The sequence below is a fragment of the Manis pentadactyla genome, chromosome 13 (genome assembly GCF_030020395.1).
Source record: "Manis pentadactyla isolate mManPen7 chromosome 13, mManPen7.hap1, whole genome shotgun sequence".
Classification (NCBI taxonomy): Eukaryota; Metazoa; Chordata; class Mammalia; order Pholidota; family Manidae; genus Manis; species Manis pentadactyla.
Window position 1 is genome coordinate 94,630,585 of NC_080031.1, and position 144,179 is coordinate 94,774,763.

At 43.1% G+C, this 144,179-nt stretch overlaps 1 protein-coding gene across 3 annotated transcripts; it reads left to right on the forward strand.

The window, feature by feature from the left end:
- Positions 1-734: 734 nt before the first annotated feature.
- HSPA4 (heat shock protein family A (Hsp70) member 4) lies at positions 735-60,838 on the forward strand. Of its 3 annotated transcripts, none has more exons than XM_036907038.2 (19): positions 735-1,098; positions 18,839-18,896; positions 20,839-20,979; positions 22,829-22,951; positions 26,834-26,933; positions 27,569-27,702; positions 29,683-29,927; positions 42,183-42,259; positions 43,670-43,821; positions 44,322-44,428; positions 44,843-44,976; positions 46,006-46,187; positions 51,552-51,635; positions 53,516-53,668; positions 54,562-54,687; positions 55,449-55,556; positions 57,176-57,295; positions 58,306-58,467; positions 58,656-58,789. In XM_036907038.2, the coding sequence occupies exons 1-19, from the start codon at positions 992-994 to the stop codon at positions 58,665-58,667; spliced, it is 2,325 nt and encodes a 774-aa protein (XP_036762933.2). In that variant the 5' UTR covers positions 735-991; the 3' UTR covers positions 58,668-58,789. The 3 variants fall into 3 exon arrangements, with proteins under 3 accessions (XP_036762933.2, XP_036762932.2, XP_057346847.1); XM_036907037.2 differs by having other exon boundaries at positions 743-1,098; positions 58,677-60,838; XM_057490864.1 differs by lacking the exon at positions 18,839-18,896 and having other exon boundaries at positions 745-1,098; positions 58,677-60,838.
- Positions 60,839-144,179: the final 83,341 nt, after the last annotated feature.

The following is a 144,179-nucleotide window of genomic DNA, read 5'->3' on the forward strand; positions in this document are numbered from 1 at the left end:
CAGGCTGGTCCGAAAGGACTGAAGTAGCCTGTCATTTATCTGTGTCCCTTGCATGCAGCTCAGGATAGGTGCCTGGAATGTGTTGAGGACGGAAAGGCTAAGCCCCTCAGTCTGATCCAAGGACGCGAGTGACTTAGAGAACGGTGTAACAAGGCTGAACAAGATAACCCAGACGGTGGGACTGGGAGTGGATCCCAACCCTCCGCTGGAGAGGGCGCTATCTCTGATTTTGTCAGACCCTTTCCTTAGGCCCTGCTTGGGGGCGCGTCCCAACGGCGGCCTTCTCCCACACGGCAAACCCACCCCCAGGGCAGCAGATAGGCGGCCTTGTGGACTGTGAAGAATAACTCGCGCCCCTATTTTGGGGGCCCAACAGAAGGCGCCCCGCCACCGGAAGTTTCTTTGAAATAGAAACAGCGGAAGTAGACCAATAGGGCTTCCCTAGTGTTTTGCCTCCAGGCGGCTCTCTTACTTTCTTCTTGAAGGGGAGGTGCGGCACTGCTCTTGGCAGCCGTAGGGAGCGGCTACTCTGGGTTCTGGGTGCAGGCTCACTCGACCTCCCAACCAGCTTTCAGCGGCCCTCTCTTTTCAGAGGTTCTCGTCCCGGGACGTGATGTTATCTTGTACGTACTTGGGGGCGGGACTCCAGAAGGAAAGGCTTTTGAGCCGCGATCTCGCGAGAACTTTCCTTTCCTTTACAGTAATCGCGCTGCAGCTTTAGTCTCGTCACAACGAGATCTTTCGAGATCCTCTCGGCCCCCGTTACCGGTACCCCCTCTGCGGTCGCCGAACCGGAGCCGGTCTGAGCGGCGTCCTCGCTGCAACTCCCGCCCTTGCAGGGACCTAGGCACTCGCGTGGACACCCACACTTGCCCCTCAAACCTCGGCACCCAGGCCCACGCGGCCCGTTCTCCGCGCTCCAGCGCCTCCGGGGTCCGTGTCCTGTCCCGCCGGCTGGACCTGGGCTCGAGCCCGAGCTGTAGCCGGCGCCATGTCGGTGGTGGGCATAGACCTGGGCTTCCAGAGCTGCTATGTTGCTGTGGCCCGCGCCGGCGGCATCGAAACTATCGCCAATGAATACAGCGACCGCTGCACGCCGTGAGTATAGGCCAGGTGGGCCGCGTGCAAAGGAGGGTGGGGAGGTAGTGCTTGCTTGGGTCCGCGACCCTCGCGGCTTGGGGAACGCGCGGTGGGCGGTCGACTCCTTTCCGGGCTGAGGGCTGGGCAGCGGTACCTCCTACTGTGTGTCAGGTCACTAGTGGCCGCGACCCACTCTGTGTGTCTGCGCCAGGGCGAGGCCTTTTCCCGGTGTCTAGCGGGTACTCGAGCCAGCGGAAGGCATGCATAGGAGCTGGAGGAAAGGCAGGCCTGCGATGTAGGGTGGATCGAGATTCTCTTAACAGAGACCAGGCCGGAGACGTAATAACGTTTCATGAACTCAGCACAAAGTTCGGAGGTTTGCAAACTGCTGGCGCCTAATGAGAGTTGAGTTGAACGGGTCCTGGCGTCTGTTGGTAAGACGGTAGAGTGATCTGAGTCCCACGTGAGTGGGGGCGGGGCGGGTCCGGAAGACTGGGAGCTGGAGCACCAGAGGCTTCGGGCTCCGGATGGACTTGGGGTCTCGAGATTGGATTAGCACGGACATATACCAGAAAAGGGTTTAATAAAATGATAACGCCTTGATATATTTGTATTCACTTTGGTTTTTCACTTCGTTTGAATATGTAGAACTACGTTAGGTCATTTGGTGCGCATGCACCCGTAAGCACCGTTCTACTTTCACAGTGATACGTTCCAGCCAGGGTGTTGGCCGCAATTGTTAATGAATGACTCAGGGGCTCACTTTGACTTCTGGAACCTATAGTAAGTTATGGGACCAGTATAGACACAGTTCTGAAAAACCATGACTCACCTAGGTCTGTCTTTGGTTAGAGTTAAAAATCCACATATTAAATTCGTAGAGATACCTTTCAACCCATTGTCTTCCTCGTGAATAAAATCTTTTAAGAAGTTTCGTATTATTTCCTAGGTCCTCAGTGTGGCTGAAAAGGGGCTTTTGTTCTTAAGGCCCGTTTTTTACCCTAATTTATGTCACAGTTCTTCCGGAGATTGATAGCCAAAGTAGATTGACTGCTCCGTCTACTAAACCGAGCTTTGCTGCCCAGAGGACTAACATTTCCTTTCCACTTGTCAAAAGTCTGCCCCTGATTTTTAGACCTAACCCAGGTGCTTCCCCCAAAACCCATCCCAGATCCCCAAAGTATGATTTGAATGTCCTTTTCTCTATTTTGTTCCTCGTTTTTAACAACTTTATTGAGATGTAATTCATAATATAATACAGTTAAAGTGTACGTTTTGGTTGTGCTTGATGTAGTCACAAAGTCGTGCAACCATCATCCCAACTTCAAAACATTTCATCACCCCCCAGAATTCTGTTTTCATTAGCAGTCACACCCAGTCCCCCTCCCCGTTTTCATAGTTTTTAACAATGGGTATTCTCATTTGTATTTCAAGGGAAGTGTATTGTACACCGAAGTTCTTTTTTTAAAATACTAGTTTTTAAAGTATTTAAAACATTAATTTGCTCTTTGATACTGTCTTCATCTCTGGATCCTAGTTTCCTTCATTTGTAAAGGTGGTCTTCCCAAAGGAATGAAAAAGGCTCTAACACTCAGGCATGTAACGTCTTGGTCTTTTCTTTGCTAGAATTGAACATACTTTGGCTCCAAAGGGAAAAGAATCCCAAATACTGGAATGATCAATGTTTCTGTCCATTCTTTTAGACTATTGTGCTCCTGTTTTTCTTTCAGACAAACAAGCTACAACAGTTTTACCCTGAATTCCATTATTTGGAACTGAAAGAGTTGTTTCAAAAGAAAAAAAATTTAGTCTTCCCAGTTCACAGTTGAATTAGCCTCAAAGACTACAGTAATGGGTGACCAGATACACCATGTAATTGTGATAAGAAAGTACCATTTAAATACTTGAAATGATTTTGTGCTTTCTCTGTGTTTTCCAGGAACTTATAGGGATGCCATACATTCAAGTAATTTTGAACTATGATTTTGATTAGCTTAGATTTCTTTGTTGGAGTCTGGCTAAGTAGTATATGGGAGCAGAGAGGTTGATTTTTGTAGTGGTTATGGAACAATGGATTTATGTCTCAGAGGTGCACAAATACTGTGCTGTAGATTTGTTATAGCGTGAGAGTGGAAAAGAGGTGCAAGTTCTAGAGGGCTGGCTGTACCTCATTTCAAATTGTGGAAATACCTCATTTCAAACTGGTTGTACCAAGATTTGGATTCAGATTTTGAGGACCCAGTTGAGTCTTAGCTCGGAGAGACCCTTGCTTTTCCTCTAAGTAAATGCTTCATTCATTTTAGCAAATACTAAGTACCTCCACTATGCCAGCCTTGTGCTTAGCGCTGGAAGTACTCTAATGAACAAATAAAGAAGGCATTGCCATCGTAGACAGGGCTAGCGGAAGAAGCCAGATGCATAACAAATACATAATTACCAACTGTGGTAAAGGTTCATCCAGATGGGAAATTACAGAGTATGATGGCAGGGGGACTTAATTTAAATTGGATGTGGGGTGGAGATGAAGGTGCTCTTAAAGAAGTTCCGTTTAAGTTGAGACCAGGTGGATGGGTAGGAGTTTTCCTGGGAGGTTATGGTGGGTCTGAGGAAGAGCTGTTCCAGGCAGAACAGCAAATGAGGGTGACCTGAGGGAAGAAGAGCTTGGCACACTTGTCAGATTGAGAGGATCGTAGCCACTCCTGAGCCACTTGAGATAATGGTGTGAGATGAATCTGGAGAGGAGTGAGGCAAGGATTTGTAGTTGTTGAGGGTTTTTATCTAGCTGCGGTGACAGGTGATCTAGCTTGTATTTAAAAAACTGGATAGTTTTTTTTTTTGGTGGAGAATGGATTTATTTGAGAAGGACAAGAAAAGCAGGGTGATGCATAGGCTATTGCAATATTCAGTCCATGTAGGAGTTGAAGTTGCTGTTCACTACTGTGGTAGCATGGGAGAAAAGTGTGGGCAGCTTTGAGATAAACTTTGGAATTTTAAATTATGAGTGTTTTTAGATTATATTTAGTTGAGTTGTTGCAGTAGAAAAGGTACAATCTTAAAGCTTCTTGGGTCTAAAAATGTTGCCAAATATTATGGAAGAATTGGGCCGTTCTTTCCAGAATGAACAGTTCATGGGGTAGAAATGAGTAATTTATGAAAACAATTCTGTGTCTGAATTGTTTATTTTGTGTTTTTCATGGTTGTAGTTCCTAATGAAACAATGTATTAGTAATTTGAAGAGATGAAATTACTTATTAACTCCTCTTGAGAAAGCAAAAGCTGATAGTATGTATCATTTCTGGGTAACTGGCACATTAACATCGGATACTTTTGGCAAGACAAGTAGTCCCTCTGAGGTGAATACCCCTGTTGTGTAGGTCTAAGTAGAGCAGTGGGATGACTTGGGTCTTTGGGATTCACAGAAAATGAAGTACGATTTGTTAATGAAATCTTAAGATTGCTTATACTGCTCCCCCTCATGTCATTTTGCAGAGGTTATGAAAGTAGTTTCTTACAGTTTAAGAACTAAAATACGCTTCAGAACCAAAATACAACTTGTATGCAGAACTGGTGGACTATACTTTAGGAACTTTATGTCATTAGGTTATAAATTTGGTTTCCTCAATGAAAACGTTTTTCCCCTAAATGACAACAAAATACTTGTTTGCTGCAACAGTAACACTTAAAGAGTGGCGAAGTAAAATTATGTTTCTGCTCCCTGTAATTATTGCTGTTCGGTGCATTCTTTTTTTTTTTTTTTTAAATTAAATTTTATTTATTTATATATATATTTTTATTAAGGTATTATTGATAAACATTCTTATAAATGTTTCACATGAAAAATAATGTGGTTATGACATTCACCCATATTATCAAGTACTCCCATACCCCATTGCAGTCACTGTCCAACAGTGTAGTAAGATGCCACAGATTCTCTATTTGCCTTCTTTGTGCCACACTGTCTTCCCTGTGACCACCCACACCATATGTGCTAAACATAATACCCCTCAATCCCCATCTCCTGCCCTCCCACAGCCCTCCCCTTCGGTAACTGCTAGTCCCTTCTGTGAATCTGCTGCTGTTTTGTTCCTTCAGTTTTGCTTTGTTGTTATACTCCACAAATGAGTGAAATCATTTGGTGCTTGTCTTTCTCTACCTGGCTTATTTCACTGAGCATGATATCCTCCAGTTCTCTCCATGTTGCTGCAAATGGTAGGATTTGTTTGTTTCTTATGGCTGAATAGTATTCCATTGTATATATGTACCACATCTTCTTTATTGATTCATCTACTGATGGACACTTAGGTTGCTTCCATATATTAGCTATTAAATAGTGCTGCGATAAACATAGGGATGCCTATGTCTTTTTGAATCTGAGAACTTGTATTCTTTGGGTAAATTCCTAGGTGTGGGATTAATGGGTCAAATAGTATTTCTGTTTTTAGTTTTTTTGAGGAACCTCCATATTGCTTTCCACAATGGTTGAACTAGTTTATATTCCCACCAGCAGTGTAGGAGGGTGCCCTTTTCTCCACATCCTTGCCAGCATTTGTTCTTAGTCTTTTCAATGCTGGCCATTCTAACTGGTTTGAGGTGATATCTCATTGTGGTTATAATTTCCATTTCCCTGATAATCAGTGATGTGGAACATCTTTTCATGTGCCTGTTGACCATCTGAATTTCTTCACTGGAGAATTGTCTCTTCATATCCTCTGACCATTTTGTAATCAGGTTATTTGCTTTTTGGGTGTTGAGATGTAGAGCTTGAAGCTGGGGAGCATAATCCCCCCAGCTTTATTCTTCCTTCTCAGGATTGCTTTAGCTATTTGGGGTTTTTTGTGGTTCCATATGAATTTTAAAATGATTTACTCTAGTTCATTGACAAATGCTGTTGATATTTTGATAGGAATTGCATTTAATCTGTAGATTTCTTTAGGCAGGATGGCCATTCTAACTATTAATTCTTCCTATCCATGAGCATGGGATATGTTTCCATTTATTGGTATCATCTTTAATTTCTCTCATGAGTGTCTTGTAGTTTTCAGAGTACAGGTCTTCCACTTCCTTGGTTAGGTTTATTCCTAGGTATTTTATTCTTTTTGATGCAATTGTGAATAGAATTGTTTTCCTGATTACTGTTTCTGCTAGTTCATCGTTAGTGTATAGGAAAGCAACAGATTTCTGTGTGTTAATTTTGTATCCTGCAACTTTGCTGTATTCAGATATTAGTTCCAGTAGTTTGGGAGTGGGTTCTTTGGGCTTTTTTATGTACAATATCATGTCATCTGCGAACTGAGACAGTTAACTTCTTACTTACCAATCTGGATGCGCTTTTTTTCTTTGTGTTGTCTAATTCCTGTGGCTAGGACCTCCAGAACTATGTTGAATAAAAGTGGGGAGATTGGGCATCCTTGTCTTCTTCCCAATCTTAAAGGAAAGGCTTTCAGCTTCTCCCTGTTAAGTATGATGTTGGCTGTGGGTTTGTCATATATGGCCTTTATTATGTTGAGGTACTTGCCCTCTACACCCATTTTGTTGAGAGTTTTTATCATGAATGGATGTTGTATTTTGTCGGCTTTTATGGCATCTATGGGGAAGATCATGTGGTTTTGTCCTTTTTGTTGATGTAGTGGATGATGTTGATGGATTTTTGAATATTGTACCATCCTTGCATCCCTGGAATAAATCCTACTTGATCATGATGGGTGATCTTTTTGCTATATTTTTGAATTCTGTTTGCTAATATTTGTTGAGTAGTTTTGCATCTATGTTCATCAGGGATATTGGTCTGTAATTTTCTTTTTTTGTGGTATCTTTGTCTGGTTTTGGTATTAGAGTGATGCTGGCCTCATAGATTGGGTTTGCAAGTACCCCCTCTTCTACTTTTTGGAAAACTCTAAGGAGGATGGGTATTAGATCTTCAGTAAATGTTTGATAAAATTCAGCAGTGAAGCTGTCTGGTCCAGGAGTTTTGTTCTTAGGTAGTTTTTTGATTACCGCTTCAGTTTAGTTGCTGGTAATTGGTCTTCAGATTTTGTTTCTTTCTGGGTCAGCCTTGGAAGGTTGTGTTTTTGTAGAAAGTTGTCTGTTTCTTCTAGGTTATCTAGTTTGTTAGCATATAATTTTTCATAATATTCTCTAATAATTCTTTGTATTTGTGTGGTGTCCGTTGTGATTTTTCCTTTCTCATTTCTGATTCTGTTTATGTGTAGACTCTCTTTTTTCTTGATAAGTCTGGCTAGGGGTTTATCTGAAAAGTTTATCTTCTCAAAAAACCAGCTCTTGCTTTCATTGACTCTTCCTATTGTTTTATTCTTCTTGATTTAGTTATTTCTGCTCTAATCTTTATTATGTCTCTCTTCCTCCTGACTTTGGGCCTCTTTGTTCTTCTTTTTGTAGTTTTGTCAATTGTGAGTTTAGACTGTTCATATAAGATTGTTCTTTCCTGAAGTAGGCCTGTATTGCAGTATATTTCCCTCTTAGCACAGCCTTCTCTGCATCCCACAGATTTTGCGGTGTTGAATAATTGTTGTCATTTGTCTCATATATTGCTTGATCTCTGTTTTTATTTGGTCATTGATTCATTGGTTATTTAGGAGCATGTTGTGAAGGCTCCATGTTTGTTGTGGATTTTTTCATTTTCTTTGCATAATTTATTTCTAGTTTCATACCTTTGTGGTCTGAGAAGCTGGTTGGTACAATGTAATCTTTTTGAATTTACTGAGGCTCTTTTTGTGGCCTAGTTTTTTTTTTTTTTTTTTTTTTAGATAATTATTTTTTATTGAAGGGTAGTTGACACACAGTATTACATTACATTAGTTTCAGGTGTACAACACAGTGATTCAACATTTATATACATGATAATTCTAGGTACCAGCTATCACCATACCAAGTTGTTACAATATTTTGACTATATTCCTTATGCTATACATTACATCCCGGTTACTTATTTATTTTACAATTGGAAGTGTGTACTTTTTTTTGGTTGTTGTTGTTAGGGCATCTCTCATATTTATTGATCAAATGGTTGTTAACAACAATAAAATTCTGTATAGGGGAGTCAATGCTCAATGCACAATCATTAATCCACCCCAAGCCTAATTTTCGTCAGTCTCCAATCTTCTGAAGCATAACGAACAAGTTCTTACATGGAGAACAAATTCTTACATAGTGAATAAGTTACATGGTGAACAGTACAAGGGCAGTCATCACAGAAACTTTTGGTTTTGCTCATGCATTATGAACTATAAACAGTCAGTTCAAATATGAATACACATTTGATTTTTATACTTGATTTATATGTGGATACCACATTTCTCTCTTTATTATTTTTAATAAAATGCTGAAGTGGTAGGTAGATACAACATAAAGGTAGAAAACATAGTTTAGTGTTGTAAGAGAGCAAATGTAGATGATCAGGTGTGTGCCTGTAGACTATGTGTTAATCCAAGCTAGACAAGGGCAATAAAACATCCACATATGCAGAAGATTTCTCTCAGAACAGGGAGGGTGAGGTTCTAAGCCTCACCTCTGTTGATCCCCAATTTCTCACCTGATGACCCCCCTGCGACTGTGCCTGTCTTAGGTTGTTCCTCCCTTGCCTAGTTTATGATCTATTCTTGAAAATGTTCCATGTGTACTTGAGAAGAATGTGTATTCTGCTGCTTTTCGGTGTAGAGTTCTATAGATGTCTGTTAGGTTCATCTGTTCTAATGTGTTGTTCAGTGCCTCTGACTCCTTACTTTCGATTGATCTGTCCTTTGGAATGGGTGCAGTGTTGAAGTCTCCTAGAATGAATGCATTGCATTCTGTTTCCTCTTTTAATTCTGTTAGTTTTTGTTTCACGTATGTAGGTGCTCATGTGTTGGGTGCATAGATATTTATAATGGTTGTATCCTCTTGTTGGACTAACCCCTTTATCATTGTGTAATGTCCTTCTTTGTCTGTTGTGACTTTCTTTGTTTTGAAGTCTATTTTGTCTGATACAGGTAGTGCAATTCCTGCTTTTTTCTCCCTATTAGTTGCATGAAATATCTTTTTCCATCCCTTTACTTTCAGTCTGTGTATGTCTTTGAGTTTAAAGTGAGGCTCTTGTAGGCAGCATATAGATGGGTCTTGTTTTTTTTATCCATTCTGTAACTCTGTCTTTTGATTGGTACATTCAGACCATTTACATTTAGGGTGATTATCGATAGGTATGTACTTATTGCCATTGCAGACTTTAGATTCGCAGTTACCAAAGTTTCAAGGTTAACTTCCCTACTATCTAAGAGTTTAACTTAACTCACTTAGTAGGCTGTTACAAACACAATCAAAAGGTATTTTTTTCTACTCCTTTTTCTTCCTCCTCTATTCTTTATATATTAGGTATCATATTCTGTACTCTGTCTATCCTTTGACTTTGGGGGTAGTTGATTTATTTGCATTTGCTTAGTAATTATCTGTTGTACTTTATTTATTGTGGTTTTATTACCTCTGGTGACAGCTATTAAACCTTAGGAACACTTCCATCTACAGAAGTCCCTCCAAAATACACTAGAGATGGTTTGTGGGAGGTAAATTCTCTCAGCTTTTGCTTATCTGAAAATTACTTAATCCCTCCTTCAAGTTTAAAAGATAATCTTGCCAGATAAAGTATTCTTGGTTTGAGGCCCTTCTGCTTCATTGCATTAATTATATCATGCTACACCCTTCTAGCCTGTAAAATTTCTGCTGAGAAGTCTTATGATAGCCTGATGGGCTTTCCTTTGTATGTGATCTTATTTCTCTGGCTGCTTTTAATAGTCTGTCTTTATCCTTGATTTTTGACATTTTAACTATTATATGTCTTGGTGTTGTCTTCCTTGGGCCCCTTGTGTTGGGAGATCTGTGCAGCTCCACGGCCTGAGAGACTGTCTCCTTCCCCAGATTGGAGAAGTTTTCGGCAATTACCTCCTCAAAGTCACTTTCTATCCTTTTTTCTCTCTTTCTTCTTCTGGTACCCTTATAATACGAATATTGTTCCGTTTTGATTGGTGACACAGTTCTCTCAATATTCTTTCATTCTTAGAGATCCTTTCTTCTCTCTGTGCCTCATCTTCTTTGTATTCCTCCTCTCTAATTTCTAATTTAGTTATCATCTCCCCCACTGTATCTAATCTGCTTTTAAAACCATCCATTGTATGTTTCAGTTCTGATACTGTGTTCAGTAATGATTGGATCTCCGACCAGAGTTCATTCCTGAGTTCTTGAATATTTTTTTGTACCTCCATGAGCATGTTTATGATTTTTATTTTGGGATCTCTTTCAGGAAGATCATGAGATGGATTTCATTTGATTCTGTCTGATGTATTTGTAATTTTGCTTTGGATCAGGTTCCTTTGACGTTTCATATTTGTATGTGGCGCCCTCTGGTGCCCAGAAGCTCTACTCTCTGGAGCTTCTCAGCCCCTGGAGTGATGTTGGTGGTCCCAGGGGAGCAGTGTTGGTACTTGGTGGGGAGGAAAGAGCTATTTCTTGCTTCTCGGCTGCTGTCCCTGCCTCCACTGCCAGAACCAATGGGCCGAGCACACAGAAGCCTCTCTGCTTTGCGTTTGTAGCTGCTGTAAGCAGGGCTTCCCTCTGGCTGGCCTGACACCAGGGCAGGGTTTGCAGGTTTGCCGGTTTGCAAGCCAGGTGTGGGTTGGCTGGGAGGAAGGCACAGCAGGCTGTGTATCACGGTGAGGGGCCTTGGAGCTGCATAACCAGCCAGGGGACTGGAGCTCTTGAAGATCATGGAAGTTCCCAACCTGCTGGGCAGAGTGCACTCGGACAATTTTGTCTACCTGTCTTTTCTTCTGAGCACATAGCTCTGTGCAATCCTTTCCCCTTTAGCAATCCTTTCTCTGTTAGGAAGTCTCTCAGACTGCCCGCCTTTGTTTCATCCCACAGCAGCTGGATATGGATCCCTGTTTTCCACAAGTGGCTGGAATCTCAGTCTCTCCACGTATTCTGCCTGTCTTAGCTTTCCAACCACCCTAATCACCAGAGCACCATGCAACGTAGGTTTGTGCTCCCAGAGCAGATCTCCAGAGCCAGGTGTTCAGCAGTCCCAGGCCTCCACTCCCTCCAGCTCTGTTTCTCTTCCTCCTGCCAGTAAGTTGGGGTGGGGGAAGGGCTTGGGTCCTGCCGGGCCACAGCTTTGGTACATTACCCGGTTCAGTGAGGTCTGTTCTTTTCTCCAGGTCTGTGCAGTCTGGTGCAGCCTTCTTTCCAGTTGCTCTTCAGGATTAGTTGCATTTATTATATTTTCATATTATATGCGGTTTAGGAGGAGGTCTCTGTCTCACCTCTCATGCTGCCATCTTTAATCCCTTCCCCTGCATATTCTTGCATACCTTTTTGTCTAGACGTCTGCGGATGTGTGTGTGTGTGTTTGAATAGGTTTATACTATATTTTGTAACTATTCTTTCACTTATTTTTAGACATTTTTTCAGAGCCAAATATGAATCTACATCCTTAAATGTATAATATTCCATATTATGGCTGTAACTTTTTCTTCAAGTACACATTGTTTCTAATTTTTTGCTGTTACAAGTAGTTCTTCACCAAGTAGTCTTTTATTGTTATATTGTTCACATTTTGTTGGATTGATTTCCAGATGCAAAGTTGCTAGGGCAAAGGATATATATACTTAGGAGTTTCAGTACATATTGTCAGTATATTTTACAAAAATTGAAGGAGTCCATTTTAATTGACACCATGAACAGAAGTGATTTCTCTACCTCCCTGGGGAGTGTGAAGATTGAGTTAAAATTATATAAAGTGTTCAGAATAATGTCTGACATAGTAAATACTTTCTAAATATTTGCTAGTATTGCTATTATTACCTTTTAATACTTTTTATTAATGGATTATATATTGAGACAGTAAAATGAAATCTATAGAAGCTTGCTTTAGGTTTCACCAAATATGTATCTTTTAATGTGCAAATCTTACTGATCCAGAAAATTTGCTTTAGTAACTTTGTATCTTGTAAGTTAGTTGTTGGGTCTGTTTGATAAATTTTTTTGGATACTTTGTAGTTCGAGACTAAGGTAATAACCAGGGGAAACTGATTAACCAGTGACCCTTTCCATGCCACTTTTGCCCACATTTTATTTGATAGTCTAAATACTATTGTGGGTTCTCTGGAAAAACTCATTTTCGTATATTAAATGAATTAGAGCAACAGCTGTCCTAATATCCTGAGAGCAGTGTTCTACACACACTTGCAAACATGAAACTGTGCCTTTTAAGGATTTGTGCTGATTGCAGCTGTACATAATATCCCATCAGAATGTGAATAAATATTTGGTCTAGTATTTCTGACCCAGGAAAGGGAGAATGATGCTATTCTCTGGCTTAAAAAGATTGTCTAGAATTTAGAGATTAGAATATAGGAGTCTTGAACTTGATTTGAATTAACTTCTTGTAATGTTGACCTGTAATTTGTAATGGAGGAAAAGTGTTGTCAGTTCAGGCAGTCTGTTTTTAGCAGCATTGACTTGGTGTTTTGTGAAGTATAGGTGAAGTGTAAGATAAAGATTCCTGTCTAGAGATGTAACCATCCAGTTGGAAATATGAGTGATATAAAACAGTAGTAAATAGTATGAAAGGGTGAAGTTATCCACAGAGTTATTCTGGGCCAACTTAAAGAGTTCAGAGGAGAGGTTACATCATTGGGGGATGGAGTGATGAGAAAAGGCAAAAGTGGGACTCGATCAAATAGGAATATGGGGAGGAGAGGATTGGGACAGTCTGAGTGAAGGGAGGTGTAGAAGTAGGAATGAATCTGGTGATTTTGGTAGGCAGTATAAAATTATGTGTGGGATTTGGAGTGTGATAGTCCTGACTCTGAATCCTGGACTCTAGTATTTCTGGGCACTTTGACTTGAGTCGTTTCTTTACTTACAAAATTGGGTCAGTAATAGTTCTTAGAGTATTTGGGAGAATCAAGTGTAGAATGCTTAGCATGCTGCTTGGCATATGAAGGCTCAGTAATGAAAGCTGTGTGACAAGGCAACTTGATAAGGGACAAGGGATGAAAGAGTTTCTCTTCCATAGAGAAGGATTGGATACAGGCTCTGTGAAAACTTTGGAAGTTACTGAAGTGGGGAGTTGTAGGTAATATTTCCTTTAAATATCTTGTTCCATGTCAAAATCCTGGTGGAATGAATTCAGTCACTGAAGATTTTTCAGAGCATATGTTGGGAGAAACAAACTCATTGGGGGTGGTTAGCATCCTTGTTTTTAGGACTTACTGTATTTATTAGGATTGCACAAAAGCATTTACGTGAATGCTAATGATAGCCATCTGTGGTTGGCGGGATGGTTCTGGGATGACAAATAATCTTTATTCTTCATGCTTTTATATTTTCTAATTTTCTACAATGAGCTTGGACTGGAAAGCACTGAACTAGGTTCTAGCACTTTCCCAATATTTGACTTAATCATTTTTGGAGGCTTTCTTCACATTTAAATATTAGGTCTCTTGTTGCAAGCTTTTGATTTAAAACACCTTAATTTGTGCTCTTTGACATACTGACCTTCCTTCAGTTGTCCTTTTTATTTTATTGATGTATAGTTGATATACAGTATATTGGTTTCAAGTGTAAAAAACGATTCAACAGTTACCTGTATTAAATGCTCACCCCAATAAGTATAGCTACTATTGTCCTTTTCAAATGGAAGTAGTAGGATTTTATTCCCCATGGTAGATGATTTTAAAGATGGCTGACTGGATTTTAGTGGATAGTTTGAGAAGATGAAGCAGAACTTCTATCAGAAACTGGTTGGTTTTTTTTAAAGTGTACAACTTTGTGTTTTAATATATGTAAAACTGAAATTATCGCTACAATCAAGCTAATCAACATATCCATCACCCACAATGGCCTTTTATTCTATTTATTTGGTTGGTATCCTTTTATATGAAACTCAGACCACGGCTTCATTGGAGCTATAATAGCAGCTAATATGTGATGGGCCAGTCTCTAATAGAAACCTTTTGAAAATGGAGTAACACATTTCATCTTTATAGCAACCATATGAGTAGGTGCTGTAATTTCCCTCATTTTAGAGATGAGGAAATTTCAGAGAGGTTAAGCAACAGGTCACAGCTAGAAAGGCAGAGAGGAGATTTACATAGACCCATTCAGAATCTAGTCTGATTTTAGAGCATGAACTCTTTTTACTGCACATGTGTTCAAATCAATCAAATTAATGGGAAAGTGAAAAGCCAAGGATTTCTTCAGTGCAATAGCTGACTTAGTGTTACAAAGCTTTTTTAGAACATAAGAATTACTTTGTAGTGATAACTATATTGAGGACTTACGATACAGTAAGAAAAGTGTGGACTTTCCCCATACCTTGCAAGAATTATGCCTTGTTTCAGAAGTAATTGCTGTATTATGTGGTGAAAATTGATGTTCCGCTAGTGGCATTTGATTGTTTTGTAAAAATATGGGAACTGTTTGTAGTGTGTGTATGTACGTGTCTGTGTGCATATAGACCAAAAAGAGGATGAGTAATTTGAACTGAGGCAAGCTTTTACTTAGCTTTTCTAGGTGTATGAAACATTTCCTATTACATTATTAAAATGTAGATTTAAAGGAAAAATATTAACTTAGTTCAAGGAGAATATTGCCTAGAGCAGCTCTGTGCCATGGAACATTCTGCAGTGATAGACATGTTCTGTGTCTGCATTGCCCAAAGTCCAGTAAGTTTTAAGCTTTGTCTAAAGAGTTTTAAGAGGTAGAAGTGATTTTTACTTGAGGGGTTTGGGAGGGCTTCACTGACAAAGTCTATGATGTTTCTAGAGAACAAGTGAGACTTAGAAGGACCAGGGCATTTCAGGTGCTACAAGTGGTAGGAGCAAAGCGGGAGATTGGGAGACCATTTAATTTGTGTTGGTCGCTGCATGAGATGCAGCTGGAAAATGGGGTTGGGGTGGGAATGGCAGGAGGCTTTAGGTTCCATATTGAGGAATCTGGACTTTGTTGGTTTTGTTTGGAAAGTAATTAAAAGCAAGACAACTCTGCTGTTATTGAGGTAGAATGGAAAATTAACCCTTCAACAGGACATACATAGTTGGGAATATTAATGTTTCTTATTCCTAGAGCCAGTGATTGTTTTGAGGAGACAAAGGTTGGAAAAAAGGGCTGCAGGAAACAATGGAAGCTAAATAAGTTGCCTTTGGTTATCTGGGGATTGAGGTATTGATGGGGTACATTTAGCAATTCAGATTTGGTGACCTTTAGAAAGATAAAGATCTTTCAATCATTAATTTTAGGCTAGAAGGCCTTTTTGAAGTGGAGAGGTGAATAAGGTGGGTAAGATTGCCTTGGGCATCTTCCTAAGGGGGCATGTGGGTTGTGGTAGACTTTTAAGTGGTACTCACGAATATTTTTTTAATTTTAATGATTGATGGTATATTTGTAGAAAGGCTGAACCTGACACCTGTGCTACTTGAGGGGCTTCCTCCAGCATGTTCTGGGCTCACAGAGCTTTGGGTTCAGAGGAAATCTGACAAGATGTCAGGCTGTGCCATATTAATACAGGGCACAGCTGCCTGTAAGTGCTCTGGGAGATTGGCTCACAGAGGTTTTTCTTACCCCATTGGTTGGAAAGGGCCACTGAGACCCAGAGAGGCCCAGCATTTGCTAGTTTTACAGGCTAGTAAGTTTGTTTAAGAAAAATAGTTCTACTCAGTAGGTCATCTAATGTCAGATTTGGACCAGGGCAGTATGGCTTGAGAGTCCTTATTCTTAGTCTACTAAACTGGAAATTTGGAACTAGGGGTTCAGGGAAGATAGTGTCAAAGCTAGAGTGTAAACTCTGGGAAAGGATCTACTGCTTTCAGATTGTATGACCCTGGATACATTTATTAATACTTTTTTTGGACTCAATTTTCCTCCCCTATAAAATGGGAATAAGGTAGGGTGCTTGTCCACAGTAATCAAGACAATTTGGTACTGGCACAAGAACAGACCCATAGACCAGTGGAACAGACTAGAGAGCCCTGATATAAACCCAACCATATATGGTCAATTAATATACTATAAAGAAGCAATGGACATAAAATCTGGAAATGACAGCCTCTTCAACAGTTGGTGTTGGCAAAACTGGATAGCTACATGCAAGAGAATGAAACTGGATTATTGTTTAATCCCATACACAAAAGTAAACTCGAAATGGATTAAAGACTTGAATGTAAGTCATGAAACCATAAAACTCTCAGAAGACAACACAAGCAAACATCTCCTGAATATAAACGTGAGGAACTTCTTCCTGAACGCATCTCCTCAAGCAAGGGAAACAAAAAGCAAAAAGTGAACTCATGGGACTACATCAAATTAAAAAGTTTCTGTATGGCAAAGGACACCATCAAACAGAACAAAAAGGCATCCTACAGTATGGGAGAATATATTTGTAAATTACATATCCAACAAGGGGTTAACACGCAAAATATATAAAGAACTAACACGTGTCAACACTCAAAAAGCAAATAACCAGATTAACAAATGGGCAGAGGATATGAAGAGACAGTTCTCCAAAGAAGAAATTCAGATGGCCAACAGACACATGAAAAGATGCTCTACATCACTAATCATCAGGGAAATGCAAAATAAAACCACAATGAAATATCACCTCACACCAGAAAGGATGGCCAGCATTGAAAAGACTAAACAACAAATGCTGGTGAGGATGCAGAGAAAGGAGAACGCTCCTACACTGCTGGTGGGAATGTAAGCTAGTTCAACCATTATGGAAAGCAATATGGAGGTTCCTCAAAAAACTAAAAATAGAAATACCATTTGACCCGGGAATCCCACTCCTTGGAATTTACCCAAAGAATAAAAGTTCTTAGATTCAAAAAGACATTTGCACCCCTATGTTTATTGCAGCACTTTTTACAATAGCCAAGATATGGAAGCAACCTAAGTGTCCATCTGTAGATGAATGGATAAAGAAGATGTGGTACATATACACAATAGAATACTATTCAGCCATAAGAAAGAAACAAATCCTACCATTTGCAACAACATGGATGGAGCTGGAGGACATTATGCTCAGTGAAATTAGCCAGGCAGAGAAAGACAAATGCCAAATGATTTCCCTCATTTGTGGAGTATAACAAGGAAGCAAAACTAATGGGACAAAATGGCAGCAGACTTAAAGACTCCAAGAATGAACTAGTGGTTACCAAAGGGGAGGGGTGTGGGAGGGCAGGTGGGGAGGTTGGGAGAAGGGTATTGAAGGGTATTATGTTTAGTACACATGGTGTGGGTGATCACCGGGAGAACAGTGTAGCATCGAGAAGGCACATAGTGAATCTGTGCATCTTGCTGCACTGATGGACAGTGACTGCATTGGGGTATGGGTGGGGACTCGATAGTATGGGTAAGTGTAGTAACCGCATTGTTTTTTCATGTGAAACCTTCATAAGGGTGTATATCAATCATACCTTAATAAAAAAAAAGATAGGGTGCTTGTGAGGATTATATGAAATAGTACACATAAGCAATTTATGCAGTCATTATTACTAAAATCGGGGGAACTGAAGACTTTGCTAACTTGTGGAGGAAATGGACTCTGGGAAGAGCTTTGTCTTAGCAGTTTTTGGATTGTGTGTTTAATTTGATCTTATTTTAGCTTGATATAAAGCAGCTACCATATCTGTGACAAATACATTAGAGTAAAGGGAATGTAACTCCGGGGGAAAAAATCCCAGGGGAAAATACCTTTGAAACCGAAATCAGTCAAAACGTGAAATAAAGTGGGAGAAACCCATTTATTTCTTACAAGCAGTCGCCCACTTCTGCTTCTGTGCCTCTTGAGATCCAGCTGCAGAAGAAGAGACCCCTCCCCCAACCTCTTGGGTCCAGATAAGCCCTGCTTGCCCTAGTAATTACCTATTGATGGGGAGATGGACTACTTCTCTCCACCCCATGGAAACACCTATTGATGCACAGATGCACTAAGGTCAGGCGAGAGATTCTGGAAATACTGCAATTTTACCCACAGAGAATATGGGGCAAGGTTCCCAGTAATTAATTAGAATGGTAACCAGGGGTCTATGATAGCAAAAGCATCAGTCCAGTGTAACTGACTTTTAAAACTTAAGCACAGTGTTGTGAAGTTATACTTTTAAGCAGAGTTCAGTTTTGTTAAAATAAGTTTAGTTTTCTAAAATAAGTAACACATAGATCAAACTAGCATGTAGTTGGCATGAATTGATTTAGAGGAATGTGTTCAGAAGTGGAAATGAATGTCTTGTCAGAAATTCTTTGTTTTTGGAAGCTAATTCTAGAAAAATTACTTTTTCTTATATACAATGGTACAAGAGTTTTCAGTTTTCATTTATTTTAGAATATAGATTACTGATGAAGTTATGAGTTGTTTTAAAAAATAAAGAACATAATTGATGTATTGCTATGAAGGTACATTATTTTATTTTGGGATTTTGAGCACTGTACTCAAAGAATTAGAAATAGTGAAGACTGGCTAGTCTGCCTCTGGAGTACTCTAGACAGATGGTCACTGCTACAAGTGTGTGCTTCAACATCTAAGTGGCAGGACTTATATTATAAGAGGCAGGCCATTCCATTGACAGTTTTGCTCAGTAGAAAGGTCAAAGTTCTAGATCTACTGTGTGCTGTTAAAATATATGGCTTTTTAGCCAAGACAGAAATCTTGCCTGCTACAGTTTTGGATGTGATGTTGCAGTGAAGTTGATGTTTAAATATTTGCTTTATCTTCTAGGGCTTGCATTTCTTTTGGTCCTAAGAATCGTTCAATTGGAGCAGCTGCTAAAAGCCAGGTAGAGTTTTCTTTTTTCCTAAAATGACTGTTCTCTTTTGTCCATCTTTCCATTCAGCAACTGCTGGAGTGCCTGTTGTGCGCCTAGTACTGGTAGGCTGTAGGTGTACAACTGAGAGAAGTTTTTTTTATAATATAAAGGACAAGAGTTGTTTTCAACTGATCCTTATTGTTATGTGTTTGAGAGAGAAGCAAATAGCTTTTTAAAATAGCATAAACGCAGTAGTCTCAACCTTCTCCAGCCTCACACTTTCTTCTTTTATGTAATGGCATCACAGTAGATATGTTAACTTTTCTGCAGTAATGTTCGAATTTTTCTAAAAACAAAACAGTTAAACTGTTCATTACAAACTACTGTCTTTTATTCAGACCTTGTTTAAGCAAGGCTTGCTTGTTCCTGGATGTATTAAATGCACCTTAAAAGACTGTCTTGTGTTTTCCTCTTACTCATATTTGGGTCCTTGTTGTCTCTAGATTTGGTCTGTTAGTCAAGGTTCTCAAGAAGGAAAGTATACTTGTAGAAGCACACTTGCTATTAGTTTACTTTGTAAACGAGGAACTTGACATTATTTGCTGGTTCCTGAGTAACCAAAGCAGCAGAATCCTGAGAGTTCTGTTATTGGGTGTCCAAGGTTGCTGTAAAATGAAGGCATTGCATCTTTGACCTTTTATGGTTCAATCTGGAGGAACATATAGAATGAATAAATTGTCTGTCTTTCTGAACTGAATAGGGCCTAAAATTTCAGCCTGAGAAAGTGGTGCTTGGCCATTTGATTTTTAATTAAATTGGGTGTTTTATAATCTCATTTTCAAAAAGGTCAACATATTTTAGGATGTAGTTATTTTGAAATGTCTTTCCTTCTAAAATTCCAGTGAATTCTTCTGTTTTAAATTTGCTTTGATTATCGAGAATAGTTACTGTGCTAAACTGGCTTCCCTGTTCTAGGTTCTATTGTGATACTGAGTTTCTGCTTGGCAGCTTACATGAAGCACCCCATGCTGTTTTACGAAAGGACTTCTGTGCTGCCTTTTGATACAGCTGATGCAGGGGAACTCTGCAGTTTTTCCTTGGGACTTGTTATACTTAATTCCTGCTTTGGGAAGAGGAGCACAAGTTCATTCTTGAATTTTTTGAATGTCTTTGCCAGCATTTTCCCCCCTCATGTATTATACTAGTTTATTCTAGAGAAACTAAAAAGTACAGATACAAAAGTATGAAGAATTTGGAAGTTATCTGTACTACCATGATCTACAAATCACTGTTAGTATCTTAATGTATAAATCTTCTGAGTTCTTTGTAAGCATAGAAATATATTTCCTTCCCCAACACCCCCCTCCCTGAAAGTGAGCTCATAACATTTAAATACTTGTAGCCTTCTAAAACAATCTTACCTACTATTTGGATATGTCATAATTTATTCACCTACTCCCCTGTTACTGACTGTCCAGGCTACTTCCAGTTTTCTCATTTACACCTTATACTCTGCAGTTTCTTTTAGCATTTATCTTTGTGTACTTAGTGTCATCTTTTTTTCCTTTAAAGGAAAAATTGGAGTTGCCAAAATTGACTCCTGGAAAGTTTGAATCATAAACTCGGGGTGATTTTTAAAAGCCAAAAACCATTTATGTAAATGTTTATTAGAACTTTAAGAACAGAAATACTTTAAGATGTACTGATCTATCTTGATGGAGAAGCAGGACAAGCTGGAGTCTAGTCCAGCCCTGCCACTGTGACCTGTGCAAGTCCCTCGTCTTTTGCTTCACATACAAACAGGCATTATTCAGAAAGGTTTAGTGCTGAAGAAAACTGGAACTCAGAAGGAAACTTTGGGAGTCAAAATGAAGCTAATTTCATCTGAGACTCTGGAATTTTCTTTTTTTTTCCCCCTAATTTAATTGCTATTTATCTTGCCACTCTTTGACTCTGATACTCTTTCTCTTAGGTAATTTCCAATGCAAAGAACACAGTTCAAGGATTTAAAAGATTTCATGGCCGAGCATTCTCTGATCCGTTTGTGGAGGCAGAAAAATCTAACCTTGCATATGATATTGTGCAGTTGCCCACTGGATTAACGGGTATAAAGGTAAGGTTCTCCAGATAATGCCTTATGATTGAAGAACAGTGTTTTATTTTATCAGCTCAGTATATACCAGTACCATTCTGATTTCAAGTTGTAATGAAAATGTGTACAAGTGCTTAGGAAAAGCTTTTTTTGCTGGTAAAGACTGCTAGGCATTTTTCGAATGGTCTGGATTTTGATTTGGAGCCCCAGGTGGCCCTGTTAATATGGGTTGGATAGATGGGTAGTGAAAATTTGAAGTGAACTGTCATTGCTGTTGCCTTGTGTACTGATGTAGCAGTCTTTCTGGTGTGTTTTAATGAATGGCTTCTGGAAGACCAGGCAAAGAAATGAACACTTTGAAATCATGAGCCAGCTAATATGGTCATACATGAAAGTAGGACTTAGATTGGAAAGAGGTGTTCTTTTGAAGAAAGAGGAGTTTAGCCTTTTGTATCTCTGGGAAATCTGAAACAGTCTCTTTGTGAAGCATACAGTGAACTGATCTTAAAAAAAGAGGTGAGGGGTTTGGGGGTTGGTAGCCTGAACTCTGCCTCTTTTGCATTTTAATGAGAGAGGAATCCAGAAGGGTGGTTGAGCTTTCCTGGCAGCTGAGTTTAGAGAGAGATTTGGTGACTGAGACACCCTAATTGGAGAAGTATTAAGGAACATAGGAACAGGCTCAAAACACAAGAGAGGATGAGAATTGTGAGAAGAAGGTAGGCAGTAGTGCCATTGTACCTGAGAATTCAGTTGAATTTAAACATGAAGATCTCATAACTGAAGAATGATCACTGGGTTTACTTAGGATATCTGTGGCAATAATCTTAGAACAGTGTGAATGGCCTAGTAATAAATTTGAAGTGCATGGGAGGGAAAAAGGAAAAAAAAAGGAAGATGAGGAAATGGAAGATAGAAATAGAGCGGATATTGTCAGATTTAGTCATAAGCATTTTAAGAGCCAAAGGAGAAAGAAACTAGGGAGAAGACCTGGGGGACAAGTGGATCTGGGTATGTGAGTGGAGGAATTGACTAAGGGCTAAGCAAATAGGGAAGAACTAGCTTAGAAGGAGGCTGATGGAGACAGGTATTTTCCCATCCTCCTTACGCAATGAAGTGAAAACCCAGTGAGATTCCAAACCAGAATAAATGACGGTTGCATTGGGGGATGAGGCGGCAAGGAGAAGGTGGTGTCTAAGCTGAGCTGGAGCAGCAGCTAAAAGAAGAGAATGGTGTTTCTGGTCTGGCTTGTACTTTGGAATTATGGTTATGTGCAGTGGCGCTTATCATAGGCAGTCTTCCAACATTTAAAGTTTGGAACTCCTGTCGGAGTTGCAGAGTTTTATCCAGGGTAGGGTATCTTGAGGCTTTGTTCATCATTTACTCTTTAATTCAAGAGGTATGTATTGAGTCAGGTCTTAGGTGCTGGGGCTATGACAGTGAACAGATTTGACAAAAACCATCTTCTCAGGTAAGATTGGATTCTAACTGGGGAGGTGGTAATAGTCAACACAAATAACCAAAGTAAAGCATACATGGTATGCCCGGTGGTAAAATAGTTTCCAGACCCGTTTGTGGAGGGACAGTGTGAGTCTTGGTGAGCTACATCGGTTTGCTTCTGCACAGCTGATTGTCCCAGGTTTTGTTGGTGGTCACCGCATAGTGTTTATACCGTGGTCCTCATCTCCAGGTATCATTTTTGACAAGCATGTTAAAAAGCTAAAATGACCTTTCAAGTTATTTTTGCTTTCCTAGCTAGCTTTCTTCAGTTCCTTCTTGAGATAATATTCCAGTGATGTTAGACATTGCTCATTTTAGGCTTTTAGGGCTTGAAGAAACATAAGTCCTAGATCTTTTTGTTGTTTTATTGCAGGTGAAATACATGGAGGAAGAGCGAAACTTTACCACAGAGCAAGTGACTGCCATGCTTTTGTCCAAACTGAAGGAGACGGCAGAAAGTGTTCTTAAGAAACCTGTTGTGGACTGTGTTGTCTCGGTGAGTTGGGTCCTTACATACTATTGGGGACTTGACGAATAAGCACAGAGATAAAGCTGTTAATTGCAAATGAAATTATTTTTTGCCTTAGGTTGTAATGGCTATTTTAAGAATTTATCAAACTAGTATTAATTTTCTTGAATATTTTTTTCTGCTCTCTGTTTTTTGCTCTGTTATGCTGCCTTTTTAAAGGCTTATCTCAAAGCCTGCTTCTTTCTTGATTCTTCCTAGCACGTAGCATAGAGCTTTGCACACAGCAGCCACTCATTGATTGAATTGGTTGAATTAAAAATGCTGTCTTTTTCTCCATTTCTCTCTCTGTATCTTCGCTGTTTCTGTTTTTAGCACTAAAGACAAGGCACAGTAGACTACATCTTGTTTTTTCCATATTCCTATTTAGACGGAAGCCTGGATCTTTGTGGCTTTGTGCTTGTATGGTGGATTTCTCAGGGATTTTTGCAATTTGAGTGGCTGTGTTGGCTTTGCCACTGAATCTCCTCACTGCAGTTATCTGATAATCCAGCTCCCTGACTTCTTTTGTCTTAATGTTGGTGCATTGATTGGCACAGCAAGGACTGTTAGATGGTTTTTCACCCCCACCCTATAGTCTTGTTGTCTAGTGGATTCCTTGTTTTTTGCCATCTAGTAAGGTTTTGAATGGGAGAATTGGATTATGGCTGTGTACCACGTTCTGGGGGGTGCAACGAGTAAATATGCTACTTCCTTTAAAGAGCTCATATTCAGTATAGGCACTGTATTTCTTAGATGCTTTCTGCCTTTCCCCAGTTCTGTTGGTGTCTCACCATGGTCCCCATCTCCCCGTCGAGTGCTCTGACTTTGATCCTGAGTCAGGCTCAGTGTAGAAGTAAAGTTTATGTAAAAAGGCAGAATGTCTGAGTGGCTTTTCCATCTTTTGGGATCAAGTTCAAAGGTATTGTACAGTTTGGGAGAATATATTTGTAAACGACTTATCTAACAAGGGGTTAACATCCAAAATATATAAAGTACTTACACGCCTCAACACCCAAAAAACAAATAACTTGATTACAAAATGGGTGGAGGATCTGAACAGACACTTCTCCAAAGAAGAAATTCAGATGGCACAAGAAATTCAACAGGCACATAAAAAGATGCTCCATATTGCTAATTATCAGGGAAATGCAAATTAAAACTACAATGAGGTATCACCTCACACCAGTTAGGATGGCCAACATCGAAAAGACAAGGAACAACAAATGCTGGCAAGGATGTGGAGAAAGGGGAACCCTCCTACACTGCTGGTGGGAATGTAAATTAGTTCAACCGTTGTGGAAAGCAGTATATAGGTTCCTCAGAAAACTATAAGTAGAAATAACATTTAACCCAGAAATTGCACTCCTAGGAAATTACCCAAAGAAAACAAGATCCCAGATTTAAAAAGACATGCACCCCTATGTTTATCGCAGCACTGTTTACAGTAACCAAGATATGGGAGCAACCTAAGTGTTTTTCAGTAGATGATGTGGTAATATATACAATGGAATATTATTCGGCCATAAGAAGAAAACAAATCCTATCATTTGCAACAACATGGATGGAGCTAGAGGGTATTAATGCTCAGTGAAATAATCCAGGTGGAGAAAGACAAGTACCAAATGATTTCCCTCATTTGTGGAGTATAACAATGAAGCAAAACTGAAGGTACAAAACAGCAGCAGACTCAGAGACTCCAAGAAGGGACTAGTGGTTACCAAAGGGGAGGGGTGGGGGAGGCTATGTGGGGAGGGAGGGAGAAGGGGATCGAGGGGTATTATGATTGGCACGTGTGTGTGTGGGGGTCACAGGGAAGACAGTGTAGCACAGAGAAGACAAGTAGTGACTCTGTGGCATCTTACTACGCTGATGGACAGTGACTGCAATGTGGTGTGTGTGGGGAATTGATAATAATGGGTGAATATAGTAACCAAAATGTTTTTCATGTGAAGCCTTCATAAGAGTGTATATCAATGACACCATAATTAAAAAAAAAATAGAAGATTGAAAAAAAAAGGTCATATGCTGGGGGTCCTCAAGGGTATGTTGAGTTTCACTGATTTGCTAGGAGAATTCGCAAGACTCAACATGTAACTATACTCACAGCTAAGATTACAGTGAAGGGATGCAAAATGAAAACAGTGGGAAAAGTTGCATAGATGATGTCTGGGGGAAATTAGTTGTAAGCTTCCAAGAGTCCCCTTTTAGTGGGGACAGACCAGATGCACTTAATTTTTTCAGCAACAAGTTGTGAGAACACATGTGAAACATGGGGATGTTTTGCCTGAGGCTAGGAATCTACGTTTCTTTTGTGGTCAGTCACGGCACCCTATTTTAGTACCCCATTTCTAGCATTTTTCAAAATTTCAGAGTCCCTAGTGGAAAATAGGTATTCAGCATAAACTGCATTGTACAAACAGTTTAGGCACAGTGAGCCACTGTTAATATTTAGGGAGATTTTTCTCTCCTAGATGCCAGGGAAGGGCCGGCCTTGCCATCAGGCCTTGTGAGCCTCCAGCCTCGGTGGGAACTGTTTTCTGCACAGTCACTGCTCCAGCTGCTGTACCACGGTATAGCTGATGGCTGTGTAAATAAATAGACCCTGGCTGTATTTTGCTTAATTTGTAAATTGATTGCTGGTAAAACGTAAATTTTGTTCTTTTGGAAAGGTAATAATAGGCCTAGTGTTCAAAATCAAATGTGTAGAAAGGGTGTATGGGAAACTTCAGCACCCTATGCTACCTTAGTTAAATAGTTTTTTCTTTCCACAAGTTACCAGTTATGCCACTTAGTTATAGAACTGTACAGAGGTTTTATGTACTCAAGCAAACATGTATAGGTCCTTCTTAACATTCATTATGCTTTTAATGAATTTTGGACAGTTTATCTTACATATGTTCAGTAGCAGTAAAGAAGTATTTCATTCCTTTTAGCAGCTGCAGATTATTTCAGTTCATGCATATGCTGTATTCTGTTTAACCAGTCTCTTTTTGTTGGGCTTCCAGGGTGTTTTTTTTTTTAATTGTAAAGAATGCCAAAATAAGTACATGAACAAATAATTTTGCTGTTATAAGTTTGTAGGATTATAGGCTGAATTCTTAGAAATGCAGTGCTAGAACAAGATATATGTATTTGTAATTTTCAGTTATTGTTTAATTGCCCTTTAAAGAATTTGTACTCATTTATACTTCCACCGATAATGTATTGGAGGGTTTGTTTGACCACAGCCTCACCAACGTAGCTTATTTTCGTGTATTGGCTAATTCTAATAGGTGAGTAATGGTATCAAAGTGTTATGTGATTTTAATATTTTATTCTTTAGGGGAAGTTGAACATTTTAAAATTAAAGAGCCATTTTGAATTGCCCTTTCTGTGAAATGTACCTATCTGTTGCTCATTTTAAGTTTATGGTTTTCGTGTTGATTTGTAGTTCTGCATAGGTTAGCCCTTTGCCTTGTTATGCTGTGAGTTGCAAATTTTTTTCCCATTTGGGCATTAGAACTTTTTAATGAGTCAAATATGTTAATATCCTTGCCCTGCTTTTTACTTCTGGGGTTTGTTTTATATTTAGAAAATGCTTTCCTACTCTGTAAAGATGTCCTTTCATTTGGATACTGATGACTTTTTAGAATATATTTAAATCCTGTATTTGAAACGTCTTGGTGTGAGGTGTGCAGTAGGGATACGGCATTCTTTTTTCTGGATGGCTATCCATCCATCCCCTACTGATTGGAGATACTTTCTTGATCATATAGAGAATAAGACACGGTAGGTATTTGAGGGCGTTTCTGGATTTACTGGTTTTTTTTGGCAGGTGAATTTTAAATGAGTAATCTCCATAATAGAGTAAACCATCAACTTTTTTTGTAGGTTCCTTGTTTTTACACTGATGCAGAAAGACGTTCAGTGATGGATGCAACACAGATTGCTGGTCTCAATTGCCTGCGATTAATGAATGAAACTACTGCAGGTAAGAGAGACTGTTAATTACAATTTTTGACCTGGTTAGTCTTCAAGGTTGTGAAGTCTTAAAACCTTAGGGTTTTTTGTTATTTTGCTTGGAGCACTTACCACCCATGTATCATAGTATTTTTGGATAGTTTGTCACATAAGAATAATTCATTGTACCAGTACTTTTTCTGTATCTTCTTGGCACTTTCTTTGGTATTTACTCAATGCTTGTTTGGAAGGGAACACATTTACCGTGTATTTGGAGCAATGTTTTGGTTTAAGGATTGACCTTATTTCTCCACCTTGTGAACTGGTGGGATCAGAGGAATGGGTGTAAAGCAAAATCCCAGGGATAGGATATGTGAGAATGTTGAGATGGCACAAGGGCAGAAGAAATCTGGAAAAAGTGAAGGAAGTGGTTTGGGGAAAATTGTTAGTTATTGGAACTGGAAATTGGAAGTGTTAAGGAAGTCTAAGTGAATGTCAGCATTTAAATCTGAAGTTAATGTTTTTCATGAATAGATTATGCAAAGTTTATAGAGAACCCAATTCTTTCTGAAACAGCATCTGATGCAGTCCCATTCACTAGATATATGATCTGTTTTTTCCCTACTTAAGTGAATTTTTGTTAAATTTTATTTTTTTCTTACATAGTTGCTCTTGCATATGGAATCTATAAGCAAGATCTTCCTGCCTTAGAAGAGAAACCAAGAAATGTGGTTTTCATAGACATGGGGCATTCTTCTTACCAAGTTTCTGTGTGTGCATTTAATAGAGGAAAACTTAAAGTAAGTGAATTCTTTCTAAAAGACTGTATTACAAGTATATGATAATTAGGAATTTATGAGAGAGAATTTAAATAATTGGTTAAAGAATTTCATTTCACTAATAGAGACTTGCTATGAGCCATCTGAACTAGAAACTAGGTATTTAGGGGTGGGGTGGAGGTTGTAAGTCCCAAATAATTTATCAAGAGTTGGCATGGTGTGAAGCAAAGACCATAGACCTTGAGGAAAAGCTTTTAGGATTCCTGAGCTTCCTTTTTCTTATGTATAATGTAAAAAAAAATAATTAACTTGTTTATTAGGAGGATTCTTGGACATTGAGTCTCTTTGTATATTTTACACTGAGGATTGAGAGTTAGGATAAAGATACTGTCTTTTTGCTCATAAGGTTTTGATTGTTCTGGAAAAGGGTTGGAGGGATTAGAATTTGGATGGCCCAAAGAAACCAGATTAGAAGTGATATTCTCGATTTCTGGGAAGCTTAGAGCTCTGGAGAAAGCAGTTTTGTGCACAGAGAAGTCGAGCAGTTTCAGAGCCCAGGAGCCAAGTGATGATCATAGTTGTAGTTGAATTTACGGGTGTGAGCTGGTTCCACAGTGCGATATAAAATCAGTTCTCTAGCTAGGTGATTTTATTTAGAACTAAGAACCAAGGATTTTTTGAATTTTTGCTTTAACTGTCTAAATTGTGTATCAAGGTTCTCGGTACCAAAGTCCAAATTGGCTTTCTCACTCTAGTTTGGGGATTGGTAGGAGGGTCTCTGTATCCCCAAATTAAATGTCTGTTAGATTTGGAGGGCATTTTGAGACTATTTGTTAAAGTTCTATTTCTTTGAAAACTAGACTTTCTTCTCTTTTGTATTTTGATTTGTTTCTAGGTTTTTGTTTAAGGCAAATCTTGGGGGATGGTGTGCAAATAAGAGGTTCAAGATTTTCACAGATATAAAAATGATGGACCATGTGTAATGGTTCATGTTTAATCACTGTTCTCTACTTTTGCCTTTTTAAACAGAAGGTACTGGCCATAATTAAGTCCAGGCTTTGGGTCAAAGAGATGTGTATTAGTGATCATATCTTTCTTTTCTAAGTTACCCTTCACTGTCAGCTGTCATCTTAGTTTTCCAATTATAATTTAACTCTTAATTATAAAAACCCTTTATGTAAAAACATCTCCAAGCTTGGAAAACATTCCTATGTAAAGAAAAAACGTTCATAATTTTACTATTGGTAAAATTTTGGTATTTCATTTTAGTCTTTTAAGGAAACAAAATTGGAATTACACTGTCTTCAGGTCTGTGTCCTGTTTTTCTTTTTCTTCAGTTAACATATTAAGAATATTTCCCCATGACATTTAACATTCTTTGAAGGCATTGTTTCTATTGATTTTCTTTCTTTATAAAGATGTTATCACTTAGTTGGCATATTTTCTATTGAATCTGATTAGATTTAGATCGTTTCTAATCTGCTAGAGATTTGTAGAGTCGATAACCCAAGTTAATAAGACTTCTTTGCTAAGTAGAAACAAATGGCTGTGAGTTAAAGTGTTAACATCTTTCCTGGGAGTACGCTGCATACAGCCGGGCCTTTGGTATTACTCAGTTTTGTGGTAGTTATAAGACAGAACTGTAATGGCATGTTGGCATATTTGGCCTTGGAAATGTAATTGCGTTTTTGAGTCAGATTGGTGTAGGGGAGAGGACATGGGTTTTAGAATTGAAAAGATTAGGGTTTGAATTTTGCTGCTCCCACTTAGTAGCTTTGTTACCTGGAGATTATCTGATCTGTCTAGGCCATAGCATCATCTGTAAATTGGGGCTTACAGTGTCTCTTTTCACAGTGGTTGTGACAGTCATTAAAAAGCATACACACCTTCCTTACTTGAGCCTGAGAGTACGCCTCCCTCCCCACCACTGCAGTTTACCATTTTAATATGTATGATAAAACTCTAAATGGAATGGTTTTGATTAACTGTCTTTTTTCTAAGGTTTTGGCCACTGCATTTGACACAACACTGGGAGGCAGAAAATTTGATGAGGTGTTAGTAAATCACTTCTGTGAAGAGTTTGGGAAGAAATACAAGCTAGACATAAAGTCAAAAATCCGTGCATTATTACGACTGTCTCAAGAGTGTGAGAAACTCAAGAAGTTGATGAGTGCAAATGCTTCAGACCTTCCTTTGAGCATCGAATGTTTTATGAATGATGTCGATGTATCCGGAATTATGAATAGGTAACCATATTTTGATGTTAAACTGAACTATGATTTCTCAACTTATATTAGCTAATTGTTGAAATCATCGTGGTTGTTACATGGTAACTTCATTCTGTAGGTATAAATCAGGGCATTCAGGGTTCTGCCTTTTATGGGAAGGTTGGGCTTAGTTATTCTAATGCAGACTAATGTTTTTGTTCTCATTAATTGAATATTCTAGGAAGTTGGTAGTTCTTTATATGTGCAGGTATTATATATGAGTTGTTTTCATAAAATAAGGATAAAGTACTTTAATGCAGAATTATATTGAATCTGATCTAGTCATTGATTCAGAGATTAGTGCTTTTGAGTAGTGCAGGATCACTTGGGGACAATAGCTGGTTTTGTAGAGAGCTATAAGAATTCTGGGTAATCGACATTTCAGGGCTATCCTCAGAAACATCCAGATGTGTTATCTGGTTGGGTTGCTTGGATGATGAGAGTGCGATGTTCTATAGATGTGAACTCTGCTAGTACAACTTTAGACCAGACTGATGGCTTGTTTGGGGTGGTGGTCTCAAAAATTGAGATGGAGTTGGAATTACTTAAACTGTGCTGAAATTAGATTATTGAAGCTAGTAATCAGTTTGTACTCACTTCTCTCCTTTCCTTGAAAGGATGGTCTTCATTTTTATTAAGTGGCAGCAGCTTTGTGTGTGTGTGTGTGTTACTGGGGCTGGGAGGTTGGGGTATAGCAGAGTTTCAGAAATTGTCAGTGGAATGTTACGTGAGTGTAAGAGCCAAATAGATCCTTGTAGGTAGTTTATAATTCTTCAAATCTGAAAATAGTTAATTAGCCTATGTACTGTTTCTTTTTTAAAGCAGTGTACTGTATCTGTATTGTCAGAGCACATAACTTTTTTTGGGGGAGGTAAAATTCACACACCATTTCAAAGTGAACAACTAACTAAGTAGCATTTAGTGTATTCACAGTGTTGTACAATGACTACTACTCTCCACTGACAAAACTTTTGATCACCCCAGAGTGAAACCACCTACCCATTAAGCAGTTTCCTCCCATTACCACTTGCCTCTCACACCTGGCAACCACCAGTGTACTTGGTATCTCTATGGATTTACTTATTTCTGGATATTTCATATAAATGGAGATGGAATCATACACCATGTGCATGGCTTCTTTCACTTAATGTTTTTTTAGGTTCATCTGCACTGCAGCATGTTTTAATACTACTTCATTGCTTTTGATGCCAAATAATACTCCATTTGTATTGATGTATATATATATCACATTTTATTTATCCATTCATCAGTTGATGGATCTTTGGGTTGTTTACACTCTTTAGCTATTGTGAATAGTGTGTCTTAAGAATTTTCATGAAAAGCATTTAAATATCTTATTTTCAGTTCTTCTGGGTATATACCTAAGAGAATTGCTGGGTTATATGGTAATTCTATGTTTAGCTTTTTGAGGAATCCCAAACTACCTTTCTCAGCAGTCACACCATCTTACGTTCTCATCAGCAGTGTTACAAGGGTTCTGATTTCGTCACATCCTTGCTAACACTTGTTATTTTCATGTTTTTCAGTGATTGCATCCTAGTGAATATAAAGTGATAGCTTTATATTAATGTCTCTTCATCATTTTGTTTGTTGAAGGGCATTCTCCTACATATTCCTAAGGAATGGCATGTGTGAATAGTGTTCCTTAAGTTCTTGCATGTTAGTGACACTTTCCCATGTTTATACTTAAAAAGTCACTTTAGCTGGACAGAACATCCTTAGCTCCTATTTTTTCCCTTGGATTTTCTAAATGGAGCAACATTCTATTTTCTCTTGGCATATAGCATTGCTGTCAAATTGTGACAGTGCATTTTTCAGTTATTTACTTGTTCTTTTTCCAGATGCCCAATTTTTTTTTTCTTTGAAAGTCTAGGAGTTTTACTAGAGTATGTTTTGGAGTTGGTTTTGGACCATTTTTTCCCAGATATGCAGTGTGTTTTTCCAGTATAGTTTCACAATTTTTAAAATTTCAAGTAAGTTTTCTTGAATTATGTTGTTCAGTTATTTGTTTTATTCTTGTTCTTTGCTCGTTGTCTTTGGAAACTCCTCTATTAGTATGTTGGATCTCTTGCCTGTGTTTTTCCTGTGTTTGCTATTTTCTCTCCATTCATTCCTTTGTGCCATTATCTGTTGGGCTACTTGACTCTGGTATCTTTTATAGGTTAGTTTTCCTTTCTGACATTTGTTCCTTAATTTCTAATTCTTTACTGAGGTTTTCTAATTTTGATTTGTATTCATTTTCATCTTTTGCTTTTGTTTTTTCATTGATACATAGTGTATAAAGTGTACAGTTCATTAGTATATTCACAAGGTTGTATAGCAGTGACCACGATCTAAATTGAGAATGGTTTTACCACCCCAGAAAGAAACCCTGTGTTCCTCAGGCATCTTCCTTACCCACGGACTCCCTGCACCCTAGGAAGTTACCAGTCTGCTGTCTGTCTCTGTGGATTTGCCTGTTTTTTTAAACCATTTTCATGTTAAGTAAGTATTCCTGAACATGTTAGAAGGGAAGTGTCATTTAAGAGTTTTTCTAATTTCACTGCTCCAGAGTGCTCTCTTTTGTTTTTATGAAATATTTTTTAAAACTGTGGCTTAACTTTTTGGTTTATTTCCCTCCATCACATCTTCCTTTGTCTCTCTTGTTCTGCTCAGTTTGGATTTTCTTAACAGCAGTTTTTCCTCATGGTGGCCCTTCTTGAAGGGGAGTTTCAGTTGGTTACTGTGGACAGCTTACTTGGTTCCCCTTACCACGGCCCTTCAGTACACCGTATTGAAGATCTTTTAAGCTCTTCTTCTGGAGTGTGGCAGTCCGTCCTGATTTCAGCTGCTGTTTATGAAGGGGCCTGCTTAGTTTGGTTATTCTGGAATTTTCAGATCCATTATGTGCCCTCTTGTTTTTTTCTGCATCCTTTTGCACAGATGCTCATACTGTACAGAAATTGTTCCTGTTGGTTTGTCTCTTCCCATTTGTATTTGTGGTGGGTATTATTTTTATTGTGGGTCCTGGGTTTTGGTTTTGCTGTCCTAGTTGCTCTGTATATTTATTTAGCATGATGTATTTTTTATTAAGGTATCATTGATATACAATCTTATGAAGGCTTCACATGAGCAACATTGTGGTTACTACAGTCACTCATATTATCAAGTCCCCCCCACACCCCATTGCAGTCACTATCCATCAGCGTAGTAAGATGCTGTAGAGTCACTACTTGTCTTCTCTGTGCTACACTGCCTTCCCCATGACTCCCCTAACGTGTGCTAATCATAATGCCTCTTAATCCCCATCTACCTCCCTCGCTCACCTTCCCCGCCAACTCACCCTGCCATCTCCTTCCCATTGGTAATCGCTACTCCCTTCTTGGAGTCTGTGAGTCTGCTGCTGTTTTCTTCCTTCAGTTTTGCTTTGCTGTTATACTCCAGAAATGAGTGAAATCATTTGGTACTTGTCTTTCTCCACCTGGCTTTTTTCACTGAGCAAAATACCCATGTTGTTGCAAATGGTAGGATTTGTTTTCTTATGGCTGAATAATATTCCATGGTGGTATATGTACCACATCTTCCTTATCTACACATCTACTGATGGACACTTAGGTTGCTTCTATATCTTGGCTATTCTAAGTAGTGCTGTGATAACTGTAAGGGTGCATATGTCTTTTTGAATCTGGGATCTTGTTTTGTTTGGGTAATTTCCTAGGAGTGGAATTTCTGGGTCAAATGGTAATTGTATTTTTAGTTTTTTGAAGACCCTCCGTATTGGTTTCAACAATGGTGGAACTAATTTATGTTTCCAACAACAGTGTTAGGAGGGTTCCGCTTTCTCCACATCCTCACCAGCATTTGTTGCTTCTTGTATTTTGGGTGTTGACCAGCCTAACTGGTGTGAGGTGATACCTCATTGTGGTTTTAATTTGCATTTTCTTGATGATTAGCTATGTGGAGCATCTTTTCATGTGCCTGTCGGCCAACTGAATTTCTTCTTTGGAGAAGTGTCTGTTGATATCCTCCACCCATTTTTTAAGAGGATTATTTGCCCTTTGGGTGTTGAGGCATGTGAGTTCTTTATATATTTTGGATGTTAACCCCTTCTTGGATATGTCATTTACAAATATATTCTCCCATACTGTAGGATGCCTTTTTGCTCTGCTGATGGTGTCCTTTGCTGTACAGAAGCTTTTTAGCATGATGTAGTCCCGTTTGTTCATTTTTGCTTTTGTTTCCCTTGCCCGAGGAGATGTGTTCAGGAAAAAGTTGCTCATGTTTATATTCAGGAGATTTTTGCCTATGTTTTCTTCCAAGAGTTTTATTGTTTCATGACTTACATTCAGGTCTTTGATCCATTTCGAGTTTACTTTTGTGTGTGGGGTTAGATACTAATCCAGTTTCATTCTCTTACATGTAGCTGTCCAGTTTTGCCAATACCAGTTGTTGAAGAGGCTGTTTTTCCCCATTGTATATCCATAGCTCCTTTATCATACACTAATTGACCATATATGTGTGGGTTTATACCTGGTTCTCTATAGTCTGTTCCATTGGTGTGTGGGTCTGTTCTTGTGCCAGTACCAAATTGTCTTGATTACTGGGCTCTGTAGTAGAGCTTGAAGTCAGGAAGCATAATCCCCCCAGCTTTATTCTTCCTTCTCAATATTGCTTTGGCTATTCGGGGTCTTTTGTGGTTCCATATGAATTGTAGAACTATTTGCTCTAGTTCGTTAAAGAATGCTGTTGGTGTTTTGATAGGGAATGCATTGAACCTTTAGTTCGCTTTAGGCAGGATTTCCATTTTGACAATATCAATTCTTTCTATCCATGAGCATAGTAGTCTGTATTTCCATTTAATGGAATCTTTAATTTCTCTCATGAGTGTCCTGTAGTTTTCAGGGTATAAGGTCTTTGACTCTCTTTGTTAGGTTTATCGCTAGGTATTTTATTCTCTTTGATGCAATTGTGAATGGAATTGTTTTCCTGATTTCTCTTTCTGCTAGTTTATCGTTAGTGTATAGGAATGCAACAGATTTCTGTGTGTTAATTTTGTATCCTGTAACTTTGCTGTATTCAGATATTAGTTCCAGTAGTTTTGGAGTGGATTCTTTAGGGTTTTTTATGTATAATGTCATGTCATCTGCAAACAGGGACTGTTTAACTTCTTCCTTGCCAGTCTGGATGCTTCTTATTTCTTTGTGTTGTCTGATTGCCATAGCTAGTATCTCCAGTACTATGTTGAATGAAGAGTGGAGAGTGGGCATCCTTGTCTTTGTCCCGATCTTAGAGGAAAAGCTTTTAGCTTTTCACTGTTAAGTATGATGTTGGCTGTGGGTTTGTCATATATGGCCTTTATTATTTTGAGGCACTTGCCCTCTACACCCATTTTATTGAGAGTTTTAATCATGAGTGGGTGTTGAATTTTGTCAAATGCCTTTTCTATTGCAATGATCGTGTGGTTTTTGTCCTTTTTGTTGATGTGGTGTATGATGTTGATGGATTTTCGAATATTGTACCATCCTTACATTTGTGGAATAAATCCCACTTCGTCATGATGGATTATCTTTTTGATGTATTTTTGAATTTGGTTTGCTAATATTTTGTTGAGTATTTTTGCATCTATGTTCATAAGGAATATTGGTCTGTAATTTTCTTTTTTTTTGTGGTGTCTTTGCCTGGTTTTGGTATTAAAGTGATGGCCTCATATAATGAGTTCAGAAGTATTCCTCCCTCTTCTACTTTTTGAAAAACTTTAAGGAGGACTGGTATTAGGTCATCTCTAAATGTTTGATAAAATTGAGCGGTGAAGCCATCTGGTGTAGTGGTTTTGTTCTTATGTAGTTTTTTGATTACCAATTAAGTTTCATTGCTAGTAATTGGTCTGTTGAGATACTTTGTTTCTTCCTGGGTCAGTCTTGGACGGTTGTATTTTTCTAGAGAGTTGTCCATTTATTCTTGGTTATCCAGTTTTTTGGCATTTAATTTTTCATAGTGTTTTCTAATAATTCTTTATATTTCTGTGATGTTCATAGTGATTTTTCCTTTCTCATTTCTGATTCTGTTTTTGTGTGTACATTCTCTTTTTTTCTTGATAAGTCTGGTTAATGTGGTTTATCTATTTTGTTTACTTTCTTGAAAAACTAGCTCCTTGTTTCATTTATTCTTTCTGTTGTTTTGTTCTTCTCAATTTTATTTATTTCTGCTCTGATCTTCATTATGTCCCTCATTCTGACTTTGGGCCTCATTTGTTGTTCTTTTTCTAGTTTTATTAATTGTGAGTTTAGACCCTTAAATTTGGAGTGTTCTTCTTTCCTGAGGTAAGCCTGTATTGCAGTATACCTCCCTCTTAGAATGGCCTTTGCCGTGTCCCACAGATTTTGGGGTGTTGTTTTTATTTTTCTCCATATATTGTTTGACCTCTTTATTTGGTCATTGTTCCACTGATTATTTAGGATCATATTGTTAAGCCTCCCTGTGTTTTTTGGGCTTTTTTGTTTTCTTTTCATTATTTATTTCTAGTTTTGTACCTTTGTGTTATGAGAAGCTTGTTGTTACAATTTCAATCCTGAATTTCCTGAGACACTTTGTGGCCTCGAGTGTGATCTATTCTGGAAAATGTTCCATGTGCAATTGAGAGGAATGTGTATCCTGATGCTTTTGGGTAGAGTGTTCTATAGATGTCTGCTAGGTCCATCTGTTCTAAGGTGATGTTCATTGCCTCTCTTTCCTTCCTTCCTTTCTTTCTGGTTGATCTGTCCTTTGGAGTGAGTGGTATGTTGAAGTCTCCTAAAATGAATGCATTGCATTCTATTTCCCTTTAATTATGTTAGTATTTGTTTCACCTAAAGAGGTGCTCCTTTATTGGGTGTGTAGATATTTATAATGGGTAAATCCTCTTGTGGACTGACCCCTTTATCATTATCATAATGTCCTTCTTTTTCTCTTGTTACGTCCTTTGTTTTGAAGTCTGTTTTGTCTGATAAAAGTACTGCAACTTTCACTTCTTTCTGCATATTATTTGCATGAAATATCTTTTTCCATTCCTTCACTTTTAGTCTGTATATGTCTTTGGGTTTAAAGTGTGTCTCATGTAGGTAGTATATAGATGGTTCTTGTTTTTTTAATCCATTCTGTAACTCTTTATCTTTTGATTGGTGCATTCAGTTCCATTTACATTTAGGGTGATTATCAATAGGTATGTACTTACTGCCATTGCAGGCATTAGATTCGAGGTTACTAAATGTTCAGGGGCAGCTTCTTTACTATTTAACAGTGTGACTTAACTTGCTTATGGTATTTCAAACACAATCTGAAGGTTGATTTTTTTTTTCTCCCTTTTTCTTCCTCCTGCACTCTTTGATTTACTTTTGCATTTGCTTAGTAATTACTTGGTCTACTTTCTTTATTATGGTTTATTTTCTCTGGTGACAGCTATTAAGCCTTAGGAACACTTCTGTCTATAGCAGTCCCTTTAAAATATACTGTAGAGATGGTTTGTGGGATGTAAATTTCCCCAACTTTTGTTTTTCTGGAAATTCTTTAATCCCTGCTTCAAATTTAAATTGTAATTTTGTTGGGTAGAGGATTTTTGGTTGGAGGTCACTGTATTTCATTGCATTAAATATATTATCCCACTCCCTTCTGGACTGTAAGGTTTCTCCTGAAAAGTCAGATGATAGCCTGATGGGTTTTCCTTTATAGGTGATCTTTTTCTCTTTCTGGGTGATTTTAATACTCTGTTCTTATCCTTGATCTTTGCCGTTTTAATTATTATGTGTCTTGGTGTTGTCTTCTTACAGTCCCTTGTGTTGGGGTATCTGTGTACTTCCATGTCCTGAAAGACTATCTCCTTCCCCAGATTGGGGATGTTTGCAGCAATTATTTCCTCAGAGAGACTTTCTATCTCTCTTGTCTCTTCTTCTCCTGGTACCCCTATTATGTGAATATTGTTCCATTTGGATTGGTTGCATAGTTCTCTTTATTCCTTTATTCCTAGAGATCAATTTTTCTCTGTGTGCCTCAGCTTCTTTATATTCCTGTTCTTTAATTTGTTTTATTTACCATCTCCTCTGTGCCATCTAATCTGCTTTTAAATCCCTCCATTGTATGTTTTATTTCAGATGTGGTATTTTCCATAAGTTCCTATGTCTTTCTTGAGGTCCTCCCTGGGATCTCGAATATTTTTTGTAGTTCCATGAGCATGTTTATGATTTTTATTTTGAGATTTATGAAGAAGATTGTTGATTTCATTTTCACTTAGCTCTCTTTGAGGTGTTTGAGGGATTTTGGTTTGTACAAGATTCTTTTGCCGTTTCATATTTCTAGTGATTACTATGGAATAGTAGCTTTGTGTAGGTGGCACCCTCTAGTGCCCAGAAGTTCTAATCTCTGGAGCTGTCCAGCACTTGGAGTGACGGTGGGGGTTGCAGGTGAGCGGCGCTGGTAACTGCCAGGAGGAAAGAGCTCTTTTCTGTTTCCTGTTTGCAGTGCCTGCCTCCACTGCCAGGTCCAATGGGCCAACCATGCAGGGAGAAGTCTCTGCTTAACACCCTTGTAGTTGCCGTAGGCGGGGCCGCCCTCTGGCTGGCATGGTGTGGTGGCAGGGGCAGCAGGTGAGCGGACTGGTGCCTGTTGGGAGGAAGGAGTGGCAGGTTGTGTATCATAGAGGGGGGTCTTGGCACTCTGTTTTCAGCCAAGTGGATGGAGTATCTGAAGCTCCTGAAAGTTCCCAACCTGCAGGGCTGAGTGTGCCTGGATGATTTTGTTCACCTGTCCTTTCTCCTGAGCAGCAAGTTCTGTGTAATCTTTGCCCCTTTAGCACCCCTTTCGCTGTTGGGAAGTCTTTCAAAGTGCCTGCTTTTCTTTTGTCCCTCTGTGGCCAGTTGTGGGTACCTGTTCTCCACAAATGGCTGGAACCTCAGTCTCTCTGAGTATTCTGCCTAGTTTGCTTCCCATGCCCACTAATCTCCAGAGCACCATGTAGTGTGGGTTTGTGCTCCACATGCAGATCTCCAGGGCTGGCTGTTCAGCAGTCCTGGGCTTCTGCTTCCTCTCCACCCCGTTTCTCTTCCTCCCACTTGTGAGCTGGTGTGGGAGGAGGGCTTAGGATTCCACCGGATTGCTGCTTTGCTCCTTTACCCTTTTCTGTGAGGTCTTCTCCTTTTCCCCAGTTGTAGGCCATCTGTTCTAGTCTTCTTTTTGGATCACTCTTTCAGGATTAGTTGTATTTGCTGTATTTTTGTGTTGTATCTGGGTTTGGGAGGAGGTTTCTGCCTCACTTCTTACGCTGCCATCTTTTTTCACCTCTCTGATGTTTGTATTTATTTGATGGGATATGAGGACATTAAAAAACTATAATGTTTGTATCTAGAGTACATAAAGAACTATTTTATTTAATTTTACAGTAACAAATAACCCAATTGAAAAATGAGCCAAGGATCTGAATAGAGACTTCTTCAAAAGAGATACACAAATAACCAATAGGAACATGAGAAGATGCTCAGTATTATTAGTCATTGGGGAAGTGTAAATCAAAACCATAGTTTGATAACCACTTCACACACACCATGATTATTACAGTAAAAAATGCTGATGTGGAGAAATGTTTATACGCTGCTGGAGGTAGTCTACAATGGTACAGCAGCTTTGAAAACAGTCTGGCGTTTCCTCAGAAGGCTAAACAGAGTTACCATATGATTTAAGAGTTTCACTCCAAGGTATATGTCCAAGAGAAATGAAAACATATCTATACAAAAATTCATATACAGATGTTCATAGCAACCCTATTCATGTAATAGCCAAAAAATAGAAATAACCCAAAGACTCATTAATATAAATGGATAAACAAAATGTGGTGTGTCCATTCGATGGAATATCATTTGGCAATTAAAAAAATGTAGTATAGTGCATGGTATAACATGGATGGACCTTGAAAACTGTTTGCTAGATGAAAGAAACTAATATCTACTCCATTTTGTATAATTTTGGTTATATGGAATGTCCAGAATGAGTGGTTGCCTAAAGCTGGGTGGTGGGTAAAAATATTGGGGAAATAATAAATAATGGTTAATGGTGGTGAAAATATTCTCTTTTAAGGTGTTAAAAATGTTTTAAAATGTATTACGGTGATGGTTGCATAGCTCTTAATAGACTGAAAGCCACTGAGTTGTACACTTTAAATGAGTGAATTCTGTTGTATGTGAATTACATTTTAATAAAACTTTTCAAAAAGAAAAACCTATTACTGCTGCCATCTTCCTAGAATCCTTTCTGCATCTTTCCTTTTCATGATTTTATAATGGATATTTTCAGATATGTAGCAAAACTGAGAGAATCCTAAAGTATCATTCCTGTCACTTAGGTTATACTGATAACATATACGTACTTGTTTTGTTGCACATCCATCCATCTACCCATCTTTCTATCTACCCGTCAGTTTTATTGTTTGATACATCTCAACGTAAGTTGCAGGCATCTATCTATGCACTTCTCTTAAAATACTACACTGTATATTGACCAGAGTTTGGTTTTTTATAGGGTTTTTAAAAGTATGTTTTTATATAGTAACATATTCAAGTTTTAAGTGTTCATTTGCTGAGTTTTGAGGGATGCATATGCATCTTAGTGACCGTGCTCTTATTGTGGGAGAGACTACCATCTTGGGAAGTTGCCTCAGGCTTCCATCCCCAGGAACAGCCAGTGATAGGATTTTTCATTTTTAGGGGCCATCGATTAAATTTGACCATTGTGGAACTTCTCATAAATACAGTCATACAGTATGTAATCTTTTGTGTAAGGCTTCTTTTGCTCAGCATAAAAGTTGGGATTCATTTAGTTGTTGCATATATCATTTGTTCCTTCTTGTATATTGCTGACTAGTATGCCATTATAGGTTTATTGTTTTGTTCCATTGATGAACAGTGGCTCTTTCCAGTTTTTTGCTTTTAAGAATAGAACTGTCATTTCAGAACTCTTACCAACATGTAAGAGTTTTGGTTGCTGCACATCCTCACCAGTGTTGGTTATTAGTGGTCTTGAAATTAGGTCATTCTGGTGGGTGTATTCTCTACCTCTGCTGTTTTTATTGAGATGTAATTTTTAAAGTCACACTTTTAAGTATTGTATAACTCAGTCGCTTTTAGCATAGTCACATAATTGTGCAGCCATCACTGCAACCCAATTTTAGAATATTTTCATCACCTCATAAAACTCTAAATGAACTTTCAATTTGAAAAGATATGGAGGAACCTAAAATGCATATTTCTAAGCCAAATAAGCCAATCTGAAAAGGCTACTAATTTCAACTAGATGAAGCAAAACTGTGGAGACAGTAAAAAGATCAGTGGTTGGCAGGGACTCATGGGGAGGGAGGGATGGATTAGGTGGAACACAGGATTTTTAGAGCAGTGACACTGTAATACATGATGCTGAAATGGTGGATGCTTATTGTTGTACACGTGCAAAACCTGTAGAGCCCAAATGTGTGTCAATATTAGCTCATCATTTGTTAGAAATGTGTCAGTAATTAATGCAAGATATTGATAGGGGAGCTGGGTGGATGAGGGGTGTGTAGGAATTCTCTGTACTTTCCATTTATTTCTCTGTAAACCTAAAACCAATCTGAAAAATAGACTGTATTAAAGGAAAACAAAAATAAATTGTACCCATTAGCTGCCTTTCACTATCTCTTCTTCCTCCTCCCAAGCCTGGCAGCCATTAATGTACTCGTGTTTCTCTGGATTTTACCTGTTCTGTTAACGCCTATAATATGTGTTCTTTTTTGATTGGCTTTTTAAAATCTAGCATAGTGTTTTATTGTGATAACTTTATTATTAGAGTTAATCCATGTTCTAACATGTGTCAGTCCCTTTTATTGTATTCATTCCTTTTTGTTGCTGAATGTATTTGATGGGCATTGGGGTTTTTCCACACTTTTGGTTAAGAATAATGCTGCTGTGAACATTCATGGGCAAGTTTATTGTGATTATATGTTTTCAGTTCTCTTGGATATATACCTGGAGTAGAATTGTTGACTCATAAAAACATTTTTTAACGTTTTGAAGAGTACCTGAACTTTTCAAAGTGGCCATATTTTACACTCTGACCAGGAATGTGTGAGGAATTCAGTTTTGCTGCATCCTTGCCAATACTTGCTGTTTTGTCTTTTTGATTATAGCCATTTATTCCACATAAAAATGGAATGTGATTTAACTAGTTATTTTCTTCTCATAGAGGCAAATTTCTGGAGATGTGCGATGATCTCTTAGCTAGAGTGGAACCACCACTTCGTAGTGTTTTGGAACAAGCCAGTAAGTATTTTTGTGATTGACTTGTGTATTAGACTCCTTGGAAAATATTATTTATTTAGTTACACAATTTTACATTGTATGAACTACTTCAGTGCTATATTAATCTTCTTTTAATCTATATCTTCCCTCTGAAACACTCCCCTCTCCCCCTGCCCCATTAATCTTTTGATGATAAAATCCAGAGAAATCTAATAATTTTTCCAAGAAACCTAATTCAGATTCAGAGGTGGATATAAACATATTATTTCTTGGTGGTTATAAATTGTCTTTTGCTATGCTGTGTAGTACTCTTGCAGGCTTTTCTGTCAGTGAATCCTTTGCAGAATGATAAAATAAAGCAGAGGGTGGATATGATACCACATAGTTGAATGGGCTGCTTTAATTTTATCTAAGGCTAAATAAATGGTGGAATGTTTTTTTAATTTGTTTTTTTTTTTTTTACTTGAAGTATAAATTTTGATGAACAGTTTTATATTGGTTTCAAGTATGCAACACAGTGGTTCAGCAGTTACCCACATTATTAAGTCCTTACCCCATTAGTGCAGTTACTATCTGTCAACCTAGAAAGATGTACAGAACCATTGGCTATATTCTCCATGGTGTACTACCATCCCAGTGACCAATTTGTATTATGATTGAGCTTTTTGTGGGTAGAAGTTTGATTTAGGAATATATTACTAATTTTCCCAAAACCTTCAACTAGCAAGTACTTGGAGACCACTGTTGTGTTGGGTGTTCTTTCAGAGTCTTGGGATTTATTGTCATCTTAACACAGGCTCAACTTGTAAATCAGAGTGATTATGGCATAAAGAATGAACATGTTCTTTCCATACTGGGACAGCCCATTTATAAAATAGCCCTCACAACAGATTGTTAGAGTTTGTTGCATAAAACATGGCCTGGAAACCAGGTGGTATTAAGAAGTACTTTATGAGTGACAGCAGAGCCTTGGGTGTACCTTCTTCCTTATGATGGGAGGAGACTAAACCTGCATTCGAATCTGGACTGGTTGGAGTGCTGGAGTGGCTAGGTGTGCTTCTGAATACCCCTTTTTCTTTCATACCCTGTTGGGGTAACCCAGTATTTTGAGGCCCTCTTATTTTGCTTTATGGCTGGCTTAACTACTGAAGTTTTAACAGTTCTTTGTGGAGGGCCTGTATGCTGCAGGACCTTGGGTATTCTTGGCTGCTCCCATTATTTTGAGCAGCAAGATACACATTTTTCCAGATGCGGCATACCTGTGCACAAGTGTGCGTGTGCATGCATGTTGTGGAGGGGCTAAAGGAATGGTGGGGTTTTGTTAGCATTTGAGTTATTTTGTTATGATAAGATGTTCAGTTGCTCTTATTTCATTGTAAAATACTAATTTAAAGATTCTTTTAATCTAATTCCCTTTTCTAATCATTTAAGAGTTAAAGAAAGAAGATATTTATGCAGTGGAGATAGTTGGTGGTGCAACACGAATCCCTGCAGTGAAAGAGAAGATCAGCAAATTTTTTGGTAAAGAACTTAGTACAACGTTAAATGCTGATGAAGCTGTCACTCGAGGCTGTGCATTGCAGGTGAGGCTTTTTCACAGGTGGCCATCTGGTCATTGTAACAAGATCGCAGTGGCTTTATGTATTCGACTAATAATCTGAGATTAGTTCAGGTTGATCTCAAGGTATGAAGTTCTGAAACTTGTTATAAAATGAATATCAGGTTGGCATTCATAGATGGAATGTACCCTATAATGTGCAATAAGATGAATTAATTTACTAGAAACATAAGTAGGCCTGAAATGCTACTAGAATTTGGCATATTATATATTATTCACATATAATGTTATACATAATTAAAGGTTGGGGTTAAATGGAAAAATGGCCAAGAAGAGCTAGATTATATAGGTAATTTGACAAATGGTAGAAACTTCTGAAACCGCTTATACAGACAGCATTTAACTATTAATGTAAATATTTAAAGCCATTGGTAATGGTCATATGAAGTCTTTATTTATAGGTCTTGTGATATTGTTCATAATGTCTGTACTTTTTTCAAAAGGAATTTTAAATTATTATTCTAGTGTGCAATCTTATCACCTGCTTTCAAAGTCAGAGAATTTTCAATCACTGATGTGTTACCATATCCAATATCTCTGAGATGGAATTCTCCAGCTGAAGAAGGCTCAAGGTAGCAATGCTTATTAATCATTTTTATACTTAAAGTTAATTCTGTTAAGTTTGAATAAAGTATTTTCTTCCATTTCAACTTGTACATTTTATATAAGTTTGTATAAATCTGTAACATTTGCATGAAGCAAAGTGATTAGTCATCAGAATAAATTTGTGTTCTTACATAGTATCCTATACTTGATCCTCCTGAAAGAATTGGTGTCTTTTATGTGCTGATTGAACTGTATTCCCTTTCTAAAAAACTGACTTTATATATGTATATATTGCCCCTGTTTTGCAAAATTCTTATAATCTGAAAATGATGCTGGTTGAGAAGAGTAACTAGAGCTACACAACAATTACAAACCTAGGATATACGGAAAAGTATTAGGATATTCTAAATTTGTGTGTGTTGTCTTTTTCCTCCACTCAGTGACTGTGAAGTCTTTTCGAAAAATCATGCTGCTCCTTTCTCTAAAGTACTCACATTTTATAGAAAGGAACCTTTCACTCTTGAGGCATATTATAGCTCTCCTCAGGATGTGCCCTATCCAGACCCTGCTATAGGTAAGTAGAGTTGGGAATTACAAAAAGGAAGTTATGTGTACTGGGGAGAACTGGGATAGCAGAGCAAGTACAATATCCCAAAATGTGGGTATTATAGATCAGAAAAAATCCCCTTCTTCCAGTCTTGTTATCAGTTCAGAACCAGCAGGATGGTCATTATTTAATTGGATATCCTATTGTGTGGTCATTATTTCTTGGTTAATTAAGCACATTGTGGGTATGGTATACCTTCTGCATAATGTGCTAAATACTGAAAGGGGTTAAAGAAATGCAATTCTGAACCTAACATACAAGATAGATGTGCACAGAAAATCATTAGGAAATGTGGTGTCAGTGTCATAGGTTATGGAGCCGTGCTGGCTAGAGTCTTCATAGACTTTGAGAAACTCATAATCTGGGAATCATGCCCGTTGAGGAGCGTGAAACTAGAGTTACATGGTAATTACTGGAATACGTACATGGGTAAAGTATTAGGAATATTCTGAAAGGCACTTAGAAGTTGTGGAAAGTTAACTTACTCTGCTTCCCTCATTTGTAAAACAGGAATGAGGATAATAATACTTACTAATACTTTGCAGAATTTTGTATATTAAAAAACAAGGAAAACCCTGATAATAGTAACTGAATCTAGAAAGGATGAATTCTTGGTGAATGACAGAAGCAGTATGGAATCATTGGTGTTGTTTTTTTTCAGGAAAGGAGGAGGTGACATATCTGTTTTAGGACTTCAACTGGCAAAGCACATAAAGATGAATTGGAATAAGGGACTGGAGGGAAGGAAATGGTTGGAGGTTTGGGAGATGGTTGGGTCCTTCATTGGGACAAGATCATAACGACTATATGGTAAATGAGGAAAGGGAAATCTGATGATGTACTAAGAGTCTAAGAGTACTCACTTCACTTATTTGAACTGTCATTTTACTGACCTGTTGCTGGGAAATTGACATAGTCTGCCAGTATGGGCATATATTTTTGTTTGAATTCATCCTCTGAGGTTATGTTTTTTCTTTGTCTATTCTATGTCTGTAGCTCAGTTTTTAGTTCAGAAAGTCACTCCTCAGTCTGATGGCTCCAGTTCAAAAGTGAAAGTCAAGGTCCGAGTAAATGTCCACGGCATCTTCAGTGTGTCCAGTGCCTCTCTAGTGGAAGTGCACACGTTTGAGGAAAATGAGGAGCCGATGGAAACAGATCAGAATGCAAAGGAGGAAGAGGTAATCTGGACACCTGACACCTTTTAGACTGTTTGTGATGGCTGAGATGACTTGTCTAGAAATTTTAGCAAATAGACTGGGTAACAAGGAAGGAATATCGTGACAAAGCTGCTGAGTGGGTTTGCATGTGTCCCCAGCATGGGCCAACTAGCAGAAGGTCTGGACACAGAATTTATATGGAAATGGAACATAGTTGGCTGCCTCCTTCAGACCACATACTTCTCAACTTGAGTTATTATTCTTTCTGATGAGACTGAAGAATGCCTGAGTCTCAGCTGATAATTTTCACAGGATAGATTTACACTCATTTGTGGGACACATACACTGAGTCTTGTCCTTGTGCATCAAGATCGAGGCTTTAAGAAACTACAGATGTTTGAGTCTCAATCTCACAGATGTTTTGAGTTGGACTGGGCTAGGGTTCACATATCAGTAGTCAAAAAAATCTCCAAGGTCATTCTGATGTGCTGAAGGCATCAAAAACCAGTGATTTAGGTCTCCACAAACTTCTCACTGATTCAGGGTCTCTACAGACTTCTCTACCACTGTTGTCTACCTTTGGTCTTTGTTTTTTAATTAAAATGTCATTTATTCACAATCTTACGGGGTTTCAAATACACAACACAGTGGTTCAATTTAAACCCACGTTACCAAGTCCTCACCCTCCCCATTGTGGGGAAGGGCTTGGGCCCTGCCAGGTCACGGCTTTGGTATGATACCCTGTTCCGTGAGGTCTGTTCTTTTCTCCAGGTGTATGCAGTGTGGTGCAGTCTTTCCTGTTGCTCTTTCAGGATTAGTTGTATTAAATTATATTTTCATATTATTTGTGGTTTTAGGGGGAGGCTTCTGTCTCACCTCTCACGCCACCATCTTTAATCCATGGTAGCTTTTTTTTCCTCATTGATTCTTTCTATTTAAATTTATTTCTGCTCTGATGTTTTTTTATGCTCCTCCTTTGGGCTTCATTTGTTCTTTTTGTAGTTTCTTTAATTGTGAGTTTAGACTCTTTATCTGGGATTATTGTTCTTTCTTGAGGTAAGCTTGTGTTTGCTATGTACTTTCCTTTTAGAACGTCCTTTGCTGCATCTCACAGGTTTTGGGCTGTTAAGTTGTTTTTTCCATTTGTCTCCATTTATTGCTTGGTATCTGTTGTAATTTTGTCATTGGTGCATCGATTGTTTAGAAGCATGTTGTTACCCTCCATGTGTTTGTACCCTTTCTTGTTTCATACCATTGTGGTCAGAGAGGCTGCTTGATACAATTTTAATCTTTTTGAATTGATTGAAGCTCTTTTTGTGGCCTAGTATGTGTTTCTGGAAAGCATTCCATGTACACTTCAGAAGAATGTGTATCCTGCTGCCTTTGGGTGGAGTGTTCTGTAGATGTCTGTTAGGTCCATTTGATCTAATGAATTGTTCAGTGCCTCTGTTTCCTTATTTTCTGTCTGGCTGATCTGTCTATGATGTGAGTGGTGTGTTAAAGTCTCATACAATGAGTGTGTTGCAGTCTATTTCCCCCTTTAATTCTGTTAGTCTTTGTTTTACATATTTAGGTGCTCCTATATTGGGTGCATAGGTATTTATAGTGGTTATATCCTTTTGTTGGACTGACCCCTTTGTCATTATGAAATGTCCTTTGTCTCTTGTTAGTTTGTCTTGAAATCTATTTTGTCTGATACAAGTACTGCTTCTCCTGCCTTTCTCCCCCTATTACTTTCACAAACTATCCTTTTCCATCCCTTCACTTTTAGTCTGTGTAGGTCCTTGGGTCTGAGATGAGTCTCTTGTAGGCAGCATATAGCTGTGTCTTGTTTTTTTTTTTTTTTTTTTTAATCCATTCTGTCACTCTGTGTTTTGATTGGTGCATTCAGTCCATTTACATTCAAGGTGATTATTGATAGATATGTACTTATTGCCATTGTAGCTTTAGATTTGTGGTTACCAAAGGTTGAAGGATAGCTTCCTTAATATCTAACAGTCTATCTTAAATTGCTAATTATTCTATTTGAAACACAATCTAAAGGTACTTTTTTTTCTTAACCCCCTTCTTTCTCCTCCTCCACACTTTATATATTAGGTGTCATATTGTGCACTTTTTGTGTATCCCTTGACTGATTTTGTGAGTAGTTGATTTAATTTCGTACTTGCTTGATAATTAATTGGTCTTCTGCTTTTACTGTGAGTTTATTTTCTCTGGTGACAGCTGTTTAGCCTTAGGAACATTTCTGTCTAGATGGGTCCCTTTAACATATTCTGTAGGGCTGGCTTAATGGTGGTGAATTCCTTCAACTTTTATCAAAAATTGTTTGACCACTGCTTCAAATTTAAATGATAATCTTGCCAGGTAGACGATTCTTGGTCAGAGGTCCTTCTGTTTCATTATATTAAATATATCATGGCACTCCCTTCTGGCCTTAAAGGTGTCTGCTGAGAAGTCTGCTGATAGCCTGATGGGCTTTCCTTTATAAATAATCTTTTTTCTCTCTCTGGTTGCTTTTAATACTCTCTCTTTGTCCTTGATCTTTGCCATTTTAATTATTATATGTCTTGGTGATGTCTTCCTAGGGTTCCCTTTGTTAGGGACTCTGAACTTCCATGACCTGAGTGTCTGTTTCCTTTCTCAGTTTGGGGATGTTTTCAACAATTACTTCCTCAAAAAGGCTTTCTATCCCTTTTTCTCTCTCTTCTTCTGGTATTCCTATTATGCAAATATTGTTTCGTTTGGATTGGTCACACAGCTCTTCTACTACTCTTGTTCCTAGAGATCCTTTTTCTCTTTGTTTTTTGGCTTCATTGTTTTCTTGCTCCCTAATTTCCAGATGATTTACAACTTTTTCAGCCTGTGAAAGTGTGCTGTTATATCTCTCCATTGTATTTGTCATTTCAGTTACTGTGTTCTTCAACTCTGAGTGACTCCTTTGGAGGTTGTCTGTGTTTTGAGGTCCTCCCTGAGATTTTGAGTACTTTTTTGTAAATCTTGTCAGCATGTGTATAACTTTTCTTTTGAAGTCTTTACCAAGAAAGTTGGTGATTTCAGTTTCACTCAGCCCTCTTTGTCATGTAGTTTTGTTTGGAACCAATTCCTCTGCCTCTTCATTCTTTTTTAGTGTTTCCTGTGGAACACCAGGTTTATGGAGGATGGGCCCTCTAGGACCCAGAAGCTCAGTTCCCTTTGTGGGACCCCCAGCTGTTGGTGTGCAGTGGGTGGGGCACCTTTCTGTCTGGCTGTAGTGATACGATTTCATGTTGGCTGTGTGGGCTGTCAGCTGATGGCCTGCGCAGGGAGAATACTCGCAGCTGCTGCTGGAGTTTCTGTGTGCAGAGCCACCCTCCTCCCAGCCAGCAGCAGTGGTGGGGACTGCAGGTGAGCAAGACAAGCAGGACTGGAGCCTGCTGGGAGGAATGAGCTCCCAACGCTGTCCTGTAATACTTCCCCTGCTTGGCCGAAACAGGGCCAGGAAAGCTGGGAGGGTCTTCCTTTGCCTTTATGGCTGCAACGCCTGTGTCCACTGCTGGATTAGGTGGGCCATGTGCACAGGGAGGAGACTCAGTGCTGTGCCACTGGAGCTGCTGTGACTGGAAGCCACCCGGCTTGCAGCAATGGTGGGAGCAGCAGGTGAGCAGGACAGGTGCCTGCTGGGAGGAAGGATTTCCTGGGGCTGGCTTCTGTAGGCAGTTCCCTGGCCATCTCTGACTAGAGCACTGTGTAACTCTTGTCCCCTGGTGCCCCTCTCACTGCTGGGAAGTCTTTCAAATTGCCCACTTTCCTTTTGTCTCAGTGGCCGGTAGAGTTTACCTGTTCTCCTTAAGTGGCTGGAATCTGTGCCCCACTGAGTGTTCTGTCTTTGTTGTCCAGCACCATGTAACATGGGTTCATGTTCCTGGAGCAGGTCTCCAGGGGTGGGGTTCAGCAGTCCTGGGCTCCTACTCCCTGCCTGTTCCATTCCTCTTCCTCCAGCGTGTGGGCTGGGGGCGGGGGGGGGTGCTTGGGTCCTGCTGGATCATGGCTTTGCCACATCATCCTTTTCTGTGAGGTCTTGTCTTCTTCCTCAGATGGAGGTAGTCCATTCTGCAGTCTTCAGGTCATTTTCAGGTTTAGTTGTATTTGCTGTATTTTCATGTTCTATGTGATTTTGAGAGGTTTCTGCCTTGCCTTCTTTTTCCCAGAATCTAGTTTTCTCTTAACAGAGTTCTCAACATGCTCATCTCCCCTAATGCATGCAGTCAGTGGTTGTACTTTAGAGGTTGAAAGGGCTGATTTAAAGAAGTAGTTTTATTGAAATATAGTTGATGTACATCTGAAACCAGTATAATAATGTATAACGTAGTGATTATATGTATTACTACATGCTCACCATAATGAATGTAGTTGCCATGTCACCATATAAGGATATTATAATACTGGCTATATTCCCTATACTGTACTTGCATTGCTGTGACTAATTTATTTATAATTTGAAGTTTGTACCTCTGTCTCCTTTACCTGTTTCATCCATCCCCACCATCCCTCCCCTGTGGTAACCAACAGTGTGTTTTCTGTGTTTGAGTCTATTTCCGTTTGTTTTGTTTAGATTTTACATATAAGTAAAATCATACTGTATCTGATTTATTTCACTTAGCATAATACCCTGTAGGTGCATCCATGTTGTAAATGGCAAGATTTCACTCTTTTTCAGGGCTAAGTAATATTCCCTTGTATTTGTACTACATCTTCTTTACCATTCGTCTGTCAGTGGACACAGGTTGCTTCCATATCTTGCCTACTGTAAATAATGCAATAAACATAGTGGTGATATACTTTCTCAAATTAGTGGTTTTGTTGTCTCCAGGTAAATTCCCACAAGTGGAATTGTTGGGTTGTATGGCATTCCTATTTTTAGTATTTTGAGAACTTCCAATACTGCTTTCCATAGTGGCTGCACCAGTTTACATTCCTATGAACAGTGTATAAGGGTTCCCTGAAAAGGCTGATTTAAAAACTGCTTGAAAAATTTAAGACATAGGAGAGAAATTTGTTCATGAGGAAGCTTGGAGAAATGTGTTTTCTCTTCAGGTTACACTGTGTTGAATATTGCCGCATGGTGTGCTGTGAATACTGCTGTGGCCTACCAAGGAGTCCCGCAGCCGCTTGCCTGTGTAAGAGCAGGGCAGGGCATGTGTTCCTCCGTTACGCAGAGGTCCAGAGGAGAACTTTGGTGTTGTGGTGACATATGCATCATAATTGGAATTTGAGTCTAGGTCTTCTGATTTCTGGTAGTTGAGCAGGAATTCCATACCATGTGATTTTTGCCAACGTGTCATGTAGGTTGCTTAGTCTTTCACTAGTATTTCCTAGTTTCAGGTTTTGATGTGACCTGTTTTTCAGAAGATGCAAGTGGACCAAGAGGAACCACATGCTGAAGAGCAGCAGCAGACACCAGAAAATAAGGCAGAGTCTGAGGAGATGGAGGTATAAATTGTGGTTGAGATATGTATGATCTGCAGTGCTTCCTGTATGGGTGTGGTTGAGATACCATGACTTAGAATGTGGCTGTATTAGGAATTCTCCATCTATTGAATAATTTTAAAGCAAGGTATGTTTAGCAAGAGGATCTTTCAACTCTAGTTGATACCTGGGAAGAAACCATTTAAACTCTAGTTTTACTTGGCTGGTGACTGGTTCATGCTGGTTTCTGAATTGCTGTTACTAATAGCCTTTCTATCTGTAATTTGTTCTTTACTGGAAAGCAACGAAACATCATTTTTCCGAATTTTGTCAATTCTCTGAAACTTGTCTTTTTGCCGAAAGATGTTTTAAATAATAAGTATTTTAAAAAATAATGTGAATAATTTATTTATCCTAACCATTTATATAAATGAATGTATAACATTTTGAATCCTTTACAACCTATTTGCGTTTTGTGTATTTAAGTATTCTTGTTTAAATTTGTCACTGATTGTGGCATTTAAAAAAATAGGCATAGCCTTTAGGTAGCATAAATCTGTGAGTTATCTTCATGTCCATCAACAAATTTTAATTATTTTCCTTTAGCTGTGAAAATAATTGTAAACAAAAAAATAATGGACAGAAGAAAGGAAAGGTCTATTTACAGTCCTTTTCCAGGTGGAAAACCATTCATGTTTTTAGTTGGGGTGGGTGCATGAATGGGAGAGAGAAGCACTTATTCTCTGTGTTTGTGTAAGGTTGGGGAGGAGAAAGGAGAGGTCATCCCCCTGCTGTCCCCCACCCTCCCCAAATGCTGTGGAGCTGTGGGAAATGTTTGTTGCTGAGACTTCCTCCGTGAGGTGGCTCAGAAACTGGGGTCTTTTACCGTACTGTTTTTAAGGGAAATGAAATGATACATATATTTCAGCAACTGATTTAAGTTACTTGGAAATGACTTTGAAATTAAAGAATAGGTTCTAGATGAATTGAAAGTTAAAGATAAAAAACAATAACAACAAAAAACAACTGGGATGAATATTTTCCTAATCTGTGGATCAGGAAGGGCTTTCAAAGCATAAAGGCAATGATGAAAGTAATCACAAAGGAAAAGATGGATTGGTTCAACAATAAAAACAGCATTTGTATAAATAAAACAGTGTAAAATCGGAAAAAACTAGAAGAGCCAATCATTTGGGGAAAAAAATCACTGAAATCCTAAGAGTTGGGAAATGAAATATGACTAGACAAATTAAAGAAATAAGAGTGGCCTGTGTGTGAAAAAAGGTTATTGCCAAAATAAAATAATAGTTAGATGATGGTCAATGAATTCCTGTTTGTGCAATGGATTCTCTCTATGTGAGAATGTTAATAGGTGTAGACATTCTAGAAATCATATTGATAATGTTTCTGATCAATAAAAGTGCATATCTTAGCACCACTATTTTCATATGCATATATATATTTAGATAGGAGTGGAAGAAAATTAGAGAAGATCTGAGAGTGATGGGAGGTTTGTGTGTGTGCACATGCACTTCAGTAGTAGTAAGTACATTCACACTGTGGTGCACCCTGTCTCTGGAACTCTTCCAGCTTGCCGAACTGAAACTGTATTCATCATACAGCAGCTCCCCATTTCTCTATTCCCTCTCCGCCCCCAGCCCCTGGCAACAGTGGTTCTGTCTCTATGGATTGGACTACCATAAAATACTTATATTATTTTTTAACTTCATATTTTATATGATTTTAAAATCATAAAATATATTATTATAAGAAATAGCCCTAGGTTATTTAGATTATCAAAAAATAAAGTTAATAAAAAAGCAAATGCAGTTTTAGAAATGTGACCCATCTGGCAATTTAAGGTAGTCTGCATATGTTTATTCTTAATGGTTTCATTATTTTAGACCTCTCAAGCTGGATCAAAAGACAAAAAGGTGGACCAACCACCTCAAGCCAAGAAGGCAAAAGTGAAGACCAGTACCGTTGACCTGCCAATTGAGAATCAGCTATTATGGCAGATAGACCGAGAGATGCTCAACCTGTACATTGAGAATGAGGTGGTTATTTCAAGTATCTTAGAACAATAAGCTAACAAATTAATGTGACCATAGTGTTCAAATTCTGTGTTTAGTGACCTCCATGCATTTTTGGTTGTTTGGAATTTGAGAAAATAATTGTAGATTTTTGGGTACTGCAAGGGTGTGAGTTTAACAGGTCCCATGTAATGTCAAATCTTCCATGGTGACATTGTGTCTGGTATTGCTAGAAGGTCTGTAATGAGATCTTTGACATTATGTTCTTGGTTTAGGGTAGTTGTTCATGTGTGGGTGTGTATGTTTGCTCACCAGAGAGGGGCTGTTTGAGGTGGTGGGTCATGAAAGTTGATCAGCAGGAGAAATCACATAGCACTGATAGTAGCACTATTTGTTCATTAGTTCCTTCCCCTGTTGCCTGGGCCATATGTAACTTGTTTTGGTGAGTGATTCAAGGTTTGGGACCCTGGAGCACAATTAATAAATTAGTTATCATGTCTGGTTTCTTACCATGTTATCCGATGGATCTTAGGGTTTTGTTTTACAGAACCGTAAGCATTTATATAAACCATATGAACAATTTGACTTTTCTTGGTATTGTAATGCATTAGAATATACCACCTTGTGACATTGAGCTAGTAGTTTCTTAAAGTTCACTTGTCTTCAATTATTTTCTTTATTTTTGCTTTTGAGTTTCTGAATCTTGATATTTCTATTGCTCTTTTTTCTAAGCACACCCACAAAGCTCTCACTTGATCTTCACAATTTACCGAGGACTAATGCTTCCAGCTTTCCTTTCTTGAATGATGCGCAGAACTAAAAGGATCTGGGGAAGAAGGATTCTTTTTATAATCTTAGTACTTAACATTTAAGAAGAAATGGCCTACTTTTCTGAATGTCTAATATGCCATTCTCAGGGTAAGATGATCATGCAGGATAAACTGGAGAAGGAGAGGAATGATGCTAAGAACGCAGTAGAGGAATATGTGTACGAAATGAGAGACAAGCTTAGTGGCGAATATGATAAGTTTGTGAGCGAAGATGTAAGTATGCACCACAGTGTTGTGCCTATCTCTTACATGTCTTCTGGGAGCATCCTTAAATGTGTTAGAAGGGAAGTTTGCGTATATAGGTATACAGTAAAATGATTAAAAGTGTGCTTTTTTAGGGGAAAGGATTTATATCATTTTATATTGCATTTCTTTATTAGTGGGGTGTTTCCCAAAAGTTAGTCTTTGCACATCACTTTTTGATAAATTTGCATGCTATTATTTTCATAGTATTTATCTTTAAGTTGGCCCACTTTTCCACAAAGTTTAACTTATCCTTTTATTCAGGTATACTTGACCTGTATAACATTATGTTAGTTTCAGGTGTACAACATAATGATTCCGTTTTTGTATACACTGGGAAATGATCATAATAAGTCTAAACCTATACACAGTTACAAAAGTTTTTTTTTCTTGTGATGAGAACTTTTAAGATCTACTCTCTTGGCAACTTTCAAATAATGCAGTATAGGATTACTAACTATACAGATATACTTATTTTAAAATGCAGTTTTTAATCTGAAATTTTCAAACATACCCAAATGTCCCCTACAACAGAGAGTAACATAATAACACCCCTTGAATTATCAAGGAAAACACATTTTGGCAGTCTTATTTTCTGTATTTCCCATCTTCCTACTATGTGTGTATTTTAAAGCAAAAAATCCAGGTATATTACAGTCTGTATCTCTGACTCCACTTGTCAGTCATCCAATTTTTGATTGCCCTAATTGGAATATTTTCTTCATCTTTAGGATCGTAACAGTTTTTCCTTGAAACTAGAAGATACTGAAAATTGGTTATATGAGGATGGAGAAGACCAGCCAAAGCAAGTTTATGTTGATAAATTGGCTGAATTAAAAGTAAGTGATTCTTGAAAGCACTAAGTGTCCTGAACCCAGACTGTAATTTCCAAGGAGAATATCTCAAAATTGGGAGGAATTCTCATATCAGTAATGAAGTTAGGCCGAAAGTAATTCAAAAACTGTATCCTTTATCACTTAGGTTTGTTAGCTTTCTCACTTTTAGAACCTCATAGTTAACAGAAGGGTTTTTCTGAAAATTGAATTTAGACTTAAAATGTTCACTGAATTGGAGATAGAATATGTTCTTGGTGTCAAGAGGTTCAAAGACTAGCAAGATGTCTCAAAGGCACCTGCTGTGTTGTTTGGACAAGGTACTGTATATAGTTTTGATTCTCAGTAGAGCAAAAAGTATCTGATTTTGAATTTAAAGAATCTGATTGTTAAACTTTAGGGTTAAAAGTACAAAGAATTATCTAAAGTTGAGGTCTTGTGTTTGGAAAAGAATGCAGATGCTCAGGAACAACTTTCGGCATTTCTCTGGATTAGTTTCTTGTCAGGTTGGGCCGTTGGGACTGACCCTCTGGAATGGAATTGCTCAAGTGTAGGGCCTGCAGTTCCCTGCATTCTGGAGAGAAGAGCAAGAGCTTCCAGGAGATCCTTCCTATTGAGTTTTTTGTTTCACTTTTTAATTGTGGACGATGTCAAAACACATGAAAGTGATCATAAAGTAAAAAATAATAGCTTCAACTGTTGTCAAGTTATGATCAGTTGTGTTTCATTTCTGCTCCCTCTCCCACTTCCAAACATTTATAGATAATTTCTAACTTCTTCTTTTCCAGCATTTATAGATAATTTCTAACTTCTTTAAGCCTCTCTGTCCTTAAGCAAAGCCCAATGTTGTGATTTAGGGGAGCTGGAATTCCATCTGAGGTCTGACTCCAAAGTTTGGAAATATTTAACATTTTATATGTTAACTTGAAGTGAGTCCCAGTGAGTCCCTCCTATTTGATATAACCAAAAAATATTTTAATATGCATTTACAAAAGAAAATGTAAATTTCAGCTGTACCATTATCACCAGTAAAAAAAAAAAATTAATAACACCATGAATTCAGTTTTCTAGTTCTTCACAAATTCTTGTGAAGTTTCTTTGACTCATGATCCATATAAAGTCTGTACATTCTGTTGATGTCTCTTAAATCTTTGTCTCTAGTTCTCCTTCCATCATTTCTCTCCCCTTATTTAGTTGATGAAAACATTTGTATGTTTTCCCCCCCAATCTGGATTTTGCTGATTTTCATTTCTATGTTTAATGTTATTTGGTAAATGGCTGGTTAGATCTAGAGCCTTCATCAGATTCAGGTTTTAAGAAATTTTTTTGGCAGGTGCACTCTATATTTAGTTCTGTAATTTTTGGTTGTCTCCCAACTGTGTTTTGAGAATTAGGACTCAGGTGACAAGTTGAAGTGGCTCCACATGGAACAGTATTGAGTTACATTCTCATAACTAGCCTGTGGATATTTTTCAATGGGCTGAGGGAAATACTTAACATTTTATATGTAGCACATGGAGATAAAATGTACTTTAATCCATAATCAGTCTTAGTAATAGTAGGAACAGTACTCTAATAGTTTAAGCTGTCCTGTGAAGAATTTGCATATTTTCTTTTCTGTTAAGAGTCTAGGTCAGCCTATTAAGATGCGATTCCAGGAATCTGAAGAAAGACCAAAATTATTTGAAGAACTAGGGAAACAAATCCAACAGTATATGAAAGTAATCAGCTCTTTCAAAAACAAGGTACCTTTTTCTCTTTCCTCCCTATTGTTCTGGTAAAGTTTTGAGGCATATACACAGTAGTTTTTCTTCTTATTCTTTACTTATTTATTGTTTAATAATGTTTTCTTTTTGATTGTTAATATATAATATGTAATTGAATCTTACTAAGAACCCTGGGATTCGCTGCTTCTCTTTACTAGGTGGCATCTGGGATTGGACATTGTTTACTTTCCTTTTCTTGCTGTGAAGTGCTTCGTAGTGACCTAACCTGCTCCCTCCTGATCTTTCTGAGAACACATCCGGCATATGATTTAGTTTGTTACACAGATGTAGGACTGTCTCAACAGTAAACTTATCAGACTTTTGAGCATTTTATGATATATACTGCACAGATACATTATCTCATTCAATCCACACAGTACCCCTATGGAGAACGTGGCAGTATCAGCACTTATAGATAATTTCTAGCTTCTTTAAGCCTCTCTGTCCTTAAGCCCAATGTTGTGATTAGGGGAGCTGGAATTCCATCTGAGGTCTGACTGCAAAGTTTGGGTTCCCAGCCACTCCCACTCTTCTGCAGGTTCTTGATGTATTGTTAGTGTGAGAAATAGCAATAAATTGAGCTTGTTATTTTTTAAAACTTTGCTTTTGAAAACCTTTCTTTAAAAAATTGTGTTAACTGTTTGGATTAGTAACTAGCATGCCTAATCCTCAGCTCTCTAATGACATGTAATTTTTTTGTATTGTGAAATTAACTTTGTAAGATTTTGTATAGGGCATGTGCGTCCTGGCAAAGTCTTTTAGTTGCCACCTTATGTGTGTCTTTGGCCTTTAAATCTATTTCTTGAGTGTTTTAAAAACTAGGATTACTTTTCCTTGAATATTTGTAAGGAACTGAATGTTTGTTTAGATGGTGAAGCTAAATGTGCTTCACTGAATGATTGTTACTTTTTGAAAGATGGTGAAGAGCTAGACAGTATTTGGGTGGGGAGAATTATTCTTTGACTTACCTGGTTGACTACTGGTTCTAGGAGGACCAGTATGACCATTTGGATGCTGCTGACATGATGAAAGTGGAAAAAAGCACAAATGAGGCCATGGAGTGGATGAATAACAAGCTGAATCTGCAGAACAAGCAGAGCCTGACCGTGGATCCAGTTGTCAAGGCAAGAGATATAGAAGCTAAAATTAAGGTAATTTACAGCACTAAATATGTCATATTCTTTTTTTATCGGCCTTCCTATTTATTATTAATAGTCCTAGAAATGGCATTTAGGAGGGGACTTCATGATTGTACCTTAGCTTCTGGTTTGGGGATTGGGTGAGAGAGGGTGGACTTGGTTTACTTGTCATGTAAAATTTATTTTAAAAGAAACCACAGTTTTCTCTCTGACGATTCTAGGAGCTGACAAATATCTGTAGCCCTATAATTTCAAAGCCAAAACCCAAAGTGGAACCTCCAAAAGAGGAGCAAAAAAACGCAGAGCAGAATGGACCCCTGGATGGACAAGGAGACAACCCAGGCCCTCGGGCTGCGGAGCAGGGTGCAGACACAGCTGTGCCTTCAGATCCAGACAAGAAGCTTCCTGAAATGGACATTGATTGATTCCAGCAATTGTTTATATTAAAACAGAACTATTATAAAGCTTTAAGTTGTCAACTTTGTTCTAAATATCAACTAGAGCAATCAAATACTGGAGATTTCTTAGTTTTTAGGGGGATTTGAGGGGAGGGGATCTATAGGTAATGTATGGAACATTTTGACTTCTAGATAGCTAGATACGGAAATCAAGTGCATTGTATCTTTTTCATAATGGTACTATATAGAAGCTTAGTCAGTCTTACTGAGCTTCCGTTTCACTCCTTTTATGTTTAATCATGCTTATTATACAAAGATAAGTTTGTTTTGGAAAGTTGAGTTATAGCAAAAGCTGTAACTCACTATCAAGCAGGCTTTTCGTCATGACATGTATGGCAGGAACTCTAATTGGGCTTCAAAAATTGGTTGTGGAGATTGCCACGGACTCCCTGGCTGGTGTGGGGAGGTGGGGTGCCCCTTTATTTCTGAGGGCTGGAGTGTGGTTCGGCGTGGATTACGTAGCAGGATAGAAGAGGTGTGCACTGAGTTGATGCACACCCTACTTCCCCTCCACTTCCGCCCTCCTCCCCACCATCCCCAAGGAAGGAGCTCCCAGTGCGAACGCCAGGTGCTCTTCTGGGAAAATAGACCCTTCTGCTGGAGCATGTTGCTGACGAAGGATTTTAGACCTGGAGGCTCTCCGGAGAAATTATGTTGCTGAAAGTATGTTCGCTGATAGCCTAAGCATCCAAGTCTAAGTAAGTTTCTCTTTAGAAGGTTAGAATTGGGTAGATGTGTTGTCAGATGTAGGGATGGTAAATTTAATTGAGGAATTGATTTCTTGTTTATTATGGTGCAAAGTTTTGTATCCCAGCCTGCTTATGCAGGTGAGAGAGGTGTAAATTTGAGGTATAGCTTCAAGTCTTAGGACAAATAGTTAAATGTTCTTTGTAGCTCATTCACAATCACTTGTGTGTTAAGTGTTAATATCTGTCATGAATCGGCCAATTTGTATGTGATAAACAAGTGACAGATCATACAAAAACTTTGAGAGACACTGGATTGTACTGGATGAGTCTGAAATTAGTGTTACAGAAGGGTGGTGCCTGACTTCAGCAACACCTCATTTCTGACTGTGCAGACGACATCAGGAGCTGCAGAGCATTCCCTGTGACTGTCCTTTGGGGTGGTGTCGATAGGAACGAGGCATTTTGGAAACCCCAAGGGAAGCTGTGTCAGAGGCCAGAGCTGGTACCTGCCTTAGAAACTCACAAGCTTTGCTGGTTACATTTTGGATCTTCATAGTAATCCTTCCTCTGTATAACAGAGTGCCTCTGTTCATCTTGGCTTATGTTAGAAATAAGATTATACTTTGCATATTTACAGTAAGTCTTTGTCCATCTCTTCACTAAAAATTTTTAGTGTTAGGAGCTATAAAGTGCTACAAAGAAACTGCTTAGAGAGAACGATGGTGGAAGTGTATTTATGTTGGTGTGTGAGCATCAGGCAAGCCAGGATGTGGCCCTACTCTTAGAGCACCTCTATCCATTCTCTGCCTGTCCTGCTTCAAGAGTTCCAGCTGGCCTGCCGGGAGGGCAATGGCTACTTGGCAGTGTTGGCTGCAGGATGAAGCCAATTCTTATGCAACTGACTCAGTCCTTAATGGCCATTTCTTCTAAAAAATTTTTTGTGTGTGTAGGGGGAGGGTATGGGTGATGGGATCGGGGTGAATTTGAAGTTTAAACTAGAAGTAAAATGATGTGGTCTACTTGCTCTCTGTTTATTCAGGCTTTAAGACCAATTGGATGTACATAGACGCCCTGCCAGAGAGAGTGTGATAATGACTTGTGTGCAAACAAGTATTTATCCAGGTTGCATTATCCGAATTGGTTTGTTAAAGCTCCAGGCCACATTCTTTCACTAAAAAACATTCAGTAAACATGAGACAAGTTTAGGAAAAATTAATAAAATAAACCTGTCTTAAACACTCAATGTTTTCCTTAATTTCATGACAAAAGGTGGTATGTGTATGTATGTATGTATGTATGTGCAGTAAATACTTTTCTTAAGAGGTGAGAGCCCTCTTAGCTGAGTTGCAGTTAACTTTTTTTTTTTATTAAAGTATCATTGATACACAATCTTATGAAGGTTTTATATGAACAACATGTGGTTTCAACATTCCCCCATATTATCAAGACCCCCGCATCAGCCCCTGTTGTAGTTACAGTCTTACCAGCGCAGTAAGAGTTGCGGTTAACTTGTCAGAGAGCTCCACTCTGAGGAACAGTTGAGGCAGAGCACATTGGGTGGCAAGAAGTTGCTTTTTTGTACTCGGCATATCCCATGTTGAGTCTTGGCCCAGTTCTCTGGTGTTGGAATCCTTACTGTGTTGCTGTGAGTGGGTCTTAGTAGCAGTAGGTGGGCTGTGGCTCCATCAAGGGCCAGTGCCAGGACTGATGCCTGCCTCTTTAAAAGACTGCATGGCCCAGAATGTGCTAGTGACAGTTACCATTGGATGTGTGGTGTGAGTGTGTGTGGTTGTACTTGAGGGGTGGTAAGGAGTGTTGACCCAAAGGGGTTGAAGCCATCAGAAGAGACTTAACTGTACAAGGTGTGGAAGCCTATATGGGGAGGGCCCCAGGATGCTACTTGCTGGAGTTCTGCAGACCTGGTGCTCGTGCTAGAAAGATCTTACCTGCCAGGACCTACTAACCACCTGTGCCAGCCACCTTTGGGAGAACATTCCTAGTAAGGTCGGCTTTCTCCTTGTCCTCTGACTTTGGGAGGTGAGTGGGAAGTGTGGGACCAGTCAGCAATCATGGAGAGCACAGCCATTTTACAAGGGTGTTGGGGTCGTGTGGAAAGATCCCCATTCACCCAGGAGAGGTAACAGTGTCCTTGCATGTCATGGGAAGAGTGTAGAAGCGAAGCCAGGGCAGGTGTGGAAGTCGTGTGATGCGGCAGTTTCAGTTTAATGTGAACTCAGAGCTGCCACAGGGTGGGTGGTGAGTGTTCACACAGAGGCATTAGACCAGTGGTCTTGGAGGTGCTGTTCAGGCATCTCAGGTGGTATTTGCAGGGGAGCTGTCAGGTGGTGGTGCTGAGGGGTTCTGGTATGGAGCACTGGGGGCGACAGACTTTAGCTTGAGAGAAACAGCGTGTTAGGGATGTTTCTGTGGTGTGTGCAGAATGAATTGGGCCTGGGGGAAGTTGAAGGTGGTAGGACTTATGTTTCAGGAAGAGGAGGGATTCAAAAGTGACTCATAAAACCTTGCTGTTGGAAGTTGGGAAGGTAGTTAACCTTTGGGGAAATGACAAGGTTTCAGAGGCTTGATGTCCTGCTTTTTGATCTGGCTTTTGTTAATAAACTTCTGTACACATGTAATTGAGTCATTTTTCTTTCAAGTGGTTTTAGGGGATTATATTTTTACATGAGGCATGTATGTTTGGAGAGGACAATGAATGTGTATGCATAAAAACGAAAAATAGGTTTTTCATGACATGGTTTTCTCCCAAGGTGGAAATATTGAGTAATTTTTGTTTCTAAATTTTTGCTTCTTTGTAGTAAGACTTCTGTAGTAAGCATTTTGGAATTTTATGTTAAAAATTGTTAGAAGTGTCTATTAAAGAATGGCTCCAAGATTTCAAGCCTGGAGTAAAAGACATAGACAGTTGGAGCTTCAAGTTCCTAAGAGTCGGTGGAGATGTTGGTGTGAGTGGCTGAGGAAGTTGTGCCAGGTGGAGCCGAGAGGTCTTGAAGCCACCACTGGATGTGGCAGGAAGCTCTAGGGCTTGGGGCGTGTTCTGGTTGAGGGAACGAAGGGCTGCTTGGCTGCGTCAGGAAGAGCAAGTGGAAGCTTTGAAGGAAACAGGTTGCTGCCAGAGAGGAACGGTGATGACTGAGGCCTGTGAGGGAAGAGGGAGGCGTGGAAAGGGAGGCGGCAGTGGCCAGCAGGTTCGATGCTCAAGGAGCCCTTCGGGTAGTGTGAGCCGGGCTGTAAGGGGCGTGTGGCAAGGCTGCGGGTGGGGCGTACTTGGTCCAGAAGCTTGGCTGACTTGAAGTGAGGGAGGCCTCAGCTTGGGGAAGAAGGCAGTTAGGCAGCGTCCTGGGCCCCTGTCCTGTGTGCACATGGCATCCGTGCTGGTCACCCCGAGGCCACGGTGTCTTGGAGTCGCCAGCACAGTTCTCCCCAGGTTAATTCTCCTGTGCTGCTGGCTGCAGCAGCCTGAGACATGACCCTCAATCCCTTATCCTCTGTGAGGGGGCTGCTGCTATTTGGGGCTGGAGATGGAAAGGGGACCTCTTAAGCAGCAGGTTAGGAGGCACAATGGAAAAATGGCAACATTGAGGGAGGAGAAACACAGGACGACAAAGGAGGGAGTAACCTGATGGGGAATCAGGCAGGGGGAGACCTCAGGATGTGAAAAAGATGCCGAATACTTCCCAGATGGATCCAGTGTCCATGGCCAAGCCCCAGGCTGATGCTGACTTTGTCACATGCTAGGAGGACAGGGAGAAAAAGAGGGAATATTTCCTTTAACTTCTCAGTGGAATTTGCCGGGGCAAGGAAAATACAGAAAAAAAAACAGCTGTGTATGGGGCCTTACACATTGGCGGTGCCGAGGGGTTACCTCCTCTGAAGACCAGATGGACACTGAGATTTGGAGCCCTGGATCAATGGAGAGAGCACTTAAACCACCACAGCTTAGCAGGCCCACCACAAACTAGCCAGCCCTTGGCCCCCCACGTACATTGTGCTTTCTACATGCACTTTAAAAATGTAAAATTCATTTGTCTGCCATTCAGCTAAGACTCAGCTAATGCTTGGGAGGAGAGAAAGTGGAAACACTTGGAAAACCGTATCAACAGCTCAGCTTCCAAGATGTAAATGCCCACAAAGCACTTCTGCGGATAAGCTGGACCAGCAGATTTTCCAGAAAGGGAGAAGGTGCCTGCCTTTCAGCAACGCCCGTGGGGAGGCTTCTAGGACCAGCGTGAGATGCCTGGAGGTCCAGGAGGGCTGCGGGCACAGGACTCAGGAAACGAGAGGGCCCATGCAGTAGGAAAGGAAGCCCAGGCTGGGTGTGGGGCCTTCCTGTCTATTCTACATCCTACAGCTGAAGGATGGACTCTGCCCTGTTCACAGCTACCTGCTTGCAGCCAGAGCGAAGCATGAATGTAGCCGGCACTCAGTGAGTACTTGACTACAGAAGTGCAATATTTCCAATGAGGGAAAAGCTCCCGAACATGTTAAGAAGAAGTATCAACCCTCCACTCTTGAATGAGGAAAGGGCCAAAGCAGGTGCAGCTCATGGAGCAGGTGAATGGCAGAGCCAGAATCCGAAAGCTAGCTGTTCTAAAGAATGAATTTTTCGAAAGTTGTGTGGCTAGGATATGGGGCTTTTGCTCTCCAAAAAACCACGCTGAATAAGCACTGTCTGGAGTAGCACCGGTTCCCTGCGAACGACGGCCCTCCAGCCAGTTCAGGTTTGGCCTGTGTGCGTGGCAGTGTTGAAGCTGCCACACGAGGGCGGCATTGCTCTTTGCCTTGGGTTAGAATCAGTAAAAACCACTCCGTGAGGACTCGGCTTGGAGGGTCCAGATGGCCGACTTCTCCTGCAGGGTAGCTAAAGGCAAAACAGATGTGGGCTGATAGGCCTCAGGCTAGGAAGCAGGGGTTCCTCCATGGCCTTTGCTACTAACCCCTTATGTCCTTATTACTCAGAGTGTGGTATCACTTGTCCTAAAAGAATACTGGATTGCCCCCAACTCTGGGGTAAGTACCCAGCTCGGTGCTGCTCAAACCCAGCGGGGGATCTTGCTAAAAGGTGGGTTCTGACTCAGTAGGTCAGAACGGGGCTTGAGAGTCTACAGCTGTAATGACCTTCCAGGTGATGCTGAACAGGATGGCATTTGGCCTTGGAGAGGCTTAACCTCTAGGAGCCTCAGTTTCTTCATTTGTAAAACTGTGATCACACCAGTCCTGCCCATCACATGAGATGATGGATGTGGAAGATCCTCAAGACAGACAAGGGTAGAGTAACTTGCCTTCTGCAACCACACTGAAACCCCTTGAAGCTGCAAGGAGCGGCTGCCCCAGGTGCAAGCAGCCCAGGGCTTTGGAGGACCCCTCTTTCTTGTCCTTAACCCTACTAGGTGCCCGGCTGCTGAGGCACAATGTTGACCTCCTCCTTGGGGGGTGGCCCCAAGCCCCTGGGTGGGGGAGGGAGTGTCACCTCCTGCCCTGGAGTGACCTGAATCCATCCCACCTTGGCCATGGGTCCTGCCATTCTTTTTGACTTGAGCTACTGCTCTTGACTCAGTGTGATCCCATTAGTAACCCCAGGAGGGGGCTGACGCTGACCTCTGCAGAGCAGGGGCCTCGGGCTGTGGACAGAGACCCCCAGGCGGCAGCCGTATGGCTCTCTGAATCCTGGGTGTCTGCTGCAGAGTGAAGAGCTTCAGAGCGATGGGTAAATGTGGGCCCCGGACACCTGGTTTAGCTGCCTCTCCTTGCCTCCTGGTTGAGCTCCCAGTTCTGAGTGGTATGAATGATGCAAGGTTCCTTGGTGGGTAAGGATCCCCAGGCCTTCTGCGTGCCCGTCCCTTCACAGAGGGGTTTCTCCTGCCATTGCCCACCCTCTATGAATTCTGTCTCGGCTAGCTTGTTTTCCATATTTCTGTAATGCCAAGTCAGGAGAATGGGTTCAAGAGACTGAGGTGGTAGGAGAGAGAGTGGTGGGACGGCCTTCGCTGTGGGTCAGTTCCTGGACTCTCCTTCAAGGTACAGCAGTACCTCACTGGGCCTCCCACTCCTCTGTGGGGCAAGTTGAAATACAGGCTGCTGGGCGCCACCCCCAGAGGTGTTGATTCAGGTGATCTGCAGTGGCGACCCAGGATTTGCATTTTTCACAAGTTCCCAGGTGGCGCTGATGCTTTTGTTTTGAGGCTAGAACCTGGGTAACGGTAAAACCGAAATAAATGAGGCTGTTGACTGACATAATAAACAGCTGAGGATGGAGGCGGGTGTGGGTGGGTACAATTGTGGGGAAGTAGGAGGAGAGGAAAATGCAAAGCGTTCCCTGAGAAATGCCAAGTCAAGCATGGAATTTCTTTGAAACTACTGATGGCAGGACTGTGTCTCTGAATGCTACATCCAGTTTACAGTGGCTGGTGGGTGGACAGGAACTTGGGCTACATGAATGTGCCCTGATTTGGGGTCACTAGTGCTTGGGGGACTGGTCTTTTGCTTATCTCCAGGGTGCATCCCACTTCCCTGGCCCTCACAGGGGAGGCAAGCCTGTGACTTCTCTCTCTGTGTACGACTGTCTTCAGGCCAGGCTGAGAGCTGCACCAGGGCAGAGCAGCGTTGGCTGAGATGCGCTCCCTTCTCTAGCTGGGCCACAGCCTCCAGACCCTGGCTGACCTCAGGTGTGCACATCCCTGTCCACTCCCTCTTCAAACCAGAGGAGAAGTCTGTGGCTTGGAGGGGTCCTCTCAGGTCAAGAGAGAGGCCTTGTTCCCAGGTGAGATCGTGTCCTTCAATTCCCATTAAATCCTACTCGGCTCTTCAACCGGCTCCGCACAGCTTCTAAGGGCACCGTGCGAATAAGCCCTGGATGGGAACAGACTCGTGAAGCCGCACTCTGTGTGCATGAATTTGCTTCCTGTTAAGTTGAGTTTGCAAAACAAATGGCTCCTGACGATCTGGCATCACTGATGGTGCCCACCTCTCAGGAATGGGCCGCCAGCAGTGGCCACTGGAGGACCTCCCTTGGGAGCCATTTTGCACCGGTCTGAGGGGACCTGCTGGACCCGGTGGTTGCAGCAAATGGGGAGCTGTAGGGAAGGCCCCCACCCCCGCCTCACCTTCCCCTACTGCTTATGAGGACAGCTGTCTGCTGCTTCACCCCAGGTATGTCTGGCCTTAAGAAACCTGACAACAGCGTGTTGTACCCCTGGGAAAGGAGTACACATGCATGCGCGTCTTAACCATGAATTAGCACTATAGCAGTTAAAGAAGTACAGCTTTATGCAGAATAAAGTGGCCTCTTTTGAGCACCCACCATGACGACTCCCACTGTCTTCTTTGCACTTCACATTGCTCCAAAACCTCAAAGGCAACCCCCAGACCCCGACGGGAGCCTGGACCTCATTTGTTGGCTTGTTGGTCCCACCTGCAAACATTCGTTGAGCAGCCATGGGGCCCTGCCCTGGCCGGGGCAGGCAGGGATCAGCAGGGCCCACAGCTGTCTTCATGTCGCGCCTAGTCTACAGATTGTTCCCAATGTGCAGGATAGGATGGGGCCATGGAGCAGCCTGACAGGGAGGCCCGGGGGGGAGAAGGAAGGGGTGAGTGGCTGCACATGAAGGTAAGAGAGGGGGTTGGTGAGGGAGCACTAGACATGGGGCAGATCGTCCAAAGGTGTGCAGGGATCGACAAACAGCTTGGGGTGGAAAGAGAGCGCCCAGATATAAGGGGCCAGGGCCTAGTGGGGGGAGTCACCTAAAATGCCCCACCCCGACTTTGTGCAGCCCTTATTTTATATAGAGGTTTGGGGCCTTGTGAAATTGAAGATGTTGAACACCCTCAGAGATTGCAGGGTCAGACTGAGTAAGGTCAGATTACAGGAAAGGCGGGAGGGGCACTGGAAAGGGGTGATAAAGCAAGTTGGAATCTCACCTGGTCATGTAAGAGGGAGGAGGAAGGCATCCTCCCCACACCCCCTGCATCCCCGGGGGCCCCCAGCACCTCTGCTTGGGGGTGGGGGTACTGCTGCCTGGGTATGGCTCCGTGAACAGGCAGACAAATGGCCAGTTAGTCGGGGTCTGGGGGGCTGCCAGTGGCTACCCGCCCAGCCTCAGGGCCTGTGCTGATGCCTGGCACCCTGTGCAGGACATGGCAGGTGAGTCGCCCATGCAAGCAACATCTTGGGGGAGGCCTGAAGCACTGGGGGTGGCAGTTCATGGGGCTCAGAACCCTTGTTATCTTTTGTGCAGAGACAAAAGGATTTTCTGCTGAGGGTGAGTTTTAAGGCCAGTGTGATCTGCATGGTGTGATCTGCGCTGTCCGGAGGCTGGGGAGGAGCTGCCGCAGGGGTGGGGCTGAGGGCGCGTCGGTTGTGCAGCCTGCAGCCCTGCGCCTAGGGGGTTCACTGGAAGGGGGAGGGTGGCCAGAGATTACGGAATCAGGTTTTCCTGGCGGAGTGTGGGAGCACAAGTGCTATGAGTAGAATCCAGGGAATCTGCTTTTTAGGAAAAAGTGTCACATGTTGAGGAAGGTGTGGCATGTGTTTGGAGTGGGGATCCCGGGAGCCTCCAGCAGAACAGTGTGTTCGGTCAGCTCTCTCCTCGGCATGCCTGTGCTCCGGCTCCTGGCCCCGGCCACAGGGGAGCTGAGGGTGTCGGGGTGAGGCCTGGGGGATCCGCAGCAGGAGAGGCCTTTGTGAGGCCCCTTGACTTGACAGCGCAGGCCGGGTGGGGCTCAGGCCCTGGTGGTCCCTGGGAGTGCCCATTCCAAGGCATGTTGGCCATTAGTTGTCCTTGTACAGCCAGGCGTCCTAATTCTCAGCATCTGGCTGTCACATGCGTCTCGCTGGGGCTCCTCTGGGAGGGGCGGCCCCATCCACGATCGCAGTGCTCATGGAGGTTCTCTGGCTCCCTGATGAGTGAGTGACCTCATCCCTTACAGGGACACAGCTGTCCTGGGGCGCTAAGGAGGCAGTCTAGTGTGGTGGCGGCGGCGATTGCGGGTGGCTGTTCCGGTGAAGGGCGCCTCTTTCATCCCCTCACGTGTCCCCTTTGCTCGGTCTGCCCTCTCTCTCCCCGGCGCACCTCCGTTTACCGCCGGCGGCAGCTCTCGCTTCCTGGTGAAAATGTGGACGGATATTCTTACCTTCTTCTCGCCCCGGCTCCTGGGAAACAAGCCGGGCAGTGTTTTAAGGGGCTTCTGTGGAGCTTTCCTGCCCTTTTAGGGCCTTTTTCTTCTTATTTCATAGGCCAACTTGGTGGCAATTCAATGTTCTCCTCTTTTCAGCACTATCTGGGTTAAAATGGTCCAGGTTACACCTTCACCCCAACATGGGACCACTTGGACACCTTTCTAGGGCCCGTTCTGGGGCCTGGAGGAGGCTCGTGTTAGGGGGTCTGCCTTTGCCCTGGACCTTTGATGAGCCAAAGGGCAAAGCTGTGCTGCCTAAAAATGCTGGACGGCCTGTTTCCAGCTTCGCTGCTACTGTCTAACCTGGTGTTCCGGTGGCGGTGGGTGTATCCCCTTCCTGGGGCTTCAGTGATGAAGCGCCGCACACAGGGGACTTGTGCTGCTGAGTCGGCTGCTTCACACCATTCAGGAGGCCAGCGGTTCAGAATCGGGGTGTCAGCAGGGTCGGCACCTTCTGAGGCTGTTGGGGAGAATCTGCTTCAGGCCTCTTTCCAGGCTTCTGGTGGCCCCATGTGCCCCTTAGCTTTTGGATGGCTTCTCCCTGTAACGTCACTTCATCTTCCCTCTGTGGGAAGTTTTCTGTGTCCAAAAATTTCCCCCTTTTATAAGGACACCAGTCATATTGGGTTAGGGCCCCCTAGTGACCTTATTTTACCTTGTAAATACCCTATTTTCAAATAAGGTCCCATTCTGAGGTAGAGGGGTTAGGATTTCAACATATCATTTTGTGGGGGCACAACCCATAACAGGGCCCTGAATACGTGAGTTTTTCAGGGATTTCCAGGGCTCGCATGCTCAGAGACAGGCCTGGATTGGCTGACGGTTTCCAGGATTGCCCTGCGAGCAGGCTGGGAGGTTGGTCGGCCAGGAGGGGCCTCCGAGCTTGAGCAAAGATACCAAGAAACTTTGTTGCTGAGAATTCTGGGCAGGGAGCCCCACTTTCCCCCGACCCTCCTGCTTCCACACCCCCTGCTCCCTCTGTGGGCGGCAGAGTGAGGAGACATGTGAGCAGGGCTGGCGGCATGGCGGGCTTCCTGGAGTCCCTGCTGTGAGCGGCCCAGGGAAATTCCAGGGGACCAGGTATAACCCTATAGGCAAAGCACACCTAAATGTGCAAGAACCTATCTTCCTGCTTGGCCTGTATAAATGGGCCAAAAGTCAGGCTGATCGGGTTCTGGAAGTGTGGGAGGAGCCTAGACGGCTGGCCCAGATTTGAGTCACCCACAGTGTGAACCCTGGAGGGCAGGGCTGGTGACCCCTGTTACTGTGTCCCAGGACCAGGGGGTCAGGGGGGAGCCCTGGGTGGCCGTCTCTGCTGTACTTTGTGCCAGTTCTCTTCTGCGTGTTTCTCCTGGAGTTGCAGGGTAATTACCAGAACACCAACTCCACATGTAGCCTTGGTTGGCTTCAGAACCATGGGACAGAATGGCAGCAACTGAATTTCAGATGTAGGTCTTTCTGCATTCAACATTTATGAGTGGCAATAAAAGAGAAAGCTGGAATTGTATCTGCAGTTCCCAACCACGAGCCATAATTTCACACACTCAAACATCTGTTTTAAGATCATGGCAGAGAATGTCGGGTAATTGGCTCCCTTTTGTCCTGGGCCCATCAGTTAGGCCCCATCAACTTTATTATAAATTCTCAGGGATTTATTAGTAAACAACATTTGGGGAGCCCGCTGCTGCCACCCTGCAGCCAGGGAGCTTGATGTACGTGAGCGTGGGTCTGTCTGTCTGTGCTCTCCTGGGCAACCACGGGGCTTATGATCCAGGGAGAGCTGCTCTGTACAGAGCCCCCGGAGCAGAAGGTGGGAGAGAGAAGCTGGGCGGTCAAGCTCCCTGGGCGGGGGGCAGGGCAGGGTGGTTCCCGCCGCCGGGTGCTGCCTGGGGTGGGTGCTTGGGAGATGTGGGCGCAGAGAGATGGCTGCTGGAGTCCGGAGGCCGGGCACTAGCTGCTGGTCCTGCAGCTGGACAGGCCGGGCCTTCGCCCCAGCCAGCTCCACCACCCGTGAGCTGGGTGACTGTGGGTCAGGCATTTACATTTTCTGTGCCTCTCTTTCTCCATCTGCAAAGGGGATGACAGCAACAGGTCCTCTCTGCCGGGGTGAGTGTGAGGATTTATAGCAACGTGGGTGAGGCCCCAGCCGCACGCCGGGCATGTAGAGGTACCCCACAAGGAGTTTTTAATGCCAGGGCAGTGAGAGGAGTTAGTACCGGCTGAACCGAACCCTCGCAGAGCAGCTGTGCCCACAGGGGCACTTGAGGACACACTGGGTTTGTGCCCCTTTACCCGTGGTCCCATATGGCTTCCTTCCTATGGCCGGTGTGGGCCTGTGCAGGAGGGAGAGTTGCTGATTGCACGTTGCTGTCCGGGCTGAGGGAGCGGACAGAGTCCCTGTGCTGCGCGGCCCCTCCTGGCTCATCCGGGCCCCCATTCTAGCCCTTGGGCTGCATTGGCGCATCCCTAGCCCTCTGCCCAGACTGCCTATGGGCCCACCCGCCCTGCCTCAACCCCTGCAGGAGCAAAGGTGCTGAGCAAGGCCCAGGCGGGTGGAGGAGACTCACAGGGGGGATTGGCCCTCAGTGCCTTCTGTCTGGGGTGGCATTCTGGCTGAGCTTCCTCTCTGTGTTCTCATGGCAGGGCATTCCCAGGACGCAGGGGTACTGGGGACCCAACAGGCCCTGTGGTCTGGGTTTTGAGGTGTTCTGGGGGAGAGGGACTGCCTAGCTTGGGGCCTCTCATTTGAGTCCATTGGCCCCGGCACAGCTTCTCCAGCTGACCTGCCTGGACGAGCTGAAGCTGGAGCAATTCCTCTGGGGAGCACATGTCCCGAGGCGGCTGCTCCCAGCCTGGCCCAGAGACAGGCTCAGCTTTCCTCGTTGTGCCTGGAGCTCCGGTCTGGCCTCCCTTTGGGGGTGATGAGGAATCCCTGGTTCCAGGCTGCCCTGGAGCTCCCAGGACAACGGATTCCAGCAACAAATGCGGACCTGGTCACGTCATTCATACAGCTCTGAGCCCGCAGACCTGCTGCCCCGCACTGGCCCTGGAGTTTGCAATTTGCCTCTGGGGACTTGGCATCCCGATTTATGAAAGGCAGTGAGGATCGGATCTCCGGTGAGGATTAAACTGAATAGCGTCTGTCCAGTGCCTAGCACCACACCCGGCACCTGGTAAGTTCTAAGTGAATGTTAACTCTTGTTCATTAGGTTAAATGAGGCATGCTGGCATCCAGTGTGAAATAAACCCGTCTAGGGTCTCTGTTGTAAAGAGATTCCTCTTGATGAGGCATAAATAATACAGACTCTGAAGTCAGGGCACAGTTCAAATCCAGGCTCCTTCACCTGCGTGGCATCGAGCACATCACTCATTCTCTCTGGGGCTCCAGTTCTTCATCCACAATGTGGGCACAAGAACACCGCCTCCCTCACAGCATTGTTGTGAGTGTCTGGCTAGGTGGGCGTCCGGGTTGTCAGTATTAACGTGACAGCATGCTGACCGCCCTCCAGGGAATGAGGTTTTTCTGAGACCTGCTCCTCTGCCCTCACGGCCCCTGGCCCAGCGCTCCAGTGCATGTGTGGGGTGAGCGAGGGGACAAACCCCATCTGTGTGTGGCACAGGCAGTGAGGAGGAGCCGAGGCCAAAAGGTCACCTCTGATTTCCCTGTGATCAGCATGTATCCATATTTCTCACCCGAATGCTAAACAGACAAAGAAAACCTTGGGTTTCCTGGCATGGAACTGTGGCAAGTTTATGAAGGAAAAGATATTTTTTGCCCCAAATGGGAAGTTAGTCAGGAGAGGCCAGCTTGGCAGGGGATGTGCACCAAATTGTCTGACAATTGGATTTAGAGGCGCCCTCGCTGGCAAGCTGGTGCTCTGGGCTCACTCAAGAAGCTAGCCTCTCCCTGCCTTCCCTGCCCCTGGCACGGCCTCCGGGCTGCCCTCCCCGCCCCAGGGGAGCATTCGAGAGCTCTGTTTTCCCTCAACCATAAGGCTTCCTCTTAGGTGATCTCTCCAAAGGCCACAGAATGCTCCAGGGCCCCCAGCAGAGGGGGAAATGGAGGCTCAGTGCCCCAGGCTGTACATCGTCTGCCTTCTGCCAGAAAGAATCAGAGCAGGCCAGGGCTGGCTCAGGGTGTGCTCACAGCAGCCTTTTGTCAGACCCTCCCTCTCCACCAAGGGGGTCCCAGCCTGGCCACCTCCCACCGCCTCCCTCTGGCCCTGGACACCAGCCCTCTGGTGGCTCCTTGGTGACATCTGCACTCGGTTTGCATCTGGGCCTTTGTGCCACCGTGTTGGCCGCCGACGCTGTTCCTTGCTCACTTCCCTCAGGTCTCTGTCCTTCCTCAGACAGGCTGTCCACCCCGTTTTTTTGCCTTCACAGGTCTTATCACAAGAGGTGCAGAGTGAGGGGGCTGAGAAAGAGGGTTAGCACGGGACGCAGCTGTGCTTGTTCCTGATCCCCCTATTTACTGGCTGTGTGACCTCAGATGACCTGTCTATCCGCTCTGTGCATCATGTGTAAAATGGAGATAACAGCACCTGCCTCAGAGGATTAGATGAGCTAATACTTGTCGACTACTGAGAACTGGGCCTGCCATGGAGTCAGTGCTTAGGAAATAGAGGCTCTTATGATTTTTATTGCAGTCTGTGCTTATCTTGTTCACTGGTGTTGTAGCAGCTGGCCTGTAAGCTCTGGGAGGAGACAAGCCACATCTAACCTGGCCATCGCTATGCTCCAGTGCCTACGACACACCTGTGTCACGGTGGCCAGTACACTCGCGCTGAGTGAACCGGCACACCAAGGCTGTGACAGTGCCTGGCTTTGGACTGTGTGGGCCTTTCTTCACGATGTCCTGAGCTCTGGGGCTCAGCCTGAAGTCCAAAACAGGCAAATTCCATATAGTACTATTTACTCGGTGGAACTGGAGATTGGCCCACTCTAGGAGCTGCTCTTTTGGGCTTGATTCCCTCTGTTCCCTGGCCTGGCTGGAGGGGCTGCTCGGTCAGACTGGGCAACGGCAAGGACTGCCCAATGGGTCACATCCTTCAGTCCATGGCGTGAACTCAGGGCCTGCTGGGAGCCAGGCTCTTTCTGCCCCCCTGAGCCTAAAGTCCAGTGGCAGAGGGTTGAGGGTGGGCCTGGTCAGTGTGGAGGGGCCTGAAGATCAGGCCTTCATCCGTGCCTGTCCCCCTGCCCTCTCTGAACTAAGTGTCCATGAGGCTTAGTGGCCCATGTCCATGAATCCTCATTACTAATGGGGCCTCAGCCACATTTGTCAGATTTATGTCTAATGTTCTGCCTGTTTATACCTTTTCTCAGCAGTTTAACACTGATCCATAAATCTGTCTCCCTGGGCTTAGATCTGGAAGATCTGAGTCTCTGGGGGCCATTTTGATTTTACAAATTTTGTAAAGTAACTGGGGCATTTAAACTTTATCCTGGCTGCACATACTCACACATGTTTCTTTGGCCTCTGGCTTATTAGGAACCAGTTCCCAGCATGGTCTCTCTGGTATTCTGTGGTTCCCTTTTATGTCTGTGAGCAGATTGAGTCAGGGGCCATGGGGGTGTCTGGCTAGGGTCGTGTTCCCTTCTTCTGCTCCAGCTCCACCTCCTGGGCCCCACGCTGTTCGTGCGCCTGGGTAGGCCCTCCCTCTGGTTCTGAAGAGTGCTGTCACCTCTCTCCAGAGCTCCCCTCTTGGGCATTTCAGGTCCATGCACGTGGCCCTGAGCTCATGCGGAAGTGAAGAGAAGGTACTCCTCCTTTTCGTGCCTTCCTTGGTTGGGAGGTGCTACAGCCCCGGACTGCCGATGCCCCTCAGCACCGCAGTGTCTGTGGGAGGGGGCTCTTTGGCTTGGTTTATATACTCTTCTCCTTGCACCCAGGTTGGATCGCCAGGGACAGAGCGGATGACATACCCCAATGTCTCAGCAAATGGACACATAGGGACATCCTACCATGTTGTCAAGCTTGCTGGTCGTGAGTGCAGCCGGGCTCAGCCTGCAACATCAACTACACGTGGTTTTCCTGGCAATTGTTTAGGGATGATATTTTTCACTGAAGCATGTTGAAAGCCTGCAAGATAAGGGCTCCATGTGGTCTGGAGACAGACAAGGGAAGGTGGAGCTGCCCATGGGTGGGTATGTGGTTCTGATTTAGTGGACACCACACTTCAGAGAGAGAAGCTTACTGCTGCTTGTCCTGTGGTCTCACTGGTATTCTTCATAAGGGCCTGGGAGGGCACTGCAGTGCATGTCTCCAGGTGTATGGACGAGGGGCCCTGAGCCATCCACACCTTCTCATTCAAGGTAGGAATAAATGAGGGGCTGGTGTCAAGAGTCAGATTACTGTTGGGGTCAAGAGTCAGTCAAAGGCCCCTCAGGCTGTTTGGGCTGCGTCTTATGGTCAGTAAGTTCTCTTCCTTTGAAAAAGGTGCTTGGCCCATGGCATTGGAGCCCTGATCTTGTCCTTACTCATCATTCATTTATACAATAATTATTCACTGGGGGTGTGGCGATGTGCAAAATAGACTCATGGAGCATAGATTCGAGTGGGGGCAGACACTGAAAACCCACGTGGACGAACGCAGTACCATGTGCTGTGCTGAGCACTGTGAGGAAAACGTCCACAGTAGGGGAGACTTCTACCACGAGGAGGCATGTCTACGCTGGGACCCTGAGGGTGACCTTGAGGTAATTAACCAAGAAAGGTGGGGTGGGCATAGAGGATCAAGGCCCTGTGTGGGAGGGAGCAGGGTGAGTTCTAAGGGACCCCAAAGGTGGTGGCTGGAGTGCAGGGAGCAGGCGGCCATGCTGGGTGGAGGCCAGGGGAGAAGATGGGGTCTCCATCCTAAGAGTGGTGGGATGTAGTTGCTGGTGTTAAGCATGGAGGGACTTACCCTGGCTTCTGACTGAGAATGGGCTGCCCAGGAGCCAGAATGGCAACTAGCTGGGAGGTGACTGTAAGTGTCCAGGCGAGAGACAGCAGTGGCTTGGGCCAGGGTGGTGGCGGTGGAGATGCAGAGAAGTGCACGTATTTGAAAGAGATTGAAGGAGTGGGATCACCAGGGCTGGGGGGGAGCTTGGGCATGCTCTGTGAGGAAAGGGAAGGTGCTGGCGGTGACCCCCAGGCAGCCCAGTGGGATGGCTGGCTGGCTGGGGGTGCCACTCAAGTAGGGAATGTTAAGGTTTGGTGGAAAAAGTCACCAGCCCAAATCTGGATGATTGAGTATTTATGTCTATTACGTTGCAGTGATGTTCTGATGTCTGAGAGGAAATGTCAAGCTGGCTATTGGATGCTTTAGACTGGCACCCAGAGAGCAGGCTAGACATAGGTATCTGAGAGTCGTGTGGCGATAGGACGCGCACGGGTGAAGGAGATGGCCCAAGGACCGTGTCCAGGCGACGAGGGATCCAGCAGCTGAGCAAGGTGCCCAGTGTCCAGCTTCCCTCTTGTCCATCCCAGGCTGTGCGGGGCTGCCTACCTTGGGTTCTGGAACCCAGGCCTGTGGGTTTTCCCAGGCACCAAGTAGGGAGGGGCCTTCACGTGGGGGCTGTGGATGGAGAAGGCCAGGGGTCCTGCAGCCCCCCCTCAGGGACTGTGGCCAGCCTTTGTGCGGCTTGATGTCCAGACACTCCCAGAGCCCACCTCTACCTGGAAGCAGGCTCCGAACCTTAGCCAAGAGCCCTTTAGCATAAGCATCCCTGGGTTTTGATGGCCAAGATGTCGACCCCCAAGAGCCCAGGGCTCTGACAGTTTGCTTGAGGAGCAAGTGCTGGGAAGACTCCCCTGGGCCGTGGCAGCGAGGTCCATGCAGGCCTCAGCCCCACAGGGGGACTCGGGGTCTTCCTCTGAGGAAGAGGAGGTTGAAGTGGTTCGCTGGCACAGTGGGGCCCTGGCCACCCCCACCCGTCAGTTTAGATGGGCTGCGGCCGCTCTGGAAATGATGCCCAGCATTTGTACTTACTGGGAAAACTGTTAGTGTTCAGAAGATTAAATTTTTTGGCCGGTCTGAAGTTATCTTTTCTCCTCTTCTTTATTCATTGTTATGAATTGCAATCAAAGACAGTTTAATGGTGAAATTGCTATAAAACGGCAGGGGGGAAATATTTCTTTGGGTATTAGTTTTGTTTTAGTAAATTACCAAGTAGTGATTTAACTTGCCACCTTCAGGATTATTTCTGCCTCTCAGTGGGGTAATAGAATCAGCAAGATCTACTATGGCCTTCATTTTCTAGAGAAGACAGATAAATAATCTCCCAATATGCTCTTGAGCAAACTAAAGTACCTGTGACTTTTGATATCTCCTGTTCAGAACAAGGGGCTGCCACTCTGTGTGGGTGGGGAGGGGAGATGCTGCAGGTCCGCCGACAGTCTGCTGTGATGGGGGCAGTTAGGGGTGGAGGCTGGGGCCTGTGGAGAGTCACTGCTGGAGGGGGTCTGCAGGAACAGAAGTGGGCAGGGGTTTCCCAGTGGCCCCGTTGCACCACTGTGGAGAGGTTCCACAGGCACACAGGGTTCTAGGGAAATTGGAGGGGGCCAGCACTAAGAGTGGGGGTCTGCCCAGCCCACTGGTGACACAGGCTATTAGTGCACCATAAACTATCCACCTGGTTATTTAATAAACATTTTCTGAGTTCCTACTATATGCCAGTCCTCTGCTTGTTGGGCACAATTAGTTGTGTGGAGGGCACTGGAACAGGATGCCAACAGGTGTATTGTTCATAGGAAAAAATGCAGGTGGAGCCGCCATTCTGCCTGGGGCTGCCAGGGATGGCTTAACTGAGCCGAGCTCTGGCTGAGCCTTGACGGCTGGAAGGACTTTTCTGGGGAGGAAAGGACGAACAGTACAGGCAAAAGGAGCCGTTTGGGCAAACGCACGGAGGAATGAGGTTCTGGGCTTGTGGAGGGCAGCTTGCAGGCTGCGGTCTCCAGGGACGCTCTTTCTGGGATGGAAGGATGGGCGGAAGGTAGGACCAGACAGGGCGGCCTCCTCTTCATGGGGCTGGAATGGCTCTGGGACTCGGAGGAGACCCTCTGAGAACCTTCTCAGCCTAGCCCCTGTCTAGACAGGTTGCTGGGGTCAAGGGGGGGAAGGAAGGGGGCAGCAGAGTGGGCAGTGGGCAATCTGGGATCTATTCTGCTTCTTTCTTTATGATGCCCTGTATGACTTTGGGTGATTCACTAAGACCCTTTGAGCCTCAGTTTCTTCATCTAGAGAGCGAGACAGTCTTGCCCTGCCCCGTAGGACGCTGTCAGGAGAGCCCCATGTCCGCAGGAATTGGGCAGCCTCTGGCCTGTGGATCAGTGCGTCTACATTTACACAGCCTGTCTGCTGGTCCTGGGAAGAGAGAAGATAAACTCGGTTTATCATCCGAGTGATAAAACTGGAGAGGAGGTTGGCTGGACAGTGTCCGGGAGCCCCATCCCTGAGAGCAGCTACCCTAGTCCTGAGCATGCGCAGGACGGGGGAGGCGGCAGTGGCGGAGCAGCTCTCACTGGGTGTGCAGGTGAGGAGCCCTGAGGGGCCTCTCAGGAGTGGGCACAGCTAAGCAACTTGGGAGGGGCACGGTCACGGGACTAGCGAGGGCGGCTGGACTGTGTTTTCAGGAGGCCAGTCTGGTGACTGGCTGTGCTGGTTTGGGGCTGGACCCTGATTGCTCAGGACCGTGGAAGAAGGGTCGTGTCATCTGCGGGGTCTTTTGTCTTCCTGTCACAGGGCTCAGCTGCTCCTCTCATTAACTGCTTAGCAATTCCTTAGAAACTTTCGATTTGAAAAGGCCCCTCCTTCTTGGGGTGGCCTCATGTGTTGGTCTGGCCTTAGAACAGCAGTGGTAGGGTAGAGCCGCACTGTCCTGGGGTGGCCACTGAGCACTTGAAATGTGGCTCGTCTGAATGGAAATGTGCTGCAAGTATAAAACACACGCTGGATTTTGAAGACTTGTACAAAAAAAGTAAACTAGCTCAATGATTTTTATACTGAGTATATGTTGAAATGATATTTTAGATGTATCGATATTGACATTTTAGATATACGTGATATAGATATATTAAGCAAAATATATTACTGAATTAATTTCACCTCTATAAAACTTTTTCTTCAATGTGGTCACAAGTAAATGTAAAATTAAATGTGTGCTGCATTTTGTGTCTATCGGGCAGTACTGCTCCAGAGGCTGGAGGGAGGAAGTGATGTAGATGCGCCTGTAGGGAGTACCCCTCCTGCCGGGGCTGGGCGCCTGAGTGGCACTGCTCTGAGGCACCGGACGCTCAGTTCTTGGCAGCTTCACATGGGCTCTTATTGCTTCCCTCTTCTGCCTTCTGGGCCTGCTAGGAAAGTGTCCCTGGTCCAGGCTGTGGTGGGGAAGCCAGAAAGTTCCACTTGAGGATCCCAGAAAACACACTCAGGTGTCCAGGGGAGATCACTGCCCAGGCCCTCTCTTCACTGGGCAGAGGTCTTTATGGATTGGGGGCAGCTCATATCATTTCTGTAGCTACAGAAACTGGCATAGCCCTGCATGCAGAAGGTTGGCTGGTTAGATGGATAGACGGATGGGGGGTGGTTGTACGGCAGGATGGATTTTCAAGGACATAAGTGAACCTAGAGGTTGAAAACATTGCAGCTGGATGAATGGATGGCTCTGTGGGGCTCAGAGAGATGGACAGGGGAATGGTTGGGTGGGAGGATGGATGATTGAAAGGGTAGATGAAAATAGAGGATGTGCATCTGTGGATGAAGAGACGAAGGGAGGCTGGCTGGCTGCATAACTGGATGGAGAGAGTGAAAGGAAGTTGGATGATTAGGAGGAGGGAGAATTGGATGGCGGGTTAATGGAGGGGTGAATGAAGAGGGCTCATTCCCACATGGGCATTGTTCAAGGTCTGCTGGGGACATAACCTCTTCCTGTCAGCATGTGGCACATTTCCTTCCCTGATTTTTTTGTGTTTTGCCCACACATGTCTGGAGCTTCTCCAGGCTTTCACTGGATCCTCCAGGGAGTTTTCATTGCCGGCTATGCTAATCAAGTCATTCCCTCATTAGGACTGTCAGCTCCCTGCTGGGCCAGCTCTGTCATGTTTCGGGGTGCAGGCTGGGACATGAGGTGTATGGGGGTGCAGATGATGTGTTAGACTGTGTGTGGGGAATTCTTTGTGACAGGCTGATCATCTTTCTTTGCAAACCTCATTGGACTTTGCAAATTATCAAGAAATCAAGAGTGTGACTGGGAGGAAGAAGGAAGGGAAAGCATCTTAAAATATTCTGAGTTACTGGGAGAGGAGAGATAGGATAGAGAGAAATTCCTTTTCAGAACACTATTTCTGACCCATGTGGTTGTGTAATAACTTCCCTCTCATATGCAGACCGGGACCTTCCAGAAAGTGCTTTCTCTGATAGCTCATTCTCCTTACTCAGCAAGCCCAGAAGGCCCCGCAGACAGCCTGTCTCCTTTGGGGAAAAGGAGTTTCAGAGAGAAGAAAGGACTGCCTCATGTCCCTGGATTTGAATCTTTTTCCGTAGGTGGAGGGAACGGATGCTGGGGTGGGAAGCACTTTGTCTGGTGCCAGGGTCCCTGAGGTGTGAAGGGAGTACAGGCCCTGTTCCTACCCAGGGCAGTGGGGGGAACAGGCCAGGTCTGGCCACTTCAAGTTCTGGATTTTCTGCATCATCAAAGGCTTTAATCACAGTGATCAGCAATCAACTCATCACCATTAATTCAATTACATTTCAAGCAGGATTCCTGGGGAGGTTCCTTCCCAAATGGTGCAGAAGAATGGGGCCTTCCTGCACAGTGCACGGCTCGCCCGCCCTCTGGGAGGCTGTCGGGATGGGCAGCGACCGGCAGTGCTCTCCTCAGAAAATGCACAAACCTTTCTACAATGCCCTTTCCTCTTAGTTTTAAGATTACAACCAGCAAATCTCATTCTCCTTGCTCAAAGTAGTGCACTGGTTGTTTTTCCCCCCTGAAGTCAGAAAAAACTGGACCTCTTTTCACTAAGACAATCTCAGTACAACTGAGCATGCAAGAGAAACGCACAAGGCTCCAGGGCGGTGCTGAGGGTGATGGACAGCTTCACCCAAGTTTTCTAAATGGCGTCGCTAACCAAGAGTTACACGGCAAGCTTCCTAAATGTTCTCTCTTACCACTTAATGTCCTTGAAGATTGGATCTTCTAGCAACTGCTCAGACCTGTTTTCTCCTCAAAATACCCACTCTTTGGGTTAGCTTCCTTCCCTCACTATGACTTCTGGCTCTGGCCAAGACCTTTTAAGCATCTCCCAACTCCAAAATTTTGGTTTTCTTTCCATTAAAGACAAGAGTTACATTTTTTTTTGTATTAAGGTATCATCGATATACACTCTTATGAAGGTTTCACATGAAAACCACTGTGGTTACTACATTCACGCATATTATCAAGTCCCCCCCCACCCCATTGCAGTCACTGTCCACCAGTGTAGTCAGATGCCACAGAGTCATTACTTGTCTTTGACAAGAGCATTCTTAACGTAGATGGCTTTAGGCCTTCTTGCTCATCCCCATCCTCCTCTGGTCCCCCAACCTTAGGCCAGTCCAACAGAAGGAGCTAGACTCATTGTCACCAAGCTGGTGTGGCCAAATTTGCTGGGGTGATTTTAGCTCAGCTATGCTGGCTCAGGTACAAGGCTCAGCCTCTGGGAAGGTGAAGGTAGACAGAAAAGAAGTCGGGCATGCTAAGGGAGAGGTGCCCTCAGTTTGCCCATGGCATCGTATTTCAGCTTTAGAAACGTGCTGGTGAAGTTATTCCTGGTTCTGAGTAACAAACTCAGACCAGTTAGTGACAAAAAAGCATATAAGGACACAGAAATTTCTTTGAGATCCCAGGGACAGGGAGGAAGCTAGGACTCAGAATGGGCTGAGATCAGGACCGAGAGTGTTGCCCGATCTCTCCCCACCCTGCTCCCAGGTCCCCACCTTCTCTACTTTCTCTGCAGGCCGGCCTTTCCCCCTTCTCTGGACATACAGAGGGAGGTGGGGACCCTGACCCTCTGGGTTCTCACTTGGCGCTCAGCTCCGGTCACATGAGGAAATACGCATTCTGAGTCCTGCTACCTGAAGAAGATTCTCACTGGCCCAGGCTTGGGCCTGGCAGTCTCCCTGGGTCCAGCCAGTGTGGCCAGGGAAGGGGGTGGTCATGAGGCAGGAACGTGGCTGCCAGGACCTGCACGTGTGGTGTGGGAAGGCACATCCTCAGGGATGATGGGGTGACTCCCGGGCTGTGCGGGCAACCCCCAGGGTGTTTGTCATAGGGGGTACTTGGGGCAAATAAAAGGAATCCTTTACCCAAGGTTGGGAAGTTCTTAGGGGACCCTCAGTCCTGTTAATATGGCTGAGGACAAACTACATATGATTTTGTACTATTGCATTATTGTCTGAGTAGTTTCCCATGTTATTAAAATATTTTATAGACTTCAAGTGGCTTCATTACAAAGTAATAATTTTTCTCAATGTGGTACATTGAACTTGAGTTAAATTTTTTTACACCATGGCAGATAATACAGCAATAGTCATCTTTAAGTATATGGTACCTTCTAGGTTTCAGATTATCTTCTTTGGAATAGATTGCTAAAGTGGAATTATAGGTTTGGGTTCTGGTTTGCAAGTGAGAGAATCCACTGTAGATAATTAGAAGGAATCTTTACATAAGATATTAGGCTCTGGGGTTTGGGGTGGTGAAGCAGAGAACTCGGCTTGGACATGGCGGCCGGGAGCAGTGCAGCTAGGATCAGTGTTGCATCCCACTGTGGAAACTTCTAGTGAAACTACTGCTGCCACTTTGTGCTGCTTTGCACTAATGACCCCAGGTTCTGGATTTCAGAAGCTCTGCCACAGATTCGCCAGAAGGACCAGCTGCTTCCAACAGCACATATTAGAAAACTGAGCTCCTGCACGTGGCTACCACTTCACCTCTCCCTTCTGAGTCCAAGTCCCATGTGGGCGGGTCGGACTGGCAGAACCTGGGGCACGTGTTTAGCAAAAAGGAGATAAGGAAATCTGATGAGTCGATTTTTGGATTACTAGTATAGGAAGGGAAGACTCATATGAAACTACCAAAACATTATGGAGTTAGTAAAAAGGTGTCAGCCGTGAAGATGGATGACCGTGTGTGTTCAGATGCACGATTAGAGGAAAGACCGTACAGTCTGGAGCAAGGGCCCAGTGATATCATCAAAAGCCAAGGTGCTTCTTATTTTTCACTGTATTGACAATGCATCCCCTCATGTCTCAAATTGCTGCCATAGCTCCAAGCATCACATCCCTATTTGATAGTATCCCTAGGAGGAAGGAAAGGGTAGGAGCAAAAGGGATTTCTCCTTAAGAGCTCTGTCTGTCCAAGGATTAAAGTCTCCAGCTGACTTTCATGGTCTAAGTCAAGTGCCTCCTCCTAGACCTGCCACTGGCAGACGGCAACAGGACTACATGGTGACCTTAGACCTGGGGTGAGGACATCGCTCCCCAGGTTTAGGTTCTGTTAGAACGAAAGAAGCAGGTGTAGCTTTGGGGAAAGCAATGGTATCTGCCACAAGGGTTATAAACTTTATTTACTTTTGTGTGACTATTTTAAGATTTCATACATATTGCCAAGTTGTTTCTGAAAGAGTTGTTCCACCTTAAATCTTCTGAACAGTGTATGAGTATGTCTGTTTTGGCACATGCTTGCCAACCAGTGAGTTTTGCATACTTATTAATAATCATGGTACTGAACTCTCTGGTTATTCTGAGAGTTTTTTAGATTAAAATGTCTTGAATTTTGTCAGAATACAATCTTATCATGAGTGAATGAATGAAAATGATAGTATAGTCTCATATTTAATAGCTATATTTAAAAATGATGTGTTAGTATATTGAGGAGGCCTTTTTGAACAGTCTTGGATAATGATGGTTCTAATGAACATCCCTGTCTTCTTCCTGATTTTATGTCAAAACTCGAGTGCTACACTGGGAGGTATGTTGTGAGTTGTTCATTTGAGATATGTCTTATTTCTTCAAATTTAAGATACTGGTTCTAAGATGCACTAACTGAGTGACAGTTTGATGGAAGGAGAGGGGGAGGAATTACTTAGTAGTATTAACCTTGAAAGATATTATTTCAGCAATGTGAATGAAATGCATCTTAAATGACCAAGAAAAGTATAGAAAGTTTTTCTCCTCATTGATAGTGTCATCTAATTAAGTGCACCATCATTTGATATAAGCGATGTCCTCATGGAAGACAAATTCTTTGTTATAGAGACTTTATTATGTTCAGCAAGTATTCTATTGTTTTAGAATTTTCATGAGGAAAAGATGTTGAATTTAACAAGAGTCTAAGCACTAAAAAATTGATGCCTTGATCTGAGAGGTTAGAGGACTATAATTTCCTAATATTAAATCATTAAATTTTTTAGAATTAAAATTTTCATTGAAGTATAGTTGATACACAGTATTATAGCATTTTCAGGAGTACAACATAGTGATTCAACAATTACACACATTACTGAATGCTCACCTCAGTAAGTGTAGTTACCCTCTGTCACCATACAAAGATATCGCAGTATTTATATTCCCCCTGCTGTACTTTTCATCCTGTGACTTCCTTATTTTATACTTAGAACTTGTACCTCTTTATCCTTTTCACCCATTTTGCCTGTCTCCCTCTTCCCCTACGGCAGCCACCCGTTCTCCATATTTTTTAATTTTTTAGTCTGTTTCTGTTTTACTTGTCCATTTGTTTTTTATTTTCTTCAATTCCACATACAAATGAAATCATGGTATTTGTCATTCTCTGTCTGACTTATTTCACTGAGCGTAATACCCACTGTGCCCATCGTTGTCTCAAACGACAAGATTTCATTCTTTTTTATGGCTGAGTGATATTCCATTGTGTATATGTACCACCTTTTCTTGTACCCAAGAAGATGAATGTATCCATTCATCTATTGATGGACACTTTAGTTGCTTCCATATCTTGGCTATTGTAAATAATATAGCAATAAATATAGGAGTTATATATCTTTTTGAATCAATGATTTTGTTTCCTTTCAATAGATACCCAGAAGTGGAATTACTGGGTTGTGTGGTATTTCTATTTTTAAATTTTCAAAGAAACCTCCATACTGTTTTCTGCAATGGCTGCACCAGTTTCCATTTCCACCAACAGTGCGTGAGGGCTCCGTTTTCTCCACATCCTTTTTATTTCTTGTCTTTTTGGTTCTAGCGGTTCTGACTGGAGTGAGGTGATATCTCACTGTGGTTTTGATTTGCATTTCCCTGATGGTTAGTGATGTGGACCATCTTTTCATGTTCCTATTAGCCATCTATATATCCTCTTCAAGAAAATGTCTTTTCAGATCGTTTTCTGCCCATTTTTAAATTGGATTATTTGGGTTTTTTTTGGTGTTGAGTTGTATGCATTCTTTATATATTTTGGGTATTAGCCCCTATTGAATTTATTGTTTGCAGATAAAGTCTCCCATTCCATAGGCTGCCTTTTCACTTTGCTGATGATTTCCTTTGATGTGCAGAAGTCTGATGTAGTCCCACTTGTTTATTTTTGCTTCTGTTTCCTCTGCATGGGGAGACGTATCCAGGAAAAAATTGCCAATGCTGATGTTCAAGAGTTTAATGCCTAGGTTTTCCATTAGGAATTTTATGGTTTCATGTCTTATAGTTAGGTCTTTAATCCATTTTGAGTTTATTTTTATAACACTAAATCATTTTTGCAAATACTGGGAAACACCCTACTTTATTATTATTTTAATATTCTGTTGAATTTTGTTTTCTGACATTTAGGATTATTATACCTACTTCCATAAATGAGAAGGATTTTAAGTATTTTCTTATTTCTACTATTTCTAATACATTTTGGTGTTAGATTTATGATAGTTTCTTAAAATAAATTAGAAAAGCAAACATTGGGTAACTTTTTCAACTTTTTCCTTGATGTTGATCTTAAAAAATTCTTATAGGGTTGACTTTGATAATTTATATTTTTTCCAGAAAATCATCCAAGAGTTTTTTATTCTTTCCTGTATCTGCTTTATCAGTTAAATTTTTTATCTTTTTTGTTATTTGCCAGAGATGTGACTATTTTAAGTCTGGTTTTCTGCAAAGAATAACCTCAAGTGTATTTATTAGTGTTCGTATCATGTTTGAATTATTTAGTTTCTCTGTTTTTTTTGAAATAATCTAATATTTTCAATCCATGTCAGCATTGCCTGTTTTTCACATAGGTGGTGAAAGTTGGGCTTCCTCTTTGATCTGTCACTGTTTTGCTGCTGCTTTTTGGCATTTCCAGATTATTCCATGAGTAAGTGCTACAAAACAGTGATCTCTGTTCTTTTCTGTCTGATCTATCCCAAGCGTCTAGCATAGTTCCTGGCACATGGTAGGGGTAGAACAAACACATACTCATTGGCCAAGGAAAGAATGAATCTGCGCAACTGCCAGGAGGCACCTCTCCCGGGGAGACCTCCTGGGTTCCAGGAGGAGGAGGAGACAGGTGACAAGCCTGAATGCCTCAGAGCGCCATCGCTTCTCCCGGCCTCGCCACCCACAGCCAGCTCCCACACAGTGCAGAGGAAGTTCTGGGGAGCCGGTGCTGAGGGCCATCCCCTTCTGAGCTCTCTTCTCCCCTGCCTGTGACCTCAGGGGGTGAAGTCTCTCGTGGCCGCAGCTAGAGATGCTGGCAGGAGCATGAAGGTGGGGAGAAAAGGCGGAGAAGGTGAACACTGGGCAGCAGACCGAGTAGGTGAGTGGAGGACCTAGACAGAGTGGCAGGGCCTCAGGGGAGATGACAGTTATTTTGGTGAAAAAGACCTCCAGGTCAGGTTTCATTTCTGGCCTTGCCAAGCCCTGAGTTGAGCCCCGCACATCTGGCCTGTGACTTCTGAGGACAGGGTGATCATGCAGCAGACTGTGCCTTAGGACTGTGGGAGACCCCCGGGGCCGGGGTGGGAGGTGCCCTGCAGGTGCTCACCTGCCTGCACTTCATCTCCAACTTGAGTTGCCAGATAAAGTGCAGGATGTCCAGTTAAGTGAGAGTTTCAGGTACATGACAAGTATTTTTTCAGTGTGAGTTTGTCCCATGGATTTGAGGCAAGAGGCATCCAGGACCTTGGAGGGACTGTTTCCTGGGATGGCTGTCAGAAACGCCTCTGGAGACCCCCAGCACACCCTAAGATGCTACCAGCAGAAAGTAGGGTCTATTGACATGAAAAGGCAAGGCTCCTCACCTCCCCCGGTCTTGCTCCTCAAGTGCAAGCGTGCACTCAGCAAGCTGTCCCTACCTTCCCCACCTGGTAATGCCCCTTTGGACAGGCAAGTTCAGTCCCAGGCATGCTGCTGGGCACAGGGACGAGTGGGACGAGCCCTGGCTTTCCAGCAGGTCCTGCCTGTCCCTGGAAGTGGGGCAAGGGCCCAGGAAGTGGGAGTTTGGGCAGGCTGTGGCTTATTATATAAGTCGAGTGTCGAGGGCTCGAGAGGGTGGGCTGGAGGTGTGAGTGGCTGGGGGGCCATGCAGGAGGTGACCAGACGCTGAGGGGGAGCAGCCTGGTGGCCACAGAGGGGGAGGTGGGAAGCCAGGAAGATCATGAGGACCCTCCCCCCCAGGCACATCCTCAGTGCCATTTACTTCCAGGGGCTCTGAAAAAGCTGAAGGACAAAGTCTAAGTTTGTGGGCCGCAAAATAAGCTTTGAGAAGCAAGTGTCGTGGAGGCAGTAACCTCTAGGTATCGTCACGGAGTTTGTGTTACCTTCAGACTAGCCTCATTTATTTCTGGCAGAAGGTTAAAAACTATACAAATAATTTTAATGGACATAATTATGTTCTCATCACAAAATAATGTGGCACAGTTCCATAATTACTCAAAAATGATCATTGTGAGAGCAGCTATTAATTAGTGAATAGCTTTGGAAAAAAATTTCAATAGATTTGGGAAGCATTGTTAATAACCCATTAGGATATATCTGGGGGTCAAATTACTGTGTCGTGTCAAAGCAGAGATTTATGGCTCCATTTTAAATCCTTTCAAAATAATTAAGAATGTGCTCTGCATCTGACTGGGCAGGTTTGAGGCAAGAAAACCATGTATCTGCATTAGGAAGGGAATGGATCATTTCCGGCCAAAATGGAGATCAAAGCTCTTTCGACATCCATTTGGCAAGAGCATGCACATTTTACAGCTTCTCAGAAAGCATTAATGATTTTTGACAAATAGCATTCAGCTTTTCTTTTGCTTTTCCCATGGCCTTCTTTCAAGTCCAGAGAGGAAATCCACATTGTCAGGGGCTTCTAACCTTGACTTGGTACTTCAGGGAGTCCAGCCATGTGTGCCATTACTGGCAAAGGCAGGGTATTTCTACTCTTTTTTTCTCCAGAGCAGGTCTGCGGGAGGGAGCTCTGCCCTTACCTGTGAGGGAGACACTTATCTTTTGGTGGGTAGGTTGCTGGAGTCCCCTTTGGCCCAGAAACCTTCCTGTCTCTCCGGAGCCTGGAATATTAGGGCATTTTGAGCCTTTGGGAGCAGCCCTTCCTCAGGGACTTCCCTGGACTCCTTACGGGGGGGGCGGGCGGGCAGTTGGTGCTTACTGGGTGTCTCTGCGCCGGGTGCTGAGCCGCACACTTCGCATGCATCATCTCCACCCTCCAGTGGGGCAGGTCCCCTCATCCCTGTGTTCCCAGGGAGGAAGCTGAAGCTCAGCGTGCTGACAGCATCCCGCCAGACTGTCTCGGGGAGGAGGCCCAAGGCCGGAGAGGCTCTTTAGGTCCAATAGACCATCTGATCTTTGGCCCCTTTGGTGACTCAGCCAGGAAGAGGTCATCCAGCCCCAGCGTTCATCGCTCGGGGACGGTTGCTCAGTACCGAACGCCGTGTCCCATTCAGCGTGAGCGATGATTATATCCACCCATTGTGTAAACCAAAAATGCATAAAAAGTAAAAGACGATCTTTTCCCCACCTTACAGTCTTCTAATCCTATTCGTCAGAGGAAATCACTGTTAGCTGTTGAGAGTGTACATTCCAAATACCTTCCTATGCATGTGTAAACATGTAATATTTTTAGTGTAAGGATCATAAAAACTGCTCTATGATATGCTTCTCACTCAGTAAGTTATGGATTTGCTTTGGGCATGTATATGCACTTGCTTCATTCTGTTGATCCGTCATCTGTCGGCTCTCCTGCTATCACCTATTATTTGTTATCTATCTATCTATCTATCTATCTATCTATCTATCTATCTATCTATCATCTTTCATTCTTTTCTTTCTGTCTGTCTTTCCGAATCTTTCTCTCTCTCCCTCCCTCCCCCCTTCTGCCCTCCTCTCTTCCTTTCCTTCTCTCTTGTCTAGTTAGTTCTACCTTCAAACTGCGGTCTTCAGAACAGATCTGACTGGTCACCACTTCTCCCTCCCTGTCCCCCGTTTCTTTGACTTTGTTCCCACCATCCCTTGGTCGCTCTGCTCCTGCTGTGCTGGTCTCCTTGCTGTTCTTCGGACTTGCCAGACATGCCGCTGCCTCAGGCCTTTGGATTTACTGTTTATACTACTTGGCATGTTCTTCCCAGGAAGCCCTGTGGCTCCCTCTCTTCCTTCCTTTCATATTTGTGCTCAGATGTAGTAAGGACCTTCATGACCATCTCTCCAAAGATGGATATAATTTTTTAAGTGATTAAAAAAAATCTACTGTGATGGCTGCCCTTGTACTGTTCACTATGTAACTTATTCATTATGTAAGAGTTTGTTCTCCATGTAAGAACTTGTTTGTTATGCCTCAGAAGATTGGAGACTGACGAAAATTAGGCTTGGGGTGGATTAATGATTGTGCATTGAGCACTGACTCCCCTATACAGAATTTTATTGTCATTAACAACCATTTGATCAATAAATATGAGAGATGCCCTCACAAAAAAAAAAAGGACAGACTTCCAATGGTAAAATAAATAAGTAACCGGGATGTAATGTATAGCATAAGGAATATAGTCAAGATATTGTAACAGCTTGGTAGGGTGATAGCTGGAACCTAGAATTATGTATATAAATGTTCTACCACTGTGTTGTACACTTGAAACTAATGTAATGTAATACTGTGCATCAACTACCCTTCAATAAAAAATAATTATTAAAAAAAAAAAAAAATCTACACATAACAGCCGAAATCAAGGTCAATGTTATCCTTCCTGATGAAATAATAGAAGCTGAAATTTACAAGATGAAAAAGTGGAACGGCCTCTCTATTCATGCACCTGCACCGCACCACGTGCAGAAGAGGAAGGGAAGGACTGGAGGCCCAGGACCTGTCAGAGTGTCCAGAGAGGCAGTGGCCTGACCATCAGGCAGAAGGAGGAGCTGTGGCCTGAGGGTGAGGCTTGAGTTACTGACAGGGGGCGTGACTAGTAGTGACGAGGTCTAGCGTGTGGCTCTGGGTGGCCACGTGGGGTAGAGGAGGAGGACGCTGGAATAAGGTGGTCTAGGAAGTGGAGGTCAGGGTGCAGGATGGGCCATCCATGTGGGTGTCAGTCACCTAGGAGGGGGAAGGAGGGGAAGATCGTGCCAGGGACCCAAGTTGTGGTGAAGGAGTTGCCAATCATTGAGGAGGTACGGAGGTGGGAAGTGATGTGACGGCAGAGAGGAGAGGGACCCCACTTCCCATGCCCAAGGGCCTGGGGAGGTGGCGTCCTTCATGGGAAGCCGGGTTTCCAGAAAAGGCATGAGGGCTTTTGAGTAGAGGCTGATGACACGGGAGAGTTTTTAAATGATGGAGCTGTAGTTCTAGAAAGCCCCGTGGAAGGCTGGGGTTTTTAGGGAGCTCTGTCCTAGAGAACTACGAATACTGAAATTCCTCATTGAACATCTCAGACACCCTTAATAAGAGAGTGTATTTCTAGCCCTTTGTACCCATTTCCCTTCAGCTTACCAACTTAAGTACAGTTAGCATCTGATTTAGGCCAAAGAAATGCTCCCTCCTTCCCTTCCTGTCATCCTTCCTTCCTTCCTTTTTTCTTTCTTTCTTTCCACTTAATGATTCCCTGTTGTCTGAGTTGCTGTGTCACCTCCCAGCTCTGAATGAAAACCACCTTTGGCTGTAATGGCTCTGCCTCTTTCCTAAGCTCATGCCTGTGTCCACGAGCCCGGCTGGGCAGTTTCCCGCTGGATTCCCCTGCCCCACCTTCCTCGGAACAGCGGAGTGCCGGTGCAGATGGGGACACAGGCACAGAGGACACCGGCAGCTCGGGCAGGGGCCGGGCCTCCCTCCTAGGGTCTTGGCTGTGGACGTCACAGAGACTTCCAGAGAGGGCTGTGCGAGCTCAGGAAAGACTGCTCCAAAGACCCTAGTTTTACTCTGGTTCTGGGGAAACTAGCTTATATGACAGAGCCTGTGAAAATGTCCAGCAGGTTTCCTGGTGCACAGAAGGTTGGTTTTTTTGTTGGTCAAAAGGCTTCTGGTGGCAGTGGGGTATCCAAGCCATCTGTTCGGCATCCAAGGGGCTTGCGTGGAGCCGCGGCTGCCGCACAGTGAGTTGCTGATGCACAGCCATGAGTCACACCACGAGAGCTGCTCATAATCGTCTTATATGTGTTTTCAGTTCTCAAATTTAAAACCGTTTACTGCTGGGAACAGATGTTAAATTCAGGACGCTTGTCAATTGTTGGCGCTGTACACAAAAAAGATGCTTAAAATTAGAAGCCTGATTGAATTTTAAGTATAGTGATCACAGTGGTTGGAACTAAAATAATTGAAACAGTAAACAGCTTATTGTGGGAGATGGGAGTAGGCAATGGAAAGAGAGGCGGAACTTGATGTGAAAACCCACGATGCGGAGTTACACGACTGTTTAGTTAATTAATGCTTAGTTGTGATGAAAACCCTCCAGCAGTGCATCAGCCTTAACACATTCATTCATGACTTAGATCAGAAGAACAGCCACCAGGATTCACTAATAACAGTGAGGGTGACACCCATTATTAGTGGGCATCTTCTGTGTGCCTGATTCTGGACTTGAACCTTTATGTATGTGATTAATGTCTAAACTGTTTATTTTTTATTTTCCAGGGTTAGGAAGGGCTGACAGTTTAGGCGATCTCCTGCTTTGGCCAATTAAAAAAAATGTCATGAAATTTCATAACTCACGACTTCCCATTTTAGCCATTTTTACATAAACAACCCTGTGACATTAAGTACATCCACATGTGGGACAACCATCACCACTATCCATTCGTAGCATTTTTTCATCATCTCAAACAGAAACTCTGAACCTGTTACACAGTAACTCTCCATGTCTCCCTCCCTTGGCCCCTGGTACTTTCTCCATGGATTTGCCTTGGCCAAACTGGATAAGGCTGATGCCGCCTCTCACTCACTCCAGACCCCCAGATAGAAGGGATCCGCTGTTCTCACTGTGGTGACCCTTTCTGGGGTGCAGAGCAAGGCAGGCCAGCCCGAGGCCCTTCTGGATGCCCCCAGAGCGCCACAAGGAGAGTGTGCTCAGAAGGTTGGGTCTCGGGCCCTGAGCTCTGGGAGGCCTGCTTCCCCTGCAAAGGCCTCCTGCCAGCTCCCTGCGTGGCTCCCTACCCTGTCAGGGCTTGGGATGGGGCAAGTGTTGCAGGCCCCCAGCAGCAACAGCTTTTCGTTCTTTGGACATATGGGTCCTTCTCTGAGGAGCGCCGTCCCCCGGGCCCCCACCGTAGCCAAGGTGGCTGCTTCTCCTTCTCATCCCAGCTCAGGAGTTTCTCCAGGAGGCTTCGCCGGGGTTCGTCACGACTCTCACTCTCTGCTGGTTCTGGGCACCACCGGTCCTCCCAGAGAGTTCTGCATGCCTTGCATCCCGGTGCTGGCCACGCGGGGCTGCCGGTGTCTGCTCACCTGACCATCCACTCCGCTAGCTCGTGGGTTGTGTGAGGGCCGCAGGTCCCATTCAGCTGTAGCCCCGTGCCTGCATGTAGTTGATACCTGGTACGTAAGCATGGGGTGAATTCCCTCCACGATTTCCTGTTGTGGAAAGAATCGGTGTGTGCCACTTGGCAGCCTGCTTTCACTGGCATCTGCCTTGTGCTTCCCCAGGTTCCTGCCCAAGTACACAGACTGCTGGGCATAGGCTGCACGGAAGGTGTGGGAAGGAACAGAAAGGCGGGGTCTTAGAGCAGCAAGAGGCCCAGGCCACCTCAGTGATTGATGTTCCCTGCTCAGGAATGTGCCCTGACCCCTCCAGGGGGAAATGTGTTGTGTGGGAATGGGTGTTTGTTGAAATTCAAGTGAGTTCAACTCAGGACTCAGTTTCCCTATTTCTTTCTGAGGTTTGCTCCTTAATAGGGCTTCCTGGCCACGCTGGAGGGCTGTGTGCTTCACAGGCCTGCTGGTTTCCTGGTGCTATTGTTGGTGGGCTGGGAGCAAAGTAGATTTTAATTTTCCGCAAGTGGTGTTTCAGTTTGAAATGAAACAGAGATACCTATTTCTGCCTTGTTAGGTGCTTCATGTGGTAGTCAAGATAATTGTTCCATAAATACTGTTGTAGGCTTGGATCTTGCAATGAGGCACTAAGAGACGGCCAGCTAGCCCAGGAAAGTCCTTGGTGATGTTGCAAGGTCAGAGATCAAACCGGAAGCATGCAGGCCTTGGCATGGAAGAAATGTGGTCAACAGTGTCTGTTGGTATTACCAGAAGAATGACATCTAAGAAAAGTCAAGGCCCCCAATCTGTTTTCACCGAGTATCTCCTCTCTCTCACAAATGTATTTCTCAGAGGCATGCGTGTGTAATTTTTTAATTGCAAGAAGGCACATAGTAATCAAGACCTCTAGATTTGAATCCAGATTCTATCACCTGCCAGCCCCGGGCCTCTTTTCCTCTTTGGGACTCAGCTTTACCAGGTATAAAGTGAGGGCAAGAAGCCCAGCATCTAGGTGACTGCAAGAATGAAATGAGGTGAAGCAAGTGCCCACCACTGGGCCTGGCATAACACGAATGTTAAATGTGGGATGGGTACGGTTGCAGTTCAGTTTGATTAGAATTCCTCGCTCCGACTGAGTGGACTGCATTCTATCACATGATCCCAGACAGACTGTGGTCACAATCACTTCTCTTCTTCCCCGACTAGAATTTTTAGTGATTCTGATTTGAGAGTTCTTTACACTGTGGCCCATAAAAGGCTTTTGGGAGGGTATCCCAGCCAGTTCTGTGCCTTCCTGCTTGGGGAAGACTCACTTCTGTTTCAGGGTCTTCCTGCCAAACGTGTTGGGCAATATGTCCATGAAAGAAAAGGAGATGTTTGGTGTGGATAAGGGCTGTGTGTGTGGCTGGGGCAGGTGAGAAAGGACCTGTGGGCTGGTCTGGGGGACATGCACTCCTCAGCCGTGCCCTCCTCAGCAGGCGAAGGCTGCTTGCGCTGTGCGTGTGTGGTGGGGTGTGTGTGGCTAAGAAGGCCTCTCTATGCTCAGTGGGGACCTGGGATTCGCCCAGCTGATGAATGCTGCTGTTGTGACAGGTGACCTTTTGTTTTGAGATTCATTTTGGGGTACATAGTACAAAAACTTGAGGTGAACAGTTACTGCTCAGAGATCCAGGTGCTACAGGAAAACCACTTTGCTAGTGATCTGATTTAATGGGCAGATAACCCAGAGTCCTTGAGATAGTCATCTGCCTGCTTTGAGCACAATTCGTCAGTTAATGGTGTGAGAACCCACTGCGTGGCAGCCTGTGAGGTTTACAGTTGCTCTCTGAGCTCCAAGGATGTACTGGAATCTGTCTGTGGAAGTGCCTACCAGTACCCTCCCCACCCACTCTGTCTCAGCCCTGCTGGCTTTGTCAACACCAAATCTCACCAAATCCTGGTGACATGAGGTAGAGGGAAAGAGCCAGGCCTGGAAGTCAGGCTCTGCCATTTGTTTGCCATGTGACAACTTTTTCTCTTTTCCTGGCCTCATGCATGCTGGTAACTCTCACTGTTAGGGGCAGGTCCCGCCCGCCCCTCCAGTGGCCCAGAAGCACTGGCTTCGCAGGGCAACGGGTGCTCTGCACAGCTCTGACGTGCCTGTGGGGAAGGAACATTAGGCCCCAGAAGCTTTCTCTTCATCTTCCAGACACCCAGGGCTGTAGATCTGGGAGGCGGCCGCTGTACAGGTGTGGCTCCTCTGGGGTTAGGAAAGATTAGTGGAAGTAAGATGCAATGTTTATTGATCTCCCCTCGGGTTTTGTCTTCCAGGGCCTCACTCTCTCTCACTCGTGTGTTGTCCTTAGAAGGTTCTGGACAAGTCTGAAGAATGGTTGGCAATGCAGCTGGAATGCCCATCATTTCTACAGGTATGTTCCCTCCTTGGGACAATGGAAACTGGTTTTCTTGGTAGCCATAGGATTCTTTGCCTTTCTGTCTTTTCCACTGTGCATCTGGAACAGTGTTTCCTCTCAACAGCCTCAGGAGCTGGTTTTCTTAAACAAGTGAGAGAAAGGAAGATGATTAAAACGAACCAAAACAGAAAAAAGCATTGTGGTGAGATCTCCATCTCATTTATCTAGCATTGTAAAATCTTGTTTACCTTGACTAGTATTTCCATATTTCATTTCATTCCTATGTATTCATATATCAAATCAACATGGTGTGACTTGTCCAATAAAGAGGAACTGAAAGTTAAGACATTCAGTTGCCCAGTAGCCACAGGGACCCTTTTCTGTGTAACACCTGACTGGTTAACAAATGGCATTCTGGTTACGGAATCTGAGCTCACAGTGTTCTTCACAAGAACTGTCACAGCAGAAGCATGGCTGCTCATCTGTAAAATCCATATCAGCCTTTGCTGGTTCCCTCAGGCATCGCCCTGAACTTGAGTGGCTGGTGGCAGGTGGGTGCGCCCAGCTTTCCGCTCCTGTGTCAGGAATCCCGGTCCTCCTTCCTGGTGTCAGGAGCTGTGTCCAGGTCCCAGTACAAAGAGTGCGTCCAGCTCACTGTGGGTCTCCTTGCCAAGCTCCGGGCTTGGCTTGTTGGCTTGGAGAGAAGTTGTACCAAATCACAGGCTTTCCCTTTTCACCTGGGCCCAAGTCAGTCGAGATGTCCCGTTGCTGAGAAATACTGCCCCCGCCAACTCGAGCGCGTGGGAAGCTTCCTAGAGCTCTGCCCTTTCTGTGTTAAGGTAACCCTCCCTTCTCTGTAAAGCTATGACCTTGGCAGTGGAGGGAGTTGAGGGTTCAGATCCTTCCCCTACCGTCAGGGCTGGGCCCTGGGGCAAGGGAGGCAGAGGCTCCAAAGTCACAGAGTGGCTGGGAGATTTGGTGTCATACCCATCACCTCGCTCCGAGGGAGGCGGCCCTTCCAGTGCTTGGAATGAGGGACTTGGTCACCAGGGTGAAGGAGTTGCCTGGGGTCTTTCTACAGCTTGTGTTTTTCAGTTAGAAAAATAGCTTGGCAATCCAGCCATGTTGGTACCCAGAGTCCACTTCATTTTAAAAACCGCCTCATGGTTGTGGTAGAATAATGTCCTTCTTTCCCTAAGATGTCCATGAAAGAGCAGACTGGGACGCCTCCATTTCGTGTCCTCCAGCTTGAATAGCTATGACCCCTACATGACCCCTAGCCGACCGGACCACCTCCATTTTGTTCTGTGTCCTCCATCTTGAGTAAGAAGTTTCCCTCTCAAACCACGCCCATTCCCGCTCAAACCATGCCCAGCAACCTGCGCACCAAGACCCTGACCCTCCCCAGCCAATCAGCTAGGGCCACACCCATCACCCCACCAACTGCCCCTAGACCCCTATAAAATCTTTGTGCGTTTGCAACTCGCTCGCTCTCTCCGGCGTCTGGCCACTGCGTCGGTGCACGTAGGAGATTGAGCTCGAGCTCGCTCGAGTAACGGCTCTTTGCGTTTGCATCGGACTCGGTGGCAGAGGGACTTTGCAGATGTGATTCAAGGTGCAGACCTTGCAGTGGGAGATTATTTTGCATTCTCCTGCGGGCCCAGCCATCACTTGTCCTTAACAGTGGAAGAAGAAGGTGGAAGGACAGGTAAGAGAGAGGCGATGTGAGAGGGGGGCAGGTGCCGGGTTTAAAGATGGAGGAGGGGCCATGAGCCGAGAAGGCAGTGATCTCTGGAAACGGGGGATGGCTCAGTTGGTAGCCAGCAAGAAAAGCAACCTCTGTTTTGCAACTGCAGGGAACCGAAGTCTGTCAGCCGCCCGAATGAGCAGGCAATAGGTTCTCTCCTAGAGCTGCCTGGCGGGAACAGGCCCTGTAATTTTGTCATTTTCAGAATGTTATGTAATGGAATCTCCTAAGATGTGACCTTTTGAGATTGGCTTTTTTCACCCGCATGATGCCCTGGAGGTGCTTCCAAGTTACTGTATCAGTAGTTCCTTCCTTTTCTTTGATGAATAGTGTTCCTTGCCATGTATCATGGATTAACCATTCACCTATTAAGGGAGGTGTTTGGTTTCCAGTGTTTGGCTGTTAGGAATAAAGCTGTCCTGAACAATCATGTTTAAGTAGTGCGTGGATATAAATTGTTATTTCTCTGGGATTGCTTATCATATGATAAGTACATTTTTAGTTTGATAAGAAATTGCCAAACCGCTTTTTGGAGTGGCTGTACCACCTCACATTCCCACCTGCAATGTATGAGAAACACAATTTCTCTACATTCTTGTTAGCGTTTGGCAGTGTCACTGTTGATGTTACTGTTCAAATAGGCGTAGTGGTGGCCCCTGTGGTCTTCATTTGCGTTTCCCTCATGGCTGCTGATGCCGAACATCTTTTTGTGTGCTTGTTTGCCATCTGTATATCCTTTCTGGTGAAATGTCTCTTCATGTCTGTTTTTTATTTTGAGAGTTGTGTATTATTAGTCTGGTGGATGGTGGGTAGGGAGGCATGGTATTGTTTGGTGCTTTTTGGTTCTGAATGTATGAGAAGAATGGAAGCTTCTGATCTTAGGACAGTCAGGCATGGATGAAGTGGCCATGCTTGTTTATATTTCCCCCAGCACTTCTTTGAGTGCCTGTTTCCCTATATCTTAGTAAATATTAAAGTTATTGAGCTTCTTTTTTTTGTCAGTTTGAGTGAAAATAGATGTGCCTTTGAGACTAAGCATCTTTTCAAAGGTTTTCAGCATTTGTATTTACTCTTTCAAGAATTACCTGTTTGTAGCCTTTGCCACTATTTTAAGTTAATCTTTAGTCACACCAATAATTCCGTTATTCATTTTTTTAAAAGAAAATTTACAAGTAAGGCTAATGTCCTTTGAGTACCATCCTATTCCTTAACATACTGCCCCCAAACTTAGTAGGGGGTGGGTGTGCCGGCCCAGCTGTGGCCTGGTCGGTCTGGGTGGCCTGGGCTGGAATGACTCTGCTCTCTTCCATTAGGGTTTTCTGGGAATCTTCTCATTGTGAAGCCCAGGAAAGGAAACAAACATGTAAGCCATTTTTGAAGTCTCTGCTTGTGTCCAGTTTGCTGCTGTCCCATTAGCTAAAGCAAGTCACGTGGTTAAGGCCACCATCAGTGTGCGAGGGCACTGTTAAAAGGCGTAGGCATAAGGAGGCATGAAACGGGGGCCGTTATAGAACCAGTCTACCATGGCCCCCCTTTGGCTGCAATTAGTCACATGCCTCCCACATGCAAAATATGCTTTCCCCCATTCCAGGATCCCCAAAGATTTTCCAGTCGTGTCCTTATACTTGGAGTCTAAGATCTCATGCTTTATAATCAGATCTGCATGTGGTTCCCTGGATGCAACCTCTCTTGGTCTGGGCCCTGTGAATTAAAGACAGGTCACAGCTGCCACCCCCACCCCCACCTTTTCTTGTGGTGAGACAAGGACAGGACCACAGCAATGGATGCTCTCATTCAATAGGGGAGGAATGGGAGGAATATTGCATCACTGTCTGTAGCAATCCTAAAATCAAGTGGGAAAAATATTGCCAGGTTCCCCTATTTTTACTGGGACTTAGCTTCTAGGTACTTGCTGCTTCAGAGGTGGTGAATGTGCCTTGATCCATCATTTTCCAAAGCCCTTGGCACCACCCTCTGAGATGTCCTCCCTTTTCCACTTCCTGCCTTGGTCACTCCTGAAGAGAAAACATGCTCTATGAGCAATTTCTCATCCTTTTTCCTATCCATAGGTCATTGCACATTTTGAATAATTTCAACCCAGCCCAGAGGCACTTAGGACAGTACAACCTTCTCAAAAGCTTTGTGGGTTTTCTGTGCATCTGATTCCATTTTCCCAAAACCATCCCCATAATTGTTTAAGAACTTTGTCTTATCTAGGCTTAGTAACTGCTCTTCTGGGCATGTCAGACTATTCTTACAATTTCCTAGGTTTGCCTGTGTTCAGCTGAGAGAGTCTGTGGGGCAACATCTTAAGTGTTTATTCAAGCTTTTGCTTGTGTCAGGTTTTCTACTGCCCCCTTGGCCAAAGCAGGTCACATAGCAAACCCAGAGTCAGTATGGGCAGGTGTTGCAACAGGTCATGGATTCAGGGAGGTACGAAAAAATGAGGCATTGATGTGTTCCATCTACCACAAAAGGTAATTTAGAAAAGTTTGGTGTGATGTGTGTGTGTGTGAACATGTATGATAGTATTCTGCATCTTGTTATTTTCATTCAGTAATATCTTTTGGTGTGTGATCTATTCCTTTTTACTGCTATAGGAATGTCACCATGAATGTATAGTGCATTTTACTGAGCCATTTCTGTGAGGAATAAACATTTATGTTATTTCCAATTTTTTCACTATTGCTGTATTTCAGATAGTCTAGGATGTACCTTTTTTTCTCACTTTAACATCTCTAATTCATGATGTCTTACAGTTATTTCACAGGGCTCTTTGGTTGGTACACAAACAGTGCTGCACGTTGCCATCAGTGTTCGGTTAGATTTGATGCAACACGGTATCAGCAGTGATGGACGTGCTGCAGGGACTGATCTCCAAGCTCGTCATGACCATGTACACTCTTATCCTCGCTCTCTCTCCTGGCCAACATTGGGGGGTGGTTAGATGTTTTCTTGTTCAGCCAACCTGAGAGAAATGAGACGGGATCTCGCTGCAGTGTTAATGTATATCCCTGGTTACTAGCTAGGTTAAACATGACCTCACATGTACTGGTCATTTATGTTTCCTTTCTGTGAACTGCCTGTTTAAATCTGTTGCCTGTTTTTTTTTTAGGGTTGTATTTTTCTTACTGATTTATAGGAATTCTTTATGCATGGTTGACTGTAATATTTCTTAATGTGTTGCAAATATCTTCTTCCAGTTTGAAGTTTATCTTTTCACTTTAAGTATAGAGTTCTTTTTTATAGATAATTTAAATGTTAATGGAGTTGAATTTTTAAAATCAGTCCTTTTTATGTGTAGGCTTTTGTGTCTTAAAAATTCCTTCACTCCTACTACTGTAACTGCTAATAGTGGTGGGCACTATTTCTTGAGCAGTTACTGTGTGTCAGGCACTGTTCTAAGTGCTTTACACGTAGTCACTTGTTACCTCAACAACCTTATCGGATAGTAATTATTAACTCCACTCTACACCAAGGAAATGGGGGACAAGTAGGTATGGTAAGTTGAATATTGCCCCCTCCCTCCCACAAAGATAATCACATCCTAAACCCTGGAAACTGAATATTACCTTATATGACAAAGGATGAAGATTACTTTATGTGGCTAACAATGTAATCAAGTTAAGGATCAAGGATCTCGAGGTGGGGAGAGTGCCCCGCATTGTCCGGGTGTGCCCAGGGGTGATCAGAGGTATCCTTATGAGAGGGAGGTTTTACTGCACAGAAGAAAAGGCAAAGGGACCAAAGTGGCAGTGAGGCGGCCACAAGCCAAGGAACGCCAGGAGCCACTAGAAGCTGGAAGAAGCAAGGGGCAGATGACATATTTTCACGTTCTTGTCCATGGCTTTTATCTTTAATGAATTATCTCTCTCTCCTTTTAGGAGGATTAGCTCTGTCTCTTTTTTCTATTGGGTGATTTTGTTCCTAGGAGATCTTTATATGTGTATGACACGTGTACTTTCCAATAGGCAACATCACTTTTCACATGGTTTATGTCGTCTTCCCATTCAGACTTCTACATTTTTAATCAAATTGATCATTTTTTATTTATATATATAGCTGTGATTTGCTTAAGAAGACTTTCTCTAACGTCACATTTTCCTCTAAGGTTTTGAGTCTTTTGCATGTTTAGGTTTTTCATGTAACTGGAATTTATTTTTGAGAAAAGTGGGTGGTGACATAATTTAATTTCTTCCCCCACTATGGAGAATCGGTTACCTCAGTCCCATTGTTAAAAGGCCCGATTTCCTCCCTCGGACCTGAAATGTCTCTCGCTCGCGTGGATGCCTTTCTGGCCTCCCTGACAGTCCGCTGCTCCGCTGGCCTCTCTTTAATACACACAGTTCATTCTCCTAGTTTTACACGGTTTGATGTTCAGCAGGCCAAGCTCCCCCTCTTTTTCAAACTGGTTTTTATGACTTTTGTATATTTACATGTTTAAAATGAAAAAGCATTTATTAGAGAAAAGCTTTAGAGCAGTTTAAGGTTCTTAGCAAAGTTGAGGGGAACGTACAGAGTTTCCTGCACACCCGCGGCCCCCACACATGCACGGCCTCCCCCGTGATCAACAGACCCACCAGTCGTGCGTTTGTTAGATTCTGTGAACTTCCCCTGCCACCTCGGAACCACCCAAGACCACGGTTTACATTAGGGTTCACTCCTGGTGTTGTCCATTCTTTGGGTTTGGACAAGTGTGTAATGACATGTGTCCACCGTTGCCCTAAAAATCTTCTGTGATCCATCTATTCATCCCACCCTCCCCCCAAAATCCTGGCAACCACAGACTTTTTTACCATCTCCATGACTCTGCCTTTTCCAAAATGTCATATAGTTGGACTCATACAGTGCGTAACCTTGTCAGATAGGCTTCTTTCACTTAGAAAAACATTTAAGTTTCCTACACTTCTTTTTGTGGTTTGATAACTTTTTTTTTTCCTCAATAATTATTTTTTATTGAAGGGTAGTTGACACACAGTATTACATTAGTTTCAGGTGTACAACACAGTGATTCAACATTTATATACATGATAATTCTAGGTACCAGCTATCACCATACCAAGTTGTTACAATATTTTGACTATATTCCTTATGCTATACATTACATCCCGGTTACTTATTTATTTTACAATTGGAAGTGTGTTTATATATATATATATATATATATATATATATAAATTTTTTTTTTTTGTGAGGGCATCTCTCATATTTATTGATCAAATGGTTGTTAACAACAATAAAATTCTGTATAGGGGGGTCAATACTCAATGCACAATCATTAATCCACCCCAAGCCTAATTTTCGTCAGTCTCCAATCTTCTGATGCATAACGAACAAGTTCTTACATGGAGTACAAATTCTTACATAGTGAATAAGTTACATGGTGAATATTACAAGGGCAGTCATCACAGAAGCTTTCGGTTTTGTTCATGCATTATGAACTATAAACAGTCAGTTCAAATATGAATATTCATTTGATTTTTATACTTGATTTATATGTGGATACCACATTTCTCTATTATTATTATTTTTAATAAAATGCTGAAGTGGTAGGTAGATACGAGATAAAGGTAGAAAACAGAGTTTAGTGTTGTAAGAGAGCAAATGTAGATGATCAGGTGTGTGCCTGTAGACTATGTGTTAATCCGAGCTAGACAAGGGCAATGAAACACCCATGTATGCAGAAGATTTCTCTCAGAACATGAGGGGGGAGGTTCTAAGCCTCACCTCTGTTGATCCCCAATTTCTCACCTGATGACCCCCCTGCGACTGTGCCTGTCTTAGGTTGTTCCTCCCTTGAGGAATCTTACCCGTCTCTGGCTAACCAGTCATCTTCCGGGGCCATACAGGGAAATGTTAAGTTGGTAAGTGAGAGAGAAGCCTTATTGTTTGAAAAGGTTAGCTTTTTACTTCTTTGCATATTTATGCCCTGTGGCTTCTATGCCCAGCATTTGTCTTGAGGTGTCTTTACCACTTGGAAGAATTATGATACTCGGTAAATTCGACATGTGGCACGAATTCTATTTAAGGGTTGTAATTAGGAAGGAAGAAGAAAAGCTATAGAAGTAGCAGGCGGCAGAAAACCAGGGAAGATTGATTATTTCTTTGACATATCTTCTTGTAGAGTAACTTCAGCATGGATAGGTTTTAAACTACTAATTAAATTGTGCGCACACATTAACATAATAGGAGTACAGTTATGTAACCAAAGCATACCTGTAATTACCAGCCATCTCCAGTGAAACCAAGAAAACCAGTTAGGCACCTTAGGCATTTGTGAAAACTTATCTATGATATGGTGGATATTGTCCAACTGAACTTGAACAGTCTGAGAGAATTCAGATAAATTAAAACAACCCATTCCTGGGGACTGTTCACATCCCATATGTTCTTTTAACAGTAAATAGTCTGTGGTTGTAAGATTTTGGAGTGCTACAATTTGCACTTCTCCTAATTCTTGGTTGAGTTCCAACAGTATAGATCCAGTCCAATTTTTTGTTTTACTGTATGCACAGGCCAGCTTAGATATCTCCTTCCTCATTCCCATGGCAAGTCCAGGAACTGGTGGGATAAGTGCATCTACACCTGTGGCAGTGCGTGGATCTTTGTTGGGGTTTTTTTTTTTGCTGATCATCTTCTGTCATGAGTCTTCCCGAGAGTGCTGATGTTGGAAGTTCTTTTTCATATTGTATCTTAGTTCATTTTCGGGATAGCCAAATTAGGCTTTGATCCTCTGTATAAATACAAACAGACCCTTTGCCTACACTTTTATATGCCCTTTATATCATTGTGTAGAACTCATTGGGGGTCACCACACAGGAACTGCTTTTTTTTTTTTTTTAATCATTAATCTACACTTACATGATGAATACTTTGTTTACTAGGCTCTCCCCTATACCAGGTCCCCCCTATATACTCCTTTACAGTCACTGTCCATCAGTGTAGCAAAATGTTATAGAATCACTACTTGCCTTCTCTGTGTTGTACAGCCCTCCCCTTTCTCCCACCCCACTACGGATGCTAATCTTAATACCCCCCTTTTTCTCCCCCCCCTTATCCCTCCCTATCCACCCATACTCCCCAGTCCCTTTCCCTTTGGTACCTGTTAGTCCATTCTTGAGTTCTGTGATTCTGCTGCTGTTTTGTTCCTTCAGTTTTTCCTTTGTTCTTATACTCCACAGATGAGTGAAATCATTTGGTATTTCTCTTTCTCCGCTTGGCTTGTTTCACTGAGCATAATACCCTCCAGCTCCATCCATGTTGCTGCAAATGGTAGGATTTGCCCTTTTCTTATGGCTGAGTAGTATTCCATTGTGTATATGTACCACATCTTCTTTATCCATTCATCTATAGATGGACATTTAGGTTGCTTCCAATTCTTGGCTATTGTAAATAGTGCTGCGATAAACATAGGGGTACATTGGTCTTTCTCATACTTGATTGCTGCATTCTTAGGGTAAATTCCTAGGAGTGCGATTCCTGGGTCAAATGGTAAGTCTGTTTTGAGCATTTTGATGTACCTCCATACTGCTTTCCACAATGGTTGAACTAACTTACATTCCCACCAGCAGTGTAGGAAGGTTCCCCTTTCTCCACAGCCTCGCCAACATTTGTTGTTGTTTGTCTTTTGGATGGCAGCCATCCTTACTGGTGTGAGGTGATACCTCATTGTAGTTTTAATTTGCATTTCTCTGATAATTAGCGATGTGGAGCATCTTTTCATGTGTCTGTTGGCCATCTGTATTTCTTTTTTGGAGAACCGTCTGTTCAGTTCCTCTGCCCATTTTTTAATTGGGTTATTTGTTTTTTGTTTGTTGAGGCGTGTGAGCTCTTTATATATTCTGGACGTCAAGCCTTTATCAGATGTGTCATTTTCAAATATATTCTCCCATACTGTAGGGATCCTTTTTGTTCTATTGATGGTGTCTTTTGCTGTACAGAAGCTTTTCAGCTTAATATAGTCCCACTTACTCATTTTTGCTGTTGTTTTCCTTGCCCGGGGAGATATGTTCAAGAAGAGGTCACTCATGTTTATGTCTAAGAGGTTTTCGCCTATGTTTTCTTCCAAGAGTTTAATGGTTTCATGACTTACATTCAGGTCTTTGATCCATTTTGAGTTTACTTTTGTATATGGGGTTAGACAATGGTCCAGTTTCATTCTCCTACATGTAGCTGTCCAGTTTTGCCAGCACCATCTGTTGAAGAGACTGTCATTTCCCCATTGTATGTCCATGGCTCTTTTATCGTACATTAATTGGCCATATATGTTTGGGTTAATGTCTAGAGTCTCTGTTCTGTTCCACTGGTCTGTGGCTCTGCTCTTGTGCCAGTACCAAATTGTCTTGATTACTATGTCTTTGTAGTAGAGCTTGAAGTTGGGGAGTGAGATCCCCCCCCACTTTATTATTCCTTCTCAGGATTGCTTTGGCTATTCAGGGTCTTTGGTGTTTCCATATGAATTTTTGAATTATTTATTCCAGTTCATTGAAGAATGCTGTTGGTAATTTGACAGGGATTACATCGAATCTGTATATTGCTTTGGGCAGGATGGCCATTTTGACGATATTAATTCTTCATAGCCAGGAGCATGGGATGAGTTTCCATTTGTTAGTGACCTCTTTAATTTCTCTTGAGTGTCTTGTAGTTTGCAGGGTAGAGGTCTTTCACTTCCTTGGTTAGGTTTATTCCTAGGTATTTTATTCTTTTTGATGCTATTGTGAATGGAATTGTTTTCCTGATTTCTCTTTCTGTTCGTTCATTGTTCGTAGAAACATGTAGAAAGCTACAGATTTCTGTGTGTTAATTTTGTATCCTGCAACTCTGCTGAATTCCAGTATTAGTTCTAGTAGTTTTGCAGTGGAGTCTTCAGGGTTTTTTATGTACAATATCATGTCGTCTGCAAATAGTGACAGTTTGACTTCTTTTTTACCAGTCTGGATTCCTTGTATTTTTTTGTCTGACTGCCGTGGCTAGGACCTCCAGTACCATGTTGAATAAGAGTGGGGAGAGTGGGCATCCCTGTCTTGTTCCCGATCTCAGAGGAAATCCTTTCAGCTTCTCGCTGTTCAGTATGATGTTGGCTGTGGGTTTATCATATATGGCTTTATTATGTTGAGGTTCTTGCCCTCTATGCCCATTTTGTTGAGAGTTTTTATCATGAATGGATGTTGAATTTTGTCGAATACTTTTTCAGCATCTATGGAGATGATATGTGGTTTATGTCCTTTTTGTTGATGTGGTGGATGATGTTGATGGATTTTCGAATGTTGTACTATCCTTGCATCCCTGGGATGAATCCCACTTGGTCATGGTGTATGATCCTCTTGATGTATTTTTGAATTCGGTTTGCTGATATTTTGTTGAGTAATTTTGCATCTACGTTCATCAGGGATATTGGTCTGTAGTTTTCTTTTTTGGTGGGGCCTTTGCCTGGTTTGGGTATTAGGGTGATGTTAGCTTCATAGAATGAGTTTGGGAGTATTCCCTCCTCTTCTATTTTTTGGAAAACTTTTTGGAGAATGGGTGTTATGTCTTCTCTGTGTGTCTGATAAAATTCCGAGGTAAATCCATCTGGCCCGGGGATTTTGTTGTTGGGTAGTTTTTTGATTACTGATTTAATTTTGTTGCTGGTAATTGGTCTGTTTAGATATTCTGTTTTTTTCTGGGTCAGTCTTGGAAGGTTGTATTTTTCTAGGAAGTTGTCCATTTCTCCTAGGTTTTTCAGCTTGTTAGCATATAGGTTTTCATAGTACTCTCTAATAATTCTTTGTATTTCTGTGGGGTCCGTCGTGATTTTTCCTTTCTCGTTTCTGATTCTGTTGATGTGTGTTGACTCTCTTTTTCTCTTAATAAGTCTGGCTAGAGGCTTATCTATTTTGTTTATTTTCTTGAAGAACCAGCTCTTGCTTTCACTGATTTTTTCCTATTGTTTTATTCTTCTCAATTTTATTTATTTCTTCTCTGATCTTTATTATGTCCCTCCATTTGCTGACCTTAGGCGTCATTTGTTCTTCTTTTTCCAATTTCGATAATTGTGACATTAGACTATTCATTTGGGATTGTTCTTCCTTCTTTAAATATGCCTGGATTGCTATATATTTTCCTCTTAAGACTGCTTTTGCTGCGTCCCACAGAAGTTGGGGCTTTGTGTTGTTTTTGTCATTTGTTTCCATATATTGCTGGATCTCCATTTTAATTTGGTCATTGATCCATTGATTATTTAGGAGCATGTTGTTGAGCCTCCATGTGTTTGTGAACCTTTTTGCTTTCTTTGTACAATTTATTTCTAGTTTTATACCTTTGTGGTCTGAAAAGTTGGTTGGTGGGATTTCAATCTTTTGGAATTTACTGAGGTTCTTTTTGAGACCTGGATGGAACATCCAGAATAGAATGTTCCATGTGCACTTGAGAAGAATGTGTATCCTGTTGCTTTTGGATGTAGAGCTCTATAGATGTCTATTAGGTCCATCTGTTCTAGTGTGTTGTTCAGTGCCTCTGTGTACTTAGTTATTTTCTGTCTGGTGGATCTGTCCTTTGGAGTGAGTGGTGTGTTAAAGTCTCCCAAAATGAATGCATTGCATTCTATTTCCTCCTTTAATTCTGTTAGTATTTGTTTCACATATATTGGTGCTCCTGTATTGGGTGCATATATGTTTATAATGGTTATATCCTCTTGTTGGACTGAGCCCTTTATCATTATGTAATGTCCTTCTTTATCTCTTGTTATTTTCTTTATTTTGAAGTCTATTTTGTCTGATACTAGTATTGCAACACCTGCCGTTTTCTCTCTGTTGTTTGCATGAAATATCTTTCTCCATCCCTTGACTTTTAATCTGTGCATGTCTTTGGGTTTGAGGTGAGTCTCTTTGTAAGCAGCATATAGATGGGTCTTGCTTTTTTATCCATTCTTTTACTCTGTCTTTTGATTGGTGCATTCAGTCCATTTACATTTAGGGTGATTATTGAAAGATATGTACTTATTGCCATTGCAGGCTTTAGATTCATGGATACCAAAGGTTCAAGGTTAACTTGTTTACTACCTTACTGTCTGACTTAACTCGCTTATTGAGCTGTTATAAACGCAGTCTGATGATTATTTCTTTCCCTTCTTTTTCCTCCTCCTCCATTCTTCATATTATGGGTGTTTTGTTCTGTGCTCTTTTTAGGAGTGCTCCCATCGAGAGCAGTCCCTCTAAGATACCCTGTAGAAGTGGTTTGTGGGAGGCAAATTCCCTCAACTTTTGCTTGTCTGGGAATTGTTTAATCCCTCCTTCATATTTAAATGATAATTGTACTGGATACAGTATCCTTGGTTCAAGGCCCTTCTGTTTCATTGCATTAAATATATCATGCCATTCTCTTCTGGCCTGTAAGGTTTCTGTTGGGAAGTCTGATGATAGCCTGATGGGTTTTCCTTTGTAGGTGATCTTTTTTCTCTCTGGCTGCCTTTAATACTCTGTCCTTTTCCTTGATCTTTGCCATTTTAATTATTATGTGTCTTGGTGTTGTCCTCTTTGGGTCATGTCTCTCGGGAGTTCTGTGTGCCTCCGTAGTCTGAGCAACTATTTCCTCACCCAATTTGGGGAATTTCTCAGCAATTATTTCTTCAAAGACACTTTCTATCCCTTTTTCTCTCTCTTCTTCCTCTGGTACCCCTATAATGGGGATATTGTTCCTTTTGGATTGGTCACACAGTTCTCTTAATATTGTTTCATTCCTGGAGATCCTTTTATCTCTCTCTGCATCAGCTTCTATGCATTCCTGTTCTCTGGTTTCTATTCCATCAATGGCCTCTTGCATCTTATCCATTCTGCTTATAAATCCTTCTAGAGTTTGTTTCACTTCTGTAATCTCCCTCTGTACGTCTGTACTCTCCCTCCGGACTTCATACATAGCTCTTGCATATTTCTCTGCAGCTCTGTCAGCATGTTTAGGATTTTTATTTTGAATTCTTTTTCAGGAAGACTGGTTAGGTCTGCCTCTGCAGATCCTTTCTCACGTGTTATTTGAACTATCTTGGAGTGGCTGCTATGCGCTGCCACTCTCCCTCTACTGGGCCGGTGTGTTGGGGTCCACACAAGTTGGAGGAACGACTGGCAGGCTGCTTAGTGCTGTGAGGGGCTTCAGAGCTGCCCTGCCTCCCCGGGGTTAAGGGTGCCTAAGTTTCCCCAGGATTCCCAGCTGCTGGCTAAGTGTGCCGGGACAACTTCGTCCAGGTATGGGGTCCCTGTCTCTTTAAGACTTGCAGAAAGCACTAGGTTTTCTTTTGTCTTAGGGGTGCCTGTTGCGAGGACCTGCCCACAGGTTTTGGTTTCCTGTTTCTCTAATATCCAGCACCCCGTGCACCTTGTGTCTGTGGTCCGGGTGCAGATTTCTAGAGCTGGTTGTTTAGCAGTCCTGGGCTTTCACTCCCTCCCCATTCTGACTCCTTTCTTCCCGCTGGGTTTTGGGGTGGGGGAGCGTTTGGGTCCCACCTGGCCACGGCTTGTATCTTGCCCCCTTCGTGTGATGTTGAGTTCTCACAGATGTAGATGTATCCTGGCTGTTGTACTGCATCCACTGGTGTCTCTTTTAGGAATAGTTGTATTTATTGTATTTTCATAAATATATATGGTTTGGGGAGGAGATTTCCTCTGAACTACTCACGCCGTCATCTTCCCGTGACCCCTCTCTTTTCTTGTTATTTGATGGTTTTCTGTAGTGCTGTGGCTGGATTTCTCTTTTTTTAATTTTTTGTATCTATTATTATTACAGGCTTTAGGTTTGTGGTTACCAAAGGCTCAAGGATAGCTTCCTTACTATATGACAGTCTATATTAAGTTGCTGATTGCTGTATTTCAAACACAGCCTAAAAGTGCTTTTTTTCCTTCTTCTTCCTCCCCCCTTTATGTATTAGATGTCCTAATCAAAACTATTTAGCCTTAGGAACGTTTTCATTTACAGCAATCTCTTTAATATCCTGTAATGCTGGTTTTGTTGTTACAAATTATTTGAGCCTTCCTTCACCTGGAGATTATTTAACCCCTGCTTCAAATTAAATTATAATCTTGCTGGGTGGAGGATTCTTGGTCGAAGGTCTTTCTGTTTCAGTATGTTCAATATTTCATGCCTCTCCCTTCTGGCCTGTAAAGTTTCTGCTGAGAAGTGTGCTCATAGCCTGATGGGGTTTCCCTTGTAAGTAATCTTTACAATGATCTTGGCAATTTGTTTCTGGATATGATATCAAAGCATAACACAGATATGTATGTAGGGAAGGTGGTGGATACATTTAACCAAAGTGGGTATCATGGCTGCTAAGAGATGAAGGCCCTCAGTAGAGTCTGGACTACTTCCCTTCCACTTTCCTAGGGCCTGAAAGAGTCTATGTACTCGCAGGAGGATGTCTTCCTGCCGAAGTGTTCTTTGGCCTACCATCTAAATGATCGTGCATCGATTCTCCTTCGCCTCCTCCTTCTTGTCATTCAGCCAAGCCAAGATGCGATGGAAAACCCGGCAGCTGAAGCCCTCACGGACCGCATTGTCCACGTGGTCCTGCAGGACCTCCAAGCTGGGGAAAACCCGGCAGCAGCCCAGGCACCTGAAGCCGCTGTCCAGGGCCACCAGCCACTCAGGGGTCTTGGCCCTGGGGCTCTCCTCCTGGGCTGGAGGCTCCACCGCACTGCCAGGCTGCTCCCTCTCCTCTGAGGCTTCGCTATAGTCGCTGACATCTACGAGTTCCCGTGTAGACAAGCGGCTCCATATGTCTGAGGCCTCTTCACCCTTTTTTTCAGCATCTTCGAAAAAAGCAGATTCTCTTTTGGTCTTCTTTGAGGCGGGCTGCAAGACTTCCACCTCATCCCATGACACAGCCACACCTCTTTTCATCTGGACCGGCCTGTAGTAAATCTCCTTCACGGGTACTGTTCCCAGGTATGGTGGAAAGGGGTCTTGGGTAGAGTCAGAGGAAGCTTGCCTTTCCTCCAAGACCTCGGGTAGAGTCATCTCAAGAGGCTGAGTTTGAAGAATATACTGATGCCACTGAAGGATTCCTTCTCCTCCTCCTCCTGGGAAAGGAAATTTCAGACATGAGAAAACTAGAATAAGTGTGTGAAGTCTGTAGGAGTTGAGATGGTCATGAGAATATTCCTATGTGGGCACATGGCCTGGAAGTACATACATATGTGAAATCACAGAATGCCGTGTGACATACATTTTATCTGAGGTATGTGTGTGGTGTGATTATGTGGGATTGAGGGTGTGGAGGTCTATGTGTGTTCTGGGACATGTGTGTGTGGTGCGACAATGCACGTGAACAGGGGTGTACGTGTTCTTACTGTGAAACAGTTAAAGACGGAGCATGTTAGAGGAAGTGTGCTTGAGCTTCCCAGAAGTGCAGCTCTCTGAGGGGCTGAAGGCTTTGGGCTGAAGGTTTTGTGGGTGCGGGGTATGCGGAATAGAAAGCCTGTATATGAAAGTGCATTCATTTCAGGGCCTGTGAGTGTTTGAGTGCTTAGGCTGGCTCTATGGGGGAGCTGGAACAAGTTACCTGTGTGAGAGGGTGTACATTCTTTACAGGTTAGTGTGTAGACAGCAGAGTCTGAGCATGATTGTGTGAGGAGGGAAGGTGGAAGTGTGTATCTGTGTAACTCTTGTAGAGAATGGGAAGGACGCATCTGGAATGAAGGCATGTACATATGAGAGAAAACGTGACAGGAAAGGATAATGGGGCTCTATCTGGTGTGAAGGAATATAGTGTGTGTGTGAGTGAGTTTGTGCTGATCTGAGGGAGGAGGTAATTGAATTCCCACACTGTTACCAGCACAGCCCACCATCTCACAGCTGTCCCAGTGTTCACATGGGGAACTGCCCTGTCCTTGAAACCACACCCCCAATTTGCCCCTCTGCAGAGGCTGCAGTCTTAGTTCCTCTGCCCTGAAGCCCTATCCTGTTTTTGAAGGGAAAGTGAAGTAAGTAGGGATCTGGCTGAGCCGCGCCAGCTATTCATCCCGTCCAGCCTTTGTGTCTCCCTTACCATCCTCAGCAGCAGCTAGAAGCTTTCCTGGAGACGACACGCAGGAGAAATACTCCGAGACAGAGGACTCTTCTCCCGGTGTCTGACTGCGGTCTGGGACCACCACACGTGCCTCCGGCTGAGGAGAATCCTCTTGAGAATTCTGGAATTCTGAGGAATGGAATACAAAAAAACAGATGTGGCATTTTCTGGGATCTCTATCCATTCAAAAAAGACATGTTAAGTCGATTATCAGGTTAGGCATAGAAACCCGCCCCCCACCTCATGAAATTGAGCATTTGAAAGTTCACTTGCTCCAAAATATAAGGAAACAATTATGAAAATTGTGTGTAGTAGATGTTAGTGACATTGGGGATCTTGTGTGTGATATTTCTAAAGATGTATACTGCAGTATATCGGAGGCTCAGATTCTCGCCTAGTACATAGTAAGTTGCCTGTATTATTTGATGATATTACTCTACTTACTGGAAGAATACATTTGGAGTATGTATACACGGGTTCAGTGCTTCCGTCTGTCAGCTGGGGACCATCTAACAAAAGTGCCCATCTCCTGCCCCCGGGGAGAGTCTGAAGGGACAGGAGAGCCCTCACGCCCACCTCCTGTCCCCGGGCTCCTCTCTCAGGTGTCTGCTCTGGGGAACCTGACAGGGGCCTCTGTTGCCAGAGCTGTGCAGGGCCAGGGCTTGGGGGGAACTGCTGAGTTCTGAGCTGGAGTAGGGGACTCCAGGAGGGCCTCCACAGTTGGCTCCAGACTACCCCTCCCAGAGCTGGCCCCTGCCCTGCTCTCCAGGGTTTACGTACCCTTCAATGGCACAGCTGTCAGCGGCCTACTCAGCGTGCCACCCTCCTCCGTGTCCCCTGCCCACACAGGGCTCGGACTCGGTAGTTCGTCTGTACTTATCATGCTCATCGCCTATCTTGAATTTTACACCTTCTCAATTTACAGATTACTTCTAGCTTGCTCTTTTTCCCAGTAAAATACATATATTTCTTAAATCAGCTCTACTGTGGATTTAAATATATCCTGAAAATCCCCGGACAGGTTTCCTTCCTCTTCCTCTACATTTCCAATAAAAAGACTATGCCTTCAAATTCACAAACTTCAGTAAATAAATAGGTAAATTCTTATTCCTGACAAAATAACCCATCCTCTGTTTAAAAACTGCAACCCAATGTTTACTTCTCCAAATTGCATCCACTTTGTCTTTTAGGCGGCTAGAGAGTGTCTGGTGGTGGGGCGGGGAGGGGAACATTTGGTGCGTGTCATATTTAAGTGTGGTGAGTATAATCTGATGTGTATGTGCCTGTCATGTTTCTTCAACAATTTTAGGTAGTGAGTCTGGAGATGAGATGGCGCGGATGTGTGAAGGTGGTGTGATGCGCTGGGTGACATGAAGCATAATATTGTATTTATGGAGGCAGTGTATCTTCCATGTATTTATGAGTAACCTGTGTTTTATGTGCTATGAAAGTTTCAGTAGTTATATAATATCTATTTGATTTTTAGGAAAGACTGTGAGGATTTGAAGAACTTTGTGAGATGTGTTGAGACCATGAAAGCGTAACAGAGTGGCCACGTGAAGGCTAGATAGGAGAGAGGTCACTAGATGGATGGTGGCATTTGGGGAGTATGTGAAGGGACTAAGAGCCTGGGAACAAAGAGGCGTTTTAGACGTTATACAATTGTGACTGTTTCAAGCCCTATTGGTGTGAAATACAGAGTGCTACCAGAGTGGGATTACCTGCGGGGTCAGAGACCGTGGTACTGAAGGAATGATGTTAGAGAAAGTAAATTAGAGGAATGTGTGTGCAGAAAAGTGAGGGTGTGATGGTTTAACACATGTGGATATCACCTTACGAGTGTGCGTGTGAGTGAGTGTGAGTAGCTGTGGGTGTGATGGAGTGTCACACCTGTGTGCTTATGAGGACAGGAGGTGGCTGGATGCAAGAACTGAGGGGACACTTTCAAATCTGTGACCACTCTTCATGCACGAGAGGACACACACGTCACGTCTGGACAGGGGGTTGTATCAGCAAACCCCTGTTTTTACAGAGGAGCTTTGCTCTACTCTGTAAGACAAAGGAGGAATCTACGGGTTCCTGCGTGGGAAAATTGTTCTGGACCTTTCTGGCTCCCTTCCAGCTGGTTGTGAAAGATTTGTGACGTGGTGAGCAATGGAGCACAGCTTCCCAGGTTCAGGCTGAGTTAGTCTGCCCGTTTCTCTGTCATTTTGTCAGTTTTCCTACTTTTTCAAACACGGCCCCGTCTGATACCCTTGCACTTTTGGGCACTTGGCCTTGTTGAGATTTCCCTTGAATCTCAAGGTTATGCCTTATGTACATGCACTGCATATCTCCGAGAGCAGAAAGAAAGTTTGTTATCTTTCTCTGTTCTCTCATGTCTGGACAGGGGTTTGTAGCAGCTTCTATCTCCAGTCAACCGGGAAACTGATATACACCCTCTCATGCCACCACCGTGGATCCGCTCTCGAGGTACAGCCACTCTTTCATCGATTCCATACATTTTGATTGCTCGCTGTGTCCTACATGCATGGAGACTGCAGTCTCTTTTCTGGCCAGAGCTCCAAAATACAAGTATTCAACAGTTTCTGATTTTGCCCAAGTGTTAATGGCTAGGAGGGTATAAAACACATATGTTGTCTCTATGGACATTCTTGCCCTGTGTGTTGTACCTGTGCTGCCACAGAGTACTGATTAGATAAAATACTTTAATATTTGTTTAACTGACTACATATGCCATTGGGTTAAACACATTTTGTTTTAGTTGTCATAATCTGAGTAAGGTCCCCCAGCATTGAAAGATGCCATATCCTATTCCCCAGAACCTATGAATGTTAACCTTAGGAGGTCAATGGGACTCTGCAGATGTGATTAAATTAAGGGAGTATTTGAAATGAGTTCCTGTTGATGGCATGGAACCAGAGCCCTAGGCTCCCAGATTGGAGAGGAGGAGACTGCGGCTGGGCCCAAAGTAGACCTTTCTCTCTGGCGGAGCAGAGACACTGAGCTCGATCTCTGCAGGTCTGTGCGGACTCCCACTGCCCTGATCTGCCTAGACTTCAGCAGCTCTTCCTCTCTACTTAGCAGCACAAGAGGCCGAGTCAAGAGAGGAGGCAGAGGCCTAGCGTTCTGATTCAGAGGGTCCGTCATTTCCCTCAGGACCCCCAGCTTTGTCTTCCAAAGAGTACCCAGGCTGTGCACCCCATGCGTGGAGCTTTGAGACTCCTGGAAAATGGAGCAAAAGTAATGGAGGCGGCTGGTTCCATTCTGTTCCCTCCTACACTGTTCTCCGTAATGTACTCTCCCCACTTTCCCTCATGGAAATACTGAGTTTGTCCTAAACAGTTATCTTTGGCTTGGACAGAGAATTAGCCTATGTCAGCTTTCTGGGTTACTCTCTGGACCCTGTAGTCCAGGCTCGTCATACTCACTCACTCACCTTGCTTAAGATTTTTGGTACCATTGGTTTTCCTCCACCATTTTTTTGTGGGTGTGCCCTTTTTATTCCCCCTCTTAGATCTTCAATCTCAGATGAAACAATTGGTGAATTTCTATCTTTGCAGAATTTAACTATATATTATTAGTCAGTGTGTTTTGCTGACCAAGCTAACTTTTCCTCAGTGAATTAAGATGACCTTCATCTCTAGTGACTGTGTCAGGTGTGTGTATCACGCACACATTGTGGCAGAATGCTGTGAGGAATGTCATGTGCTTTGTGTGTATAAATTCTTTAACGTGTGACTGATCTGTTGTTTGCACATTTGAATATGGGATAGTTTTGTGTGTGTGAGAATGGTATTTGTGCTTTGTGTCTGTGTTTTAGGTCAGCACATATCTATGTGTGCAGACGGTGTGTCCTACGATTATGCATTTGTGTGCGTGTTTCACATGTTAGGTGGCTTAGTTGTGCAACAGGTTTATTGGGAGTATTCTCTTTGAGACTAGTGTAATTAATGTATTTGTGAAATTCTAAGGTAACAGTGAAAGCACAGAAGGATATGAAAAATCAATGGCCGTAAGAGAAAGAATATATGAGTTTTCAATATAGAACTGATTGAATATCCAACGTAAATGAGGGCACAGGACAGAGAGTGCAAGAATAAATGTAGAGTAGCATGTGATTGATTGCATTATGAAGTAAAATCTTGAAAGATTGAGGTTTAAGGCATTGGGATGGAATATGAACACTAAAGCTTAGCTCTCTAACTCTTAGGCATTCACCAATTAGAAATATGTCCATATAGCAAAATACATGTAATAGAATTTTCAGAATATCACCTTTTAGAGTAGCCCCAGATTGAAAGTAACCAAAATGCTCGTAAAAGTATAATCAATAAAGACACTATTTATATGCAGAGAATGAAGGAACTACAGTCACACATATCATGGATGATTATTACAAACACAAGTACAGAGAGTGAAGAGAAGTTGACACAAAGCATGTACTGTGCATTTGTGTTCACGTAACATTAAAACACAGGGACAACTAATGCAGCACTTTTGTATGGTTGGAACAAAAAAGCAGAGTGGAGAACTCTGATGCATGTGGAAGATGATAAGGAAGTGAATGATGATGATCAGGTGTGTAGATGGGTCTGTATAGGGTTGAACTTGAGAACATCGGCTATGAGAAGATACTGCTGTGCTGGGGTCTCGGACCAGGTATGTCTCTACTCAGGTCAGGACCTGAGGATCCTACCGTGTTGGGCCTGCTTTAGGCTATTAGTGCTGTCACACCTTCCTGGTGATAGAACCTGCCTTCCCCAGCTCATACTGACATGTTCTTCCATGTTCCTCTGATACAACTCATCCCCTTAGGCCCTCTTCCACCATTTCCTCAAATAACTCCCTGCCCTCCCCTTGTCTCCTTGGGCTTGCTATCCCCAGCGGAAGTATTTTCCCTTGGGATTTACTACTTCCGCCGGGGATTATATTAACGAAGATGGAGAAGCATTTTGAGTTTCTTTCTGTACTGGGCTGCCTTGTGCTGACTGATGAGCAGAATCACTCAGCTCATCTCTGGGCTCTGCCTAGATCCCCACTGTCCTTCGCATCCCATTCAGTGGTCCCTTCTTACCAGGGCCAGGAAGCTTTTCCATTGCTTTCTGGCCTTGGGTTGGGACCACTGTCCTGTGTCCATGCTGTAGAGCTGCTTTTGTGGAAAAATTAAGTAAAAATGATCGATGTGGTCCATGCTTGGTGTTTGTGTATTTATCCATCCATTAAATAAAGAATAAGAGTCTGCTATGTAATGTCTTCAGTGAACCCAGATAGCCTCCATTTATGTGGATAGCATAATATCGTTTTACTTTGAAACAAATGTGTGGTAATATTGGTTGTTCCATCTATAGATCATGAGTAACTGAATTTCACAAAGTGTGTCTTTATGAAAGGAACAGAGATACGTAGCTAGCTCTAATGAGGGAGGTAAAACAAGTTACCTGTGTGACAGGGTGCACATTATTTATGGGTTAGTGTGTAGACAGCGGAGTCTGAGCATGATTGTGTGAGGAGGGAAGGTGGAAGTGTGTATCTGTGTAACACTTGTAGAGAATGGGAAGGACGCATCTGGAATGAAGGCATGTACATATGAGAGAAGAAGTGAAAGGAAGGAATAGTGGGGCTCTATCTGGTATGAAGGAATATAATGTGTGTGTGAGTGAGTTTGTGCTGATCTGAGGGAAGAGGTTGTAATTGAATTCCCACACTGTTATCAACACAGCCCACTATCTCACTCACAGCTGTCCCAGTGTTCACATGGGGAACTGTCCTGTCCTTGAAAGCACACCCCCAATTTGTCCCTCTGCAGAGGCTTCAGTCTTAGTTCCTCTGCCCTGAAGCCCTTTCCTGTTTTTGAAGGGAAAGTGAAGTAAGTAGGGATTGGACTGAGCCACCGCAGCTATTGATCCCGTCCAGCCTTTGTGTCTCCCTTACCGTCCTCAGCAGCAGCACGAAGCTTTCCTGGAGACGACACGCAGGAGAAATACTCTGAGACAGAGGACTCTTCTCCCGGTGTCTGACTGCGGTTTGGGACCACCACATGTGCCTCAGGGTGAGGAAAATCCCATTGAGTCTTCTTGAATTCTGAGGAATGAATACAAAAAATCAGATGTAGCATTTTCTGGGATCTGTATCCTTTCAAAAAAGACATGTTGAGTGAACAATCATGTTAGGCATTGAAACCCATACCCCATGAAATCAAGCATTCGAAACTTCACTTACTCCAAAATACAAGGAAACAACAATTATGAAAATTGTGTGTAGTAGATGTCAGTGATACTGGGTATCTTGTATGTGACATTTCTAAAGATGTGTACAGAATATCAAAAACTAGTGACTAAATTTGGGTACTAGTTCCTTTTTCCTCACAAGAAATTACATAATTAGAGGACATGGGGTACAAGTTTTAAAAGACTTCTGCCTGCCTGCCCACCTGCCTGTCTAGATTGGTATCTATATTGGTGTATGGAAAGATAGGGATGTTAATATAGATATAGAGAGAGGTAGAGATTCAGCATTTTTGCAGGGAATTCCTGGGCAGCAGCCATGGTGCTGGAGATGCTCTAATGAAGACTTTACACACTTGCCCCAGACTCCTCTTCTGGGAATGTATTTCTGTATTTCTCCAAGACTCTCAGCCTCCCTATTCAGATCTTTCGAAAACCTCTTTCAGAGGAGGCACACACACCCACATGATACATTTCTTAATGGGGATTGTAAACGGACAGCTGGACAGTTCTTGGGCAAGGGGTCATTTATGGCCCTGCTGAGGGAAGGGACTCAGTTCTGAGCCTGGGCCATCGCGTTGCCCCGTCTCCCCGCCTGGCTCCTCCTCAGCCCCTTCTCTCTCTCAGCCCACACCACGGTGACTCAGATTGTCTCCAGCAGAGGTGGGGCAGTGGAGTGTGTGCCAGGCTGGGGAGCATGAGCTGCCAGTGACTGCAAGGAAGAAAAGCCTTTCTCCCAACCTGCCCTCTTCCTGGACTTGTCTTGGGTTCACCGGTTCCAGAGGAGGCCGAGGCCCTGGGCCTGGAACGCCTTTCCCCCTGGAGCTACAGTAGTTCTGACCATGTGAGTAAGTTTTCTGCAGTGGGAAATGAGTGGCAATGACACGTGCCCCAACCAGGCACAGGCATGGCGTCCTCCTCTGTGCCCCGCCGTGCTCTTCCCTTTTCTAGCTAACTGGGATGCTGATAACCTGGGGTCTATTTGAAAGCTGAGTGTTCATGATAAAAAGTTCCTATCAGCAGGGAGACTTGCCCTATTCCTTTACATACACTGATTGTTGCGTAAGAAATAGACAGGTTCCTTCGTGCATTAGTTACTCAGGCCTAATCTACTCCAGCTAATGAATCTTGAGTTTTGAGAAGCAAATAATTGGACCTGGTACATATTAAGCAAGGCATTATATTAGAAACTACTCTGTGTCTTCCCTTGGCTTACTTATGCTGTATAAGCCAGGGGAAGACACACAGTCACCTCACAGTCACTACCACTATTTCAGTTTCCCATTTTTCCAGAAAGAGCCAAACTTTCTTAATTCAACTATGGTGCTTAAATGGTATTTGTGTGTGTGTGTATGTGTGTCCTGCTGGTTTTTCTCTTTTATAAAGGAGCCTCACATTTACATGTCTATAGTCTAAGACAATGAAAGAAAGGTCTCAATGTCTGAGACAATCTAAGAAATCAATTCATTTTCTTTATGACTTTACACACTCATTCCTGCACCTCCAATTTCAGGAAGTCAGTGTTTTTTCCTAATTTTTCATTTACCTCTTCGATCCACACTTTCATCATTAACTGTAAAAAGTATTGTTGTAAAACTTGTAACATTGTAAAAAATGGAAGAAAGGGAAATGCATTATATAAGAAAAATTATACTAATCAATCACTACATCTGTGATACAGTAACCCAGAGCGGCATGATGTAGGGAACACAGGTCCTACGCCACAGAGACAAGGACCTAGTCACAGGAACCTTCTCTTGACCCCCAGATTATCTGATCCCTGAGAAAGACCGGCGCACCCCCACCTTTTCCTCCCTCCCGCCTTCCTGCCCTTTCTCTCCCATAGGTAGGAATCTTTGTTCCTTTTTTCTTTAGAAGACGGTCTCTAGATCCCCATTGCTCAGAGAATATCACTGATACACACCTCCTGACATCCTGGCAGCTTTGGGGGAACGTGTGGTTTCAAGATGTTTCCTTTTTCGTTTGTGCTTCATGGCTCAGCACTTCAGAGAGTGACTTAAAATCAGGTGCCTTCCTCCCTGGAACTCTGCTGCCAGAGGTTCAAGTGATGACAGCCAAGAAGCAGGTCTGTATATCCAAGAACAACCAACAACTGGACAGGCTCTCTCCTCACTCCCTCACTCCCTCACTCACTCACTCACTCACTGGCCTGGCCGGTGCTTAAGTACAGCAGGAGGGCCATTATGATGTGAGACAGGGTTCCATAGCATTGTGACACGTGCATCAGAGCAGACCACTGATGGGGGAGGGGGGCAGGGTGTGTGGTATCCCTTTTACCCAATACAAATTCTACCATCAACTTGAATGTTTATCTTACAATTCATGTCAAAACTTGAGAACCAATGATACGGATTAAAGAAAAGACAATTACTGTATGTATCTAGGGTAACCACATTACTAAATCTCCCCAGGGTGAGGATAAGGCATTACCTGAGAGAAAAAGCCTTAGACCCATGCCTGCCCCAGAGAACATGGTTAAGTGTCCTATCTTAGCAGTACCATATATCTTATGTGCACATGTAAGTCATATGTGTGGTGCATGTGTATAGTGGGTTTGCAAACACCTTGTGATTCCATACAGCTCCTACATTTATTGGATTTTTCCCACTGTAGGGAACAGGCTCATGTATTTCAACAACCCACTGTCTCTTTTGCAAGTCTTTTTCCTTCACTTTCCCAGAGCCTTCAGGGTGAGAGGAAGCCCCTGGCTTTACATCCCATGGCTCTATCATGGCTCATACATGATATACTCATTAATTTCATAAAATGTTGGCTAATTGTTCTCTGAAACAGCTACATAGTTCCATACTTCACTTTATATCATGAAGGTTCTTTTTTTTACCTATATTGTTACTATCATTTGTATAGGTTGATCTAATTTTTACCAACTTGGTATGCGTTTAAGTACCTAATTTTTGATACGGGTTTTTCCAATAGCTGACGAGGCTGAGAATATCTTGGGAAATGTGCCTACTGTTCGGTGGCTGCCAAGAGGCCGAGCCCATGTGGGGGGCATAGCGTGAGGCAGGACCTACTGGAGGTAAAGAAGGCTGAAGCTGGCTGGATCACGGCCTTGCTCTAGAGCAGCTGCTCACTTAGAAGGAAATACACATGGCCCCTCAGGGAGGAGACAGTCAGTGGGAAGTTGGAAGTAGAATGGAGCTAACTAGACTTCAAACCCTGTGCAGAGCCATTTAATATCCAGGAGACTGGGGCCTAGAACTGAAGCCAGGGAATGAAGCCTTCATGCTTGACAAGCACAGGATTCATGATGAGGGCCATGAGATTAGTAATGTGGTTACCCTAGATACATAAAGTAACTGTCTTTTGTTTAATCCATATCATTGGTTCTCCTGTTTTGATATGAAGTGCAAGATAAAAATTCAAGTTGATGGTAGAGTTTGTATTGGGTAAAAGGGATCCCACACACCCTGCCCCCCTCCCCCGTCAGTGGTCTGCTCTGATGCACGTGTCACAATGCTATGGAACCCTGTCTCACATCATAATGGCCCTCCTGCTGTACTTAAGCACCGGCCAGGCCAGTGAATGAGTGAGTGAGTGAGTGAGGGAGTGAGGAGAGAGCCTGTCCAGTTGTTGGTTGTTCTTGGATATACAGACCTGCTTCTTGGCTGTCATCACTTGAACCTCTGGCAGTAGAGTTCCAGGGAGGAAGGCACCTGATTTTAAGTCACTCTCTGAAGTGCTGAGCCATGAAGCACAAACGAAAAAGGAAACATCTTGAAACCACACGTTCCCCCAAAGCTGCCAGGATGTCAGGAGGTGTGTATCAGTGATATTCTCTGAGCAATGGGGATCTAGAGACTATCTTCTAAAGAAAAAAGGAACAAAGATTCCTACCTATGGGAGAGAAAGGGCAGGAAGGCGGGAGGGAGGAAAAGGTGGGGGTGCGCCGGTCTTTCTCAGGGATCAGATAATCTGGGGGTCAAGAGAAGGTTCCTGTGACTAGGTCCTTGTCTCTGTGGCGTAGGACCTGTGTTCCCTACATCATGCCGCTCTGGGTTACTGTATCACAGATGTAGTGATTGATTAGTATAATTTTTCTTATATAATGCATTTCCCTTTCTTCCATTTTTTACAATGTTACAAGTTTTACAACAATACTTTTTACAGTTAATGATGAAAGTGTGGCTCGAAGAGGTAAATGAAAAATTAGGAAAAAACATTGACTTCCTGAAATTGGAGGTGCAGGAATGAGAGTGTAAAGTCATACAGAAAATGAATTGATTTCTTAGATTGTCTCAGACATTGAGAACTTTCTTTCACTGTCTTAGTGTACAGACATGTAAATGCGAGGCTCCTGTATGAAAGAGAAACAACAGCAGGACACACACACACACACACACACACACAGCATTGAAGCATGCTATTTGAATTGAGAAAGTTTGGCTCTTTCTGGAAAAACGGGAAACTGAAGTAGTTGTAGTGACTGTGAGGTGACTCTGTGTCTTCCCCTGGCTTATACAGCATAAGTAAGCCAAGGGAAGACACAGAGTAGTTTCTAATATAATGCCTTGCTTAATATGTACCAGGTCCAATTATTTGCTTCTCAAAAGTCAACTCAGGATTCATTAGCTGGAGTAGATTAGGCCTGAGTAACTAATGCACGAAGGAACCTGTCTATTTCTTACGCAACAATCAGTGTATGTAAAGGAATAGGGCAAGTCTCCCTGCTGATAGGAACTTTTTATCATGAACACTCAGCTTTCAAATAGACCCCAGGTTATCAGCATCCCAGTTAGCTAGAAAAGGGAAGAGCACGGCGGGGCACAGAGGAGGACGCCATGCCTGTGCCTGGTTGGGGCACGTGTCATTGCCACTCATTTCCCACTGCAGAAAACTTACTCACATGGTCAGAACGACTGTAGCTCCAGGGGGAAAGGCGTTCCAGGCCCAGGGCCTCGGCCCCCTCTGGAACCGGTGAACCCAAGACAAGTCCAGGAAGAGGGCAGGTTGGGAGAAAGGCTTTTCTTCCTTGCAGTCACTGGCAGCTCATGCTCCCCAGCCTGGCACACACCACTGCCCCACCTTTGCTGGAGACAGTCTGAGTCACCGTGGTGTGTGCTGAGAGCGAGAAGGGGCCGAGGAGGAGCCAGGCGGGGAGACGGGGCAACGCGACGGCCCAGGCTCAGAACTGAGTCCCTTCCCTCAGCAGGGCCATAAATGACCCCCTTGCCCAAGAACTGTCCAGCTGTCCATTTACAATCCCCGTTAAGAAATATAGCACGTGGGTATGTCTGCCTCCTCTGAAAGAGGTTTTCAAAGATCTGAATAGGGAGGCTGAGAGTCTTGGAGAAATACGGAAATACATTCCCAGAAGAGGAGTTGGGGCAAGTGTGTAAAGTCTTCATTAGAGCATCTCCAGCACCATGGCTGTGTCCAGGAATTCCCTGTGAAAATGCTGTATTTCTACCCCTCTCTGTATTTATATTGACATCCCTATCTTTCCATACACCAATATAGATACCAATCTAGACAGGCAGGTGGGCAGGCAGTCAGAAGTCTTTTAAAACTTGTACCCCGTGTCCTCTAATTATACAATTTCTCATGACGAAAAAGGAACTAGTATCCAATTTTTGTCACTAGTTTGCAATATTCTGTATACATCTATAGAAATATCACATACAAGATACCCAGTATCACTGACATCTACACACAATTTTCACAATTGTTGTTCCCTGGTATTTTGGAGCAAGTGAAGTTTCAAATGCTTGATTTCATGGGGTATGGGTTTCAATGCCTACAATGATTGTCCACTCAACATGTCTTTTTTGAATGGATACAGATCCCAGAAAATGGTCCATCTGTTTTTTTTGTATTAATTCTCAGAATTTGAGGAGACTCAATGGGATTCTCCTGAGCCTGAGGCACGTGTAGTGGTCCCAGACCAGAGTCAGACACCGGGAGAAGAGCCCTCTGTCTCGGAGTGTTTCTCCCGTGCGTCCGCCGCAGGAAAGCTTCCTGCTGCTGCTGAGGATGGTAAGGGAGACACAAAGGCTGGACGGGATCAATAGCTGCGGTGGCTCAGCCCAATCCGTACTTACTTCACTTTCCCTTCAAAAATAGGAAAGGGCTTCAGGGCAGAGGAACTAAGACTGCAGCCTCTGCAGAGGGACAAATTGGGGGTATGCTTTCAAGGATAGGGCGGTACCCCATGTGAACACTGGGACAGCTGTGAGATGGTGGGCTGTGCTGATAAGTGTGGGAATTCGATGACCTCTTCCCTCAGATCAGCACAGACTCACTCACACACACACACTATATTCCTTCATACCAGATATGGCCCCATCATCCTTTCCTGTCACTTTTTCTCTCATATGCACATGCCTTCATTCCAGATGCGTCCTTCCCATTCTGTACCAGCGTTACACAGATACACACTTCCACCTTCCCTCCTCACAATCATTCTCACACTATGCTGTCTACCCACTAACCCGTTAATAGTGTACAACCTTTCACACAGGTAACTTGTTTTACCTCTGTCATTAGAGATAGATACATATATCTCTCTTCCATTTACAAAGACACACTTTGTGAAATCCAATCATTCATGATCTATAGATGGAACAACCAGTATTAACACATTTGAAAATTTCAAAGGAAAACGGTATTATGCTATCCCCATAAATGGAGGCTATCTGGGTTCACTGAAGACATTACATAGCAGACTCTTACTGTTTATTTAATGGATGGATAAATATAAAACCACCAAGCACGGACCACATCTATCATTTTTATTTAATTTTTCCACAAAAGCAGCTCTACCGCATGGACACGGGACGGTGGCCCCAACCCAAGGCCAGAGAGCAACAGAAGCTGCTGCTGCTTCAGAGCTTCTGTCCTGCGTCCCTTGTGAGGACAAGCTTCCTGGCGCTGCTGAGAAGGGATGGGAAGCAAAGGGCAGTGGGGATCCAGGCAGAGCCCAGAGCTGAGCTCAGTGATTCTGCTCAGCAGTCAGCACAAGGCTGCCCAGCACAGAGAGAAACTCTAAATGCCTCTCCATCTTCGTTAGTACAATCCCCAGCGGAAGTAGTAAATCCCAAGGGAAAATACGCGAGCCCAAGGAGACAAGGGGAGGGCAGGGAGTTATTTGAGGAAATGGTGGAAGAGGGCCTAAGGGGATGAGTTGTATCAGAGGAACATGGAAGAACATGTCAGGATGAGCTGGGCAAGGACAGGTTCTATCACCAGGAAGGTGTGACAGCACTAATAGCCTAAAGCAGGCCCAACACGGTAGGATCCTCAGGTCCTGACCTGAGTAGAGACATACCTGGTCCGAGACCCCAGCACAGCAGTATCTTCTCATAGCCGATGTTCGCAAGTTCAAACCTATACAGACCCATCTACACACCTGATCATCATCGTTCACTTCCTTGTCATCTTCCACATGCATCTGAGTTCTCTACTCTGTTTTGTCCCAAGCATATAAAAGTGCTGCATTAGTCTTCCCTGTGTTTTGTTACGTGAACACGAATGCACAGTACATGCTTTGTGTCAACTTCTCTTCACTCTCTGTACTTGTGTTTGTAATCATCATCCATGTTATATGTGACTGTAGTTCCTTCATTCTTTGCATATAAATAGTGTCTTTATTGATTATACTTTTACGAGCATTTTGGTTACTTTCAATCTGGGGCTACTCTAAAAGGTGATATTCTGAAAATTCTATTACATGTATTTTGCTATATGGACATATTTCTAATTGGTGAATGCCTAAGAGTTAGAGAGCTAGGCTTTAGTGTTCATATTCCATGCCAATGCCTTAAACCTCAATCTTTCAAGACTTTACTTCATAATACAATCAATCACATGCTACTCTACATTTATTCTTGCACTCTCTGTCCTGTGCCCTCATTTACGTTGGATATTCAAACAGTTCTATATTGAAAACTCATATATTCTTTCTCTTACGGCCATTGAGTTTTCATATCCTTCTGTGTTTTCACTGTTACCTTAGAATTTCACAAATACATTAATTACACTAGTCTCAAAGAGAATACTCCCAATAAACCTGTTGCACAACTAAGCCACCTAACATGTGAAACACGCACACAAATGCATAATCGTAGGACACACCGTCTGCACACATAGATATGTGCTGACCTAAAACACAGACACAAAGCACAAATACCATTCTCACACACACAAAACTATCCCATGTTCAAATGTGCAAACACCAGATCAGTCACACGTTAAAGAATTTATACACACAAAGCACATGACATTCCTCACAGCATTCTGCCACAATGTGTGCGTGATACACACACCTGACACATTCACTAGAGATGAAGGTCATCTTAATTCACTGAGGAAAAGTGAGCTTGGTCAGCAAAACAAAGACACTGACTAATAATAGTTAAATTCTGCAAAGATAAAAATTCGCCAATTATTTCATCTGAGGTTGTAAATCTAGGAGGGGGAATGCAAAGGGCACACCCACAAAAAAAATGGTGGAGGAAAGCCAATGGTACCAAAAATCTTAAGCAAGGTGAGTGAGTGAGTGTGAGGAGCCTGGACTACAGGGTCCAGAGAGTAACCCAGAAAGCTGACATAGGCCAATTCTCTGTCCAAGCCATAGATAACTGTTTAGGACAAACTCAGTATTTCCGTGAGGGACAGTGGGGAGAGTACGTTAGGGAGAAGAGTGTAGGAGGGAACAGAATGGAACCAGCCGCCTCCATTACTTTTGCTCCATTTTCCAGGAGTCTCAAAGCTCCACACGTGGTGTGCACCGCCTGGGTACTCTTTGGAAGACAAAGCTGGGGGTCCTGAGGGAAATGACGGACCCTCTGAATCAGAACGCTAGGCCTCTGCCTCCTCTCTTGACTCAGCCTCTTGTGCTGCTAAGTAGAGAGGAAGAGCTGCTGAAGTCTAGGCAGATCAGGGCAGTGGGAGTCCGCACAGACCTGCAGAGATCGAGCTCAGTGTCTCTGCTCCGCCAGAGAGAAAGGTCTACTTTGGGCCCAGCCGCAGTCTCCTCCTCTCCAATCTGGGAGCCTAGGGCTCTGGTTCCATGCCATCAACAGGAACTCATTTCAAATACTCCCTTAATTTAATCACATCTGCAGAGTCCCATTGGCCTCCTAAGGTTAACATTCATAGGTTCTGGGGAATAGGATATGGCATCTTTCAATGGTGGGGGAAGTTACCCAGATTATGACAACGAAAACAAAGTGTGTTTAACCCAATAACATATGTAGTCAGGTAAACAAATATTAAAGTATTTTATCTAATCAGTACTCTGTGGCAGCACAGGTCCAAGACACAGGACAAGAATGTCCGTAGAGACAACATTTGTGTTTTATACCCTCCTAGCCATTAACACTTGAGCAAAATCAGAAACTGTTGAATACTTGTATTTTGGTGTTCTGGCCAGAAAAGAGACTGCAGTCTCCATGCATGTAGGACACAGCGAGCAATCAAAGTGTATGGAATGGATGAAAGAGTGGCTGTACTTCGAGAGCAGGTTCACAGTGGGGGCGTGAGAGGGTGTATATCAGGGTCCCGGCTGACTGGAGATAGAAGCTGCTACAAACCCGTCCAGATGTGAGAGAACACAGAAAGACAACAAAGTTTCTTTCTGCCCTCGGAGATATGCAGTGCATGTACATAAGGCACAACCTTGAGATTCAAGGGAAATCTCAACAAGGACAAGTGCCCAAAAGTGCAATATATCAGACGGGGCTGTGTTTGAAAAAGTAGGAAAACTGACAAAATGACAGAGAAATGGGCAGACTAACTCAGCCTGAACCTGGGAAGCTGTGCTCCATTGCTCACCACGTCACAAATCTTTCACAACCAGCTGGAAGGGAGCCAGAAAGGTCCAGAACAATTTTCCCACGCAGGAACCCGTAGATTCCTCCTTTGTCTTACAGAGGAGAGCGAAGCTCCTCTGTACAAACAGGGGTTTGCTGATACAACCCCCTGTCCAGACGTAACGTGTGTGTCCTCTCATGCATGAAGAGTGGCCAGAGATTTGAAAGTGGCCCCTCAGTTCTTGCATCCAGCCACCTCCTGTCCTCATAAGCACACAGGTGTGACACTCCATCACACCCACAGCTACTCACACTCACTCACACGCACTTGTAAGCTGATATCCACATGTGTTAAACCATCACACCCTCACTTTTCTGCACACACATTCCTCTAATTTACTTTCTCTAACATCATTCCTTCAGTACCACGGTCTCTGACCCCGCAGGTAATCCCACTCTGGTAGCACTCTGTATTTCACACCAATAGGGCTTGAAACAGTCACAATTGTATAACGTCTAAAACTCCTCTTTGTTCCCAGGCTCTTAGTCCCTTCACATAATCCCCAAATGCCACCATCCATCTAGTGACCTCTCTCCTAACTAGCCTTCACGTGGCCACTCTGTTACGCTTTCGTGGTCTCAACACATCTCACAAAGTTCTTCAAATCCTCACAGTCTTTCCTAAAAATCAAATAGATATTATATAACTACTGAAACTTTCATAGCACATAAAACACAGGTTACTCATAAATACATGGAAGATACACTGCCTCCATAAATACAATATTATGCTTCATGTCACCCAGCGCATCACACCACCTTCACACATCCGGGCCATCTCATCTCTAGACTCACTACCTAAAATTGTTGAAGAAACATGACAGGCACATACACATCAGATTATACTCACCACACTTAAATATGACACGCACCAAATGTTCCCCTCCCTGCCCCACCACCAGACACTCTCTAGCCGCCTAAAAGACAAAGTGGATGCAATTTGGAGAAGTAAACATTGGGTTGCAGTTTTTAAACAGAGGATGGGTTATTTTGTCAGGAATAAGAATTTACCTATTTATTTACTGAAGTTTGTGAATTTGAAGGCATAGTCTTTTTATTGGAAATGTAGACGGAGAGGAAGGAAACCTGTCTGGGGATTTTCAGGATATCTTTAAATCCACAGTAGAGCTGATTTTTAGAAATACATGTATTTTACTGGGAAAAAGAGCAAGCTAGAAGTAATCTGTAAATTGAGAAGGTGTAAAATTCAAGATAGGCGATGAGCATGATAAGTACAGACAAACTACCGAGTCCGAGCCCTGTGTGGGCAGGGGACACGGAGGAGGGTGGCACGCTGAGTACGCCGCTGACAGCTGTGCCATTGAAGGGTACGTAAACCCTGGAGAGCAGGGCAGGGGCCAGCTCTGGGAGGGGTAGTCTGGAGCCAACTGTGGAGGCCCTCCTGGAGTCCCCTACTCCAGCTCAGAACTCAGCAGTTCCCCCCAAGCCCTGGCCCTGCACAGCTCTGGCAACAGAGGCCCCTGTCAGGTTCCCCAGAGCAGACACCTGAGAGAGGAGCCCGGGGACAGGTGGTGGGCGTGAGGGCTCTCCTGACCCTTCAGACTCTCACCGGGGGCAGGAGATGGGCACTTTTGTTAGGTGGTCCCCAGCTGACAGACAGAAGCACTGAACCCGTGTATACATACTCCAAATGTATTCTTCCAGTAAGTAGAGTAATATCATCAAATAATACAGGCAACTTACTATGTACTAGGCGAGAATCTGAGCCTCCGATATACTGCAGTATACATCTTTAGAAACATCACGCACAAGGTGCCCAATATCACTGACATCTACTACACACAATTTTCATAATTGTTTCCTTATATTTTGGAGCAAGTGAAGTTTCAAATGCTCAGTTTCATGAGGGGGTGACGGGTTTCAATGCCTAACCTGATTATGGACTTAACATGTCTTTTTTGAATGGATAGAGATCCTAGAAAATGCCACATCTGTTTTTTTGTATTCCATTCCTCAGAATTCCAGAATTCTCAGGATTCTCCTCAGCCGGAGGCACGTGTGGTGGTCCCAGACCGCAGTCAGACACCGGGAGAAGAGTCCTCTGTCTCGGAGTATTTCTCCTGCGTGTCGTCTCCAGGAAAGCTTCTAGCTGCTGCTGAGGACGGTAAGGGAGACACAAAGGCTGGACGGGATGATTGCTGTGGTGGCTCAGCCAGATCCCTACTTACTTCACTTTCGCTTCAAAAACAGGATAGGGCTTCAGGTCAGAGGAACTAAGACTGCAGCCTCTGCAGAGGGGCAAATTGGGGGTATGCTTTCAAGGACAGGGCAGTTCCCCATGTGAACACTGGGACAGCTGTCAGATGGTGGGCTGGGCTGGTAACAGGGTGGGAATTCAATTACCTCTTCCCTCAGATCAGCACAAACTCACTCACATACACACACTATATTCCTTCACACCAGATAGAGCCCCATTATCCTTTCCTGTCACGTTTTCTCTCATATGTACATGCCTTCATTCCAGATGCGTCCTTCCCATTCTCTACAAGAGTTACACAGATACACACTTCCACCTTCCCTCCTCACACAATCATGCTCAGACTCTGCTGTCTACACACTAACCTGTAAAGAATGTACACCCTCTCACACACGTAACTTGTTCCAGCTCCCCCATAGAGCCAGCCTAAGCACTCAAACACTCACAGGCCCTGAAATGAATGCACTTTCATATACAGGCTTTCTATTCCGCATACCCCGCGCCCACAAAACCTTCAGCCCAAAGCCTTCAGCCCCTCAGAGAGCTGCACTTCTGGGAAGCTCAAGCACACTTCCTCTAACATGCTCCGTCTTTAACTGTTTCACAGTAAGAACACGTACACCCCTGTTCACGTGCATTGTCGCACCACACACACATGTCCCAGAACACACATAGACCTCCACACCCTCAATCCCACATAATCACACCACACACATACCTCAGATAAAATGTATGTCACACGGCATTCTGTGGTTTCACATATGTATGTACTTCCAGGCCATGTGCCCACATAGGAATATTCTCATGACCATCTCAACTCCTACAGACTTCACACACTTATTCTAGTTTTCTCATGTCTGAAATTTCCTTTCCCAGGAGGAGGAGGAGAAGGAATCCTTCAGTGGCATCAGTATATTCTTCAAACTCAGCCTCTTGAGATGACTCTACCCGAGGTCTTGGAGGAAAGGCAAGCTTCCTCTGACTCTACCCAAGACCCCTTTCCACCATACCTGGGAACGGCACCCGTCAAGGAGATTTAGTACAGGCCGGTCCAGATGAAAAGAGGTGTGGCTGTGTCATGGGATGAGGTGGAAGTCTTGCAGCCCGCCTCAAAGAAGACCAAAAGACAATCTGCTTTTTTTGAAGAGGCTGAAAAAAAGGGTGAAGAGGCCTCAGACATATGGAGCCGCTTGTCTACACGGGAACTCGTAGATGTCAGCGACTATAGCGAAGCCTCAGAGGAGAGGGAGCAGCCTGGCAGTGCGGTGGAGCCTCCAGCCCAGGAGGAGAGCCCCAGGGCCGAGACACCTGAGTGGCTGGTGGCCCTGGACAGCGGCTTCAGATGCCTGGGCTGCTGCCGGGTTTTCCCCAGCTTGGAGGTCCTGCAGGACCACGTGGACAATGCGGTCCGTGAGGGCTTCAGCTGCCGGGTTTTCCATCGCATCTTGGCTTGGCTGAATGACAAGAAGGAGGAGGCGAAGGAGAATCGATGCACGATCATTTAGATGGTAGGCCAAAGAACACTTTGGCAGGAAGACATCCTCCTGCGAGTACATAGACTCTTTCAGGCCCTAGGAAAGTGGAAGTGAAGTAGTCCAGACTCTACTGAGGGCCTTCATCTCTTAGCAGCCATGATACCCACTTTGGTTAAATGTATCCACCACCTTCCCTACCACCACGCAGGAACAGGAGCAGAGCGGCCCTTTTAATAGTTTCCACTGCTCTCCTGAAGACGAGGGACAAAAGGCAGATCACACCATGCAGAAGACCAAGATGTACTCATGCAAACTAAAGAACAAGGAGCACCAGTCTAGCATCTCTACCAGTAGGGCTGAGAACAGGAAACTGGCTGGAAGTAGAGACTATTAAAAAGGGCCAGCTGCAGAAGAGGTGAGGGCCCCAGGAGTAAGAGCACATCTCAAGGATACTTGGGATTCAGTATCAAAGGCCAGGGGAGTCACAAGGCTCAGGATGCGGCAGAGCTAGGCCTTCTGTCCTTGAAGGGTTGGTTCTACCCTTTTCCTGGGTGTGAGTGGGATCTCAAACTCCATTATGTGATTCCCATACGTGAGAGGAGACTGCGTAGCAGTTGCAACCACTTGATAGAAACAAACCATGTAATCCTTTCTCAAAGTGGTCTTTGTTAGGGAGGAGCCAAGATGGCGGCGTGAGTAGGGCAGCAGAAAACTCCTCCCAAAACCATATATATTTTTGAAAATACAACAAATACAACTATTCCTAAAAGAGAGACCAGAAGACACAGTACAACAGCCAGGCTACATCTACACCTGCAAGAACCCAGCGCCTCACGGTGGGGGTACGATACAAGCCAAGGACTGGTGGGACCCTCGCGTGCTCCACATCCCAGCTCCCCAGCAGGAGGAGAGGAGTCGAAGCCGGGAAGGAGTGGGAGCCCAGGACTGATAAATACCAAGCCCTAGTGATCCACACCAGGAGTGCAGACAACACAGTGCATGGTGTGCTGGACACTAGGGAAATGGAACAGTAAAACCTGCAAGTGGGTTCCCACAGCCGGCACCCCTGGGACAAAAGAAAAGGGAGTGCGTTTTGAAAGTCTTAAAGGGTCAGGAGCCTTACAGCTGGAAGGAAGTGTCCCGGCCCACTCAGCCCAGCAGCTGGGAATCCCGGGGAACTCCGGGCGCCCTAACCCCCTGGGCAGCAGTGCAGCTCTGAGGCCCGTCACAGTGATAAACAGCCTCTCACCCGTTCCCCCTCCAGCACAGCCCCGCCATAGCAGTGGAGCAGCCTGAGACCGGCCACGCCCACAGCAGCCGTGCAGAGCCTCCTCTGCAGCCCCTGGGCCAGGCTCAGAGGCCCCGTCAGCATGCAGCTGCACAGCACAAGCCGCTGGGGGGCGCTGTTCTCACAGGAAGGGACAGTGACAGGCAAGCAGGAAGGGACTTTGTTCTCCGAGCTGTCACATGCGCCAACTGCCTACGACTACCTCTGTCGCCATGAAGAGGCAAAACAATTTGATACAGACAAGAATAACCCAGACATCCCCTGAGAGGGAACCTGGGGAGATAGATTTAACCAATCTTCCTGAAAAATAATTCAAAATAAAGGTCATAACTATGCTGATGGAGCTGCAGAGAAATATGCAAAAGCTAATGTATCAAGTTGGGAAGGAGAATACAGAAATAAAACAATCTCTGGAAGGACTTAAACGCAGAATGGATGAAGTGCAACAGGCTATTAATGGAATAGAAATCAGAGAACAGGAGCGGAGAGAAGCTGACGCAGAGAGATAAAAAGATCTCGAGGAATGAAAGAACATTAAGAGAACTGTGTGACCAATCCAGATGGAACAATATCTGCATTATAGGGGTACCAGAAGAAGAAGAGAGACAAATTGGGATAGAAAGTGTATTTGAAGAAATAATTGCTGAAAACATCCCCAAACTGGGGGAGGAAATAGTCGCTCAGACCACTGAAGCACACAGAACTCCCAACAGGAGGGACCTGCCTTTTGATTTTATGTTTGTCAGGGAAATCTTGTTTTTGTTTTAATAATAAATGTTTATGCCTTTGAACCAGGAGTTTGCCTGCCTTTTTCTCCTATGCTGCTTTATCCTGTTTCCTGAGTTGCTAGTTTTGAGACTGTGTAAGAACTGACAGAGAATCGCCAGCCACATCAAGATCAAGGGGCAGAACTGCATCTTCTTGGCCCCAGAGATGCTGTGGGACATCTCTTTTGCCTTCTTGCCTGACAGTTGCTTCTTCCAGGGAAAGAGTAGCTCTGAACACCCAAATCTGGCTAGATTTTCCTCCTGCCTAACACTGGCATCCCAGTATGGAAAGGTATTTTGGTTTTATATCAGTAACTTTGCGGTTTCAAGCAACAGTAACAGCTCTGTCTGACTCACTCAAAAACGAATGTATTGGAAGGGGGTCTGGCAGTTCACAGAACTGATCAGAAGGCAGGAGGACTAAGCTATGAAGATAGGAACCAACGGAGGCTGAGTAGCAAGAGCAGCTTAGGACCCCCAGTGTCATTACACCCCCCAGGCTCCTGATAGTTTCTCACCTGCATCTCTGTGTCACTCACACGAGAGTCCAGTCCTTGGCAGGAGCATCAGATTGTCAAACCCAAGTCTCAGGTCTGCCCTGTGTCTGGCTGGCTTTTGAAATGGGAGGAGGGGCTCTGTCTCCCCAAGTCCTATTTACTATGGGGATCCCCCAAAGAAGAAGCTGTTCAGATGTTCACAGCAATCCTCTTGAAGTAATAAGCAAAGTTTAGGAGAGGATCTACCAACAGCCTGAGCAGCACCCATGGGAGACCTCTGGTGTATAAGCCAATCCTCAGGGACAACACTGGGGCTGGGGGTTAGTTGAGATGATGGTCCACACAGGAGAAGCCCAAGTGAGGAATAATAATGCTAACTGATGCTGTTTATTGAAGGCCCGCTGTGAGCTGCCTCTGAATGTATGTGATGAAATCTCATTTAATCATTACCTGGCAAATATGTAGTAGTTCCCCTTTTTTATAGATGATGAAATGGATTTCAGGGAGGCTGGGATATCTCCAGGGTCATAGAGCTACTGCCATTCACACTGAGGTCTGAGAGGCTATGTAGTCACACTCTTTTCTCTCACTGCGATGGTCTTCCTGTACCCTAATTGGAGAATACCTCTTTCTCTCTGTTCCACAATGGGGAGTCTATGAATCCATCTCTGCCCCTTCCAGGCAATTGGAGTTAGTGCTATTTGCCCCAGAATTCCTTTAGTGTCACCTAATAAAAAGACATAGTCTCCCTTCATCTTGCTAGATGATTTCCTAGGACATCAAAAGAGCTGCCAACTGGACTGTGTGTATGTGTGACATTCATTCTTAGCAGTGTACTAAAAAGGCCGGGACCATGATGGATGCCAGAGATATTCACCCACAGATTCTAGAGCTAAGTCTCCTCGATTTGAAAAACTGACCAGATATATCAGGTAAAACCAGCAGAATCGTCTAGGTGAATGTTAAGGACATGCATTATTGGCTTCCAGAGCCAATGACCAAAATTCACCCCACATGCATATGGCATGATGTGACCCAATCCTGCACCAAGTCCACTACATGGCTTCTGTGTGCAGCCCTGGGCCCAGAGCTCTAGAATTGGATTGTTCCCTCATTGATAAGACTGATCAGGTGACTCTTTGGCAAGTAAGCAGAGAATTGGGAGATTTAGCCCAAATAGAAGAATAAGGAGAGATGCTTTTATAGACCATCTCATCCCTTTGTTAGGGCCTTAAAGCAGGGGCAGTCTAACCCATTCCTGGTCTTGAGCCAGCTGTTGCCCTCTCTGGGAGATGCTGCTGGAGGTCTTGTTCACAGTTTGAGTTTATTTCTTTTCTTTTTTTTTTTTTTTGTAGATAATTATTTTTTATTGAAGGGTAGTTGAGACACAGTATTACATTACATTAGTTTCAGGTGTACAACATAGTGATTCAACATTTATATACGTGACAATTCTAGGTACCAGCTATCACCATACCAAGCTGTTACAATTTTTTGACTATATTCATTACATCCCGGTTACTTATTATTTTACCATTGGAAGTGCGTACTTTTTTTTTTGTTTGTTTGTTTGTGAGGGCATCGCTCATATTTATTGATCAAATGGTTGTTAACAACAATAAAATTCTGTATAGGGGAGTCAATGCTCAATGCACAATCATTAATCCACCCCAAGCCTAATTTTCGTCAGTCTCCAATCTTCTGAGGCATAACGAACAAGTTCTTACATGGAGAACAAATTCTTACATAGTGAATAAGTTCTTACATGGTGAACAGTACAAGGGTAGCCATCACAGAAACCTTCGGTTTTGCTCATGCATTATGAACTATAAACAGTCAGTTCAAATATGAATACTCATTTGATTTTTATACTTGATTTATATATGGATACCACATTTCTCTCTTTATTATTTTTAATAAAATGCTGAAGTGGTAGGTAGATACAAGATAAAGGTAGAAAACATAGTTTAGTGTTGTAAGAGAGCAAATGTAGATGATCAGGTGTGTGCCTGTAGACTATGTGTTAATCCAAGCTAGACAAGGGCAATAAAACATCCATGTATGCAGAAGATTTCTCTCAGAACAGGGGGGTGAGGTTCTAAGCCTCACCTCTGTTGATCCCCAATTTCTCACCTGATGACCCCCCTGCAATTGTGCCTGTCTTAGGTTGTTCCTCCCTTGAGGAATCTTACCCGTCTCTGGCTAACCAGTCATCTTCCGGGGCCATACAGGGAAATGTAAAGTTGGTAAGTGAGAGAGAAGCCTTATTGTTTGAAATGGTTAGCTTTTTATTTCTTTGCATATTTATGCCCTGTAGCTTCTATGCCCAGCATTTGTCTTGAGGTATCTTTACCACTTGGAAGAATTATGATACTCGGTAAATTTGATATGAGGCACGAATTCTATTTAAGGGTTTTAATTAGGAAGGAAGAAGAAAAGCTATAGAAGTAGCAGGCGGAAGAAAACCTGGGAAGATTGATTATTTCTTTGACATATCTTCTTGTAGAGTAACTTCAGCATGTATAGGTTTTAAGCTACTACTTAAATTGCGCACACACATTAACATAATGGGAGTATAGTTACATAACCAAAGCACACCTGTAATTACCAGCCATCTCCAGTGAAACCAAGAAAACCAGTTAGGCACCTTAGGCATTTGTGAAAACTTATCTATGATATGGTGGATATCGTCTAACTGAACTTGAACAGTCTGAGAGAAATCAGACAAATTAAAACAACCCATTCCTGGGGAATGTTCACATCCCTTATGTTCTTTTTTTTAATTTTTTTATTGAAGGGTTGTTGACAACAGTATTACATTACATTAGTTTCAGGTGTACAACACAGTGATTCAACATTTATATACATGATAATTCTAGGTACCAGCTATCACCATACCAAGTTGTTACAATATTTTGACTATATTCCTTATGCTCTACATGCTATACATTACATCCCGGTTACTTATTTATTTTACAATTGGAAGTGTGTTTATATATTTTGTGAGGGCATCTCTCATATTTATTGATCAAATAGTTGTTAACAACAATAAATTTCTGTATAGGGGGGTCAATACTCAGTGCACAATCATTAATCCACCCCAAGCCTAATTTTCGTCAGTCTCCGATCTTCTGATGCATAACGAACAAATTCTTACATGGAGTACAAATTCTTACATAGTGAATAAGTTACATGGTGAACAGTGCAAGGGCAGTCATCACAGAAGCTTTCGGTTTTGTTCATGCATTATGAACTATACACAGTTCTAATATGAATATTCATTTGATTTTTAAACTTGATTTATATGTGGATACCACATTTCTCTATTATTATTATTATTTTTAATAAAATGCTGAAGTGGTAGGTAGATACAAGATAAAGGTAGAAAACAGAGTTTAGTGTTGTAAGAGAGCAAATGTAGATGATCAGGTGCCTGTAGAGTATGTGTTAATCCGAGCTAGACGAGAGCAATAAACATCTATGTATGCAGAAGATTTCTCTCAGAACATGAGGGGGGAGGTTCTAAGCCTCACCTCTGTTGATCCCCAATTTCTCACCTGATGACCCCCCTGCGACTGTGCCTGTCTTAGGTTGTTCCTCCCTTGAGGAATCTTACCCGTCTCTGGCTAACCAGTCATCTTCCGGGGCCATACAGGGAAATGTAGAGTTGGTAAGTGAGAGAGAAGCCTTATTGTTTGAAATGGTTAGCTTTTTATTTCTTTGCATATTTATGCCCTGTGGCTTCTATGCCCAGCATTTGTCTTGAGGTGTCTTTACCACTTGGAAGAATTATGATACTCGGTAAATTTGATATGTGGCACGAGTTCTATTTAAAGGTTGTGATTAGGTAGGAAGAAGAAAAGCTATAGAAGTAGCAGGCAGAAGAAAACCAGGGAAGATTGATTATTTCTTTGACATATCTTCTTGTAGAGTAACTTCAGCATGGATAGGTTTTAAACTACTAATTAAATTGTGCACACACATTAACATAATAGGAATATAGTTACCTAACCAAAGCATACCTGTAGTTACCAGCCATTTCCAGTGAAACCAAGAAAACCAGTTAGACACCTTAGGCATTTGTGAAAACTTATCTATGATATGGTGGATATTGTCCGACTGAACTTAAACAGTCTGAGAGAATTCGGATAAACTAGAACAACCCATTCCTGGGGACTGTTCATATCCCATATGTTCTTTTAACAATAAATAGCCTGTGGTTGTAAGATTTTGGAGTGCTACAATTTGCACTTCTCCTAATTCTTGGTTGAGTTCCAACAGTATAGATCCAGTCCAATTTTTTGTTTTACTGTATGCACGGGCCAGCTTAGATATCTCCTTCATCATTCCCATGGCAAGTCCAGGAACTTGTGGGATGAGTGCATCTACACCTGTGGCAGTGCGTGGATCTTTGTTGGAGTTTTTTTTTTGCTGATCATCTTCTGTCATGAGTCTTCCCGAGAGTGCTGATGTTGGAAGTTCTTTTTCATATCGTATCTTAGTTCATTTTCGGGGTAGCCCAATTAGGCTTTGATCCTCTGTATAAACACAAACAGACCCTTTGCCTACACTTTTATATGCCCTTTATACCCTTGTGTAGAACTCATTGGAGGTTACCACACAGGAACTGCCCTTTTTTTTTTTAATTTTGTTTTTGGTATCACTAATCTACATTTACATGACGAATATTATGTTTACTAGGCTCTCCCCTATACCAGGTCTCCCCCATAAACCCCTTTACAGTCACTGTCCATCAGCATAGCAAAATGTTGTAGAATCACTACTTGCCTTCTCTGTGTTGTACAGCCCTCCCTTTTCTCCTACCCCCCATGCATGTTAATCTTAATACCCCCCCACTTCTCCCCCCCCTTATCCCTCCCCACCCACCCATCCTCCCCAGTCCCTTTCCCTTTGGTACCTGTTAGTCCATTCTTGAGATCTGTGATTCTGCTGCTGTTTTGTTCCTTCAGTTTTTCCTTTGTTCTTATACTCCACAGATGAGTGAAATCATTTGGTATTTCTCTTTCTCCGCTTGGCTTGTTTCACTGAGCATAATACCCTCCAGCTCCATCCATGTTGCTGCAAATGATTGGATTTGCCCTTTTCTTATGGCTGAGTAGTATTCCATTGTGTATATGTACCACATCTTCTTTATCCATTCATCTATAGATGGACATTTAGGTTGCTTCCAATTCTTGGCTATTGTAAATAGTGCTGCGATAAACATAGGGGTGCACTGATCTTTCTCATACTTGATTGCTGCATTCTTAGGGTAAATTCCTAGGAGTGCAATTCCTGGGTCAAATGGTAAGTCTGTTTTGAGCATTTTGATGTACCTCCATACTGCTTTCCACAATGGTTGAACTAACTTACATTCCCACCAGCAGTGTAGGAAGGTTCCCCTTTCTCCACAGCCTCGCCAACATTTGTTGTTGTTTGTCTTTTGGATGGCAGCCATCCTTACTGGTGTGAGGTGATACCTCATTGTAGTTTTAATTTGCATTTCTCTGATAATTAGCGATGTGGAGCATCTTTTCATGTGTCTGTTGGCCATCTGTATTTCTTTTTTGGAGAACCGTCTGCTCAGTTCCTCTGCCCATTTTTTAATTGGGTTATTTGTTTTTTGTTTGTTGAGGCGTGTGAGCTCTTTATATATTCTGGACGTCAAGCCTTTATCGGATGTGTCATTTTCAAATATATTCTCCCATACTGTAGGGTTCCTTTTTGTTCTATTGATGGTGTCTTTTGCTGTACAGAAGCTTTTCAGCTTAATATAGTCCCACTTGTTCATTTTTGCTGTTGTTTTCCTTGCCCGGGGAGATATGTTCAAGAAGAGGTCACTCATGTTTATGTCTAAGAGGTTTTTGCCTATGTTTTCTTCCAAGAGTTTAATGGTTTCGTGACTTACATTCAGGTCTTTGATCCATTTTGAGTTTACTTTTGTATATGGGGTTAGACAATGGTCCAGTTTCATTCTCCTACATGTAGCTGTCCAGTTTTGCCAGCACCACCTGTTGAAGAGACTGTCATTTTGCCATTGTATGTCCATGGCTCCTTTATCAAATATTAATTGACCATATATGTCTGGGTTAATGTCTGGATTGTCTAGTCTGTTCCATTGGTCTGTGGCTCTGCTCTTGTGCCAGTACCAAATTGTCTTGATTACTATGGCTTTATAGTAGAGCTTGAAGTTGGGGAGTGAGATGCCCCCTACTTTATTCTTCTTTCTCAGGATTGCTTTGGCTATTCGGGGTCTTTGGTGTTTCCATATGAATTTTTGAATTATTTGTTCCAGTTCATTGAAGAATGTTGCTGGTAGTTTCATAGGGATTGCATCAAATCTGTATATTGCTTTGGGCAGGATGGCCATTTTGACGATATTAATTCTTCCTAGCCACGAGCATGGGATGAGTTTCCATCTGTTAGTGTCCCCTTTAATTTCTCTTAAGAGTGACTTGTAGTTTTCAGAGTATAAGTCTTTCACTTCCTTGGTTAGGTTTATTCCTAGGTATTTTATTTTTTTTTGATGCAATTGTGAATGGAGTTGTTTTCCTGATTTCTCTTTCTGTTGGTTCATTGTTAGTATATAGGAAAGCCACAGATTTCTGTGTGTTGATTTTGTATCCTGCAACTTTGCTGTATTCCGATATCAGTTCTAGTAGTTTTGGGGTTGAGTCTTTAGGGTTTTTTATGTACAGTATCATGTCATCTGCAAATAGTGACAGTTTAACTTCTTCTTTACCAATCTGGATTCCTTGTATTTCTTTGTTTTGTCTGATTGCCGTGGCTAGGACCTCCAGTACTATGTTAAATAACAGTGGAGAGAGTGGGCATCCCTGTCTAGTTCCCGATCTCAGAGGAAATGCTTTCAGCTTCTCGCTGTTCAATATAATGTTGGCTGTGGGTTTATCCTAGATGGCCTTTATTATGTTGAGGTACTTGCCCTCTATTCCCATTTTGCTGAGAGTTTTTATCATGAATGGATGTTGAACTTTGTCAAATGCTTTTTCAGCATCTATGGAGATGATCATGTGGTTTTTGTCTTTCTTTTTGTTGATGTGGTGGATGATGTTGATGGACTTTCTAATGTTGTGCCATCCTTGCATCCCTGGGATGAATCCCACTTGGTCATGGTGTACGATCCTTTTGATGTATTTTTGAATTCGGTTTGCTAAAATTTTGTTGAGTATTTTTGCGTCTATATTCATCAGGGATATTGGTCTGTAGTTTTCTTTTTTGGTGGAGTCTTTGCCTGGTTTTGGTATTAGGGTGATGTTAGCTTCATAGAATGAGTTTGGGAGTATTCCCTCCTCTTCTATTTTTTGGAAAACTTTAAGGAGAATGGGTATTATGTCTTCCCTGTATGTCTGATAAAATTCCGAGGTAAATCCATCTGGCCCGGGGGTTTTGTTCTTTGGTAGTTTTTTGATTATCGCTTCAATTTCGTTGCTGGTAATTGGTCTGTTTAGATTTTCTGTTTCTTTTTGGGTAAGTCTTGGAAGGTTGTATTTTTCTAGGAAGTTGTCCATTTCTCCTAGGTTTCCCAGCTTGTTAGCATATAGGTTTTCATAGTAGTCTCTAATAATTCTTTGTATTTCTGCGGGGTCCATCGTGATTTTTCCTTTCTCGTTTCTGATACTGTTGATTTGTGTTGACTCTCTTTTCCTCTTAATAAGTCTGGCTAGAGGCTTATCTATTTTGTTTATTTTCTCGAAGAAACAGCTCTTGGTTTCATTGATTTTTGCTATTGTTTTATTCTTCTCAATTTTATTTATTTCTTCTCTGATCTTTATTATGTCCCTCCTTCTGCTGACCTTAGGCCTCATCTGTTCTTCTTTTTCCAATTTCGATAATTGTGACATTAGACCATTCATTTGGGATTGCTCTTCCTTTTTTAAATATGCTTGGATTGCTATATACTTTCCTCTTAAGACTGCTTTTGCTGTGTCCCACAGAAGTTGGGGCTTAGTGTTGTTGTTGTCATTTGTTTCCATATATTGCTGGATCTCCATTTTGATTTGGTCATTGATCCATTGATTATTTAGGAGCGTGTTGTTTAGCCTCCATGTGTTTGTGAGCCTTTTTGCTTTCTTTGAACAGTTTATTTCTAGTTTTATGCCTTTGTGGTCTGAAAAGTTGGTTGGTAGGATCTTTTGGAATTTACTGAGGCTCTTTTTGTGTCCTAGTATGTGGTCTATTCTGGAGAATGTTCCATGTGCACTTGAGAAGAATGTGTATCCTGTTGCTTTTGGATGTAGAGTTCTGTAGATGTCTATTAGGTCCATCTGTTCTAGTGTGTTGTTCAGTGCCTCTGTGTCCTTACTTATTTTTTGTCTGGTGGATCTGTCCTTTGGAGTGAGTGGTGTTTTGAAGTCTCCTAGAATGAATGCATTGCATTCTATTTCCTCCTTTATTTCTGTTAATATTTGTTTCAGGTATGTTGGTGCTCCTGTATTGGGTGCATATATATTTATAATGGTTATATCCTCTTGATGGACTGAGCCCTTTATCATTATGTAATGTCCTTTTTTGTCTTTTGTTACTTTCTTTATTTTGAAGTCTGTTTTGTCTTATACCAGAATTGCAACACCTGCTTTCTTCTCTCTGTTGTTTGCTTGAAATATCTTTTTCCATCCCTTGACTTTAAGTCTGTGCGTGTCTTTGGGTTTGAGGTGAGTCTCTTGTAAGCAGCATATGGATGGATCTTGCTTTTTTATCCATTCTATTACTCTGTGTCTTTTGATTGGTGCATTCAGTCCATTTACATTCAGGGTGATTATTGAAAGGTATGAATTTATTGCCATTGCAGGCTTTAAGTTTGTGGTTACCAAAGGTTTAGGGTTAGCTTCTTTACTATCTTACTGTCTAACTTAACTCGCTTGTTGAGCTATTATAAACACGGCCTGATGATTCTTTATTTCTCTCCCTTCTTATTCCTCCTCCTCCCTTCTTCATATGTTGGGTGTTTTGTTCTGTGCTCTTTTTAGGAGTGCTCCCATCTAGAGCAGTCCCTGTAAGATGCCCTGTAGAGGTGGTTTGTGGGAGGCAAATTCCCTCAACTTTTGTTTGTCTGGGAATTGTTTAATCCCTCCTTCATATTTAAATGATATTCGTGCTGGATACAGTAGTCTTGGTTCGAGGTCCTTCTGTTTCATTGCATTAAGTATATCATGCCATTCTCTTCTGGCCTGTAGGGTTTCTGTTGAGAAGTCTGATGATAGCCTGATGGGTTTTCCTTTGTAGGTAACCTTTTTTTTCTCTCTGGCTGCCTTTAATACTTTGTCCTTGTCTTTGATCTTTGCATTTTAATTATTATGTGTCTTGGTGTTGCCCTCCTTGGACCCCTTGTCATGGGAGTTCTGTGTACCTCTGTGGTCTGAGAGGCCATTTCTTCCCCTAGTTTGTGGAAGTTTTCGGCAATTATTGCTTCAAAGACATTTTCTGTCCCTTTTTCTCTCTCTACTTCTTCTGGTTTACCTATGATTCTTATATTGTTCCTTTTCATTTGGTCACTCAGCTCTCTTAAAATTCTTTCATTCCTGGAGATCCTTTTATCTCTCTCTGCATCAGCTTCTCTGCGTTCCTGTTCTCTGTTTTCTAGTCCATTAATGCAATCGAGACTTGCATCTCGTCCATTCTGTTTTGAAGTCCTTCCAGAGCTTGTTTTATTTCTGAATTCTCCTTCCTTAGTTCTTGCATATTTCTCTGCAAGTCCATCAGCATGGTTATGACTTTTGTTTTGAATTCTTTTTCAGGAAGACTGGCTAAATCTATCTCCCCAGGTTCCTTCTCAGGGGAAGATGTAGCAGATGCTGAAGCTGTCTGGGTTAGTCTTGTCTGGATCATTTTTTTTTGCCTTTTCATGTTGACAGGTGCTATTGACTGTCAGCTGGGAGGGCCAAAATTTTCACTTGCTACTGGCCTTTCTTTACTGGGGCAACTGCGACCCCTAGTGGCTTGTGTTGGGTAATTGCGTGTAGA

Excerpts from the sequence above, each read along its gene's own strand:
- HSPA4 (XM_036907037.2), top strand. The coding sequence starts at position 992 with ATGTCGGTGGTGGGCATAGACCTGGGCTTCCAGAGCTGCTATGTTGCT. Across the intron at positions 18,897-20,838 it reads GAGCAGCTGCTAAAAGCCAG|GTAATTTCCAATGCAAAGAA; the intron begins GTAGAGTTTTCT and ends TCTTTCTCTTAG. Across the intron at positions 53,669-54,561 it reads ACCTGTACATTGAGAATGAG|GGTAAGATGATCATGCAGGA; the intron begins GTGGTTATTTCA and ends TGCCATTCTCAG.